General features: G+C 37.4%; 7 protein-coding genes and 1 non-coding gene across 9 annotated transcripts; 3 read left to right on the plus strand and 5 right to left on the minus strand.

Annotated features, from left to right (window-relative positions):
• Window positions 1-621: 621 nt before the first annotated feature.
• LOC145787597 (tyrosine-protein kinase HTK16-like) lies at window positions 622-23,915 on the minus strand. Its single transcript, XM_082599368.1, has 17 exons — window positions 23,718-23,915; window positions 22,660-22,731; window positions 18,208-18,380; window positions 17,319-17,498; window positions 16,979-17,105; window positions 15,904-16,079; window positions 15,116-15,254; window positions 13,905-14,051; window positions 12,975-13,102; window positions 12,216-12,318; window positions 11,617-11,814; window positions 11,038-11,184; window positions 9,518-9,648; window positions 8,653-8,799; window positions 6,679-6,805; window positions 5,639-5,721; window positions 622-3,343 (listed from the first exon to the last, which is right to left on the minus strand). The coding sequence occupies exons 1-17, from the start codon at window positions 23,835-23,837 to the stop codon at window positions 3,226-3,228; spliced, it is 2,316 nt and encodes a 771-aa protein (XP_082455494.1). The 5' UTR covers window positions 23,838-23,915; the 3' UTR covers window positions 622-3,225.
• A 15,808-nt stretch (window positions 23,916-39,723) lies between these two features.
• LOC145788011 (U6 spliceosomal RNA) lies at window positions 39,724-39,825 on the minus strand. Its single transcript, XR_014291473.1, has one exon. It is a non-coding gene; the product is annotated as a U6 spliceosomal RNA (small nuclear RNA).
• A 2,418-nt stretch (window positions 39,826-42,243) lies between these two features.
• LOC145787520 (WD repeat-containing protein 74-like) lies at window positions 42,244-43,982 on the plus strand. Its single transcript, XM_082599278.1, has one exon. The coding sequence runs from the start codon at window positions 42,264-42,266 to the stop codon at window positions 43,464-43,466; it is 1,203 nt and encodes a 400-aa protein (XP_082455404.1). The 5' UTR covers window positions 42,244-42,263; the 3' UTR covers window positions 43,467-43,982.
• On the plus strand, window positions 43,982-50,694 carry LOC145787521 (vesicle transport protein GOT1B-like). The gene is made up of 5 exons (XM_082599279.1): window positions 43,982-44,100; window positions 44,374-44,465; window positions 44,774-44,952; window positions 48,774-48,855; window positions 49,287-50,694. Exons 1-5 carry the CDS (start codon window positions 44,076-44,078, stop codon window positions 49,323-49,325), a joined length of 417 nt encoding a protein of 138 aa, XP_082455405.1. The 5' UTR covers window positions 43,982-44,075; the 3' UTR covers window positions 49,326-50,694.
• Window positions 50,695-53,194: 2,500 nt separating this feature from the next.
• Window positions 53,195-64,505, minus strand: LOC145787097 (serine/threonine-protein kinase 25-like). 2 transcript variants are annotated; one of them, XM_082598819.1, is made up of 11 exons: window positions 64,355-64,505; window positions 62,091-62,192; window positions 61,590-61,718; window positions 61,132-61,188; window positions 60,641-60,749; window positions 59,804-59,961; window positions 57,598-57,783; window positions 56,686-56,825; window positions 55,470-55,629; window positions 55,005-55,141; window positions 53,195-54,747 (listed from the first exon to the last, which is right to left on the minus strand). In XM_082598819.1, the coding sequence occupies exons 1-11, from the start codon at window positions 64,388-64,390 to the stop codon at window positions 54,726-54,728; spliced, it is 1,236 nt and encodes a 411-aa protein (XP_082454945.1). In that variant the 5' UTR covers window positions 64,391-64,505; the 3' UTR covers window positions 53,195-54,725. The 2 variants fall into 2 exon arrangements, with proteins under 2 accessions (XP_082454945.1, XP_082454944.1); XM_082598818.1 differs by having other exon boundaries at window positions 53,195-54,753.
• A 15,396-nt stretch (window positions 64,506-79,901) lies between these two features.
• Window positions 79,902-84,503, minus strand: LOC145787783 (uncharacterized). Its single transcript, XM_082599609.1, has 7 exons — window positions 83,952-84,503; window positions 83,444-83,564; window positions 82,907-82,975; window positions 82,465-82,493; window positions 81,889-81,955; window positions 81,245-81,366; window positions 79,902-80,605 (listed from the first exon to the last, which is right to left on the minus strand). Exons 1-7 carry the CDS (start codon window positions 84,264-84,266, stop codon window positions 80,345-80,347), a joined length of 984 nt encoding a protein of 327 aa, XP_082455735.1. The 5' UTR covers window positions 84,267-84,503; the 3' UTR covers window positions 79,902-80,344.
• Window positions 84,504-94,854: 10,351 nt separating this feature from the next.
• Window positions 94,855-96,561, plus strand: LOC145787708 (transmembrane protein 11, mitochondrial-like). Its single transcript, XM_082599508.1, has 2 exons — window positions 94,855-95,084; window positions 96,094-96,561. Exons 1-2 carry the CDS (start codon window positions 94,883-94,885, stop codon window positions 96,471-96,473), a joined length of 582 nt encoding a protein of 193 aa, XP_082455634.1. The 5' UTR covers window positions 94,855-94,882; the 3' UTR covers window positions 96,474-96,561.
• Window positions 96,562-103,423: 6,862 nt separating this feature from the next.
• LOC145787924 (glutamate decarboxylase 1-like) lies at window positions 103,424-114,581 on the minus strand. The gene is made up of 16 exons (XM_082599762.1): window positions 114,536-114,581; window positions 113,673-113,810; window positions 113,392-113,544; window positions 113,036-113,125; window positions 112,437-112,527; window positions 111,614-111,720; window positions 110,982-111,097; window positions 110,359-110,438; window positions 109,700-109,871; window positions 109,227-109,370; window positions 108,938-109,019; window positions 108,298-108,365; window positions 107,404-107,453; window positions 105,821-105,875; window positions 105,432-105,521; window positions 103,424-103,603 (listed from the first exon to the last, which is right to left on the minus strand). The coding sequence occupies exons 1-16, from the start codon at window positions 114,579-114,581 to the stop codon at window positions 103,424-103,426; spliced, it is 1,662 nt and encodes a 553-aa protein (XP_082455888.1).
• Between the last annotated feature and the right edge of the window lie 12,597 nt (window positions 114,582-127,178).

A 127,178-nucleotide genomic window follows, 5' to 3' on the forward strand; every position in this document is an offset into this window, starting at 1 on the left:
TTGAAGAAGTCTTCTTCTTACTATTGATGAGTCAACGTTGACTCCTGTGAATGCCAAATCCCGCCAGAGTTTCCAGTTTTCTTTCTAAATTTGAAGAACCAACACAAAGGGACCTTGTGAGAAAATTTCGCCGGGAAACGACTAGATAATTGGCAGTTACTGACAAATACATGAAAGGGACTCAAAATATGTGAAAATTTCTCTTTGTCCCAATTAATTTGCACACTACTGTAAATTAAAAACAGTAATTACTACTATTTTTGTTGGTCGACAAATCCCTTTTCAAAAAGTCTGTTTCACCAAGGCTGTAACTTCTACTGCTGCAGTACGCTTACAAGACAAACTTTCATTACCAGTAGCCTATAGTATGACATCCAAATTTTGCAGCTTACTGCAGGCGATCACTATTGAAAAATATTGAAGTTTTGAAACTGTTAAATTCTCGTTGGAAATTGCGTAATATTTTATCGGCGCGAAGGCAAAGTATAATGTCAAAACGCACTGTCTGCACAAAAGTATGCAAGGATTGTTTGAAAGTGCACATTTGCTGCACAGCGAATCCGTGATAGCTTTTTACAAGTGGATACCTAAGCAGATAACAAGTCAAAAAACAACCAAATAAACCACTCGGTTGAATTTATTGTTCGTTCTGACGTTCTCAGTTACTCACCTTAGCCCATCAGAAACATGCGAGGTTGAACCTCGAAAAACAAGGCATAGGTCGCCATTGCAAGATTGTAAACAGAAACTTTTCAATCACGCCAAGGCACAACAGCAAGTGGTGTCATAGACCAAAAACCAGGGCTGTGGAGTCGGGTAGCCACTTTAACAAGTCGAAATTCTGCCACTGCGAATGACTACAATGCAACCACCAACCAATCAGAACATGTTTTGGTAATTACAGAAGAAAAAGAGCAATAGCAGTGGTGGGAAACGAACCCGCGTCAATGAAATGACTACTTTCTAGCCCTAACCCCTAAGCTAACCAGCTGACAAAAAATACATCACTTAATTTGCTTTCTATCATATTCTTTTCGCCATTTTTTACGACACTTAAACCGTAGCTTATGATTGGTTGGCGGTTTCATTCTAGTCAAGTTTAGTGGCAGAATTTCGACTTGTTAAAGTGGCTACCGTGGAGTCGGGCGAAAAATGGTAGGCACTTTAACAAGCAGATTTCTAATAAACCACGAACCAATCAGAAGCTACGCTGTTCATGACGCCATCAAGGTTGCGTCTAGGAAGAATAAAGGAAAAACGCAAATTCTAGTTAAATTAAATCAACGCTTTGCCATCGGTTGACTTGGGGCATTGGGTTAGGGCGGTGGTAGTCATTACATTGACGTGGGTTTGATTCCCACCTCCGCTATAGCTCTTTTTTCTTCTGTAATTAGTAATTACCAAACAAAGTTCAAAGTAATAATTACATGTAATTCTCTGGCTGAATGCTGGAATGGTCACAATTGGACAGATAACGTAGCATCTCATTGGTTCGTGGTTGGATTGGACAGAAGTCTATGGATTGGATAACTGCATGTTAAAGTGCCTTCCGCGAAAAATATACAATTTCGACTTCAGTGCTGCCAGATTTTTGAGGGTTGCCAGACATTTTTAAATTTTGTTCTTTTTACTTTTTTAAAATTTAATTTTACTAAAGTTGTAATTGAAATGGCAACACTCGCAAAAACTTCTACTTTCTGGTAAAGTTTTAGAGCGCAATATGAATAGTAATAATATTTTGAAAAAAGATTGCAAACAAAAAATTTATTGTTCATTGATTTATATCAAGTAGGAGTCGATATTTTTTTAAACGACTCAGAACACACCAAAATTCCTCTGACTCCACAGCCCTGCCAAGAACGCATACATTCTAAAACACGAGAATTAAAGATGGTGCGGCTAACTAGCAGATCAAACCAACTAAACTTATGATCGTCATTTCGAGTTTATTTGTTGAACGAGCTGTATCGACAATCGGCATCATGAAGAGAACAACGAGAGAAAATCAGTGTTCGCAATAAATAAGAATTCCTTCAGCCTTTTGGTAAAACCTCTTTTGAAGTGAGTTTGTTGATTGGAAGGCAACGTCATAAAAGGAGACACAGAAAATAAGTTGGAAGCATTGCGGTTATTCCAAGCCAGGAGTGCTATTGGACATTGATTCAACGTCTAAAAGCGTTTGACTCACTGTATAAAAGGACATTTGTGAGCTCGGTCTGCTATCCACAGCAATATAATGAATATTAAGGAACATGAAACAAACACACCAGGATTGAAAGAAATCACCAAAAATTTAAACAATAACTTTAATCAAGTAAGAATTCAAACAAAGCATTCCATACAGCAAACCAGTTGAGTTTTTTTTTACATTGATTCAACGCCTGTAAACGTTGAATCAATGTAAAAAAGCGACTGATTTGCTGTTTGGGCAATGCTCAGCCGATAAGTTAGTTTTTTTTACATTGATTTAACGTATAAGACTAATTTGTCGGCTGGGTGAGCCTCTCAAAACACTTCACAATAAATGATTGAGATGCTTGGCCAGTGATGAAACTCAACACAATTTACATGATTCTTAACCGTCTTCAGGCGGACGAGGAACTTAAAAGGCCAGGCAAGAAATTGAAGACAATATGTTGAAACTATATTATCAGTCAGCAATGAGCAGCGAATAACTTTGACTGAAATGCAAAAATAGTATCAAAATACGTTTAAAGAACGACACGGCAATGGAATTGATGTGAAACAGTTTGACAAAAAATTATGTTTTCCAACTACACTAAAAACAAATTTGAGTTAGAAGTACAACGGACACTCCACAATCACATTTCGTTGACGACAAGAAGGTGGTAAAATTGAAGAAAGAATTTGAAGAAACAAAGTAATTCACAGAAAAATAACCTGTAAAAAAGGTATTCTTGGGAAAACATTACAGGAAAAGGATACAGAACAGACGGATAAGCAACGTAGGCAATATTTTAAATAGTCAGTACGCACGTTGCTTAACGTAAATGAACGTGTTTCCAACTTAAAAACATAAATGTGCCGCTGAGGAACAAATCACACTATTACATAGTTGCATAAAATATTTAAAAGTATGCTGTGGTGAAGCTTCCGATACAATTCTGATATACACTGCAGTTGAGTCGGCAGGCTTGACGATAAGTGCAGTCACACATGGGTACGTTTGAAGTTACAAGCGTGAGGTTCACGGAGGCGTGACGTTCACGGAGGCGTGACGTGGTGCCCGGGTACTTGCACGTTGAAGTAGTCCGGATCACTGCGGAATTTAGTGTGAAGCCGTTTGAAAGTCGGCCTTGCGCTGGCTTCATACGCCCAGCACCTGAAAACAGGAAGGAGAAATGAAGCAAGGATTTTACAACCACTTGGCCTTTTAGTAGGGTGTTTCATTTTTTCACCATTTTTGAAATTCAAAATGCCTGGGGTCCCATCTGGTAGTATTTGGGGAAAAAAGTTTATACCCCAATTTTTTTCAATTATGACGTCATATTGAGGTGGTCCACGAGGTTTGAAATTTTTGGACCTCAAAATCTCGAAATTTGGCCGTATCTCCGAAACCGGTCATCATAGATCGACAAAATTAGTATCAAAATGTGCAGAAGGGTCGCTTTCTTATACCTGATGTAGAGAATATTAAGGTCTATCTGCTTCAAAAAAAAAGTTATTTTAAAAAATCTGATTTTCGGTATATTTTCTCCTGATGAACAGAGATCAGGTGATCAAGATAAAAGTTTTTCTGTATTTTTCCATCTTGGAAGCTGCTATTGCGTAATAATAGTCCTTGTTCGTTTAGCAAGAGATGAAATGGTAATTTGAAGGTATTGCTATTATAATATTAATGTAACCGTTGAGGAAGAGGTATGCTGCTCACCTGCTTTAGATTAAGTGTCATTACGGCATTAAGGTCAGGTATTAGTAAGTCGATGCAAAACTTCAAGGAATTGGAGAGAAATGTGCTTCCCCTGAATTCAGACATAGTCAGTCACTATTTTTACTCGAGGAAAAAAGTAGCCGAAACTAATCCTAAGTTTTTGAAGAAAATACCCCATTTCAAAGATTTAAAAGATGAAAGATGTAGTTGGCATATGGAACAAAGCTGGTCTTCCAGTGCATAGCAAACAGAGAAACCTAGCACTTCTGGCAAACAATCTGCCAAAGCATCGGCACTACTATGTTTGAAACAAAGAAAAAGAAATGAAGTAGTTAGATGTCTACACAGTAGCGAAAGCGACTCTGATGGTGACATGAATTGGGAAGATGATAAGGAATACGAGCCTCTGAAACCAGCTGTTTGAGGAAAACTGTACAAGAAAGTACATTCTTTTTCCATAAATGATAGAAGTTGTGTACTTGCTGATCGTAGGATGACTTCGGTACGCCAGCAGTCAGACCTTCTGAGGTCGGTTCTTGGAAAAGATCAAGTAGCTGCAATGCTGCATCACCTTCGACAGTATACCGCCAACGACAAAAAACGAGAGAAAAATCTCTGATGGAAAGTGAGAACCTTCTCAACTCAGCTTCTGCCATGCAGTTATGTTATGATGGGCGCGTTGTCGATAAAGTAGGTCGATACGTTTTCTTGGGCCAACTTGTTGATGATAATGGCATGAAGCACGAAAGTGTGCAAGTGTGCTTGCTGTTAAATCTTTTCCCAAAAGTGTGTCGGTCACTGCAGTACTGATTTTTGGCACCATCATCCAGTAGGCTTGCAGAGTTCACCTATCCCAAATATATTCAGTCATGGCTGATACGACTGCTCTCAACACAGGAAAAAAGTCCGGAGTCAATACTCGACTGGTCAATTATTTTAATGATGAAGTTGGTCATGATATTCATACCCTTTAATGCATGTTCCACATAAACGAAATATATCTTTCCCATGTCATTTCTTTTGTGGACGGCGCCAAGAAGAGTCCCGGAGCACTGCAAGATGGGGCTTTACCAGATAGCAAGACCAGACAAGCCCAGTACTGAAACCTTAACACCAACTATTATTACGCAATAACAGCTTCCAAGATGGAAAAATACAGAAAAACTTTTATCTTAATCACCTGATCTCTGTTCATCAGAAGAAAATAGACCGAAAATCAGACTTTTTGAAATAACTTTTTTTCTGAAGCAGAAAGACCTTAATATTCTCTACATCAGGTATAGGAAACCGACCCTTCTGCGCATTTTGATACTAATTTTGTCGATCTATCATTAGCAGTTCCGGAGATACGGCCAAATTTCGAGATTTTGAGGTCCAAAAATTTCAAACCTCGTGGACCACCTCAATATGACGTCATAATTGAAAAAAATTTGAGGTGTAAACTTTTTTCCCCAAATACCACCAGATGGGACCCCAGGCATTTTGAATTTCAAAAATGGTGAAAAAATGAAACACCCTATTGATGTCAGTTTTGGCATAAAAAATCAAAAATTACCGGTACCTTACAATGTTAATTTTGCGTAAAAATAAAAAAGCCGCTTATCAAATCATCCCTGCGCCTAAAATCACTTTTCAAGCATCGTCATAGCAATTTTGCGTGAGTTGCCATGTCAGCAAGACGCACATTCCACTGGGCAAGGTACAAACGAAATGTACAAACAAGACACAAATGTTATAGTTACTCACTGCAGCATAATCTCGTAGACCTTGTCGGGACAACCGTATGGTTTCCGTAATCTCCTGTTGTCGTCTTCTATGAACTGCACCACCTGAAGGGATAAACGATGGTGAGATATTTGCGAAGCGATGTTTGGAGTCATCCAACAGCATCAATCCTTTCTGACATCAGGATATTCCGCTAATTTTAAACTGACATGAGTACTACAAACTACACCCGATCCGTTTGAATCATTTCAACGGATTATCGGTTTCTTTTCATGTCGAACCGACTTTTACAGAATATCATTATTCTAAAAAATCTGGCAACACTGACAATGCGGCACAGAGGTTTTCAAGGGTAGAATTTTTTTAATGGAATTTTTAAGTGTAAGTTAATTCCAGATAAGTTTTCTTTTTCGTTTGAGTCTCTAAAACCGGGGGTTTATCTTTTTACCACTGCAAGGTAGCCTATCAATGTGTTTCCAGGACTACACTGAAAACTGAAAAGTTATTCGAGAGCAGCATAAAGTTGGTTTCATCGCGGAAGAAACGATTACCTTGCAGTTGCAGGTTGTAGTTTCAGGATGGCAAGCACCACACACGCAGAATGTAAAAGTTATCGCGCCCCATTGGTGCATGCAGGGCCGTTGAGAGGGTAATTTGGGCCCGGTACCAATGAATTCTTCAGGCCCCAAATCAATACACTTTTAAGAATATGCTTCTTCAAGTTGCCCCAGGGCAAGGTTACGCCCCTAAAATCATCACGTGTCTAAAAGTACCCCCGGGCCCTCTTATTGATGCTAGATTGGATGGTCTGAATGGCTAGCGTGGAAGCTATACCGTTATGGTTAGCGAATTCCCGTTGCTGGAAATTCCTTTTTTATTGCTGTATTTATTGTATTATATTTACCTACAACGAAATAAAATCAATCAATCAATCAATCGCAACTGCTCGCTGTACTAGTGAGTGCTCAGCCTTGTGCTGATAGCCGGGAAGAACGCCCCTTTCTTCACACAGTGCAGAGAATATTAAAATAATTATTTCGCGGTTTAAAAACTCATCATACTTGTGCCCCGGTCATGTTCTCGTACGGCTGGTCACCTTTTGAAAATATCTCCCACAATGTGACGCCATAACTCCACACATCGGAATTGGATGAGAATGTACCGTAGTTGATCGACTCCGGCGCGTACCTGGGGAACAACATGTTGTGAAGTTTAAAAGCAGCAGCTGGCCAACTATTCTGGCGATGAACGTTACGGAACGAGCAGCTTCGCTTTTCAGGCAACATTAGAAGGGTCAATTTCCAACTGTTTACGCCTTGCGACTGGCTTGCTTTCGACAAAAAAATTTAAATTATTTAAAAACCAACTTCACTACTGTTATAATTGAGAGTCATGTTGGAGAGTCATACAAAACCTCTACTACCAACAGAATGCAAAGATACGCATAGGAACAGCCGAAACAAGCTCAATAGCGATCAAGAAAGGAGTAAGCCAGGGCTGTGTTTTCTCTCCAGACCTATTGAGTTTGTACAGCGAAGGTATCATGCGTTCCATTAAATATCTCAAAGGAATTAAAAACTAGGACGTGTGAATATAAACAATATGTAGATATGCGGATGACACCGCACAAACTACCACTTTAGAAGAAAAACACCAACACCTAGTTACAACAAACCAAGAAACGAAAGTTTTGGCATGACTATTGACATTAAAAAGACTGAAAGCATGATCGTTATCAAGAAAACAAACCGTGCTCTAACTTGCAATATATTGACTTCAAACAAACCAATTCAACAAGTTAACTCTTTTAAATAGCTTGGATCGTTCATTGCGAATGATGGTGAATGCAAAAAAGAGGTTAAAACAGGAATTGCTCAAGCGAAACAGGCTTTCCAAAACACTGCATAGCCTACGCTCTTCGAAACAATAATTTACAATTTACAAGAAGGAAGCGTGTGTTAACGTGGTATACCTTTTTTTATTTTGCTGTATGGATGTGAAACCTGGACGCTAAACACAGAAACATTTAAACGCCGCTGAAATGTGGTTCTTTCGAAAAATGCAACGAATATCATACATCAGCCACAAAACAAATAAAGACGTACTAGCTCAAACCAATCAAACCAGAACCTTCTTTAAAAAGATCATCAAGCGACAAACAAGTTTTTTTCGCCATGTCATGAGGATGGAACAATTAGAACACACTGCTTTTTGTGGAAAGATCTAAGGAAAACGAGTTTGTGGAAAACAGCGTCTCATTTTTCTCAATAACCTCAAGGACCATCTTTGTTGCAAACACAACGATTTTAATGCAGTGAAATACTGAGATAAATGAAAGGAGCTATGCATGAGCGCCTAAGCCTGGAACAGGCATGGTACACAAAGAAGAAGATGTAACCCATAAAAAGTACAATATGTTGTAAATCAAAAAAAAAAAAACATAAAAAAACAAACGTAACCCTTCTCGTGTGGCGGATAAGCTAAAAGCGGGTGAATTTTTTTATCTCCATGGTCTCAACTCCCTAGAGTCCGCGGACCATTGGTGGTCCGCGACGACTGCACAGGTGGTGCGTGGCGATATGACAAGAAATTAAAAAGTCACACATATACGCTGTACAGTACTTACCCTGTCAAAGATAATTGCCGCAGTTCTTTACAACTGAAATGATTTCGAAAGCTTTTGCTATCCAGTGTCGTAAATCTTACTTGTTGCAGTTAAAAAGTTGTTTACGAAAAATTAGTGGTCCGTGGCCCAAAAAAAATTCACAAATAGTGGTCCGTGGCGCAAAAAAGTTTGGGAAACCCTGCCCTAGAGTGGGTTTACAATTTTACAATAATTTTCAGCTGAAACGCAAAATGTTATCGCAAAAAAATCGAAGTTTAAAAAACGTGATATTGAGACGTAAAATGCCACACCATGACGAGCAGGTAAACGTAACGCTATCACGCTGACGTTATTACAACGTTTTGTTAAGGTAACAAGAGCGCAGTTTTTCGCCATTCGTTTGCAGCAAGATGATAGGCACCTTACTCACCACTTGACTGGCCATCTTCCTCCGGCCGACGCTTTATAGTAGTCGCTCCCGGCCCCCACGGCACGGCTCAGGCCGAAGTCAGATATCTTAACCAGCTGCTTGGAGGCTAGGAGGATATTACGGAGTGCGAGGTCCCGGTGAACAAATCTGTTGAAAAGATTGAGTTTCGCTTTTAGCAACATGATCGTTGCTTACTTCACAATGTAGAAACTAACCACCTGTTTTAGCCTGATGCAGTGATGCTGCGCGTTCGCTATGGTAGTAGCGGTTTGTACTAGCTTTTGGAACACAATTCCTTGGTCTATGACGAACTACAGACTAGGGAGCTGTGTTCATAAAAGTAGTACAAACCGCTACTACCATAGCGAAGCGAAGCATCAAGCTGAAACAGATTGTTAGTATCCACATTGTGAAGTAAAAAATCAGTTGAAAATCATGACGTTGAGAAGTGGCTACAACACAAGATGGCGGTAGTTAAATAATAAGATATGTGTGTATCCTAAAGTACCGGCCTCTGAATTGGTAGACCTGGGTTCGATACCATGTCGGATCACAACAATGATCTAGTAAATACGTGAGATTAAATCGAGTTTTCGGTTAAAATTTGACATTTGTTAAAAGTAAAGCAAAATCCTTGACTGGATCTGATTTAGAGCAACTGTACTCGGTGGTAATATGCTACCACTAGGCACACTTGCGCTGGGAGCTGAAGACATCAGACGACTAACTTATTATGTTATTTAGTCACGACGGAACAAAGTATGTTACTACGCTTAAAAACAGAGCAATATTGTAGACAGCCACATTTTCAGTAGTTGTTACTTGGATAAGAAAATGTTGATTTTAAAGTTGACTTAATACTTGCCCTTTTCCTTCTAAGTAATTCATCCCGCTGGCTATTTGTGCACCCCATAATTTAAAATCGTTCAGTCCAACAGTGCCGGGATAATCCAATATGTAGTCCAAGGCTGAGCCAAGTGCGACCATCTCTTGGACCTGGGGTGAGATAATATTTTACACTTTTACAGGAACAGTGGTGCCAGAAAATCAGTTTTTCGACTGAGTAAATTTTACTGAGCACTTTTATAAATCTATAAATTGACTACAAAAGGGTGTTGCATTCTGACCGCTTCAATCCGGGAAGGTTGCTGTGACTGTTTCGAGATTAAATTTTAAAACACGAGTACAAGTTCGTGTAACTTAAATAAAAAATCTTTTTCCAGATTAATCATTGATTCCTTGAGATACAATATGAAAACAAAGCTTTGAAAAAACACAAAGCAAGCGACTTGGTGAGATATAAGTCATCCCAGAGTCAAAACAGTTACATTGCACCCTAGAAGTGACCACTCACTCAAATGTTATCTTTAGTTAAATCGAAAGTTTTAAAGGCATACTAAATAAAATTTCAAACCGGAATTAAGCATTAAAATGAGTAAACTGAACATTCAAAAATACATTTCAAAAAAAATTACCGAAAAAAATTTGTTTTCAATGGCGCTGGCAAGGCCCAAAGTCCAATGTTTCATTTATTTTCATTTTTTTCAAAATGACCAAAAAGTGCAAACACTGCTCGAGAATACGTCACTAAAGACAGCAATAACAAAAGCCACGTTACCACATCTGATGTTTTGAGCAAACTGTCTGATGTTTTGATGTTGAAATGTGTTGTTTTGATGTACATACATACATAGCCTACAGTCAAATCGCCCGCAGTAACAATTATTGCGCAATTAGCTGATTGCTATAGTCTTTAGTGACGTAACTGTACAGTCGCACGCTTCGCTGCTCAGGCCAATTTCGTTTTGAAAGCTCTGACAAAAGCACGCGCGCAATGGTGGTCAGACCGCAATGGGGCAAAATTTTATTGAAAATCGTTGTATGGTAGCATGTTAAACACAAAGAACGTGGAAAATCGCCAAGTCAGGTTTTTCCTTTGGTATCCCTTTAACAAACTTAAAAACGAAGCACCTAAAAACACACGAGTTGAACCAAGTACACAACGGAGAAATCTATACATCAGTGCTGCCAGATTATTTTAAAACTTGTCATAGAAAACAAGTTATCCCAATTCCACAGAAAACAAGCCCAAATGTAACCCACACTTGGAAATTCGTCCCAAGTAAAGTCATAAAAACGGTTCGAAATAAAACAAAACCAACAAACTACAACAAGCAACTGTTAAAATTTTCTAAAACTAATTCAATTCTGCAGAAAATCATCAGAACTGGCAACTCTGGTATACATCTACAATAATTGAACGACTTTGATTAAACGTACTGATTAGATCCACACAAAAAGAATACAGGCACAAGCAAATATAGCAGACGTGGCAATTGACAAACACAGGGAATTTAAAGGTGAATCACAAATCACAACACTAACCATCATTAGCGTCTCTCCTCTGCAGACCCCGTGCAACTTCACAATGCACAAGTGGTCGAGCCCCATCATGACTTCCGCTTCCCTGCGGAACTCTGCCTCCGCAGAGTTGATGTGATCTCCATGAAGAGTCTTCAATGCAACCTGAACCTGGAGGAGCAAGATGATGGGGAAGTTGCATGTTGTCTTGTACAGTGGTAATTTAAAAAACTGGTATGAAGAATTAGATGAGGAACCTTTCAAAGTGCTCACAGAATGCAAAATACTATGCGTGTCTAACTGTACAATTGAATTGAGCTTTGTATTATCAATACTGGCAAGTGCCAAGAGCAGACAATATTGAGAAACATTCTCTCAAATAAACGTTGTTTTAAAGCCGCGTTTATTCTTTTGTGACTTTTTATTTATAATGTAGCTTAACGCCGATGTACATCAGCATGCTTGATCAAAAATGAGATTTAAAAAAAGTGAAAGACTTTTAAGGGATCTCCTCGAGTTCCCGTGGCCCCAAGTAGTTATTTGATGACACTGTTTTATTATGTCTTTAATTTGTGAGCAGCTGTGCAATTTTGTTCGTCTCACCTTTGTACCACTTTCATTAATCCAGATGCCTCTCAAAACCGACCCAAATTCACCTTGACCCAGCTCCCTACCCAATTCAATACTGGCAGGGTCTATCTCTTTCAACCCAGCGGGAGGTGGTGAAGGGGAAGGAATCGGGTAATGCTTTGGGGGATGATGGCCTGCAGAGGGTTGGGGGTACCCAGGAGAAGGAATGATCTGAAAAAACAAAACAAATTAAACAAACTAAACATTGTAGCCATTATTCTTTCATTTTAAGCAAAAAGTGCGAGTTGTTTGATCAGATGCTGCTCAAAGCATAGGTTCAACTCATCCAAAAATCATTTCTTTATTAACAACGCTTGAAAACGTTGCATCAATGTAAAAACTTGATTTCTTGGTTCGGTTATCCGCTTCCAACAAAAATTCACTCGCACATTTTGCAAAATGGATATTTATCGTTGAAACATCACAAAACGATGACTTGTGCTACCTAGGATAATGTAACAATCCAGAGAAGTAGTTCAATGGTTCAAGTCTTTCAAAACATTGATCAGCACAGTTTTTTATCTCAACACTCAAAGAAGTGGGGGCATCGCCTTCTTCTACATTATACATACTTTATGAACGGGGGTTGGGGCCGAGGGGACCATAGCGGGGGGGCGGTCATCCATCTTGTTCTTCCCACCATTCGGCATGACTGGAGGGGGTAACTGGTTACGGCTGCACGAATGATGATGGTCAGTCGGATACGGAACAGTTATGATAATGAAGCGGTGATATACTAACTCTTGTGCCAGCGTCATCAAAAATATATAGTTGATTTGTTAACGTCATAAAATAAAACAGGAAATCAGTGTTAGTAAAAGCAATCTGCCCAAACCGTTTTCATCACTGTTTAATTTTATTTTTGGAATATAACTTTACATATCTCTAAGCCTACCTTGTAGGTTTTTCTTATTTTTTTTAGTTAGTGAGGTTCACCCAAATCACTTAACAATACAACATTTGTAGTTGATTCTAATCAATTTATTTTCAGTTCAGTCATATTCAACCAAAAATCGATTTAAGTTTGCCAGATCATTTCAGTCAAAGTCATTCAAGTCGAAACGTTGCTTTGTATTGAGACTTGTAGTCGAGTCGTATCTTTAGAGCATTGCTGTAGGTTGAAAACTTGACAAAAGACAGGATGTTCTTGCTTGTCGTTAATCAAAGTTGTATCGATGGAAAATTTCTATGAATTTCTAAATGAATCTTCATGATGCGGTGATCATTCGTGGTCATGAAGTGAAAAAAAACAAAACAAATTCAGTGTGTTTTCAACTTGCACGCATTAAAATTCAATGTAAAAGCGGCTGATTTGCTGCCTGGGGACTTACCTCGAGGCTGGTGCTACCGGAATGGTGATCTCGGAAGGTAACCCATCTGACCAGCGGCAGTAGTAATTCACGAGGTATTCAAGGGACGTGAAGTAAGGGCCGTCATCGATGTAATGCAAGGTCTTGTTCTGTTTGTTTTTTACGTTGAAAAAACGTTGTTAGAACGTAACACAATAGAAAAATAGCAAAATACCAAAAAAACTAGGCAAATATTAGCTAAATGAGGAAAATTGTCCACTTTGGCATTGATTCCTAAGACAGCAAAATCTGTCATTTTTACATTGATTCAACGTCTGCAGACGTTAAATCAATGCAAAAATTACGGATTTTGCTGTCTGGTTCATGGTTGGCATACGATGAATCAATTTATCTTCAGACGCTAGACCAACGCAAAAGAACTAGTTTTTCTAACTGCTTCAAATGCTTTACATTTATGAAAGCCACAACATACACTGAGGCTTGATAACAAGAGAGGTGAAAAGCATTTTCCAGTCAGGAAATCAGCCTTTTTTTGCATTGATTTAACGTCTGCAAACGTTGAATGAATGCAAAAACTTTGTGGCTAGGATCGACGACAGCTAAGTTTAGTCACGCAGGGTTAGGTTGCCAAATCATTACAGGAAATACTTTCTATCAAAAACTGGGTACAAAGCTAGCAAGACATTCTGTTACGCTGCATCGTTCCTGATGTCACTTCCGGTGAAACTATGACAATGTAATGATCTTTGAATGAAGCTTTTCCCTAGAAACAACACGAGCCTTGGCTAGTGCTGGAATATCAAAGTGATGTTTTTCAAATTGGGCACACAAACGTAACGAAATCAATTTTCTATTGGCCTGCTAAATCAGGTCAAGATCTAGTTAAAGGAAATTTTGACATTGCAAAAACCACAGCAGCAAGATTTCATTTTATAAAAGCTCAAACCTTACCGAAACGATGCAGTTTTTAATTTCATAGTTGAAGACAGTTTTTTCGAAACACATGGTGAGGACATGTTGGCCAGGATTCCTCTTGCTTATTCGAACCAAAAAGCAGCCGTCCCGTAGTCCGGCATGGTCCAAGAACTCAACGGCTTTCTAAAAGCAGTGAGTAAACATCAAGGAAGGATGATCATTCTACTGTCATTGACTTGCTTCAACTTGTTTTGACTTTTAACGAAGATAAAATTTAGTTCTCGCAAAATGCACGGAATTCAGAAAGTTCACTTTTTGCATCATTCAACGGCGTTAAGCGTTATAACGATGTAAAAATGAAAACTTATTATTATCTGGCAGAGACTGAGCGTCGAGCATCCTTTCACAACACCTAGAAATGTGTCAACTTAAACCAACAAATATATATCGTAAATCAGCCAATCAACAAACTCAGTATGCAGCTGAGAAAACTGTTATTTGGTTGAAACAAAGCAAATAGATTGACTAGCCTACCGCAGCTGGTGAATAAAGTTGAATACTTGGTTGCAAATTCAGTAATTTCGTTTACTCCAATAAAATACTGAAGAAGCCGCCTTCACGGTGGTTAAATTTATCAATGCTAGTTTCCAAATTTGCCTGATTTTATTTACTTCTTAATGGCTTATTAGGCATTGAGCAGTAACGTAGCCAGAAATTGTGAAAGGGGGGGGGGGGGTTTGACGGCCGGCGGACGAAGCCCGACGGCGTTTTCGTCAAAGGCGACACCCAGCGACGGGGGTCTCCCCCAGAAAATTTTGAAAAATTACTTTGAATTTGGTGCATTTTGAAAGCATTTTCAACAAAAATGTGGGTATAAATATTCCTGTAAAATGGTGCTGTCCGGTGGCATGGCAAAAGGATAAGATCATGTTTTCTTGGGCATTTTTCGGAAATAAAGCTAAGTTTCTATGTACTATGTTTTCTTGTTGCTAATTCTTGGCTGAGTAATTTGAATGTTTGGTATTGGCAAAACTCGCTTTTTTAATGCAGTTTCGTTTAAAATTAGGCAAACTTTGTTTTAGAGACATAGGGACTGAAAGCATCATTCTCAATATCATGACGTCACATGCGTGCCAAAGGGGGTGGGGTTGTAACACCCAACCCCCCTTGGCTACGCCACTGGCATTGAGGAAAGATCTCGCATAGTTTATTAATCAATAGCCTAATGAATATAACTCATCGCATACCTGTCTGTCCACAGAATTGTGGAGCCAGTAGGCAGAGGATAGTTGTGGCTTGGGTGGTTGATAGCGCTCAAGAACCTGCGCGCATTGCTTATGTTTGCCTTTGCGGGCCAAGTCGGCCGGAGTTTCACTATTGACACTCCTAAAATGAAACCCAATAACTGCTCAACTGTTGACAACCTAACCAAATCTGAGAAACACCACAAGTTAATCTTATGGCATAAGCTCACCGAAGAAAGGATTGTTCCTAACGACTGACCCTAGCTGACTTTGACTAATTCAAACAAAACATGCTCAGATGCGGTTTATGATCCAGCGGCTTGAGGTAGCAGTGAAACACAAGAGACGCATCGTATCAGTCATCACTGGTGCTTTGGACCAGGTGGATCTCAAAGGACCCAACGCCGAGATATTACAGTGACCACGTTGATAGTTCCATACGAACTGTTGCCTTACAAAGACGAAGCACTGCTGGTTTAATTTTCCAGATGTGTCGTTTTTTGTTCATTTTCCTCACACGAATAAAATGAACGTTAGAAAAAAGGAAAGCGTGTATGCAATTGGACAAGAATAATGAGGAAGAAAATACCCCACATCGCCATTAATAATCCCCATTTACACAACAATAAGCAGACAAATTCTGAAAAGCCGTGTTGATAAAATGTTCTTGCTCCATATAACAAGTCAATGAGAAAGCAACATTCCCATGGCATTGACCATTGTGAGTAGCAACCAAGAGCGAAACGTACATTTATGATCACTGCGTAAAACTAAAACTTTATATTTCCCACCTGGGTTGGCTGGCGGCTCCGTTTTGAAGCAAAACGTCAATGCACGAATGGTTTCCGTGTGAGCTTGCTTCGTGGAGAGCAACCCATCCCGTGCTGCTGCATCTGTCCTGAGACCGCGCGGAGCATTGCTGCATCAATATCTTGCACGTTTCCACCTGGTTCTTTCGACAAGCAATCTGCAAAAAGAATTACAAATAAGACCCAAGAAGGCGAAGGCATGAAAATCATTAAATTCTATAGGCCAGGGGTATCCAAAGTCCGTCCCGCGATATGTTTTGTATGACGCGCGCCTGTTGTTGCACGATGTGTTATTTTTGGCTGCAGCCACATAGAAATCATACAAATTCAACTTGCATTTTCGAAAAAAAATTGATGAAGACAGTATTTTGTCACCCATCAATCCAGGCAAGAAGTTAAAATCATTGTTGCGTCATAATCGCAAAATCAACTATTATTGTCTGAGAGTGTTGTAACGAGTGAGACAGGGCCATTCATTCACTTTCTTGATGGCAAATTCAACGACCGCTGCTAATTGAGCTTCTCTGCGAAGCCGATAGCAACATCTTTATCCTTTACCGAGCCTTTTTATCGGCAGCTGGATAAAAACAAATTTGCAAAAATGCGAAAGTTCGACAAACCAAATGTTGAGCGTGTTCGGTTCAACATATTTGCATGAGCAATGAGCATACGTTCTCGGTTATGAACTTAAAGCTGAACGACTCCCATCTATATGATATTTTACACTTGTCTACCAAGTTTGGACACCCCTGCCATAAGCCATAATCGGTTTGTATCTGTTACTAACATAGCTATTGTATAAGGTTCGTGAAATATTTACCATATATTTACCAACTTTTCATTTACAATAACGTAATAAATTTTAGAAAAAAAGTACTGTATATCTATCACACGGTCTGATTTGTGCACATTGTGAAGCTAAAGTTAAAATTCTGGTGGAAAGGCGTGGAGTGTTTCCTGTAAGTTTATAAAAGCAGTATGACGTAAGCTAAACAAGCGCTCTTGTTTTGCATAAGGCTACATCGCAGCACATCAGGCTACACCGAAGCACACTCACATGAAGCGGCGTATTTCCTTCAGCATCTCTGATTCTGACGTCAGCACCAGCTTCATGCAAGGCAAGGACGAACTTGTTGAGGCCACGTGTACAGGCTTCGTGCAAAGCTGTTCTTCCATTTAAATTTCTGTAAATTATTTAAGCATTTAAAGTATTCTGTTTAACTTTCTGGGGGCGAATTTGTATCGTTTTACCACCCCAGCGTGTCGATATTTGCCTGAAAAAAAAACTAGGTAAAAGCCTACACAGATTAACTTTATGTTAAAAGGTTATCTGGCTTTAATAAAAATAACATTAAATGAGCATACGTGTAGTCGTGTATGTAAAGCTGTGCACCTACCTTATGTCAAGGTCCGGACACTTGGAGTTATTGAGAATTTCTGAGAATATAGCAAGATCCAGCTTTTCACTTACAGCTTGATGGACAAGTGTATCCTCTCCAAATTGTCTTAAACTAGCTTTTAAGGGGCTGCCAACACAAGCAGTCGTCAACTGCGTTGGAAGACCATTCGGACCACTTCTGCAGACAATATATTACACATTGTATAGCACAAAGCTACAAAAACTTGCAGAATACAGCAAACAGTAACCTTATATCGCAAACACATCTTGCCAGCTTGCTCTATTACAGATTAAGAAGATTCAGCAAAACTCGATGCTAAAGCGCTCAAATTCAAACAAAACCATACTCGAAACCGTGGTTTACGACGAGCACTTTTCAAAGTATATACACAAAGGTCAGATATAAAATCAGAAAATTAAACAAAAAACATTTCTTTCAAATTGTACCTAGTGATATTATATAGGCTATACGACATAGGCACTTTCGTTAGAGCTGTACCAGTCAACAAATAGTAATTTTTGTGACAGAAAAAATAAAAAAAGTTTTTGAAATTTTGAATTTGAACAATGAACATTTGAATTTTCAGTAATTTTATATACATAAATTAACATCACCTTTAAAAATGCGTATTTGTATAATTACCAATCTCTTCATCAAAGAATTAAACACTTGTCTACTGTCTACCTCTGACTCTGAGACACAAAATTACTACAAATACATATAATACATGTATATTTATTATATACAAATACATGTATATAAAAAAAATCATTGAAAAGTATGTCCTGTCATAGCACACTAGAATTTAAATGCAAGAGTGCAATATTTAAAAAGCAAGTAATATTACAAATTAGCATAAAAATCAAACTTAAACAAGCTAACTAACCTGTAAAAGTTAATCAACTCATCAAGCCCAACAAATGGCGGACCATTATCAATACTGTAGCATCCAAAATATGGTGAATTTTTGATTTGAAAATGGTGGATGTTTCGGTTATGTACAACAGAAAGCACGAAACGTCCAGGTATGTTCATGCTCTCCCTCACAAGAAACATTCCCTGATGAAATGTGTAGAGACTTATCATAGATGCTATATTCAAACAACAAAATAGCAGAAAATATATACAAGCTCAGGCCTCGAAATTCGTTTTTGTTGACGGCGGACAAACGTGTCCGGTCTGAGCAGCTATCTCGGCGGACAAATTAAGTCTCACGCGGCGGACACACCAATTTTAACGTCGATCGTCATACTTAATCCCTTTATCTTGATAAATCTTCGCCATTTGAGAACCATAGTTACAGTTTAGGCTTTTTAAAATTTCAGCAAAGTTACTCTGAAAGGCTTTCATCAAACAAATGACGTGCGCTTGATGTTGTGTAGCTACTAAATATGATGATGATGATTGTTAAAAATTTGAATTATATGGACTTTTTGTGTCTGATGCAAATAAATAATAAAAAAATAATCCGCCGCATAACTGATTAACTTCCACCGAACGAGGTCGTGTGCCTTCTTGCGTCACAATGCTCTGGGCACGAGTCGGAAAACTCTAACGCGTAACGCTACTATTTTCTGATGTGCAAAGTTTCACTATAGGCTTTTTTCTTTAAGTTTATTTTTGCGTGTCATGCGAGCGAAAGTGACGAAAAGAATAAACAAAACATTAGAAAAAGCACAATTATTTTTCCCCTCTCCGTTATGCGGTCGCCTTTCCAAAATAGTATCAGTATTCCACGAGACCACGGCAGGCTCGGACTTATAATCAGCGCAGTCAAGGCCATCCAAACATATGCGCATGATGAGAGCTTCAATAGCATCGATCTTCAAAGACGTGCGCCAATCTCCACGAGATCACTGCTTGTCGTTAAGATACGTGATACCGAGATCTATTCCGTGTCTTTTCTCCAGACCGGCTAGTTGAGGGAAAAGCGTAAATGCGAGCTCTTCTTTAGCGATGAAATATGCGATTTCAAACAACCTCTTAATTTTGATTTTTTTCGTTGTCACTCATATTGTCGATGGCCTTGATGATCGGAAATTGATGGCTTGGGGTAAACGATGTGTTGTGATCTTTGACAGAGCTAATCCTTACATTCGTTGTTCCTTTAATATACGCGTCTATCACCACTAAATTTCCTAGTAGTAGGTTCATCGCCCTCATTCTCACTTTCAGAATTTTTCCTGGGCCTTTTCTTTCTTACTGTAATTTGCTGCATCTTGCTGTACGTTTTGCTGCATCTTGCTGTAGTAGCCTACTCTTATAATCTAACTTTGTAACCAACCTTGCCTTATCAATATTACTCGAAGATCAAAGCCAGACATTGTGACATAAGACTTGAACTAAGTTGCGCGTGATTAGTATAGAAGTACCGGTACTCCCATCGATTCTTAGCGAAGAATTTACCTTTGTTACGCTGATTCAATGTCATCAATCGTTGAAGCAACGTAAAATTCGAAAGTTTTTCTGCTTGAATGGAAGCTAAGAGATACAGTATTCACTTTTTCTAGATGCGCGCTTGGAATGCGATAATTTCGCATTCCCAGCTCAAATTATATTCTTGCAACTAGAGATGTACCGATACCAATATTTTGGCCGATACCGATCCCGATACCGATATCACTTTGTTAGGCCGATACCGATACTGATACCGATATTTTGGCCGATACTTTGGTGTTACAAAAAGAAGCAATTTTGGTATTTGCAAGGAAATATATCAAATGCTAAGTTTTACCTTATTTGCATAAAACTATTAAAAAAAACTTTGGATTGGCATAATTTATTAAAGATTCAAGAATCCAATCTCAACCACATTGTTGTGTCATAATCAGGGGCGCCGGAAGCGGGGGGGGCAGATGCCCCCCCTGCCCCCCCCAATTTTTCTGCAGATGGAGTGGCAGGGGGGGAAATGGTGCCCTTTTAAAGTCATGTAAGTTACTGCACATTTTGCAATATAACAATTTCTGCTATTCGCTTTTAGCTAAATTATATTCTTTCATTTTTTCCTCAAAGTAATATTTACGGCACAAAATTTTGCAACAAAGGTAAGAGGCCTTAAAACTCGTTTTTTTGGCAGCCATCTTGGCCTACCGGGTGGCCAAACTTGGCCGATTGAAGAGGTAGCACTGGCAGTCATTCAAGCACTACTTAGCGGCCATGGCCGCCGGCTGCTTTAAGGCTTGGCAGTAGGTTACATCATTATAACATAGCGTGATGCTCTTTTTTGTATACCGGACACTTGTAGGCTATCATTACTCAATACATAGTGAGCTGATAGATTAGCATTATCGCTATATCTTATCTTAAAACTTGAAAAAAAATTGGCCTTTTACTAAACAAAAGTGCCCTTTTTTCGTAATCTTGCCCCCCCAGTCAAAAATCGTTCCGGCGCCCCTGGTCATAATAGTAGGTTTTAGTAATGAAAGGCCACCGTAATTGAGGATTGGGGTATAAGGGAAGAAACATTACATCATAATTGGGATTTCTGAAAAATTAATAAAATGTTTGCGCAAACTCTCCAAATAAGGCTATCATAATTGATAATAAGATGTAAAATGTAAACCAAGTGATTTGTGTAGTCGTACAAAAACTACTCGACAAGTAATGTGCAACCTAAGGGCGCTTGTCGTTTGGTTGAAAAGCTTTTGCCAGGCCAAGACTACCCAGGTAGCAAAAATGCACAATTCTGCATCGCTCCCACCCCGCCAAACGCTCAAAAAACCTGTGCAACTCGGCTGCCCCCAGCAAGCCGGCTCCACCAGTCGGCAATTCAACTTGCACCCTTAGCCGCAACAAAATCACCAAGCCCAAACAATGTCACAGCAGAATAAGTAGGCCCAAAAAGAAAGCAATGGGGCCACGAATCCTCAAAAAACCAATCAAAATGGTCCCATTGCGCCCAAGATGACAACCTCATTGCGAAGAAAGGAGCGTCCCCCCCGGCCACCAGCACAAGGCTGAGCACTCACCAGTACAGCGAGCTGCCGCGACCCGCCAACCACAACGATGCAGCTTCCACACTAGCCATTTCAATTCTTGTCGATGTCAATTCTTGCTACAAAACGGCTGCCGAGAAACAAGTTGATTGGATGGTCTAAATGGCTAGTGTGGAAGCCACACCATTATGGCCAGCGAATCGCAACAGCCCGCCGCACCAGTAAGCGCCCAGCCCCGTGCCGACAGCAGGGAAGGACACTTCCCCCCACAATGAGGCCGCCATCCCAAGCGCAACAAGACCACTTATTGATTAGTTCAGTGAGGATTCGCAGTCCCACCGCCCCCACCCCGAGCCCACACACTCCGCCACGACATTGTTCAAGCCTGGTGAGTCCACCACAACGAAAGGCGGAAACCAAATCACAAACTGACAGAACCAGCCCACCAAAAATAACCAAGCCACACGGGTCCCTCAAACGTCCAGCAATGCAAAAACGATGCAAAACTACACATTCCCGCCACCTGGGTACTGGGTAGTCTTGGCCTGGTTTTATCCTCTGCTGAGAGTAAAAAAGAAACACAAATGATAAACATTAGAGAAATTGAGTCTCCTTCACAACTTAAGAATCGAACAACGCAAAACTGCTGAAACAAAACGTTTTGTTTGAGTGAAAGAATCACTGTAAGCAAACAATGCCAAAAGGTGAGCCCATGAAGTCATGGGAGTGTGAGGTATCAAAAATTTGATCAGGGTGTTATTTTTCTACTTCAATGTGACAACATTGACGTTAGTTACTACTTTAAAAAATCTATATCTTTGCTTCTGCAGAAAATACGCAGAAAACGCCTTTTTTCACACGTTTAGTATCGGCCACAGTATCGGCCAAGTTTTGCCGATACCGATGCCGATACCGATACTCAAAAAATGGCCGATATCACCGATACCGATGCCGATACCGATATATCGGTACATCTCTACTTGCAACAGTTATTCGTGCTATGCAATGACGATTTGTATCGCTAGTTTCTGCGATATTTCTCGGCGGACAAATATGACCGATCTAGAGGGTACTTCCCGCGGACATCACATGCTGTGACGGCGGACATGTCCGCCGTGAATTTCGAGGCCTGCAAGCTGCAAAAGAACACAGGTCTAAATAAAATTGTTGGCGTTTTACATCTGACTGGAATTTCATTGTACAAGACATTCCCCATTGATTACTCTTCTGGTTGAGGTATGTATGGTCTTGAGATATGGTAAGCGTACATTTCACTACAGTAGTACGGTACTAAAAAATTTGGGCAAGGAAATAAACATTAAATAGCAGTGATAATAGAATAAACTGTTAATGTCAACATGGGCTTGAAATGAAAAACTATTATGACCCAAAAGGTTACCCACCTGTTGGGTACCAGACTTTTTCAAATTGTATTCAGCATTTCCTCGAGTGAGTCTTTCATGAAACCACATATCCTGTTCGAATACAACAAAAGTCAAGTATATATATCTACAATATGCTAATGGATGATGCATTAATATATATATCTAACAGTGTGAGTAAACATAATAACTGTAGTACCGGTACCCATCTAAATAACCTTTTTTTCAAATAAAACCAATGAATTTGATTTGTCACTCAAAAAATAGAAAGTAAACTAAAGAAATCATAAACAATAGACAGAAAGTATTTAAAGTTTCTCAAAAATATAACTCAGGTTTTGTCTTTCTACCAAAAATAATATCTAATATCTATCTCTATATTTGTTTTCAAGCATCGTAATGTCATTGTTAGCATATGAGCCTGAAACGTTTCATGCCAATTGTTGGTATCAATGCTGCATAGCATCATGCAATAGTGGACAGGGGTGTTTGAAACAAGATATATGCAATTATGCATATACTTGATTAAGAAACAAACTCTGCAAGAGTTGAAGTCAAAACTATTCAAACTTCATTGCATTGAATTCATCAAATTTAATGTGCTCACAATTGAAGATATTATTATATAGAGAGTACAGAATTTATGTTCAAATACATGCACAAAAGTAAATCATTCCTAAAACATATCATTTGCTTATCTCCTTTATTCTCCATACACATTACACACTTACACAGTCTTTATGTTTTATGCTTCCTTGTTTTGTTATTTCACTGTTATGTATTTTTTTAGGTATCGGTATTATTTACCGGTACGGTATTATTATTAAAATGCCCAATTTTGGGTGTTTTGTTTCATGTTTGGGTGGCAGCTGACTTTGGTGAACTTTTGGTCTTACGCTGCGATCCTTGTCGTACAAATTATTTGTGTTTATTGTGTTTTTGTATATTTGCCAAAAGAACAAAATAAAGTGAACATTATATCCCCTGCTACAAATTGGGCAAAAAGATGCTCCAATTTCTTGAACCAAAAAGTTAAGTGACATAGCATACAACAAACTCAGTAAAATTTTAGTAGTTACCTGTGGGCTCTTGCATACTTTTTTTTCATTATGCACTTCAAACTGCTTTAATAGATCCAATATAGTTTTACCACTTTTTAAACGTTGAGCAATTGTTTTTCCACCAAGTGGCTTACTCATTGTTGAAGTGTAATGGCAAACATCAAATAATTATTCAAGCACTTTGTGTACAAATTTTCTTAAAAAATTAATGCCTGCAATACACTGTGAAAACTAGTTTGAGAAAAAATAAAAGATTAACTAGCCTGCAGGAAAAATCTGTAAACTTAGCAATTAAATATATACAATACACCGAAAACTTTTTTTTTAAATCAGTAATTTAGAGTGCAAACTATTTTGTCCCTGTGAGAATTTCTCAGATTACAAAAGAATAGAAGATCTTTATTATTCACAATTGAAAAAGCATAGAAAACTTATTTAATAATTTACTTGCTGCTCATTATGACAACATAAAGCACAACTAAAAATGCATCAAAATTACATGTGGAAACAGAGAAAAAGCATTATAGTTAAATGCTTAAATTTGAATAATTAAGGTTGGCAAAAAAAGCGCTTTTCGGTTGTTTTGAACCGAGATCCTATAGAAGTTCACACAAAGATTCTACTGAAAGTCAAGACAGCCTGTAACTCGTCAGGGAAATTGAGGATTTGCAAAGTTATTAAGCCAGTTTTTCTTCATTGCTAAAGAGTCAATAAAACAAAATAGCAAGCATCATGGTCAAGTGACTAATAAAATTATAGCATCGGTTATGGCTCCTATGTATGATTGTATGGTAACTACAGCCACTGGCTTAACCACTTGCAAATGGATGACATAATTATGCACACACGAGAAAATTTTTGCAGTAAGACAGATGACGCATTGTATAGGCGTTTTGTCTGTTGACAAAAAGATGGATGACGTTTCACGCAAAACTTTTAGCAATTCTTTATTTATTTGTTTTTTTATTACTGTGTTACCTGCAACAGGCTAGGGTGGCAGCTGACATAGATGACCTTACAGCTTTTTGGTTGCCATCCTGTTGTGCTGATAGACACTCAATTTGTATGTACTTTTGTTTGTTATCGCCAGCAAAACAATAAACTGAACTTACATAGAAGTGTACATAAAAGAACGTATATACTATTTAATATGTACACAAAAATGATCATGAGGAGAGCAGGGTTGAATAATTCCAATATAGGAGTGAAAATCGGTGGCAGAATTATAAACAACTTGAGATATGCAGATGACACTACCCTTTTACGCCAAGAACGCACAAGATCTTGAAGACTTAATCATCAAAAAAGTAAAGGGAAAGGGCTGGATTGAAACTCAACATCAAAAAAACAAAAATTATAACAACTGGTAAAGCAGATAACGTAAATATCAAGATCGATAATTAATCAAGAAATTGAAACAGTGAAGAAATTCATATTTCTAGGCCCAAAAAAAAACTGGGCCTCTAATAACTCACCAGAGATAAGGAGAAGAATAGCGCTGGGAAGAAATGCATTTGTCGGAATGAATAGCATTTGGAAGAGCAAGGATATAAAATTAGACACAAAAAAGAAGCTGATCAAAACTATTATATTCCCAATTGCAACTTACGGATGCGAAACATGGACAATGAACAAAACAGACAGAAGAAAGATTGACGCATTTGAATTGTGGTGTTGGAGAAGGTTACTGCGTGTTCCTTGGACAGCCAGAGTAACAAATGAAAAAATTCTCGAACAATTTAAACCAGACATATCCCTACAAGCTAGAATCGTCAGGCAGAAACTTTCATATTTTGGTCACATACCCAGCCAGCAAGCCCATATGGGCCCCATATACTATTTTAATGGGCTTGTGGGCATGTGGGTTCTATGTGGGTTTTTGTGTTTTTGCCATATGTGCCCAATATGGGCTTTCTTGCAGAATGTGTTGCTAAATCACAAGGTGGAATATAAAACTTCCAATCTTCAAATGCGTGATCATATCAATGCATTTTAATAAATTTAGCCACATAAAATTATTGATCATGGGCTAAGCATGAAATATTGATGGGCTTCCCACTTTGTTTATGGGCAGACCATGGGCTGCCCACTTTGTTTATGGGCAGACCATGGGCTGCCCACATTTTTTATGGGCAGAACATGGGCTGCCCACATTTTTTATGGGCAGACCATGGACTGCCCACATTTCTTATGGGCAATCAATCAATCAATCATTTTATTTTTCATCATTAACGCGTCCGGGACGAAAAAGATACTAACTACAAAAATCGATATAAACCTACCAGCACGTTAACGAACGGGAAAAGGTGGCAAAACCTTGAAAGGTTTAAAACGTGCCTGAATGAAAAATTATGTAGTAGGCTATATATCAGTAGTTAGCACGGCCACAAAACCCAAAAAAACAAATGGCAAAAAATAAAACAAAAACAGAGAAGCACACATGTAGTAATGAATGACAACCTAATGAAAAGTGTTGTGGATTAAATTTGCCAGTTCCAATATTGATGTGGATGAGCACTGAGCAGTCATAATAATAATAATAGGATGGAGAAAGAAAACCGGACATATAAGAAACCCATCCTCAGGCAAAAGCCCGTTTCAATGTGGCCCAGGAGAGCAGGTGTTGAGCTCTTTGTATGGTTAGACTGCACATCACACAGTAGCCTAAGACGATTGAGGTTTGATATCCAGTTTAAGGTATTGTTTCTTGTCCTGGTGGGTGATGGAATGGATGAGCTGGTGTTGTTGATGAAGCTCTCATCCCCTATTGCGACGTGTCGTGTTAATTATGGAGTATTGCATTTGCTGTTAATATCTACAAACATAAAAGTACAGCACAAGCAATCGATATTATTGTTAGGTAAGCCTAATCTTTTGTAAATAATTTCGGATTTCCACTAAAATCTTCACAAGAATGCAAGAAAGCTTTTCTACGTTGTCTTTCTATTGCGTGTCCATTTTGCTTAAATGTTGTTTTAGTTTGTGAATAAAAAGTGACTTTGTATCAGTCTTTCTAATTGAAGAAGGAAATTCGTTCCATGTTTTCGCACCTGTGAATTCTATTGAATGTTGAGTAAGCGTTTTTGAGAAGTATGGAATGTTTAGAGAATCATTATCATGGTTTCTTGTAGACAGGCTGTGAATCTCTTTGACATATTTAAAAAGGTTGGTGAAGCAATCTAGTAGTAAATTGTTGTGAAATTTAAACACGAAAACACCAATTTCCAGTTTGAACAATTGCTCAATTGTTGTCGGGATCTTGCTACAACTATCATTGTTGGGAGGAAAGATACGATGAAAGTTGTCACAGACTTTTTGAAGTTTTTGTATAAGTCCTTCGTTGCCATATTTCCAAGTCGTAATGCAATACCTCAGGTTACTTTCAATTAAAGAATGGTATAAGCAGATGAAATTTGACAAATTAAGACAGGGTCTAATCTTGGTAATTATGCCAAAATTTCTTCGAAGCTTTTGCAGCAAATGTTGCATGTGTGGTTTCCATGAAAGATTTTCATTCAAAGTCAGGCCAAGGAAACTGATATTTTGTACTCTCTCAATTGGTTGATCATTTATACTTAAGATTTGCTTACACTTATTCGCACGTAAACTGTTAGTATCAAATACCATGTATTTTGTTTTGTTTACATTGAGTGATAATTTATTTGCTACAAGCCATTTGACAACTTCTTGTATTTCTGTATTGGCCGCTTCATGCAATTTATCCACACTCTTACCTGACATCAGAAGATTTGTGTCATCCGCAAAAATGATAGAATCAGTACAATTTAAACAATTTGGGAAGTCGTTAATGTAAATTATGAATAATAGGGGGCCTAAAATAGAACCTTGGGGCACACCACACTTTGTCTCTAATGGAGTTGAAACACTACCAGAAATTTCTACTGTCTGAAAACGATTATTTAAGTAGCTTCGAAACCACTGGAGGGGTGTTCCTCTGATACCATAGTGATAAAGTTTTGTCAGAAGTATTTCATGATTTACTGTGTCAAAAGCCTTTGATAAATCTAGAAAGATGCCAAGGGTTGCTTCTTTATTTTCCATTGCTTTGTAGATCTTGTTGGTTAGCAGTGTAGTAGCCTGGTTCGTGGAGTGGTTATGTCTAAAACCAAACTGCTGGGTGTAAAAGAAATTACGCTGATCAAGGAAATAGTATAATCTTGAGTACATGACTTTTTCTAAGATTTTTGAGAAGCAAGACAAAAGACTAACTGGTCTATAGTTACTGCAGTTGCTTGGGTCTCCTTTTTTATAGATTGGCACTACTTTACCGATTTTAAATGCTTTTATGAAGTCACCATGTACCAAAGATAAGTTAAAAATATGTGTTAGTACTTTTATTATGTTATGGGGGGTATGCCTTAAAATTTTGCCTGGAATGCCATCAGTACCACAACTTAACTTTGGTTTCAAAGATTTAATAAATCCGTAAATTTCTTCAAAACTTGCAGGTTTTAAAAATATTGATTTGGGTGATGAATTTGGAAGATACTTGGAAAAATGATCAGCCAAATGGGGAATTTTTTTAAGTAGTTTTTCTGCCACAGAAGTAAAATATTCATTAAAGTGATTGCATTTTTGTCGGAATGGCCCGTTTCGGTGAGTCCGATCCCTTAACGGGGGATTTTTTCATTTTTTTTTTTAATTATTGGGTACCGTGGCCTAATTATCATTGCTGTTTTAGGGTTAGAGGTTAGGAACTCACCGAATCAGACTCACCGAATCGGACTCACCGAATAGTAGCATACCCCATTTTTGTGTAGCATCATTTACTACCTGATCATTAATGCTAATGGGGTAGTCACTTTTAGGTTTTTTCCTTCCAAGAAAACTATTTATGACACTCCAGGTCTTTTTAAGATCATTTTAGTGCTTATGCAGAAGGGTTTTGAAATAATTTTGTTTCTTAAATTTCAAAAATCTTTATAAGTATTTCTTTGTTTATTATATGCTGCTTTATTTGTTGGAGTTAGTTTTCTAAGAAATTTTTTATATGCCAATTGTTTTGCTCGATGCATTTCTTTCAATTCATTATCATACCATATGTTATGTTTCTTGTTTTTGTCATTAGTCATTACATAATGAAAAACAAGTTTTGAAAAGAGTATTATACTTGTTAATAAATATATCATATGCTTGGTTTGCATCAGTTTTATAATATATGTCAGAGATATCTAATTGTTGTAACTTTTCTGTAAACATAGCAATGTTTTTATCACATAAATTTCTATGTTCTTTTTGAAAATTAAACTGTTTGACTAATCCTAATTGTGAGCATGGTAATACTGGAAGATGGTCTGCAATACAGTCAGTGAGCACTGCTGTTTTTATTTGAGCATTGTAGACATTTGTCCAAATGTGGTCATTTATTGTGGCTGCTGAATTGCATATTCTGGTTGGTTTATTAATGATAGGATAGTAGCTGTAATCAAACATGGTTTCAACAAATCCGTTGGTGTGTTTAGATCAAGAAGGTTATAGTTAAGATCACCCAAAATATAACAATCATTTTTAATTGATTGTAGAACTTGAGTTAAATGTTGAATAAAAGAGTAGTGAGATTTGCAGTCATTTTTAGGTGATCGGTATATAGTCCCAACAGTATACTTTTTATTACTAACAGAAACTTCAATGAATAAAGATTCAAAAATTTTCTTTTCCATAATTGTAAGTTTATTGTTCACAGTAAACACAATGTCATTTTTTATATACAATGCAACACCTCCACCTCTGTATTGTTTTCTACTATTTGCTAGAAATATGTAGCCATCAAGTGACTTAAAATTTCCATATTGATTTTCCTTCAGCGATGTTTGATTTATTGAAATTATATGGAGCTTGTAGGACATAGATGCTATAAGAGCTTGCAATTTAGAAAAGTTATTTGGATTTAACAGGGAGCGAATGTTGATATTCACAGTGAGGAGACAATTGTTGTATTCAACAGTACTTATCAATATATGTATCTCATGAGAAGGAATGTATGATTGTATGTAGTGTCCATAGTGGTAAGTGGATTGTCATCAGGCATGTCATTGTCAGCTGGGAAATTATTTAAAATGTTATCATTTGTGAAAAGATTTTTCAGATTATTGCTACTAGGTACTACAGTACTATTTTAAGTTTTTGAATTTTTTGAGGAAAATAATTGGTCAAAATCAACGTCACAACAGTCAACAAAGGGGAGAGAAGAACTCAAGCATCTCTGACAGTACCATGGCACATCATCAGACTCCTTACAAAAAAAGATGAACTTTTCATGTGTTAGGCCTGAACATTTCAAATGGAGCCAATGTTGATTTATATTACAAACAGGGCTGCAATTTTTGCCTTTTTCGGTGACGAGGTCACTCGACACGCGCCATCACTATTCGACAAACGCCGTGCCTTACAAAAAAAAAAAAACGAAATAAAAAGGAAAATAAAACGGTAATAAAAACTGAGAGAGGACTAAACGTCGTCAGGTCGAGGAACAATCGGGGGGGGGGGCATCACGTGATGCAATCATAAGAGTGCTGACTTACGTAAACTTTCTTGCGCCAGGTACTTCAAAGCAAGGTCTAAATGTGACACTTCACACGAGAAACCCCCAAGGCGTCAGTGTTTGTCAACGTGTTTGCAAGTTTGTATTTATGTCTGACTTATGCACTTGTTGTTCCAAGCTTGCAGAAATGTTTTGCAATGTGAATAAGGAATAGTAGACAGATAAACACGGTTGCAACTTGACTTCCATCCACTAAAAGGGTTTCTGTGATTACGTAATGGGCGATTTTGCATTTGCATTCACAAAAGCACACAACCCAGCTGGCAAAACCCGTCGTTTTTACATTGATTCAACGTCTGCAGACGTTGAATCGAAAAAACGAGAAGCGAAAAATACACTAGAGTAGTCTATCACGAGTCACGACCGCACTGTTTGATTTGTAGTGATGTACCAAAAGTAGCGATATGCACGCTGTTACGTTAAATAACTCAGGGGGAAAAGTAAGTTAATTTTGGGTTGATTCAACGTTCGAGTCAGCACAAATCTATTTAATTTTCCTGGCGGGTTACATTGCGTACCCAGACAGCAAAAATTATCATTTTTGCATTGATTCAACGTCTACAGACGTGAAGTCAATGCAAAAATAACAAAATTTGCTGCCTGCGTAACAACGCCCAAGAAGAAAGTTACGTTTGTTTTACATTAATTCGACATCTAACGACTTTAAATTATCATAAAATAACGTTAATTGTTCAACCAGGTACCGGTAACAAATTAATATCTCACTGCGAGATGATTGCCTCGATTTACGTTTACACTAACATAATTCGGCACAATTGAGATGCCGCGAGCAAACACGAGTCTGTTTGATAAAGAACCAGCTGTCAGAATCGGAATCTAAGACGCTGTATGGGAGGATGAGGTTGTCGCGTCATCACTGAAATACTTGAAGACGCAAAACTGCCCATTCATGAACACGCAATGCCATATAATCAGAATCATTATTTTTCTTTTCTGCCGAAGAACCGTTTATCTAATTTCGTATTACTTTTTTAACTTGACCCCGTAGCTTTTCTAATTCCGATTTGTTTCCGTCATAAAATTCTTTACAAATTTTGCAAAATACCACACTAACTTTTCCTTCTGTTTGATAATCTATAGCAGGTAAATTTCACTTTTTAACTGTATCTTCTTTCACGATGATTTATATTCGCAACGACACAGGTAAACAATAAGCATTCGATGAAAGAATAACATTTGCGTAACAATTAAGCCAGTATTCAATAAGGTGGCAAACTTTTTACAGTTTACAAGAGCATTGTCAGCGCATAGAATAGCTTGCGTGATGCTCTGGGCTACCGCCGTGTGACACGCGATGAAGAAGCGCATAAAATTTCGTTTGATTAAACATTAAAGCATACGGCAATTGTCGCAGCAATCTAAGGTGTGTTGATTTGGCGACGGCAATGTTTTTGCCGTCGTAGATGGAATCACTCAACCAGCGTGCGATTAAAAACAGTAAGTGACTCTGATACTACACAACTTGTGCGGTAACTCGCGGCCAAACGCTTATAATCTGACTCTTGTGACGTCATATTACTATTCGACAAACAAGCGTAGAATTTTTGGTCGTTCGACAAAAAAGAAAAAATCGCAGCCCTGATTACAAAAGACAGAATTTTGATTTTTTTTAATGGCTTTTGTGCAATGTGAACATTTAACCTTATTCAGCATTTTCAAAGCAAACTTTTTCTCCTAATTTACAAGTAACAAGGAAGTGTCCAACTGGAGAGTGACAATCTAGCCTATACATTGGTTAAAATTGTTTTCAGTATCAAAATTGTTTTCTAGTCCACCAACCATACACATAAGCAGTTTTAACAAATTAGATAGGCTATTATAGGCCTATCCCAAAACATTAAAAGATTAATTAATCAGTACTTAACTTAAGGATATCTTCTGAGGATTTGATTATGTGTGTCCGTGAATTAATAAATACAAAAATGTTGCCATTGATTGTCCAGACATTTCTTTTTCCAAATTTTTGTTTTGCATTATTGATGAGTCGAACTCTCTGCTTAGTAAGGGACTCCGTCAATGCCATGGATGATCCAGCAAAGTTTTTCTTTCGCTGGAACACAAGATTTCTTACAGTTCGTCAGACAAATTTTATTATGATGGGTTGTTTACCATTTGAAGCTTTAGGGAGAACATGCATTATATTTATATCTATCGGAGTGAGTTGCATTCTTAGGTAGTAATTTAAAATGTTTTTTCAAAGGAGAGATCACTTGCTGAAGCATCTGCAATGTCCCTTGAATGGCAGCCATGGAGAATGAGACACTCTCTACGGCTGTACTGCTCTGCATCATCAGCCTTCTGTTGTAGCTCCTTGACCGCTGTCATGATAATAGAGATTTTTAATGAGAGGTCATTGATGTCACATCTAAGCCTCTCAATCTCAGCTCTATCACTGGGGTCTAGAGCACAAGACAGTGGCTTCAAAGAAGTTTCAGGCTGTGTGCTAGTATCGGTGTAATCAGCTGTTTTAGAATACTTAGCTTCGATGTTGTCTTGTTTGGCTTCAATGTTTTTGATTGAAGCAGCTAGTCCACCAACCATCTCCTGTAGAGCATCCATGTCTTTGATTAAGTACCGTAGTTAATCAGTAAAAACAGTAGTAATTAAATATTTAGGCTAGATTATACACTCACTTAAACACTCCTTATTCACTCATACAACCTTATTCAAATAGAATGACCATGGGCTGCCCATACATGGGCTACCCACACAGTGATTCAAAGGTTTGTGGGCAACCCATACTAATATGATATATATATATATACACCTCGATCAGCATTTGTCTAGACTTTGAGATTTTTTAGTTGTCTCAAACGACTTTTATTGATCTTTTAAACAAACACAAAATGAAATTGAACAAGCAACTTACTGGGGGCACCTTGCTATGCATTGCGCAAAGCTCACTGCTTGCAGTTGGAGCACTTTGGCAAGGTTGGCAGTAGTTTTTGGTGCTTCACCAACGTGCTTCACCAACGCACTATTTTTGGTGCTTACGTACCACAAATAGGAAAATGTCACATGGAGGTATATACCTTTATGGCCCATTCCAGTGTATAAATACTAAATTGACGCTCTTGGCTTACGCCGATTGAGCACTTTACTGGGGGCACCTTGCTATGCATTGCGCAAAGTTCACTGCTTGCAGTTTGAGCACTTTGGCATCTGTCTGCAGTTATATATATACCTGATATACATATGGGCAGCCTGTATTAGATTTATGGGTTACATATGGGCAGCCCATATTAGATTTGTGGGTTGAGTGTGAGCAACCCACATGAAACCCATAAATGAATATGGGCAGCCTATATGGGGGCAATGTGATGCCCGCAGACACAATGTGTATGGGCACCATATGGGCAGCTCACTACATCAGCCTATATGGGTCCCCATGTGAATTGAAGGAGGCTGCGTGGGATCAAGAGAAGTGAAGAAAGATGACATATAGAGTACGACCGAGAGTCGTAAACGACTGAATGGATGAAGAAGAACATAGAAGTGAGAGAGGAGAGGAAGGAAGCAAAAGACCTTATGAGGTCACCAAGTCAGCTTCCACCCCGGCAGCAGTATTTTACAGAAAAAATTACCAATGAAAATTATACTGAATTCTGAAAACACTTTGAGAAAATCATGAAACGTTGAATAAGGTTACGGTACATGTTTCAAAATTCATCTTTTTGCTTCTACTTTTTCTATACCTTGCCACATTACGTATAGAAAGTATTATTTTCACTTTGATGATGGGACTGATAAATTAACTAAACCTAACAACCAGTCTCACCCACTTGTAAAGCCTGAAAAACTGGAGACCAAAACCACAAAAAAAATCAAAATTAATAAAGTTAAGAAGTTGATGAGCCCTGCTTCATTGACCCTTCACGCTTGAATGATTACATTCTTGATTTGGTTTTGAATCTTCTTCCTCGGACTCGGACTATATAAATAGAATAGAATAGAAGCGTCATAGAGCGCTTTTTATGGCACCGTCGCAACTTGCTAGCCGCCATCTTTGTTAGCACATGGTATTCACCGCTGGAGCTTTCTCAAGTTGATATACGTGCTACAAATTGTTTACAAAATGCCTTATTGTGCAGCTATGAACTGCTATTTTATTTCTATGACTCGGACTGAACAGAGTCACTATATACATAGTGGCTCTGGACTGACAACGCCTTGATGGGAAGGCTACTGGGTAGGTTCAGTTCAGTTGTTTTTTATTTCTGACCGTCATATCAAAAACAATACACGTCAACATAACAAAGGTCGAGAAAAAGGTAGAAGTGACAAAACGCGAACGTTAAAACGTGCTTGAGACCGAAGTAAGTTATTGAGTTGGAAAAAAATTGGCACGATCGCAACACCTTCAGAAAAATTTAAGATATAAAGGGAAAATAAAAAAAGAAAATGTTACAAATAAAAAATGACGCAGGACTAGTTACCGAGATTGACAGGGTGAAAATTGAAGTGTTGTTGCCAAGGAATTATTCCATACTTTAGGTGCGCTGAATGGAGAGCAGTTCTTGGGGTGCGCTGCTCAAGCACACACCTCGAGAGTCGAACCAGCGAGGCGTAATCTTGAAGCTTCTTCGTTCACAAAGTTACGTTCTAATCAACCGAGTTATCGGGGCAGACGACTGCTTTTGCCTCAATAAATATATCGGCAGCCGTGGCCGAGTGGTTAGCGCGTTGGGCTCGCAGTCGAGAGCCTGCATGTTCGACTCCAACCACCCGCACTTGCTGTTGTTTCTCTGGGCAAGAAACTTTACGATAATTGCCTCTACCTAGTGATCGATTTCGAGTAATGGGTAGTACCAAATTTAAGTCATAAGTAGAGTAGACAACCGGAAACAGACATTGCCGTCGGCTGCAGCGTGGGTCAGGTGTATGTCGGAAGGCGTACACCGATGCATAGCGCTCAAGTCCGCTTTCCCGCAATGCAGGATAAAGATAAACACACAAACATATCCAAAAAAAGACACCTCAGTTCCAGAATTTATTTATCTAATGTTGCTCCGAAAATTTTTCTTCAACTTTTGCTAAACAATCAACGAGACTTCACTACATTTCCAACATGACTTTTGTTCAAACTTATCGTTTTTCACTGTTTAGCTTACATCAGTGGTTCTCAACCTTTTTGTTTTGGCGGACCCCTTTTGGTACCTTCGAAGCGGTCGCGCACCCCCAAAAAAAATTATCTGAAAGTTTGGTATATCGCTTTTCCTATAATTATAATGGAATCAAATGTTTTATGAGTTTCGAAACGACACACTTAAAAGAATTTGGTGAACTCGCGACACACTTATGACTAATGATGACATTAGAGACTTTATGTTGGCACATCAAAAATCAGTAGGCTATATAATCTATAATTATGTTGATTTGATGTTTTTCTATAAATTTTATCAAAAACCAATAGAATTTTGCGACCGTTACAAACAATTTCTTCCTTTTTTCGTTTCTAATCAATATTAATTCGTTATAATTTTGTCATCGCAAAACTGTGAGTGGTGATAGACTGCTGACCAACGTTTGTATTTTTAAGTTAAGCATTGACCAATAGACTACTGTCTCAAAAAAATTAAGTTGAACATAGCCTTATTAAAAAATTAATTCATTTATATGATATTTTTTTAGTTAGAAACCAACCCTTTGAACTTTCAAAGGACATCGCACCGGTTCGTTGGGAAGTACAGTTTGAAAATCACGGTAGCCTAATACACAAATAAAGCACAACCAACCAATTTTTACATTTCGTAATTTATCAATCATGCTGCAAACTCGCAAGCTTTCACGGACCCCCTGAAATCGCTTTGCGGACCCCAAGGGGTCCGCGGACCCCCAGTTGAGAACCACTGGCCAACATCAAATTTCCAAATTTGCTGTTCAAATTTTTGCGGGTGTTAAATTTCAAGACATTGTAGGCTATCCTTTGGATCGGTAATTGGCTTTTCTCTTGCACTAGCTTGACTGGGCGTGTAGTTGTTTTCTAATGCGTTAAATTGCCTACCGTACTTCAATTTTTTTGAATACAACTTTGTGCTGGAAAAATCTATAAGAAAAAGTCAAACAAAAAATAGTGCAAGTTTGTTTCATTTTGTTATTCACATAAGCAATACATTTTCCCATTTAATTTTGAGTCACAAATTTGTATTCTACGAACAAAAATATGCATAAAAAAATGAAGCCTTGTGTGTAACATGTGTTGAAAAAAAAATCTTTTGCACATGTGTGAATCACACAAAGTCACATACTTTCAATCAACGCTATTTTTCAAATTTCAGTTTTCGAAGAACAACAGCAATTAGCTAAATTTTAATTCACAAAAATTATGATTCGGTGTATCTACGGTCTGATTTTAATCTCGATAGAATTGGTGCATTCTAGTTTTTACAAAATTCAATCAAGTTTGTTTCAGTTTAGTTCAGCTTTAAAAACTCTTAGCACAATGCGCATCGTTCATTTTATGAATGGCAACGCTGAAATAAAAGTGTATTTTATGCCACCTGGCCAAGCCACTTGTGTGTGAAACTGCGCTGGCAAGCCTGGCAAGCCTAGCTAGAGCAGCATATTGTCAGCGACACAAGTGAATTTACCATCAGATAGTCTTTTTTATACTGGCAATATTTGAATTTTGAACAACGAATAATACCATCACTTAACTTTCATTTTTTTATCTAGTGAGATAAACAAAATTACTAACCATAAAAAAGTAGCCTAAACAGGAAAAGATCTCTATGGAACCAAAATAAAACAGTAAAAAGATCACAAGGGCAACTGCGATCAGCGGACTTCGGTTTTGAGCTATTTTTTCTCTCGATCTTTTCAAGGGGAAGATTTTAAAATGATTGAAACTGCAATCAGCGACTTTGGCCTTTTTTAATTTTTTTTCTCGATCTTTTCAAGGTACGAACTGACGATCCGAACTGTTCATGGTACGAACTAGGTTGCATCCTTTCATTTTACCATTTGAAGATCCTATATCCCAAACTCCAGCAAATCCTTTGTAAAGATAGCAGTTCTTTTTATTGCATAACATATCGTAGCCTATACTTGCATGACCTTTGTGCATTTGCAGTTTGTGTATTATTTCGTTGTTTTGTTTTGGATATGGACAGCTTTGTCTGACGCAAAATAATAATAAATTAAATGAGTTGAATAAAACATAATATTATGATAATTTAATTAATATTGAATTTTTGCTGTAACATATTGGTGAGCACACTCCCATCTGTTTGGGTGGGATCCCTATGTCTATCACAGGCCTCGAAATTCACGGCGGACACCGCGGACATGTCCGCCGTCACAGCATGTGATGTCCGCGGGAAGTACCATCTAGATCGGTCATATTTGTCCGCCGAGAAATAACACAGGAACTAGCGATACAAATCGTCATTGCATAGCACGAACAATTATTGTTGCGATTACAAGAATATAATTTCCCGCGCATCTAGAAAATGTGAATACTGTATCGCTTAGATTCTATTCAAGCTAAAAAACTTTTGATTTTTACGTTGTTTTAACGATTGATGACATTGAATCAGCGTAGCAAAGGTGAATTCTTCGCTGAGAATCGATGGGAGCACGCGCAACTTAGTTCAAGTCTTACGTCACAATGTCTGGCTTTGATCTCCGAGTAATATTGATAAGGCAAGGTTGGTTACAAAATTAGATTATACGAGTAGGCTATTACAGCAAAATGAAGCAAAATTTGTTAAGTTTTGGTATTACAGTAAGAAAGAAAAGGCCCATGGAAAATTTACTTTCGCTCACATAACACGCAAAAATATACCTAAAGAAAACTGCCTAGTGAAACTTTGCACAGCAGAAAATAGTAGCGGTAGTGTAGAAGTTTTCCGACTAGTGCTCAGAGCATTGTGACGCAAAAATCCACACGACCTCGTTCGGTGGAAGTTAATCAGTTATGCGGCGTATTGCAGCTACACGGCGCTTTGACTCTTCAAGCGCACCTCGTTAGTCTGATGAAAGCCTTCGCTGAAATTTTAAAAAGCCTTCCAAACCGTAGCCATAGCTCTTAAATGGCGAAGAGTTATCAAGATAAAGTGATTAAGCATGACGATCGACGCTAAAACTGGTGTGTCCGCCGTGAAACTTAATTTGTCCGCCGAGATAGCTGCTCTGACCGGACACGTTTGTCCGCCGTCAACAAAAACGAATTTCGAGGCCTGTATCAGCCTTTTTCAAGACCACTAAACTTCCACATTTCATAAATCTTGCCATGCCTGATGGATTGTTGTCTTGCTAAAAATTAGTCTTTTAGATATTTTTCTTTTTGAATTCTCTTCTTGGACTGGTGCAATATCACAATTTTTTGACTTTTTAACAGCTGATAAGCTCCTTTTTGCCCATATTTTTCGGCAACAAATTTAAAAAAAGGAATTTTTTGATTCCAAAAAATGAGCTCATTTATATATTGGGAGATGAAGTGATCAGGGGACAAAATAGGTTAAATCCTTATTTAAGGTTAGGAATAGAAATAGAAACATTTCTAACCCTGACGTCATTGCATAGCACAAGCAATTGTTGCAAGAATATAATTTCCAGCGTATTCTAGCGCACATCTAGAAAATGTTGATACTGTATCCCTTAGCTTCCATTTAAGCAGGAAAGCTTTGGCTCTTCAAATGCGTTTTGTTGGTCTGATGAAAGCCTTTCAGAGTGACTTTACTGAAATTTTAAAAAGCCTTCTAAACCATAGTTATTATAGTTCTCAAATGGCAAAGAATTATCAAGATAAAGTGATTATGCATGACGATTACAGGGTTCGATCTTAGCACTGGTCCTCTGGCCAATGTCTAATGCGAGTTCCCCGCGGACCAGTACAAATCGTTTCGCACTGGTCCGACTGTCCAGTGCGAAAATATTATCGTATTATGTCATTTGATCGTTTAGAGCAGGGGTCACCAAATGGCGGCCCGCCACGCTGTTTCGCTGCGGCCCGCGGAAGGTATCAGCGTACAAGTATAACCAAAATACTTTTCTTGAGGAGTTAAAGAGCACGAAGGCAAAAATACTTCTAGGGAAGCATATTTTCGCTTTGCATACGATTCCACCGACCGACCAATCAGATTATAGTTCTAGGTGGGGGTTGCTTAAAGCTATTCCAATGCGATGTCCACTCGTCCAGCCACACTGTCCCAGTGGTTGATTAAAACGTCTGTTTTCGAATTTCGAAAATGTCGAACATAGGGTTGCTTATTTTAAGTTTGCAAATGTCATGTAAAGACTATTGTGCGTTTCACCATTATTGTGTTTCACGAGCAATGTTCCTATATGCAAGTTTTTGTTGGAAAATTAGGTCAGTGTGCCAACTCAATTTATAATAAATTGGCAAAATATTATGTATAAATTTACAGACTTTTTCTGATTGTATTATGAAAATATTTAGCTTAGTACTGCAAAATGTTTTTTTTTAACTTTTTTTTAAGAAATATGGATCGCTTCACGATTTCGCGTGTCATCCTTGCGCAGGGCCATGCTAATCTTCTCTGTATCGTTCCAATTTTAATATATCTACTGCCGAAGCAAGTTCTGCAAAATGTTATTAATCAACAAATTCTTGCCACGCTGATAAGCATCGCAAGTGACAGTTGTCTATAACAAAAGAAAGACGGTTTTATAGACTCTCACAAGAAGGATGAAAAACCAACTCATTGCTTTTTTAAAGGGAAGACCGTTCATGAATTACGATAGAATTACGATTTTTGGGTGATTTCTACAAGCATTTGTTTCATGATTTCTTTTTCCCTGTTATTGGAGCCTATTTTGCGCTGATATGTTTGTATGTCATTATTGTTGCCTGTATTGCGATGTGTCAAACATTTCCTTGTTTACTAAAATTGTTATTTGCAAGATATCTTTTGTGAAGCGAAGTGACAACACCACTTTTGCTTGGCGATGAATATTCTGATGAAACCGCTCGCCTCGCTATAAGTGCACAAAACAAGTGGCCTCGTTTATTAGGCATTGTTAAAAAAAGTCAAAAGTGTTGTAAAAAGAGCTTGGCCTGGCAGTAGCGTTGTTTGATTAATTTTGTTGCTGCGGTATTCTAACATAAATATGAACAACATGTATTAACGCTGGATACTGGGTACAAAATGCGTTCTTTTTTAGCATAAGAGTCAACCTACCTAAATATTTTATTAGTGCGGCCCGCCACAGCTCTCCTTAGTGCCAAAGTGGCCCGCATGCAAAAAAGGTTGGTGACCCCTGGTTTAGAGTGCGTGGTTCTTGTTTGCGCTTCTCTTCAAACAACAAAACACGTGATCCGTGCGTGTTAAAACGTAAGAAAAAGGCAATCGCAACATCACGTGTTAAATCGTAAGAAAAAAGCAATCGCAACATCACGTGACGGTGTTAAATCGTAAGAAAAACGAAGCTGAGGTCAAGGCTCCAGGCTGACCACGTAACAGATCTTCTGACCATCCAGCTACAGTCAGCAGAAATAAAAGATTTCGACCCCAAACCTGCCATACGTCCATGGCTGGCAAACGATTCATCTGTGAGGCCAAGAAAGTCCGGCACTGGCTATGTGTTTACAAGACCAGACAAACACACATCGAATTCCGATTATGACCCATCATCGGATTCAGAAATTGAAGAAGAGCCCCAAGTAGATTGAAGACTCAACGTAGATTGAATGTCTTGCCTAGATAAATTGTTGTTACTGTTATTGCCATTGTATATTTCCATGTTATTGCCACCATTCATTATTGTCGTTTTAAGGTGGTTTTCCCTGGGTTGGCCTCGTGCTTCCCACGACAATCTTGTTTTTATCAGTAAACGGGACGGACCAGTGCGATCTCGTGCGGACCAGTGCAAATGGTGAGCCACTGGTCCGATTGGCCAGTGCGAAAAAAAGTTAAGGTCGAACCCTGCGATTAAGGTTAAATCTGGTGTGTCTGCAAAGATAGCTGCTCAGGCCGGACACGTTTGTCCGCCTTCAACAAAATTAAATTTCGAACTATTTTGTCCCCTGAAAAAACCAAGAAAATTTTTTGAATGTTTGTGGCAACTCCGACCAGCGACTTTGGCTCTGTTATATTTTTTCTCGATCTTTTCAGGGGACGGAATAGATTGCACTTGTTGCAACCACCATGCAGTGATCAATTAGCATGCACCCAATAGAATACACTTTACTGTAGCGCCTTAGAAATGATTTTGGAACAAAGTCAGATCTAGATTGAGGGTGACAATAAGAATAACTACCTGGCACACACCTGAATGACATAGGTTTGTAGTTTTTCAAACTACACTGAGAGATTTTTATTGACCACCCAGCCTTTTGCATTCATTTTCTTAGCCCACCTAATATTGCGCATAAGGATATAATGGATTAATGGTCTCAGATTAACTGTAAAGCCTGGAATAAACCAGTTTGAGCAATTGATAAAAGTGTTCTGTGATCTGCTTTACATCTGAGTATCAGACAAACATAAATTGCACTGCCAGGCTAGGTCAACACAACGCCACATAGTTCGTTTAAAACATATTTTTAATATTTACTTTTTTAAACTTTGCAAATATGTTGTCAAACACTTGTGCATCAGTTTTTAAGCTTTGGTCTTAAGTAGAATACTAAAAATCTATTCTCGACAATTGTATGCACAAATACATCCATTGTGTAAAAGGAAGTTAAATATTAGAACGTTTCAATGAGTTTATACCAAAGTTGTAAAAATTGCCAATTCTGGTGAGTATGTATATAAGTACTTTTGCTTTGAATATTAGACAATTCTTTTCTGGCTGTGTTTCCAATTGTACATATTATATTGATAGTACGGTACTGCTATTTTGCATTCATCAAATGCTGGCACTTGCACAACAATCTAACCTTTTAGTGTAATCAATTAAGAATCGATTTTGTTATAGTAATAACATCTTCAGGTTATTCAAATAGAATACCGTATATATTATATATTACAATTAATGTTTTAAACCAGGTTTGTTCTTATAAATGGTTAAACATGAATGAAAAATCTATACCAAGTGTTGCCAATGTATGGCTTGGCACTGAATCTGGATTGTTAAAATCAGTTGATTTAGTGAAAAAAACTGCAACAAATCATTTTTTCAAAGAAAATTTTGGAAAAGAACAAGAAATATGTAAAATGTGTTGGAACCATAATGATAAACAATCATTGTTTGTTGGAAATAAAAAAGGAAATATTAGGAAATTTGACTTTGAAAGCAAGAGTTTCAGTGATGTTTTTGCTATACCTCAGTATGAATTAGACAAAGAAAAACTTATTGGCCTGTATAAAACAGAAAACAGATTTATTACCTGTACCTCCAGAGGTCGCTTAAACTTATGGAATCCAGAGAATATTGAAGAATTAACAAGTTTCTCAACTGGGCTTGACACACAATGCATGGCTTATCAAACTGCAAATAATCTTTTGGCAACAGGAGGAAAAGAAAACTGTCTTAAACTATGGGATGCCAGCGCCCCAGAGCAGCCTTTGTTTCGAGCAAAGAATGTGAAACATGACTGGTTGCAGCTTCGAGTACCAATTATGGTCATGAATGTCAAATTTATACCTGAAAGTAGTAAAATCTTGACCACTACTGGGACACACAGTATTCGCATCTATGACCCAAAGTCACCTGCGAGACGTCCTGTTGCTGAGACCTCGTTTGGAGAATTTCCTATCACAGCAACTTGTGTCAGTGACAGAAAGCCATATCGAGTAATGGTTGGAAATACTCGCGGTGATGTCGCTTCTTTTGACACGCGAAAGTTAAAACACATTGTCCGTCGCTACAAAGGTTTTGCGGGAAGTGTTAGAGATATTGTTACCCATGTCTCTCTCCCATATATTTTTTTTTGTGGTTTAGATCGCCACTTGTATGTACATCATGAAGACCAAACTAAAGTGCTTCAAAAGGTATATTTGAAGTCTAGGTTGAATTGTTTGCTTATTACAGATGATGACATATATGAAAAAACCAATAATTCTGCTTCTTCTGCAAAAAGGAAATTACCATTGTTGGAGGATGAAGATGAGGATCCAGACAAGATGTGGGAAACAATGGAAAATGTTGAAGAAAGTGCTGATGAAAGTTGCTCTGATTCATCAGATTCTGAAAATCAAATCATGAATAATGTGAAACACAATGAAAGTAAAAGCTGTAAAAAACAAAAGAAGAAGAAAAAACTAAACTTGTGACTTCATTTTACATTGATAGTATTTTGGCAATATTGATTGCTTTTTTAATGTTTATATACAATCACACAACACTCTGACAATTAAACTTTAACCTGATTTAAAGTTTAATATCGTACAGTACATTTGTTACAAATCCTTCACAAAATAAATTTCTGTCGTTTTTATCCCACAACTGTTGAGATTTTTTGCCACACTCATTGAGTATTGTTGCCCTGATCTCATTGTTTATTAAAAACTTTTCAAGCAAATTTATAGTCATTGCATTTGCGCTATGAAATGTTGACAGTACAAAGGTCATCTTGGGGTACTTCATGCTTTGGTGGACTTTGTCCAACCTATGCCAGTGTGTGAGTGTATCAACTGCATTTGTGTAACTCAGCTATATTGTGATGTCGTTTTTTTTTCTGTCAAACTTGTGTGTACCTGCTAAATCCACTTTGTTGCTAAAACCAAGTTGAAGGGTTAAATGCATTGCCATGTCTAAGATATAAAACAACTCTGTTTTTTAATTTATAGTTAGAGAATATAAGTGTATTGTAAAAATCCTTACTGACTTGTGGCACTAACTTTGGATCTTGCTTGCTGCAATTGCAAAGAGTCACCATCAACATGCTGTCTGTGACTGACAGTCAAAGTAAGTGCAAAAAACATCAAAAAAAACTTTTTGCATAAAGTGTGAATTGTACTGTATGATACTTGGTGAAAGCCTGGCGTATTTATGACTTGATGTGGCGCATGACAATATATGGTTGCACTTGCACGCCTCTGATTTAATCTTTTGACTAACAAATTGTGGCAAGTTATTTTTACTCTTAGCATATCATGTTGCATAATTGATACACAGTACCAAATGAGTCTGTTCAGAAAGGGAATGTTTTGTCATGTTTATTTTTTTTTTGCTTTTTAGAAATTGGAATTGGGTTGACGGGCTTCGGCGCTTTCTTCCTTTTTATCGGAATGCTATTCTTTTTTGACCGAGTTTTATTGGCGTTCGGAAATGTAAGATTTTGTTTTTTACTTTACAGCTTTTTTGTTTGTATCAGCCGCCATCTCTATCTGAATTTCAAACCTCTGCAAAGTTAATGTAGCTCGGATGTGCCATGAAATAAGAGCCAGGCTGGTTTCTACTCATAACAGCAGGATACTGGGTATTGTCTCTGATTACGAAATTGATCTCGTCCGTCAAGTTTTGTTATGAAATTCCTTAGTGTATAAATTTTTAAGCTTCTTGTTAAAGTGAATCAGATTAAAAAAATTATAAATTGTTTTATTCTGTATATATATTTGATACATTTATTGCATTGCAGTTGCTTTTCATAAGTGGACTTTCCTTCTTAATTGGTTTGCAAAGAACTTTTTCCTTTTTCTTCCAACGTCATAAAATCAAGTCTAGTGGATTTTTTTTCACTGGCATCCTCATCGTATTGCTTGGCTGGCCCTTGATTGGAATGATCGTGGAAATCTATGGATTTTTTCTTCTTTTCAGGTCAGAAATATATCATCGCTCGCAACAATTTCATTTCACAATCTTGAAAAAAAAATAATACTTCATATCAAAAACAAAGTGCTTACGACTTACACAAATGGTGGCAACAAAACGTCGGAGTGTTTGCTACTGTCGTCTTTCAAATAGACCATCCTCTTGAATGGTCCATTGGACTGGTTGACAAAAATTTGCTTTTTCCACAAGAAAACAGACACAAACTTATGCTACCGGCCTAAAAATATTCTTTTCTAGAAGTATATGGGTCATTCTATTATAATACAGTCACACTGTGTAACCCATCCTCTCAGAATTTCTTCATTTTTTAATATGTTAGAGCTACTGGGAAAAGATGAAGATTGGCATTTACGCTGTCAAAATCCATCAAGCGGTTTTCAAGATATCGACAGTTACATTTTTGCCACTAGGGGCGCTGTTTTCGCATCACAAAAACAAAAATGGCTTATAATTCTTATTTTATAAGATACAGAAATAATGAAAATATGTATTCTTATAGTTTTTGGGGCAAGGAATTCAAATATGTTATTACATTTGTGAAAAAAGCAAAGGGAAACACTTTATTTTATTGAACAAAAGTTTTGGGGTGCTTCATTTCAATGCCCCATATCTCAAATCTGCAAAAAGATTTTTTCCCCCAACCAATGCTAAACTGTCAAGAAAAGCTACCTGCTTCATGTGCAAAAGTATGAAAAATACGTTTTGTTTCAAACTTCTGCAATTGACAAAAATGTTTCATTGCTATATTCACAATGTTTTCAATCAATAGACTTGAAGTATAATACATGATCACATTTTATTTTATTTGAATTAAGGCACTAATGATGCTCTACAGTAGCAGAGCGAAATGCATATGCCATAAATAGGGCTCTGCTGATTCTCCATGCACTTTTAATAAAAAATACATGATCACACAGCATATGCAATATGCATTATGATGTCAATCATAGTAAATATTCTGGAGTAACAAGATATCCAGGCTATCTGTTTCATGTGTAAAAGTGAGATAAATGTAATTTGTTGCAAAATTTTGCAATTGTCATGAAAAAAAAACAACATTTTATGGGTACTTCAAAATACACTTCTACACAGTACACACTAGTTAGTGATGCTATTTATGATTTGATATATAGATTGAATGTAGAGCATACACAAAACTGCAATATATCAGGATTAAAAAGTGCCAGTGATAAGTCAAGGAGAAACCAAAATAATGAATGCAAGATTTTGCAGGGTTGATCGGTTTAAACTGGGGCGGTTTAAACGGCCCGGTTAAAACCTGGTTTAAACCGGGCAGTTTTGACCACCTATTACTGGTCAAAACCCCTTTAGTGTATGAATCAAGTTGCTTTTCAATTGAATTAAAAATATTACCCTCCATGTTATTGTTTAGTAATGATGTTCAACTATATTTTGTTTTGATCAACAATAATCTAAATGCTGGATTTGGAACAAAAAATATTCAATTTCTTTGTTTATTTTTGATATTTCAATCAGTTGGTATTTTAATTATTGATATTTCAATTGCGTGGTTATTTTAATTATCGAGAAAATTCAAATTCTAACAATAAGTTGCTGATACACCAAAAAATGCTTGATAGAACGATGAACCATTTGCACAGCCAACTGAAGTACAAGAATTTATTCCAACATATTTTTTTTTTATGAAAAACATTTGCCATAAAATTTGCGCAACATTTGCCCTCCCGTTGCGTAGCACATAAGACGTAGCATGACATGTAATTAAGGTAGTAGTCTTAACGCTGTTTGATGTCTTGTTTTTGGCGGTGCTGAAACAAGAGAAAAATCCAAGATAAATATAATCTTTCGTACGAATTTTACAGGCAGCCATCTGTGACTGCCTGACAGGTCGGTATTGGCGGCCATTAATGAAAGTTCAGGCGGCCATGGCCGCCAGCTATTTCGAGGCCTGCATATCAATATGGTCACAACTGCTTTTATATTTCCTAAATAGCCCATAGTCCAGGTAGCCGACCATTCACTACATAAAAATATTCTTCTGGATTTTGACCGTTTAAACCTAGTTTTCACCGGTTAAAACCAGGTTTAAACCGCTTCAAAGTGATCAAAACTGGTTAGAGATCAACCCTGATTCGATAGTTTGACAAAGATTTCTTGCTAATTAGTACAGTGGCAGCCAACCCTCAAATAAAGAGAGGGCACTCAATGATGATGAATAGAAAATTACAGCTTCCACTAAGATAAAAACGCAAACTCTGCATCAGTAATTTGATAAACACGTCCAGTTCTGCTGATGCTCGGTGCAGCAACTTTTGATATAACTTTTGTCTTAGGAACATATAAAATATCATCATGTTTTGGCCATTGAAACGTTTGACGTGGCCCACTGGGATGCATGAACTTGACTAAAAGTTCTTCATCAGCTGCTGTATCATTCAAGATAATACCAATCCACCATGCCTGGTTGTCTTTCACTGCAACATACTCCTCAACATTGAAGTTTTCAGTTTGCTGATGGCTATCAAAAAATTAGAAACAACCTGCAAACAAATGATCTTCTGCTGTGAATTTAAACCTGATGCTTGCAATACATTATAAGGAAAACAAGTGATAGCTTCTGGTGCCTGGTATTGTGTGGCCTTGAATGTATTTTTTATTTGAAGCCAGTCGAATATCAATGAGCTTTTCTTTGGATAAAAAATAAAAACTGATTGAAGGCATAGCTGATTTGCAATAACTGTAAGCATCTTTCGCTGTCAGAATTTGATTTTGGCATGGCTGAGCTAAACTTTTGTGGAAAAGTTTTCGCTTAATTGCCCCACCAAGTCCATCAAAAGAAGTCTTGTCATGACTTGTAACGAAATTCCAATTTGCAGAAAATCCAAAGACCTGTTGATGATAGGTCAGACTTGAAAAAATTTTGAAGTTTTTTGTATTGCCCAGCACACCCATCTGAAAAGTACATACTAGATGGGTTGAATGAATGGATAGTTTTGTTTCAAATAGTGAGCCAATTCTTCTTGCATTGCAAACACAAAACTTGTATTATGATTCAGGTCATCAGAAAAGAAGGCCATGCTCTGTTGAATATGAGATGAAGTAGATACTGTAGAGCATCATTAGTGCCTTAATTCAAATAGAATAAAATGTGATCATGTATTACACTAGTCTGTTGATTGAAAACATTGTGAATATAGCAATGAAACATTTTTGTCAATTGCAGAAGTTTGAAACAAAACGTATTTATCATACTTTTGCACATGAAGCAGGTAGCTTTTCTTGACAGTTTAGCATTGGTTGGGGGAAAAAATCTTTTTGCAGATTTGAGATATGGGGCATTGAAATGAAGCACCCCAAAACTTTTGTTCAATAAAATAAAGTGTTTCCCTTTGCTTTTTTCACAAATGTAATAACATATTTGAATTCCTTGCCCCAAAAACTATAAGAATACATATTTTCATTATTTTTGTATCTTATAAAATAAGAATTATAAGCCATTTTTGTTTTTGTGATGCGAAAACAGCGCCCCTAGTGGCAAAAATGTAACTGTCGATATCTTGAAAACCGCTTGATGGATTTTGACAGCGTAAATGCCAATCTTCATCTTTTCCCAGTAGCTCTAACATATTAAAAAATGAAGGAATTCTGAGAGGATGGGTTACAAAATTTCAAAATTTTGACTGTATTATAACAGAATGACCCATATGGCTTTTGGCAATCTGCCTTGCCTTTTGCTTGTATGTTCGAGTGGCAGCTGACTTTGGTGACCTTTTAGCGCTGCCATGCTTGCTGTGCAAATTATTTCAACTTTGCTCTTTTTACAGCGGCTTCTTTCCTGTATTTATAAACTTTTTAAGAAGAATTCCAGTCGTGGGTTCTATTCTAAATATTCCATTTATCAACAAAGTAAGTGATCTGTTTTACCTTTTCTTAGTATATTATTATTATTTATTTGTATTCGTGAAGAATGTCCATATTCAAATCACACAAAAAAATAAAAATACAAAAATAAAAGACATAGGCTACAGTAAGATCCACGCAGCTGCGGTGCAAAAGTAATTGAAATGAAATTACAAGCTCATTTGTTCAAATAACCAACCAATCAGATTTAACGTTAGCAAACGATGATTGTTGATATCTGACTGTGTATAAAGCAAGCTGGTTAACGGAAATACAATTCCTGACATAAAGGTGTACGGCATAGTATCTGCATCCCGATTGCTTTCATACAACAATGTTAAGTGAAAACGTAGATAAAATGCGGCGTTGTGTTCTTGTGCAATTAAAGAAGTGCCAGCACCATCGCCTTTCTCTAAAACCTTTGACTCTTTTTACAGATCGCTGAAAGGCTGGAAGGTCAACATCCCATGGTGTGATGACTGTTGCTGACTTGTCTGTGAAGATTAGAGAATTATATTGAACAAACTGTTCACTTTCACTACGTTTTGTCTGCTTGGCGCCTACTACAGAATCTTCCTGGCCAATGGGTTTCAAAGCGTAGTTACTAGTTATACAAAAATATTGCCGAACTGTTTCGTAGAATGTAACATTCCGTGTCGGGTCGTTATGGGAAATTAGCATTTATGAGCTTTTGAAAGGAATTAGCTTTTTTGTCACTTGAGTTTATACTGTTGGTTAGGTTAGGGTGGTTGCTTCACAGTGACAAGCTTGCAATTCTTGATACAGATTGTATTTTTAAATATGAAGTACTCAATATTTTAACATGCTTGTTATTCATTTTGCTCGGTAGAAAGGTTTGAATAGGAGGCCTTTGAGACTTTTGACGCCATCACCTTTCTTGAAACCGTTTGTCTACGGTTCAAGAAAATTATCACCTCTTTACCAAAATTGTATCACTTTTCTCCCGACTAAACTTCCCCACATTACCGAGAGGCATGTTTGTCCTTACGTGTACTCTGCACAATTGTTAGTTTTCAAGTAGGGACGTTGCGAAACTCCGCTTTTCCGGCCACACTAGAAAGGTCAATTCTCGATTTGACACTTTTTTGATTGGTAAAATTGCTTTTTTAAACTAATACAGCTTATAAAAAGTACAAAAATTTGTAATCACAAAAAAATCACTTTTTTTGTGCAGCGAGTAATCCAAAAGCGGATATAGTTATCACCTCATGTTGACGATATTTCCCGGTCAGAGATTTACAAACGTAAACCTTCAGTCTTGATGAGCTGGTCGGCATCAGTGAATTCTAAGCCACAATTGCGCGGAACTCCGCGAATTAAGCTTCAAGATAGGCTTTTTGCATCGGTATATCATGACAAAATAGCTGTGCAAAATGCAATCATACAATGCAACTTGTCTGGTTATCTCATGCGTAAGTAGGCTACAAAACTGACGCGGATGAATTGCTGCAAACTCTTCTGCACGTGATTGCTTGTTGCCATTTGAAACATGACCCAGCGTGAAGGCACGTAACTCTGGTGACTGCAACAAGACTTTTCCCTTTCAAAAATGCAATAGTTTGACTTGTACTGCATATGTAGAAGGCTGCTTGATACGTTCTCTTTCATATTACTTTCAAACATTATATTTTCGTACTTTATAATTCAGCTTGTACCGTAGCCCGGCTGTTTCAAACTCTCCCCAAGAATTCCTCTTGTAATTTTAGACCTATTCTGTGAGCTACAATAAAGAGTAATCATATTTTTGTTTTTGCAAGCAAGAGCCGCTATAAACTACATGATGAAACTTTCGAACATTTTATTTTGTGTAAAAAATTGCAAAACTTGTGACCCGGGCTTCGTGTTGATAGAATCTCTTCAGAGAGAAAAGTTTTTGAAAAGGGCAAATACGTCGTTCGCCCCGGTGGCAAAGAAACGAGAAGATGAAGCAACGGTGGTTGGAAACACTGCTCGCGGTTGAGTACAATGAGAGCCGTATATTCTCATACCATATACTTGAATCAAGTATGGGACCATATTTATGGATGGAATACTCGACCTCAACAACTGAAAACTTTCCAATGTCAGGCTAATCTCAACAATCAGTCTGTGTCAGTGGCTTTAAATCCTTTCGAAGTAGGTTAACTTATATCAGTCTTAGGATATAGTTTTCTTGGTCGTAAGTTAAAGGATTTCATAATCAAGCACCCCTAAGTTTGTAACTACTGAGCTTACCTCTCGATAGAAACACCGTCATATGCGTTAAATCCAGGAGTGCGCTTGATTTCGTGCCCCTCCCAAAATGGAGAGAAAAAAGAATAAATATGTAATAATTTTTGTAAACTTGTCAACCAGCAGCATTGGACAAGCGTGTTTTCAGCAATAGATTTAAGAGGTAGGAGTTTTGTGCCCCAAAAACAAGAAACATAATGCAATGTTACAACGCAAACACAAAAAGTCGGTTTTGAAACCGTCCCTATGACGTTTGAACAAACTCTCACTGCGTTGCATCGATCTCCCATCCTGTATGCTTTGGAACCCCAGTGGGATTTCATCCTTTTGTCCGTCAGCCTACTGCAGAGTGTAAGTAACTGCTACCAGTGTTGGGCGCGATAACTCATTTTTCAGTTAAGCGATAACGATAAACGAAAAATGCCTAAAGCGATAACGATAAATCAAAAAAAAGTTAAGCGATAACGATAAATTATTGCCGATAATGTCCGATAACGATTTTTTTTTCTGGATTAGCGCTGCCCCATCCCATGCAGCACGAACTGTTTTCATCAACATGACGAAAAATCGAACATAATATAGGCTACTGTAAAGAGACAAAACATTTTGTAAGTTATGCATGAATAGAATCCCAACAGCGGCAGTGGGTATCGAATCTTCAACCTCTTGATCCAGAATCAAACCACTGAGGTAACCGCCGTGCTTATAATTATACCTTCAGATACCAGTTGGATGCTTTTATCAATTGAGTTACACTGCCGCTTACGTGCAGTAGGCAAAATAATTAAATCAAATGAAAATACCATAAAAAATTCCAAACTTCGTATTTTGCTTTCTGCTTCAAAGGCTGTTTACAGCAAAGTCAGCAATAATTGAAAAAATTCTAAAAAACGCAAAATCTAACGAAATCTATATCGGAACAACAATATCGGAATTTTCAATGTTAAAATTAGCCATTTAATGCCAAAAACTCTCTGATAAACTCCCTGAGCTTCCGATCCTCGGATTTCACTGAGTGAGTTTGCAGCGCTTCCCCAGTTCTCTGGCTGAATTTTAAATGATTTTTCATTCAAATTCACGAGGCTATTATTTGTTACGTTTTTTGTCTCTGTGGCCTCTCCTTATAAACCGATTTCTTATTATGTTGATTAGTTATTTGCAAAATTACCATTCCGCATTCATAATATTGTTGCCCCACGAAAACTTATGGCGTTTATTATGTGACCGGCTTTTTTTTATGACTTGTTCATTAGGTTAACAATTTGGTGCCCCCCTCCCTACTTTTTTCGCTCTGGCGAGAGCACTGAACTATAGGTCTACTGTATTGTTCTTGCATCTTTTTTCGACGGTCATACATAGCCTATCTACTTCATGCTTACTGCATGGCTAATTTCCTTTAACTTTAAACAGGAACAACTTTTAACTTGCTACGTCCCTAATCTAAGCCTATGCAATAAAATCCCACTCTCCAGAGTCTTGATCTTGAAAAGTGCGGTAAAATGCACGATGCTGCAATCAGAGTTGCGCTTACATTTAATTGTAAAATTCACTCACGATTGCCGATTGCAGCAAAACAACAAGAGAATTGTTGCATGCATTTCATTGCAATTTGCAACTCTAAAAATTATTGTGTTGCCAAGGCCGTCGCTGCAGGGGGGCGTGCCCCCTCCCCTGACAACGACCTGTGCACACACACTTCAGGCACTGAAGAAGAACTGGTTTCAATTTTAGTTTCATCAACTAGGTGGCTAGTAAAAATATTACTTTTCATGGTTTTTCCACTTGTGTGTTGATCCGAAATAAAATTTATCGGCGATAATCAAATATTGCCTTTGGCGATAACGATAAACGATAACTGAAAAAATAATTGAGCGATAACGATAAGCGATAAAAATTTATCGCCGATAATGCCCATCACTGACTGCTACGTAGCAACTCAACACAGACAACAATGTTTCTAGGCAGTCGAGTGTAGTAAGAACTGACAGCGATAGACACGTGTCTTACCCTGACGTTGGGTCATCAGTGTTGCACTTGACTACTAATTCATGCCACAGAGTTCTCGAGCGCCGCCATTGCAAGTCAATTGAAGTCTTACACAACAGTATTGCACATAATTTTATTGCGCATTAGATGCAATATCAACCACTTGAATTCGCAGTAAAATGCACTCATTTTGATCGATATAAACCGACATGAAAAATCATGACCTTGTAAGGTAGATAAGTCAATGGATTGTAAATAAAAGTATCGGTTAAAAAAGTGTGGCAGTGTGAAGAGACTGTTCGTATTGCCGTTGACGCTATTTTCTTCATCCACGAGTGACGTAGATTACAGTTCTTTTTCAATTGCCACGTCTGAACCAGGCATCGACGGTCTCGGATGAATAATTAAACAAAGTATTGTATTCCTATGATATGTTGTATGAATGATTGTTTCTTGTCGTTAAATTGTTTCAAATGAATTTGAATTACAGCTCTATAACCCCATAGGCTACATAAATAGACCAAACAATGCCGGACTAGCTTACCAACGCACTACATTATCGCAAATACATTCTACACTAAGGCACTTCTTGCTACCAAGCTTACAAAACTAAACATTTAGCATCTAACTGAAATAGAAAAATTACAAAAGATACGTGAGCATCCAACACAGTAACTTGCGAGTTAATACTTTTATAGTGAAAACAAGTCCCTTATCTGCACAGGAAAAGTTAGAAAAAAAACGCCATTAGAAAAATCACCCTATTGTGTTGGGGAAAATGTGATGATTTTATGAGAATGCAGAAGGCTTAACAAACTTCTCGCAAATACTAAGGTCTAATCAAAACTATCCACAAGAGCTGACTGAAAGTTCTCTAGCGAGAGGCGTCAGTTGTTGAAACAACAAGCAGTAAACAAAACCACTGGCTATTCGGAATCAATTCAAATTACGGTACGAAAAAGAAATAGAAATCACAGAGGGAACACGAAGATAGGGCATATGACTGTGGGCTGAATGAAAAGAAACTGATATGAAATAAATGGATTGTCGCTGAAACGGCACGACGACACTGTAGTTCACAATACAACCAACTATTTTACAACCTTTCAAAAAAAGTTGTCGATAACATTGAATCAAGGGTATGCAACCCTGGAGCATAGCAACATATGCAACAAAACACATTAAACTTAGGAAAAGCAAACAACTGAAAAAAAATGCTTTATGATTTTTGCAACAATGTTCATTTGCAGCAGTGAGATGAAAGCACATCTGCCGGAATTGCCGGCGCTTTATAGTCTGGAAATTCAAAGGGTTGGGACTCAGCGATGTCATGAGCATTCAGCACCCTTGATCGTATTTCATCATCGCATACGCAATCTCCTGTAGTCCAATACGTAGCCTACACTCCAAAACACGACTTTTTGGTTCCATCTTCAATTTGGCCCGTCAAAAGTCAACCCCATACCAGCAATATTAAAAAATAAGAAAAACAGTATTAGAAAATCAACGTAAAAAACAACCGATTTGCTACCGAGGGTTGACTTAGAACCTTCCTATACCACTACTCCCCAAAGTGTCGAGTCGATCGAACCCAACTTAGCGACAGTGCAGCAGCTTCAATCCAGCAGCTTCAATCCGCATAGGAATGTAGGCGGCAATCAACAGTTCGCAGAGGATCCACTGTATCTGTAAACGCGTCTGTTTTACAACATTTCTTTAGTGAGATTCGACCCAGCCAGTAAATCAATCGTTTTTTACATTGATATAAAGTCTGCAGACGTTAAATTAACGTGAAACCGATTCATTTGATGGCTGGGTACTTTCTAACTAATGCGAGGTCACGCGCATTATCACAGATTCCAACTGTTACGGCAAACAAGTCCAAGAAATTTAACTCCCAATAGAAATTAAAACTACTTTCGATCATTGCTACTCACTTTCGGAACCTCGCAACCACGCCTTCCACAATTCTATCGGTAATTCCTGGACTTTTCACTTCGGAGACCTCCAACGCACTTACAATAGCATCTAGTGCTGCGTGTTGTGATTCGCTCTCGAATCTGTTTTCTTTCAGCTGAAAGGTCAGAGCACTATTCATTTGCATGGTTAAAACCCAGACGGCAAAATCTGTCATTTTTACATTGATGCAACGTCAATTGCAAGCCATGACGTTTCAGTTGTCCTTTCGAAGCACATACTTGACATGCACTCCCTTTATCACTAATTCTGTGCTGCAGCACAGACAGTAACTGCATTTAGACAATAGGCTATTTTCAGACTAACACACATCACTGATTGGAAATAACAATATCACACTAGTCGCAATTACACGCAATATCAAACTACAATTCCATGTCAACCAAATACTTTAACCATCTTATTGGAATAAAATACAAACCAACCTGTTTCACAAACGGGGTTATGAGTTCGTTCAACGATCGAGAGTGTGTGGAAGTAAAAGTATCAGGGGTCAAACCGTTTTCACCGTGAAGTCTTCCACTGGGAACGCGCACAGTGTCGAAAGACCATGAATCGTTTGATGTTTCATCTTCATCTGGCTCCCTGACAAAATATGAGAAACGATTCGCTTGTCAGAAAACAGACATAAACGAGAAAAAACTGGTATGCTTGGTTGCTTGCTCAATGCTCATGTATAACAAGCATACCAGAAGTGTAAAGTGAATTGAATTTTAGAGCTAAGCAAGCACAAAATAGAGATTTTTGAAACAAAGTTCACTTTGTGGCGTAGACTTACTAAACAAAAAACAGCCTGAGGGGCATGTACAAATTATAACTGAAGACCGAACAACAATCTATTGTACACGTGACAGCATTGTAAAGCTAAGATGTTGTTTACGATGAGAGTAATTGACCTTTCCAGACAGCAAATTAACCGTTTTTTTACATTGATTCAACGTCAGAAAACTTTATATCAATGAAAAAACGATTGGTTTGTTAGCTGGGTCGAATTTCACTGAAGAAATGTAACGTCTGCAGACGTTGAATCAATGTAAAAACGGTTGATTTACTGTCTGGGTTGTTTAAATATGATGATCATGTTGTAATTGATGGAAAAAAAACGAACACCAACAAGTAAAAATAAACTACCACCACAACAACAACAACAACGTGAAAAGGTTAAATGGTTTGCAGATTATTGTGAACATATAAGTGTGTACAAAATGACTTTAAATTAAGTGAATAGGAAAGTGTGGTTTTTCATCATGTTTTTTATGGATCTCCGGAAAAATAATAAATGTGACATTTATTCCAATAAAAGGTGAACCATCCCAAAGTACAAAAAAGACTTTTCAAAATTTTAGTAAATTTTTGATTTATGAAATTAACAAGAACAGCCAATGTTGAACAAACTGTGTTTAAAAGCGGCATGTTGTATTTTCAAACGCTATTACCCTAAACATTGAAAAAAAAAATGGTTGTAATAACTTTACTGCTTCACATTAATGGGGAAGATAAGAGTTCCTTATTCAAGTAGAGTTTTATTTTAATGCTGAGACCCTATCAAGTTGAAAAGCCGCTGAGATATTAAACTGCGAGCGATTGAATACGCTAAATGACATTAAATTTACATCAAATTATACAACAGCATCAACTTACTGATCTGAGCCTTCAGAACTGTCGGTGTCACCGTGGGTTAGTTTGTAATTTTTGTAGCGTTCTATCAGCTCAACCAGATGCGAGGTTTTCTTCGCCTGCTTGAGGAATTTGTGTTTGAGCAACTCCTTTGCTGGAGGTCTCTGTGAAAAGTTGACGTTGATTGCCGGTGAAACAAATGAGGTAATAATTGCTACGTGAATACCAGCTCAGTGGTCGAGTGGTTATCGCCTTCGGCTCTGATGCTGGTAGATCTGGGTTTGATTCCAGGTCGGGTCAAGCCAAAGATTTTAAAAACGGTACCGATTGTGTTCTTTTTTGCATAACGCAGTGAGACTAAGTCTGGTAATAATGTGATGACATCGAAAACCAGACATGAAACTGAAAATGAGACCTGTTGCTAAAGACCTTAGCATTGTAAAGCGACAATACATAAAACCATACCATTAGAAGCGCCGGACTCCCCAGACAGCAAAATGCGTCACTTTTACAACGTCTGTAGACGTTGAATCTATGTAAAACGACGTGTTTTTCTTCCTGGCTCGGTGGAGTGTCAAGCTTATACAATTAACAAAATGAACATTATGTCTTCAGAAACCTTAAAATCTCTCAGAATAAAAGACTCTTTTGAGAGCAATATCTCATGTTGAGAACGCAATCGGCAACGATATTGTTAATGTCATCATAATCAGTAATATCAAAATACTTAGATAGCAAAAATGCAAGTGCAGAAAACTTTTGAAGAAATATCATTTGCTTTAAATCCACTTTTTCGGTTGAAACGGGGTTGTGTAATATTTCCGGGTGACAAAACTGTCAATTTTTGCATTGTTTTGACATCTGGAGACGTTGAAACGATAAGAAAATGGAAACGTTGTATGACTGGGTTGCTGATAAGAAATGGGGCTTACTTACGAATTTGGGGTCTTTGTTCAAACAGGCCTCTACAAACTGTTTGAAATCCTTGCTGTAAGCGCCTTCCAAGGTGGGTGGGCTATTCTTCGGGATGAGGAAGAGAACCCGCATTGGATGAAGATCGGCGTTTGGAGGTTCCCCCTTGGCAAGCTCTAGCGCAGTGATTCCGAGTGACCAAATGTCTGCCTGTCGAAAGAGTGATACTGCTAGGTTTCCATGCATCACTGTAAGTTTACCGTGGGTAAGTAATAAGTATGGTACTGAAGTTCTTCGTGTAGGTTGTACACATAGTTATACTGTTTGACCTGCAGATCCCACTAACAATTTACTTAGTGACATAGCTGCCTTCTTCCTGGTACAAGCCCTCAGTTATAAGTATGCTACTAAATAACAAACATAGTCCAATTATCAACCTTTAAGTTTTTTATTTGTACAACGTTGAAAACTTTGAACAATATTGTCTAGAGATGATGTCGTTTGAATAGCAGAAGAGGTAATTGCCACAACTACATACATTGTATAATATACAGCAAAACAGCAATACCATTACTACAACAATATACAGCAGTTAAATTCATCCCTGGCATGGCAAAGCCTACAGCATTTTGTCCATTTGTACGTCGATACAATATAAAACGTCAAAATCATGACACAATTTAAGCTGCTAACTGCACTTGTACAAATACACTTTAAACAGCAGCGGTTACCAACCATATCAGTTCAGCTACAGGACGTTGATTAAAAGTCTACGGACGTTGAATTTAGAGAATAATTTTTGAATGGCACTTCCAATTTTGCCATCATCTAAATTGCATTACGCGTGGTTGTATTGAAGATGAATCCTTATACCAGAAAGGTAACTGCGACCACTGCGACAGAGGCCGCAATTACTGTAGTTTTACAACCCAAGATCAGATATCAACTTCGCTCGAACAAGATAGGGGGATATGCCAAATTAGTTGCAAGCAAACAGTCTCGTTAAACGAAAAAAATTGTAAAACATGCCGAATTTGCAACCCGGTGATAGCTGGGTTTGGCTGTGCTATTCCAGTCGGAAAACTAATTCTTTTTTTCATTAATTTTACGTCAACAAACGTTAAATTAATAGAAAAAGAATTGATTTGCTGGCTGGGAGGTTTAAGATAATTCCATGGTTGGTGATGTTGCCGTCAATTCTATGATAAATGACGTTTTTTAGATTGCAAGTACTGATAAGTTACCCAAACCACCTCGCAATTCGCTCACGAATTCCCAGAACGACTCTAGTGAAAGGTACAAGTGTCTGCCAGCACAAAATCAAAATGTTACGTCATACTGGCAATGTCACAAGAGCACTCAAACACCATTTCTCATTAACGCAGCAAGCAAAACTCTTGTCATTTTTTACATCTTCATATGACAACGTTGAAACGATATAAAAATGGCAATTTTTTCTAGCTGAGTGTGATGCTTTACTCCATTATAAAGATGACGCAATTGCAAGGCCGCCAAAGAAAGACAATTTTACAATGAAACTTTCAATTAGAAAAAAATACTTTATTTACGCCACTAACACTAACGTTAGTGTCACTACCCAGACAGCAAATCAACCATTTTTTACATTGATTCGACCTCTGCAAACGTTGATTTTCTGCCTGGGTAATGATGACAAACTTTAGTCAGTTGAAGCAAAAATGGCACAATCACTTCCTTCTAAATAGACATGGGAGAAAAACTTTACCAACGTGATTATGTGGCAATTTGAACTGGGTGCAAATAAAATTCACCAAAAGTACCAAATGCATTTGTGAACTGATGCACACGTCCACACAACGTAAATTGCTACATATCTGTCTGTCCACAGATATGTAATATTTTAAGAGGATCGAAAACGACAACTAAACAAACTGAGGAAGAAAAGGCATAAAGAAAAAGAAGCCCAGCAATAAACGTAATGGAAAAGAAGTAAAGTTTACGAACGAATAAGGTCGTTTCTGCTAGCAGCGGTTGTGGCGCTAAATAGTTTTTGCTTACTTTTGTTTTGTCAAGATCGCTACAGCATTTAAACTATTTCTGCAAAAACCAAACTTGCTACTATTATACAGATTTATTTTATTTTTGCCTGCACAATATTTTAACACCTCGTATATGCTTTTCAACTTGAAGCACTGGGTAGGCCTACCAAAAGTATGATATTACAAGCTCAGACAATTTAACTACTTCATACCTTGAAGTCATACGCTGATTGCTTTATGACTTCAGGAGCCATCCAGAACGGTGTACCAACAAATGTGTTTCGCTTTATCTGCGTGTCAGTGAGCTGCCCAGCAACTCCAAAATCTGCCAACTTTACATCACCGGCCTCAGATAGCAGCACGTTCGCAGCTGGAAGCAACAAGGGTGCAAAATAACAACACAGCTTTACATGTCGGTTGTGTTACCGAGTGGTGAAAATATTCGAACGAACATCGGTTCAACACCGCTTCGGAGTTTGCGACTGTGTCTCGGCATAAACACTTGACGGCATGCCAAAATAAGGAACATTAAGGGTACCATAGCAGCTGACTCAAAGACTCCATGTCCTTTCGCTACTTTTTATTGTCTGTTGAGTTGTGGTCTGTGGTCGCAGTGCCTAACTGTATGTTGTCGCAATGGATGCAAAATCAAACGTAATTATTAATATTATTGTTGTGACCAGTAATGGTACATCACAACTCAGAAAAGATTAGATTTTTTGTTAGAACAATTTCTGACTGTGCTGGAACACTACACTACTAACCAAGCAAGCAAATGATAATTTTGAATTGTTTAGTATTAATTTAAAGGTTAATGTTAAACAGTACTTCATAAATGACTCACACAATGTGATGACGTCATTGGCATGGCTGTGAAATTGTTTTTCTCATTCATAGAGACGCCATGCTATAGAAATCCTCAACAAAACAGAGTTTTTATACAGTTTTCAAGAAGGTATAGCTTGGATTGTTAATGGTAACGCCTTTTGAAACGAGAAAAAAATACATCACTGCCAGCAATGAACCAAGATGATAGCAGCTATACTTACCCTTTACATCTCTATGTAGTTTTCTTTCACTATGTAAGTACTCCAACCCTTTCAATATCTCTCTTAATATTGTTGCTATGTACTGTTCTTCAAATAACCCAGCTTTCATCTACAATACACATAAATTACAGACTTAGTGTGTTTAAAAATAGTTTTCTTCTCATAACCACTTCAAGCAGCTATATATAACAAGTATGATATAATAATCGATTTTCTAATATACCATACTGTATATAACTCACATACCTTCATTCACATTATGTAAGGTTGTTTATTGTTTAAACTCGATTATGTCCTAAATATAACAAAAAACATAATGCATGCATTTATAACTTACTAGACAAATTTAACAACATATAAAAACTTTTTAACAAGCATCCCCTTAGGGGGGGCACAGGACAATGTTAATTTGATAATACATAGTGACTTCAGTTACTCATATAGGCCTAGGTTGTACAAATGTACAATTGTATATGCATATATAATAATACCAGGTCTAAAGCAGAGCCACCTCCCAAATATTCCATGATAATCCATAGCTTTGTACCCTAAAAACATAATTCTTTCCTTATTTTGCCAATAACAATTGATGTTCCAATAGTTAAATAAAAACAGTACATAACCAATAACCATATGAAATTAGTAGAAATACTGTGTAACAATTACATTTTGGAAGTAAAATAGCACGTCATATTAATACACTGTATATATATCTACAATCTACATCAGCTTTGTTTATTTTAATAATTTATTATATGAGCATCAGCATGGACAATTGGATGTTATATTGATGTGTATTAAACAAAACAATAAATAGGTACCTGATGTAAACCCAGTAGTACTAAGTCTAATATACACACAAGGACAAATTACATATTATAATTTAACAAAACAAGTGTGATCTAGCATGCAACCCAGAGCCACGAAGCACAATAAAAAATGTTCATACCTTCAGGTAAGATCCATGATATTTTGTCACATGTGAACTGTTGCATTGGCTTAAAACTGTAATTTCCTGTTGAATATCTTCGATTTCATCTTCTGCTTCTTCAAGATCAATTATTTTTATTGCAACAACCTGGAGTTGAACAATTGTAACTTTCTGATATAAAAAATACAAAAAATATTATTTTCACACAAGTCAGCTGACTAGTGCGAAAATAATTTTTTTGTATTACAAGACTTATATAATATCGAAATTCATGTCAGGCATTGTTGTGGGTTTGACACCTGTCAGAAGATATTTCATTTTCTTGACTACGATAAATGATAAACAGACTTAATATCGGCTGTATGACTAGCCAAAAACGTTCGCTTATTGTTTTGATAATGTTAAATGTAGTGTTCTTGCTGAGTTATGTCTGTTTATGCTTTAAAAAAGTTACCTCTCTACCCAAATTGTATGATAAATGAAACTTTAAATTTAAAAAAAAAATGATTGAGCACTAACCTTTGAAGTTCTGTTGTCTATTCCTTTGTACACTTCACCAAATGAACCTTTTCCAATTCTGTCTTGTTTTGTGAACAGTTTTTCAGGATCTATTGAGATTTTCTGAACAAATATTGCAATACGTCAATTGGTATAAAAAATCATTTGAATTTTTAATTAACAAGTTACCCTTTAAATAATTAGGATGAAGTATCGTTTAACAAATTTTCTGGCGTTTGAAAGACATGTCATTCTTTCTATGTCTCATAAACATAAAAACCAAGGCCAGCAATTGTTCAACTTTGGAGCCAATTAAGCATGTCTGGTAGTGCACTCCAGTAGTGCGAAGTGACAACTGTAACTCTTGGCCTTGAAGAAAAGATCAAAACCATTGATTTCAACTAAAAGTAAACCAGCAAAATGTGTGATTAAAAGTCTCCATGAAGTTCTCGAAGCAAAGATACTTGTAATGTGTAAGGATTAAATCAAAAAATGATAAGATGTTTTATGGTCTTGGTCGGAAACATAAATATTGTGGGTTTGACGTTCTTGACATTTGTTTGGTCGATGTTCATGCTAAAAACGTCACACCATTGAAAAAATCAAGTGATGTAATGAAGCTAGTCGACTTATACACGAGAAAATAAAAATGGCACTGATTTTCAGTGAAAAAGTAAGGATTGAGTGTCCTATACATGAGGTCGACCTATAGTCAAGTATATACAACACTGTTTCTTTGATAAGCGTTTCCTTTTCAGGGTCGTTGTGGTCACTTTTATGGTTTATTTTGACGATATTAGCATGATACAATTACCGGTATGTAAAGAGTTGCATTCTAAACAGTGCACATTATCTAAAAAAAACTTGCTGTTATTAATAGGCTAAACAATAAATACCATACTATTAATACTACAAACAGTGCTCAATGTCAAGCAAAAAGCTAATCAGAGCCCTCTTTTAGGGTAAAACAGGCTGTAGACTGTAGAGGTTTTAGAAAGTATATAATAACTATATTTGATGCTGTTAATAATAAATACCCAGTGACGTGCGGTGAGGTTCCTAGATGGTGAGGCACTAATTTTTTCAAGTCACTTTTACAATAAAATTTTTTAACAACAAAAATAGTATCATAAGTTACTAATCAAAAAAATTAGCAGCATGCTTTCACATTTATTAAAAATAAAATTCATGCGCCTATCCTTTTGGACTTAAACATTTGTGACTTTGTTGTATAGACCCTTCTTTAGTCCTAACAGTATCACTAGATATTGAAAACAAGAGACAGCAAAAGCAGAAAAGGCAATTTTTAAAGCATGGCCACACAGCCACTTCTTTTTTGAGCAGCAATCTCTTTGAAAGTTGCAAGTTATTTTTTTTTGTTCAGTCGTCTGATGCAAACCTTATAAATTTAGAACCGGTCTTCCTTTACTTCAACTTTGGATTGAAAGTTTATTTTTTAAAAATCTCTCAGATTTGATACTAAATCTTCCTCCATTTTTTAGTTAAATTTTATAAGAAACAATCCTTTACAGTTTACACTGCAAGAAGTCACATACCACGTACTATGCGGCATTCCAGCTTGACGAAAAAGGTTTCATAACTGTGACGTCACACTTGAGGCAAGCCTCAAATCGCAGCTAAATCGTTCATGATGATTGCTGGGTGACTTTGCGAAAGAAAAAGGCACGCATAATGCAGTGTATGGAAGTTTTCTGATCTGAAGTGAGGCAAGGCTTGGCGTTGCCTCTCCTCGCGTATTTCAACGATTTTGACCACGTGAACGCTCGATATGATTATCGCCACAGAAACAGAAAAAATTAAAGCACAGTTTGGGTGTAGAAACGTAAAATTTGAGGGAAAGGGGGCACGACTACAGCAATTCACACAAATTAAAGCACCTAAAAACGTGCAATATTTACTACTTTTTAACAAATAATATTTATTCTGTGATAACCATATCTTTGATATAAATTTTGCTTTGCCAGATGTTGGTAGGTGAGGCACTGCCTCACCTGCCTGCACGTCCCTGTAAATACCGGTATACAATATGCATCATTGTGTACGTGTAGTATGATCATTCACACAAATCACGCTTGATGAAACTAGTTATATAATATAGACAAACCCAATTAAGTGCAATGTTTTTACAGACCCTAGATCCATTTTCTTGTAGTAGGTACTTTTCTTTGTTAATAGAAGTACCTGGTATACCAGACCGATTTGGCTTGAGCAAAATTAAGAGGGGTTGACTGTAAATAGAAATCATGGCAAACATAAACGCAAACCTGCTGCCTTGGAAAGTATATGAAAGAATCAACCATCTTTGCAGACTAGGCAATTGATCTTTAAATTCTTTCTTGATAGCTTTCAAGCAAAGTTGAACCATTTGGCTTACTCCATTTGGCGTCAGCTAACTCTAAAATAGGCTAACTTAAGTTTATACCACAACCTTGAGTGTTTGCATAGGTTAAGAAGAATTAATAAAAGTAAAAACAAAGCAAGCAAAACTACACTTTACATCTAGACTACCGTACTTTCAATTCGCAAAATTAAAGATGACAAAACAATAAGCTATGTATCTGAAATCTCAATAAAAGCAATAGCCTAGCTATTAACTTTGCAAGATTATACATAAAGGAGGCTTAAAACAGAGCTGGAAAAGTTAACCAATCACTAAGGTGTGATGAACAGGATGCTGAAAATGTTATGTTACAGACAAGGAGATCAGTAAACAAAACAATATGTTGAAAAAGTTTGAGAGCCACAAGGTTAGATCAACAGTTCAACACGGGTGTAATCCCAAACAGTGGATCATTATTTGATTGAAGTTGATTTTGTGTAAGAGTAGGCCTCTTGTATTCAATAATGAACGTCACACACTGCATCAATAACAAATACATGCTCCATGTCTACAAGCTGTTACAGTTTACATCAGGCTTGCCAGATTGGCCCTTTTGGGGCCAAATTTGTGAAATTTGGCCCCTTTTTAGAGGTAGTTGGCCCCAAAAAAATTGTTTGGCCCCTTGGCCCATTGTTTTCAATATTTGGCTCTTTTTGGAAGCAGTTGGCACATACTATCAAACTAGCTATTTAAATAAATGTCTTTCGGAAATTGAGACTGAAAAGTGTTATTACGATTTTTTAGACAGTGTTTAGCTGACAATGTTTATGCCAATGTCAAAGATTCGAGTGGACGTTATAACGTCCGCGTTTTGTCGCTTCTACCTTTTATAGATCTGTGCTAAGTTTGTCGTGTATTGTTTTTTCGTTGTGATGGTCAGAAATAAAAACAAACTAAACTGATAATATTGTGAGCGTTCTCGAAACATTACCCATATAAACAAATTAAGCGAAGATTACACGAGCGCTCGCGTGGCTGAGTGGTGAAGGCAAAGGCTATTGAATTTGGTGACACGGGTTTGATTCCCACCCTTGCCATTATTCTTTTTTTTCTTTAATTATCAAGTTTAAAGCAAGAATTAAGTCTCTGGCTGAGTGCGAGAACGATTGCTATGCTGCAGTCACCTGGTTCATAAGGAAAATTGTCCAATGTTAAGGTGTTTTATCAGACAAAACACTCCATCTGCTGCAGCAAACTGCAGATTACACATAAGCGGACAGGAAGGCAACAAAGCCAATCTTTGTGTCCACCTTTAGGCATGCCTTCAAGTGTCCTGCTCTTGAGCGGTGTCGAACTATATTTTGGAACGCCCAGCCCGTGCTCCTCACCACTCGGCTATGCAGCCGACTACTAGGCTTCTAGACAGCTATAGACTACACTCTACACTATACAGGCTTATGGGTAATTTGACGTTACTTCTATGTAATTTAATGCTACTTATGGTGCCTATGGGTAATTCGACGCGACTTATGGGGCTTATGGGTAATTCGACGTGACTTACGGGGCTTATGGGTAATTCGACGCGACTTATGGGGCTTATGGGTAATTCGACGCGACTTATGGGGCTTATGGGTAATTCGACGTGACTTATGGGTAATTCGATGCGACTTATGGGGCTTATGGGTACTTATGGTGCTTATGGGTACTTATGGGTAATTCGTGGGACCGCTGCAAACCGTATTTGTTAATTCAAAAAATTCCAAAAGGGATCTCGGCTCGATAACCTTGCATTTTTTTCGAGGCCTCCTGGTGCGCTGTCTTGTTTGTGTAGCCTATGTGTTTTACTTATCCGTTGTTTCGCCTACATTGCTGTTTTTGCGCACCAAAACAAACTTTTTGACTTCTGACACTGTTTGATGCTTATTACAGTAGAATTCGCCTATAGTGACACTTCGTCTATAGTGACACCTGTTGCAAAGTCCCGTTTGCATACGCAACAGTTGAGTAGAATTCGGCTATAGTGACACTTCGGTTATGGTGACACTTTTTCCGCGGTCCCTTCAGGTGTCACTATAAGCAAATTCTACTGTATTTGCATTTCTCAATTCTCACTTTTTCAGATATCAGCGCCAAACAGTGTTGCCAGATATTCTCCGGTAAATTTTTCCAACATAATTTCAAATTTCTTGAGGCAAAGAAGCATCAGATCTCTCATCAGGTTGAAGCGGAAAACTCATGCAATGTTGCCTTGAGATAACAAAAATTTCACTTCATCATTTCAGCCAAAAATAGTCGACTACATAGCAGAACGGATCGAGCTCTGATATGGCACTTACAGAGACATGGGTTCGACACCGCTGAAAAGCATGCGAGCGTGTTTGGCAGAAAACTGAAAGACATTCCTGATCGAGGCTGAAGTGAACACAAAGATGGGATTTTGTAATTCCTTGTCCACTTTATTAAAATCTTCAACCATCAGACGTAAGCCTGGATAAGACAAAAAAATATTGATTGAAAAAAAACAATAGCCTATCATTCACATAAGGCCTATAGGCCTATGTGACCCCTGACCAGCCCCACTTTACCTGTTCCAGATTTGGTCAGATCCGTACCTAATCGAGTAAAGATCTGGACCAGACAAAGTGGTTGTCTGGGGTGTTTGTCGAGGCGATGTTCTAAAAATTTAATCATCCAACCTGCAGCAAACTGAAAAAAGTTGCTTTTGAGATTTATGTCTTCCAAATAACTTCAGAGCAGGGTTGCATTCTTGGGGGGGGGGGCTCGGGGGGCCCAGCCCCCCGAAAAACGAAAAGGCTTGATGTAGGGGGGCTCAGGGGGGGCTCGTTCAAGCTTCCATTTTTCAGCTTTTCTGGCTGAACAACAACTTCTCGACTGAACAAGTAACATTTTAACAGCTTTCTCACAACAGAACTGCAAAAAAACACGAACATAAGTTGATAGCAATCGCCAATTATCACTTTTGTCAGAAACTCTCCAGACTGGGAATATCAACTTCGTAGTAGTTAATCGTCATGTCAAATGGACTGTTAATTCTCTACTTCAAATAAAAAAAGCTATTCAAGAAAGAAAGTATTCGTTTGATGAAGTTGTTAACTTGAGTCCCGGAAGTACAAAAAACTACTCCTTTAAAAGCACAACATTGGACCAGTTCAAAGCTCGACGTAGAGACTAGCCTACCCTTCCTTTGATCGTAATCAGTTTATTCAAGCTTTGGTTGAGAACATTGGAAGCAGGATGGTGGACACCAACAATGAAAATTCTGTGAAGAGCTTGGAAATTATTGTACCAGAGTTATGGCCTGCTGCAGTCGAAGTTCCATGGCAAGAAGGGGAGCAGAGATTACGAAAAATAGAGGAGAGATTTCATGTCATCACTCCTATTTCCGATTTTCGATTGTATGTTGGCAATCCTTGTCATATACCAGATACGATAAAGTTGCTCAAGAACGTATAGTACTAAACATGATTGCTATAAGTTCTGCTGAAGCCGAACGTGGATTTTCACAAATGAACTTGGTCATCACACAGCTACGATCACGGCTGACCATATCACTTGTTTCAGCATTGTTGTTCATCAGCATCAATGGACCACCTCCTCATTTATGGAATGGCACTGCGGCAACTCAGAAGTGGTTGCAGACTCATCGGTCGGCTGTGGATGTTCAAGTTAAGCATTCTAAGCTGCCCACATTGAATGAACTCAGATCTCCGCAAAAACTGTTTGCTGGCTAAAATCAAGGACTGTCGTGGTGCTTTAAACTTAGCCCATAAAACCAAAGACCTGGCAGACAGGCTGTTTGTTTTGTGTAATCTCGTTTGCACCAATTTGGAATATGCTTTTGCTGTAATTGGAGTTTTTTAAACTGTTCGTTAATAACTAAATGAGATTTTAGTGTAACTGTCACATTGGCAGCTTATTGGTTCTTATATAGCAAATCTGCAACCACAAGCGCTCATTTCAAGAATTGCATTTCCTTACTTTCCTATTGCAGTCAATGTTTTTGCAAGTGTGCTTAGGATTGGCTCATACAAATAAGTTTACAATTGAGTTAAGAGATTGGAATTAGCTCATGCAAATCGAGTTTCAAGTGTAGGCCTACTCAGTAAAAAAAAGCAAAGGAGATTGCAGTGTAGCAACCAAGCCAAATTTCAAACTTATAATTTTATATCGGATTCAACCACGCTTTCACATTTTGTTGCTTCTACCTTTTTCTGTACTTCAAGCTATGTTTTAGCATGGGTTGTTTTTCGACATGATGTTCAGAAGTAAAAACATACTGAACAGTGTTTCCTTTTAAAAAAGGTAAACACTGTTGGCTAACCTACACCGCTTACTTATACATACTTTGTCTATAACAACACAGCTAAGTGTTAGAGCCCCCCCCAAAAAAATTTTAGGAATGCACCCCTGCTTCAGAGGTTACAGTAGGCCTGTTGCAAGGATATCTAAAAAAGGAGATACGAAGGCTTGCAGTAATTGCCTTATTTTACAATACTAGAAGGGCGGTAGTTGGTATAGGCAGGGCCGTGTGAGCACCATCTTGGGCTCGCCGAAATCTACTAGTGGGCCCCAGGGGCGCCGGAACGATTTTTGACTGGGGGAGCAAGATTACGAAAAAAGGGCACTTTTGTTTACTAAAAGGCCAATTTTTTTTTCAAGTTTTAAGATAAGATATAGCGATAATGCTAATCTATCAGCTCACTATGTGTTGAGTAATGATAGCCTACAAGTGTCCGGTATGCAAAGAAGGGCATTATGCTATGTTATAATAGGCTTGCCATACGTCCCGGTTTAGCCGGGACAGTCCCGATTTTAAGGCCTTGTCCCGTTATCTCGCCCGGTTAACCAATTTGTCCCGGAGTTTTTAATTTGAGATTTGCAAAAAAAAATTCTTGAGCTAGTCATCTTAAACAATTCTTTCTCAAGTGGGTCTGCGGAAAATATCAACAAAATGTTTCAGAAGCAAATGATCAACATCGACTTCTTTTTCGATGAGCACGTTTTGGTAAAGAAATAGATGTCTAAGAGTGAGAGGAAAGAATCATGGCAAAATGCAACGACATCTCTTGAACAAAAGTAAACTTTTAACAAAAACATAACCATTCCAAACTTTCAAAACCTTGTCGAGATTGTGTTTTGTTTGCCTGGGACATCAGCACCAGTTGAACAAATTTTTTCAATTATGAACAATATGTGGTCTGATGACAGAGGCCAAATGCTAGAACAGAATGTCAAAGCTCTCCTCACTTGCAAAATTAATGTTGATTTGACATGTAGTGAATTTTATGAAAAGACAAAATCTTACACTGTAGTTTTGAAAAAGGTACTTAGCACTGAAAAATATTATTAGGCCTGATTCATATGTCATAAATATTGTTAAGTTCCCTTGTTTTCGTTGGAGAAATAGGCTTAAATATATTGGTAATTTTCCCATATTAAATAATTCGTTGCATTAAATTATTTTGTATTAGGCCTACATTAAGATTATTTGCAGTTTTATATGCGTCCCGGATTAGCATTTCTAAAAAATGGCAAGCCTATGTTATAATGATGTAACCTACTGTCAAGCCTTAAAGCAGCCTACGGCCATGGCCGCTAAGTAGTGCTTGAATGACCGCCGGTGCTACCTCCTCAATCGGCCAAGTTTGGCCGCCAGTCTCTTCTAGCCAATTATTTAATTTCGCAATAGAATGATCGTGGATTAACTGTCGAAAATATCGAGGGTTAAATGACAGAACGAGCCAAGTCACCCAAAAGTAGTTTTGAGAAAATGGCATTTTAAAATTTTAAAATTTAAATTTTAAATTTTTAAATTCTTACGATCAGTGTAGAAATCTGTTCATGCTGTGATGAATGTATACTGATGAGACGCTTCTTTTCTAAAAATTTCTTTGCGTTTCATGGTATAAGCAATGAATGCGAACTCTTCAAATGACTTGGCTCATTCTATCAATTTATTTTTCTTTTTTTTTTGGAACTAAGTGTTATTCAATTTCATACAAAACGACATTGCAATTGAACTTAATACGATTAGAACGAAACAAATTGAATGTGTCACATTTATTTACAAAGACAGTTAATGCCAGGCAGATTGTCAAAATTGTCACCTTCAGTAAAAGTCTAAATTAGTAGAATTGTACTCTCGGTTCTACTGTTTTTCAGCAGGTAAATTCATGTACCAGTGTTGGACTTCAACAGGTATGGCTCCAGTTTCACAAAGATGCACTAAATCTTTCTTCTTGGCTGCTGAGATTGCCATCTGTTTTGTATACAGCTGTTCTAGAGTTGCACGTTTGGCTCTCTGTCCCCGCACCACTTTAGTGATAACTTTATGGTATTTCCCCATTGGGTCATACGAATACAGAAAGGAAAATGGCTGATCTTGGGAAAATCTGAGGCTGTGGATTTTCATCCAGTTGACTTTTTCACCAGCAGTATCTGTGTTTCGGTTAGTCATAACCTGGTTTTTCAGTTTTTCCAAATCATAAAAACTGGAGAAATTCAGCTGGTGGATAAAGTATGGCTTGTGACGACGAGCAAGACGAATAACGTTACACCATTCTCCTAAAGTATATACACTGACATTCTTTTTGGAATGCTCTATGGCTGCATGCATGGAGTCACACTCCATCTGTGTATGGCCTGTTTCGAGGAAATTAAAGGTAATCTCCTCAAGTGGCAATGACTGCACACTGTGCATAAGCAAACTGGCAACATACCGGTTTCTATTCTGTCCACCGCAAGAGTCTGAGTGGAAAGATACTCTTTTTACAGTATCTGGCAGGGAGGAGAGGTAGTGATAGATGCAGCTGCCAATCTCTGAACTCCCTCTTTTTCCATGTAACTCAGTCCACAAATAGCAGTGTCCAACTCCTGAGATAGCTTCATAGATTGTAAAGTTATACACACACAGTTTGCGCTTGTAATACATGGAACTAACATCAGAGCTAGGAAGCTGTAGAACAGATTGCAAGTCAAACGTGGCAGTCACAAAAGAAGGATCTCTGGCAGCTTCTTCTTTATCTTGTCTTTTCCTTGTTTGTGCATCAACCTTTCTTTGTTTGTGCTCGTCATATTTTGTTTGCAGATCCAGCTTTTCATTTTCATTAGCTGTTTCGAAGATGTTACACTGGAGGCACTGATCCTTACGAGGATTGTGAAATCCTATGTTGTACTCAGTGCAGAAGATTTTTCTGTATGCTTGACACTTGACAGGAATAAGTTGCTGTTCTTCACACTTTTGTTTATAGAGCTCATGCATCTTCACAACATTGAGTCCTGGTTCCAAATACTTTCTATTGGTGTCAGCACGGCAATAATGACTCTCCATCAATGGAAAGCTCTCGATGTGATCTTTGATGAACTGATGTCTTTCAACTGATAGTTTGTGTTTTGGCTCATGATGTCCTCGCAGATCTCCAGAAATAAAGGTATTATGCTCAGATTGGCCAGCAAATGCACTAAGAACAGCATTGTTGGATATACACAGTGTGGCCAAAAAGAACTCCTTGCACACCCTTACTTTTTCTCCATCACAAGAAAAAAAGTAAGCATGTGATGCATTCCGTCGTTTCAAGGATCTTGACCTTCTTTGTTTGGGCTCAAAGGTCGTTGCATTTCCCAGTATAAAGTCCTTCTTTCTGTTGTAGTCTTCCAAATCCCAATAGTGTTGACAAAGACTTTCTCGCTGTTGTTCGTTAAATCTTTTACATTCTTTTCTGCACTTATGGCCTACCACAGACTTCGGTGTCCTCTTTGGCACTTCCTTTCCTGCAGTGTTGATGTGTTTTTCACCACTTCTATACATTTTCTTCCGTAAATTGCTTTTCCACAAAGCTGGATTTGACTTGCGCCACCGTGTGCCTCCAGTGCCGGATGTACCAGCTCCGATATCACCTTCATCGGCTCCATCATTCGACTCCGATGAAGATGACATAGTGTCTGCAGGTGGTTGGTAATCAATATCTTCACATGAGTCATCTCCTGCATCTAGATCAAAAGTGCAAAGTCTCTTGCTTTCAGACTCATCATCAGAAGTCTCGTCACTCCTAGTAATGATAAACAAGTCATCAGGTTGTCTGTTGGCTTGGGGCTCATTTTCTGAAGACTCATCGCTGCGTGTAAGTTCATTGATGAGCTTTTCATCCAGTTTCCATTTAATGGTATTCGGTTTGTCATCCATCACCTGAAACAGTAAAATACCAAATAATACACTGTAGTCAAGGGTTTTTAAGTTGGCAAAAGTAAGTAATAGTCAGAGGTGAGCATACGCTTCTGCAAAAATAGCACGTTCTCCCTACTTGTCTTTGAAAAGCGTAAGCCTGTAACCCGTGTTCTTGAGTAAAAGCCCGTTTTGGATTTTGGGCCCGTGGTCTTTACAACAATAACACGTTTTTTGAATGAAAATCTTATACTAATTTTGCATAAATAGCAAAAGTAGGCTACTTGTCTGAAGAAGTGTAGTTTTAAATTTTTGTAGCCTAGGCTACCGGTTCCGGGTATCGATACTAGAACGTTACCAGTATTAAGTAAACCTAGAACTATCAGTAAATGAAGGTTTAATTGTAGAGAATGGTTGCCTATGTAGTTTTTACACTTCACATTGTTTAGTCCCAAAGACAGCATTCAGTGATCTTTGGTCTGCAATAAACACCAATTGACGGTTGGCCTAACGGTATTCAACTATGTAGGCTACAGGCCTATGTTTGACAATCCACCATAATCGGAAAATACAGCATCTCTCAAAAGTATGAACTGCCGAAGTTTATTGAAACTCTGAACTGTTACTGCCAAGGTTCAGTAACCTAGGCCTACTGACACAACAACTAGCATGGTAGCCTAGGCCGTCAGATCATCTGCTAGCCTAGTCAAGCTAAGTATCCATCAGCTACAAGTTACCTGCTTTCACTTATAATATGCCTATTCAAATTGAATATAAAGTTGCCTTATACAATACTTACCTTAACAATGTTTTCCTCAACTCGAAAATTTTCGAACCACAGTCATGGAAATCAAAAAGAGACTGTTCAGTCTTAACTGCTGGAGGGATGAAACGACCAGTGTGACCAAATATTTTTTTGGTAACATTTTTGCACAAAAGTTTAGTCTTGTCAAATAATACTTTTTGTAATTTTACACACTCACTAATAGTAATAGTACAATAAATACATTCTACCAGTTTTCAAATTGTGAGATAGAAGAGTGACCTAATAAAAGAGTGGTCTAATTTTTTTTTAATGCCTTCAAGTTTAAAAGTTATCAAAAACAAACCTAAGAAATTTCATAAAACTAAAATTCGAAAAGAAATGTAGATAATGACTAGCTTATTTTGCATGTATAGATTCAACTTCCAACCTTGTTTGTGTACATAAAGTCAAAAATATATTTTTTTGGAGTCAAACCACTCTTTTTTACTGTGTGACTATATTTTGGACCTGTGACGGCAAGTCGGCAATGATGATGACAGAATGAGCTATGTCACATTAGCTCATTTTGTCAATAGAGATGGTATAGATGCAGAAGCGGCACAATGAGCTATGTAGCAATAGCTCATTGTGTCGCATAGCCCTCTGGACTTAGTTTAAAATGAGCAGTCAGTTCTGAGAAACCTGTTCAGGCTAGAACTTAGCTCTTTCTGTCAGTAAAAATACGGGGCTTGAGAAACACTTTCCAGTATCTAACCACAAAAAATGCAAAAATGGACTTAGCTCGTTCTGTCATTTAGCCCTCGATATGTAGTGTCAAAGAGTGACGCAAAATTAGGTCAGCGCGTCATAATCGCCACTGTTGCATTGTGCGGGAATATTTGTTATTGCTGGAATATATCCATCTGCGATCAGCCGATCACCAGCGCTGTAAGTCTTGTTTGTAATTCCCGATGTATATTTGAACAAAGTCTTAATCCGAAGTGCTAATTTACATCGGCTGGCAATATTGTCGTTTTTATGTCGATTCGATGTTTCGGACATTGCATCGTTGTTAAAAAGGAGAACTAGGTTAGTTGACATCCGAGGGGAAAACATTTTATTATCCTATTTTGCAAAAATTATGCTTCTTTTAGTAATGTCCTTCACATCATTGAAATATTTATTTTATTACCTTGCCGTCATCGTCAACACATGTCGAACGTTGTTTTTCGTTGCTAAAAAGAATTCTAGAGGAGTGGCAAACTTCTTTATAATCCGCCACATTGGAGACACTCGTGCGAGTGTCGTTAGATGGTCCCGCATCAGTACTGGATTACAATCCTGATAAAGCAGTTATTGCGTGGTGCAACGATTCTATTGTAGGACGTCGCCCAGGCCCAGACTTCAACAACGCTAAGTGATGATTTTAGCATTGTTGCAAGTTTAATTCTATTTACTTGTGCTATCGTTATTTTTATTTTGTATTTTGGCCTCCAAGCACGCAGATTTGGCCGCCGAGAAGGAACTCCCGGTAGGCCACGATGGCTGCCGAGAAAACAACGAATTTTAAGGCGAATAGCAGAAATTGTTATATTGCAGAATGTGCAGTAGCTTACATGACTTTAAAAGGGCACCATTGCCCCCCCTGCCCCCCCATCTGCAGAAAAATTGAGGGCAGGGGGGGCATTCGCCCCCCCCTGCCCCCCCGCTTCCGGCGCCTCTGGTGGGCCCCTATGTTTAGTGATCTCTCTTAATAATAGGACAAGAAAGCGTTAGCCGTTGTAACGATATAACGGTTTTATCGGTAGTTAGGTAAATAGCATGTGGTTGAGCGAACAAATCAAGTGAGAAAATTTAATTCAGAAGACAGTTAACAAATGTTATGTAGAGCATATTTAAAGAATAGCCTACCGTACTTGTTTAGAAACACAGTTAAAAGGTTAGCCTACCAGTAAGCTGTTTTTCTAAACTAAGCATTAGGCTAGGTGTAAAGCAAGTATAGGCTATCCTACGGTACGGGTAATGAAGTAAGCTAACTATGAGCATGCTGTGAATATCCAGACCTGATGCTGATAGCGCAATGCAGGTTATCATAACAAGATTTATTAAATCACTATGGGTACCAATTATCACTTTACTATAAACAGATAGTAATTGATTCTTTAGTAATCTATTGATTCTTTAGTAATCGCTCTTTCATCAATTCTAGTTTATAATTTATATTTGATACGTAATTTACTTTACTGCCGGCTTGGTTTAGTTTTCATTCAGCATTTTTTCAATATTTACGCTTATGCTTTTTCAATTTTTTACGCTCATGTTTTGACATTATTGCGTCACTGTAATGTTGTTTAAAACATTACTTGTAGGTTTTAACTGCCCTTTATCAGAACTGACGATGCACTGAATAAGTGCGAAATATATTTTCTGTAACATCTACTGACAACTGATCCCTGTTACCTTAGCAATTGAGGTTTTAGCTTTCTAGATATGGAACAGGGATCGTTTCAGAATAAGACTAAGTCAGAAAGCGAGGCAGACTCCGAGGCAGACTCCGACGCAGCTCAGCATCAGCCAAGAGCAGTTAGCTATAAACAGATAGTATTTATGATAAACAAAAGCCCTTTTATTGTCAGACGTAATAAAGCCTTATTTGTATGCTGTCATTTTTCTTTCTATGACTGATTTCAGCAAGGTGCTGTCAACAAGGCAGTTTTCAAAAAGTAAATGGCCGTCTCTAAAACTTGCGATCGCAACACGTTAGAAAAGCAAAAACTAAAGACAAGAAAAAACAGGATTGACGCAGCGTTAGTCTAAAAAAGATAAGACACTGAGCTGTTTGCATAAAACTACGATAGGCAGTGGCGTAGCCCAGGGGGGGGGTTGGGGATTACAACCCCCCTTTTGGCACGCGTGTGTCGTCACGATATTGAGAATGATGCTTTCAGTCTAAAAAAAAATTGCCTAATTTTATACAAAACTGCATTAAAAGAGCGAGTTTTGCCAATGCCAAACATTCAAACATCTCAGCCAGGAATTAAACAACAAGAAAATATAGAGACTTAGCTTTATTTCCGAAAAATGTCGAAAAAAACATGATCTTATCCTTTTGCTATGCCACCGGACAGCACCATTTTACAGGAATGTTCATACCCACATTTTTGTTGAAAATGCTCTCAGAATGCACCAAATTCAAAGTAATTTTTCAAATTTTTCTGGGGGAGACCCCCAAACCTCCCGCCGCTGGGTCGTCAACCCCCCCCCCTCTTTCAAAATTCCTGGCTACGCTACTGACGGTAGGTACTTCAAAATACGTATCAAGTTAACTTCGAACATTCGAACATGCAAATGTGACGTAGCCTATCGGAGTGGAGTTTCTTTCTAAGTGCAGGTCATAAAAAAAATGTTGACTCATAAAATCATCTCGAGTTTGAAGCATTGTCTATCCTGATTCTTAAACCCATGGGCTTCGTTAGAGGGGGGCCGCGGGGGTGATTACCCCCCCCCCACCAATTAGAGTGGGGAGTAACTAATGCAAAATTACCCCCCCACTAATGTAGAGATAAAAATTTAATTTTTAATAATTTCTCTACTTTCGTGTTTTATTTTCATTTTTTTATTTTGTTGCACAACCTTTTAGTTTTTTGTTTGTAAACTCCGACTCCCAAGACAATGCAAATATGCAATAGAGACCTGCATATTGCATGGGAATTGTATGGGAATTGTAATGGGAATTGTAATGCATGGGAATTGTACAGGAGCTAACTAGTTTGCAAATTCAGTCTGGCAAGTTCAAAATCGCCCTGCAGGAGGAATCCCACCATAGCTTGCACACTTTGTGCCAAACAAGATGGCTGACACGTGTACCGGCCATTTCTTCAGTGTTGTTAAACTACGAAGCTCAGTATTCCACTGTCCCTATACGAAGCCTTGCTAAACACACTTCAAAAGTTTAACAATGCGAAATCATTAGGCCTTTATTCCCAATTGTTGCAAGGCAACACATACTTTGCATTGCAGATTTGCAGCTTTACCAAGTTTTATTCAAACCACTTGAAAAGATAACAGGCCTGTTGCAGATCAAGTCTTATACCATCAGCGACATGATGGAACTGGTTGAAAACTCAAAAGTTAATTACGAGAGTCTTAGAAATGAAGAACAATTTATGCAGTTATACAAGGAATCTCAGCAGCAAGTAGCCTAGATAGCTTAGGCTTAGCTGAAGTCCAGATTTCAAGAAAGCGCTGTAAGCAAAGTGCTTCCCATGACCTCGCTTCTCATTACAGAAGGTAGTTCTACGCATCTATTGACAGCAAGGTGCAAGGCCTCACACGCACCAAAAGAGTAAAGAAGTTTTAGTATCTGGCACAGTCAGTCACAGCGTTGGTTGTTACAGCGTTGGAACGATATGGCTTCGACGTGAAAATTTTAGGCCAAGATTTAAGCCACTTCCATCAGAAATTTGGGCCGATCAAGTAGGTGTGCGATGTTCGAAACAAGTTAATGGAACTTATTATTATCAAAGAGTTTTATGCCAGTGTGGAAAAACTTGTAAAATTGCTATTGGTCAATGGCCCATCTTCTGCAGAAGCTGAAAGATAGTTTAGCTCGCTACGCCACTTAAAAACATGGCTCCGAAGCACAATGACTGCTTCAAGACTCAATTTCATTGCCATGTGCCATGCCCATCAAGTGTGTTTGGATGAAATCTGCAAAGAATTTGTTTTCAACAATGCACAAAGATTTAACGTCTTTGGCGACTTCTGACTGTTCTGCTTAGAATAGAAGCGAGTGCACACAGTGTTTTGTTTGAGTTGAGGTGTTCTTTTATAATATTATTTCTTTGTAGTTTTCGTGAGATTTTGGCACAAGGTAGCCTATTACCTGGGTGTTATGGCATTTTTTGTTCAGTGTATTTCTTACACGGCGCAGATGATAGGCCTTCCTGTAGTATCAATCAAGATGTCTCCTTATTTTCAGTTCTTGTAAAAGTTAAATGCATTTTAGCTTTTATTTTTTCTGAGTTGAATGTAGGCCTAGACCCTAGATACTGAAACGTTTCATTTCACTGTAGATGTTATGGCACAGGTTGTCGTGCTGTATTCATGCTATTGTAAATTAAGTTATAGATTATTATAGCTTTGACCTTAACGGTTTTGACCTTTTAAATCTAACCTTTTAGCGTCTGAATTTCAAAATTTGGAGAACTTGAGCCAAGGAAGAATACAGAGAGGGATTTTGTGTACGTCCCCCTTGCAGCCAAAATTGTCTCAAAACCTCAAAAAAATGTGGCAAATGTTAAAAAGCTTTTGCTCGTGATTTCAGATTCGTTGAAATAATTTTTCGATTTTAAATCGTGCTGAAAGACAAAAATTTGCGCCTTTGGCGCGAAACACGCAGCCTAAGGCGTTGTATAAGAAACTGAAGCTTTCAGTAATGAGAACGGGGTCTGGGAGAGCGACCTTCCAAAAGTATATGTGATGCGATAATCCAATATGCCCCTGTCGATGTCAAAACATCGTTTCCGCCCCTGCTTAAATTACCCCCCCCCCCCCCCACTCTCAGGAAGTGTCCGGAACCCCTGCTAAACCATCCCTGTCCACCATTGCTGGCTGTCAATATCCGACATCTACGATATTTCACGTGAGTTTAATTTTGATAGAAGCCCATTCTACCCAATAAAATTGAAATAATTTTTTCAAGTAAGCGAAAGTAGTAGCCTATAAATTTGACAAACTTCAATAAGTTGAAATAGCAGGCTACATAAATTTACTGTGTTATTTAAATCAATATTGATTTTTTTTTGTGGGAATTGTCATACCAAATTATGACTGCCAATGCAAAACTCTAGGATATGATGTACGGAAAGTTAAATATTGAGCTTTCGGAGCCGTATTTTTGACTTTTTTTTATTTTAAATAGCCGAAAAATGCGAGACAGATTTAATTTTCCTGATTAAATTGCTGCACCTAATTTCTTTTTGTGTTTTTTCTTGTTTCAAAGTGTCGAATTATAAACACTATCGAAGAATAACAACTAGGTTTGCGCTAGCGTAATGGTGTTTTGTCAAAGTAGGCTAATTACGGTACCTCATCCCCATGCAAATAATAATATATACTGAGGTCAGTAGCACTGACAAAGAAATCCTGGACTATAGTAGTAAGTTAATTTTGGATCTGAAATGCTATTATTAACCTCCCGGATCATTTTTAGGGGCTTCGAAGACTTGAAAAAAGCACCGCATATTAGGCCTATTCAGATATACTCTCGCCTACGCAGTATACATTTCTGTACAATCGAACCATTTTGTTTCGGAATGAATTTTCAATGCTTTTTGGAGGAAAAATTTGTCTGGTTTGATGATCTCACTAGTATTTTTATATTTGTACTCATCCTTAAGTGTCTTGCTTTTTAATTTTAGAGATGTCAGCTACTTCCATGAGGCTTGGCAATAACATTGGTACTGGGCCTAAAATATCTTTTCAGCAGACTGGCTGCAGTAAAATTGTTCCAAGTTAAGATAAATTTGACTGCAGTAGGCCTATATGACAATAAAATGATAAAAGTGTTTCTTGTTTTGTTGTGAAAGTGGCGCATATTCAACAACAAAACACATTACCAAAAATTGATAAAAACGAATGTTTACGCAAGATGACACAATATGAATTTTTCTGTTGGCATTTTAGTATTTTACAATGCCAATGAATTACAAAATAACAGCGTAAAAATCAATGTTCGCAATTAAAACACAACAGAAAAGATAGTTCTGTGGTCATTTATATTGTAGTAGGTTATTGATAGAAATGATAGCCCATTGTAAGCTATCCCGAGCAAAATACAAGAGTAGGTTGGCTATCACTTCCAGAAACGTATCAAAGAAAAAACATTTCGGATAATAGGCTACAGAACAAAGAATATAATATCAATCCACCTATTATCTGTCACCGAAATCTGGAAACATGCCAATCCAACAGGAAGAATACGCAATGACCCGAAACGTTTGCCATCAATTCAGACCTAGCAAAAACGCTCCAAAGTAAGTGTATTCTGGTGCCATGTATACGTGCACGTTTTGGGGATTCACAATCAAAGATATTCCATCGCCTTTGTGAAGGTACACAACTCCATTTGAGTGGCAGGCGACGTAAGATCCGTCTGTTGCGTTGGGATTTGCTGAGATCTGGCATTTGGTAAACGCTGCAGCGCCCCAAGTGTTCACACCTATTTCTGCCACCATGTACGGAAGGTTCGAAGAGCGAAAAACAACCTAAAATAAACAATAAAATGTGAAAAAAGCTTTAATGGATTTATTTGGCATTCGACTGGAATATTCATTCGGCAAATAGGCGATGTAGACGTAGGCTACTGTACCTAAGCACAAAATCGTTAGAATATTATAATAACTTTTTTCTACATAAATTGGAATCAAAACAATGAAAACTATTAATAGGCTACTACAAAAAGTGCTCAATGCTAAGCAAAAAAGCAAAGCAGAGCGAATTAAATCAAAATATAGTTATTACTATCTGAATTCTTAACAGCCTGTTTCACCTCAAACGGATCATCAAAAGGGTCTTATTCAAATAGATTCTATTTGAATAAGACCTTCTGATGATCCTCCTTTTAGGTGAAACAGGCTGTTAAGAATTCAGATAGTAATAACTATATTTTGATTTAACTTGGAATCATAATATTGATGCATGCAGTAATCATATTGTCATGCAAACACCTTCATTTTATTGTTCAGTTATATTTTCATACATTTTCTTGAAACATTTTTCATACAAAATCTGATTTCTTAATCATTTCAATTGCAATTGAGAAAAGTAAATTAACTTGAAACGACTCTTACTTGAAGTTTTAGCTATGCTATATAGTTTTCGTTTTAACCCTACAAGTAGCGAACCTGGCTGTAGACAAAATAGAGACCATTTACAGGAGCAGTGACATATCCATCTGACAATAAAGACTTTGTGTCGAATCCAATGTACTCAGGGTCTGGCGAGAGCCACTCATTCAATTTTCTTCCTGTAAATATTTTTAAAATTAAGCCTAGGCCTATGTAAAATGTAAGTAATAACAGATTTTAGGCGACAGACACTTATTTCTGCAAAAAGATTTATGCCAACCCTGTTGGCGTGATTCACTGATTGTGAAAATTTGTATCTTCTAATTGGAAAGCTTCTTGAAAGTTTAATCATGCCACATAATGACTTAGTCTATTTACGCTACAAAAATAATAAGCTCCGGGTATGAGCTTTAAACCATCGAGATTGGTAGTGTAAAAGTTTTGCTTGTTGTTGAAGTTTTGTCAGTAAACTATTTCATCCAGTGAGCTCAGTAACTCCTGAATACAAAATTGCCTAAACTAGCACCGCCCAAGCACACCGCGAGACTTGGACCGCCAATAGCTTACTTGACAATGTAGTAGCCTATATTCTTTTTGAACGATAAAATTGGATCAACTTTTTAATAGGATTACAGATGCTGTTTTTACAGAAAAAACGTAGATTAAAGAAACGAGTTTCTATAGCCTACTTTGTCACTTACCAGGAACATTGATTCGATTTTCAAAAATATCTGTGGTTCGTTTGGCCTTAACGTGAATGGCAACAGCCTGATATAGAAAAAAAGAATAAAAATTGAATGATATTCCTATGAGTTTGACATATTGTCATAATATACGATTACGATAAGATAAATTACAACTCATATCCGTATAATATTTTATAATACATTTGTAACTTATTCGTGAATATTATGGCAGCATGAAACAAAATTTATAAACTGATGCCTGGCCGGCGGGTGAAATCCGGCCCACGAAGAGTTTCAACCTGGCCCACGATATTTCCTCTGAATGCTAAGTATTTTAATAACTTCTTGCAAATCAATAAGTATTTTAAAATATTCATGGAAATAAATCAACGCCAGAAATCTAATGTATTAGTAGCGACTATAAACAGTACAGCAGTGATTGTAAGTATGGTAAGTAACCGTAAACTGTCTTCTTTTCAAGCACATAGATATGAAAGCAGTTTTTCCCAACGTGAAACATTGTAAGCCCACGAGCAGACAGACTATGCTATTACAAAGAAAACTCTTCACAAATCTTTATGATAAATTTACCTTGTTCTTTCTAAGCAGCTGTTTCACTCCTGCACATAAATATAAAATAGCTTACTAAACTATTATTTTCAAAGCTGGCGTATTCCACAGACTGCCTACCACTTACACATTACGACAGCAAATCCTATTTAATTCAGAAAAATAAGTTAAAAATCCTCAAAGAAATAAGCTTAATAAGCTTGAGCAAAACATGGAGGACACAGTGCTTTTAAACAAAAAAGCTGCCACTCAGAAAGTGTGAATTAATCTAGCTGTATTTTGTTGATTTTGATTTAGTTTTAGCTTAATATTGCTATTCAAATCAAAATGTAACAGAAGTTTATTTACTGTTCATATTTGAATTAATTACAAGCGTGATATTATTTAATGCTGAAGTAATCAATTAATCAAACTTAATTTTCAATTTTTAATTGCTAGAAACGACCAACACTCGGCTACTTACTGTTTTTTCTTCTTCCCTTTCCACCGCGTTTTTTATTTCGGCCTGATGGTTTTGGCTTGGAAGGTTCACCTACAATTCAAACGCTCAGACACAAAAAGGTCACGAAACTTCTTTGGCAAACAAGAAACTGCCAATCCTTCTTTTCGTAAAAAAGGGTTTTTTTTTTCATAGTGAAATGAAAGCGATCTCAAAGAAGTGAAACTCAACTGTAGCGAGAAAACGTACAACAGCAAGACGGGAATCGTTCCAGCTGACAAAGCGATAAAACTTCACCGTTAAAAGACATAAATAGAAATACACGGCTGAGCTAAAAATAACTTAAATAACTTTACAGTTTAAGGCAGGTGACTTGGAGAATCCTGTCACCATTTCGCAGCCCAGTTGCCGCGGACCACCGTTATGAGCATTTCATTTCCAATCAACAAAATCGGACGTGTGCAGACGTTGAATCAATGCAAAAATGACGGAATGTTCTGTCTGGATTGTTCCGTTTTAATACGTGAAAACAAAATATAAACACTCAAACCAAATGCTTACCAGCACTTCTCTTGAAAAGAGAATGGTTCCGACTTTCCGGAGATAAATTCGAATTTTCATTGTAGTTGATTATGATGTCATCACTATTGTATTCGTATGCATCGTCAGACAGGTTGTAAGACTGTAGTGTAGGACAAACAGAATTGTTTTGTAGTTGTACTTTTGTTAGATTTTAGTTAAAGGTCTGTTTGAGCGAAATGCGTGATGTTCTAATTGTAAGATGAAATACCAAAAACACCAAAATACACTCATGTCCAACATGCATGCATCAATTTTGGTAGTGTTACAAGTATTAAACCATAGAAATTACTAGAATTATGGTCTATTTGTCACAGGTTAAAGTAATGAAAAAAGTTATACTAAAGTTTGTAATGGGCCTGATTTTGTCACTTTCTATTGGGAATATCATAGGACATAGGCTGTTAATCTATTACACAACGTAATCTTTACAAAAAATGTTAATTTTTTTTGTAAATACCATTATTTAACTTTTGTTTCTAAAAATTACCTTGTCGTCTATGCTGTCGTCGTCAATAGTTTCATCATTTTCCATTGTTGATTTGCAAGAGCATTCACGCAACGTAACCGCCGTGACGTCATGACGCAAACGAACAAGTTCAAAACTGACGTACGCATTCCAACAAAGCAAAAGCATCAACGCAACAATGCCGACAGACAAGATTAACCGGTATCCTTTTCTGCTCAATGGATTGTCATTTCCCTTGCAGTTACCTACCGGTATTTTTTGAAATGCGGTTGGTTTATCCATCCATGGCTTATCACAGTCATAATTGAATTGCTTCTTCAATAACGCTCCTTTCATGTTTCAAACAATTGCTAACTTGTCCCAATAGAAACTTTTACACTTCTCAAAAGACTTATTCTGCTGATATGTCTTCAATGGTTTGTTGAGATGTGGAATATGAAAAATTACTGCACTGTTCCACATTATAAAGAGTCAAGAAAAAAGTCCAAATAAACTAAAGGAAACCAAAGGTATCGATTCGAATGCAAATCAGATTGAAGTTTCGAGAAAGTAGGGACTTTGGTTTCATGAAAAAACTGAACTACAAGAGTTTCGGATCTGCAAAAGCTTAAAAGGATAGCTCAAACTAATGACAATTTCGTTTAAAGCTGTGGATTGCCAGTGTGCAGTTTTCGGGGCTTTGCATGAATAAATTTTGCTTAAACAAGCAAAAAAGTACAGCAAGACGACACGCTGCTATTGTGTTCCCACAGCTGAGAGTATCCGCAAACAATTCACGTCCCAACTAGAACAAACAAAATTGGGGTTTTCTATCTTGAACAAAGACAAATTTCATTCAGCACAATAAACGTTATTATATGTTTGTTTTCGTACACGTACTTTAGGTAAATCAGTTGGCTACCGGGAGTTTTTGTTTCGTAATGGATCAGAAAAGATTTTCACATATTGCTACCATAGCGACTTGCTCTCCAAAGTTTATAATCTGCAAAATCTATGTCATATTTTTAATAGTCCAAACTTTCACTCATGAACGAAAGCAAAAGCATTTGTGTCTAATCTACAAAGCTAACGAAAACTTCATTTTCGCTTTTATGTAAATTGATAAGATTTAACGTACCATTCCCGTTTACAACACCGAAACAAAAATTCAGATTCCTTGCCATAAAAAGTATTCTATTCAAACGCCGATAGGGTATAAAGAAAATTAAAAGGAGTTTTTAAACAAAAGATGCTGTTTTGAAAACGTGAACTGAAACCTTTCCTAGTAAAACATAAAAATGTCCTTTATTGGGCTAAATAACGTCTTGTTTTTGAGGTGTTTTTTGCGACTGGTCTGTAAATACTGCATTGGTTGCATTTGCAGCCTCTTAAATGTTTTTGTAAAAACAAGCAGTAATATGGTAGGCTATTATTTTCTAAATTGATTAAATTGACTTATTCTTACTTTTTTTTTTCTTCACTAACTTATTCAAAAATTTGTTGTTTTTATTGAAACCATAACCTGCATTGAATGAAGCCTAGGTTTGTAAAAGGTTTTAAACTGAGCGTTTGCTCTCAGCAATGGTGTTTCTCCAACAAGGCGGGCATTAGAGCTAGTGTGAAAGAAAGTGTTCAATACAGTTTTTGCTGGTGCGACGCGTGAGGCCTTCATCTATCCTTGCTGTCTCACACGAAATATGCTGCAATTCTACAAGTAGGTAAGCAGCAGAGTTATGGCACAACTTACGCTGCTTGAAATCTAGTAAACATTGTATTGAGTGAAATAAATATTGTTTAGTGAGTGACTCACAGTCAATTCAACGCTTGGTTCGAGCTCTATGAAGCATGACAATCACTACTGTCTTTAAAATACAGAACATGCTTCAAAGTGACGTTTAATAAACAGGGAGCGTAATACGTCATTGTGTCATGGGTACGATGACAGTGCGGTAAACGACGCATTTGATCGTGCGAGTCCAGTGAAACTGCAGCAGACTATGTTGTTGAGCTATCTATAGCAGTGATTTCCAACCTTTTCACATAGGGGACCGGTGTAACGGTCCAGGAGTTACTGCGGTCCACAAGTTACGGTGCTGCTGCAGTGTAGCAGTCTAAAAGTTACATCAGACCACAAATGACCAGAGCTGCTCGGCGCTTCAGAAAGCGATACAAAAACAAAAATGTTACAACTACGTTTAATTGAGTGGTTGCTCTCAAACTAATGCATACCTTTTCATTCATGATTAATCAATGCTTAAAGTGCCTCTGACAGGTAAATAAATTCGCTAAATTTACCTAAGATACCAAAAAGATGACACTAACAAACTTCTCTGACCAGCAAATCGTAAAAAATACCAACAGGCTACTAAGTTACACGCTTGCAAACTTTCGCTGACTTTCGGCGAATCTGGCACTCATTCAATTGCGAAAATAAAAACGGCAACACCGCTGTGACGTCACCATAAGCGGGAAGGATATATTCTTTCAATGTGGTGACTTGGTAAGGTATAGTACGACTACTGCAAAACGTGAATGTGTGGGGCTCTGTTGGTCTAAAGCAGGGGTCACCAAACTACGGCCCGCAGGCCAGAACCGGCCCGCGAACTGATCTCATCCGGCCCGCCACGTGCTGCGGAAATTACAGCTGCACTACAATTCTGTACATGTGCTTCCCTAGGCATTAGCAACCGTCTTTGGCTTTGCCTTTTTGTGTAATAGAGACTTCTTTGTTAAAATTGTTCGTTCTTATAGTTCGTTGTTGTATGTTGAATTTGTACATTTTTCCACCAGGCAGCCTACATGTTGGTGTTCTGTTTTTATCATTAGGCCACCACAAATGGGGACAGCCTAGGCCAAATTTGTAAAGATGTAATGTTTTTTTTCAAGAGCACGATGGCCTGTAGTGTATCACAGTAGGGGATAACTTTTCCAGCAACCTTTCGATTTTCATCACAACTTTGCTCTTCCACCGCTGACTTTGTTATTATTTTATTGTGCTCAGTTCAAGTCAATGGAGATTCTAAATAGTTGTATATCTTTTCGCAATTTGCATCCGGCCCGCAGCTGTTAATCTCGCAACAATCCGGCCCTCAAAGAAAAAAGTTTGCTGACCCCTGGTCTAAAGCATGTGCAAAATAAGAATTACCGAAAAGAAAAAGTGAACTTATTATTAAGCTACTATCAGGTTTAGATCAAATAGGTTGAGTTTATTTTTATCAAACAGCATCTCAATTCAATTGAAATTGCAGTTTCGTAGGGCTACAATTTTGATAATTTTTTATTTGTCCTAATCTGGCTATAGCCATTTGCAGTGTAACAACAGTATCTCACAAACAGTATCCTTAATTTATGGTTGAGACAATGCCTACAAACTGCTGTTTATGTGACAGTGTCAGTGACAAAGACCGTGTCAGTCAGTGACAAAGAATCTTTTTACGCTTTCCCACAAAACAAGGTGCTGAGAAGAAAGTGATCAAAGTTTTCTTCAAGTGTTCGAAAGTGGGATGGGCTTTACAAAACTAGTCGTTATGCTCTCTTCACATCACTGAAGATGATTTTGTTATGGTGGTGCGTTTGCCACACTCGCAGTCTAGGTGGTGCGTTTGCCACAAGTGCGAGTCTATGCCCCAGCCCAATGAATGTGTAATTGTGTATGTTGCCATGAAGTGCCACAGATGAAAGAACTTTTGAAGAAAGACGCATCTAGTTAGTTGCGTTACAAATTTGACCGATTTTGAGGCACACTTACATCATCCAGTTCTGAGAACTGTTTTTATGAGGAGCAGGAATTAAGAACTGGAGAAAAACCAATAAACCGAAAGCAGAAAACGGAGACCTATCAAACGAGTAAGGATGCTACATTAGGCTAAAAATACCCAAAACGCTAAAGAATGCACACTAAAAGAAGTGATTTTATTTCCTTGCAGGCAGTATCGGTTAGTTGCCTAGAGGCATGCGTTGGAGTGGATACTACAAGCAGTGCCGGTCTTGGGGTATTTCGGGCCCTGTGCGGAATATGCTTTTGCGGGCCCAATGACAATGATCCAATTCAATAGCTAGCTAGGTATTTTGAAAGGGGAGGGGTGGTTTGACGGTCGGCGGGCGTTGCCTGATGGTGTGTTCGCCAAAGGCGACACCCAGCGGCGGGGGGTCTGGGGGAACTCCCTCCCAGAAAATTTTGAACAATTACTTTGAATTTGGGGCATTCTGAGAGCATGTTCAACAAAAATTTGGGTATGAATATTACTGTAAAATGGTGCTGTCCGCTGTCAACAAAATCGAATTTCAACCTATTTCGTCCCCTGAAAAGATCAAGAGTAATTTTGAATTGTTTGCGGCAACTCCGATCAGCGACTTCGGCTCTGTTGTTTTTTTTTTCTCTCGATCTTTTCAGGGTACGAAATGTTCAAGGTACGAAATAGGTTGTGTCTCTATGTTTTCTTGTTGCTAATTCTTTTGTTGAAATTTTCCCCTAAAAATGACAAAAATTACTACATTTTCTGAGTAATTGCGCCCCCCCCCCTAATTTGCAGGCCCTGTGCGATCGCACGGTTTGCACACCCCAAAGACCGGCACTGCAACAAGGTGATGCTCTCGGAAGCAACAATCGGATTGTGCTGCCGTCATGCATTGTTTGGCGAATCTGAAACAATTTTCCAATTCCACATGGCCGTTACACCGGATTTCAATGGCCAACTGAAGGCACATTTTGAGAGAGAGAGAGAACTTTTATGTATTTATGAATAGTGAATATGAATGATGATTCGTGCGATTTCTTCATTTTTCACTTCAAGTATATTTTAGGTTTTGTAGGAACGTATCCAGTACAGTTTTATTAAACTGCAAAAACAATAAATCTTTGAAAAAAGCAACCACTTGTAGGCCTACCAACTCCGACTAAACTATGATCCACCAACCAATCAGATCTATAGAAAACATTTGGTTCATCCGTCGCTAACGACGCCCACTTAGGATGTCGTAACACCACCAAAGTCGTCCCAGACCCAGAGCAGTGAAATATGCAGTTTCGCCTGTGGTGGCGCTGCGGAGCAGTCGTTTGATATAAATTACGCCCTAACCAGTCGAGCTTCGAGGTTAAGATTAAAAAGTTTGCTAAGCATAATTTTGCGCTAGGAAATGCTTAAAAAAGTTACTATACTTGGATCCAACCTGTCAGGGGCACTTTAAAATTGTTTTTTTTTAGCAATACGAATTTCAATTATTTTCATAAAAAAAATATGAATATTTGACAACCTTGGTAACTTTTGGACTGCGGTCACTCCTGGACCGTTACACCGGTAAAAACTTTAAAAAATGGATTGACAAAACCTGGTAGTTTCGCTGTAAGGGCTTTTGACGCAAGGCCGGTCTCTGAGATTAACAAAGTGAAGTTTCTGATAGTTGTTGAAGTGTTGTTGCCGGGGAATTCTTCCATCCATTATAGGTGCCGCTGAATGGAAGAGAGCAGTCCTTAAAATGCGTTGCTCAAGCCCACACTCTGAGAATCGAACCAGCGCCGCCTAATCTTGAAACTTCTTTGTTCACGAAGTCAGGCGCTAACCAACTGAGCTAAATGCATGTGAACCGGCAACAAAAGGTTCTAGGAAATAGATCAGACCAATTCAGTGGCGTAGGTCCAGATCGGAAGTCCAAGGAATATTTTTGGACTTAAGATTTAAGGGCCATATTTCTCATTCATACCGGGTCAAAGTTATTCTTTTAACGACCCTAGACGTATTCGGAATCTTTTGTTGACCAAAGCTGGTGTAGCGTACCATGATGTATGATTTCGTCATAGGCTATAAATTTAAGACACAAATCACAACAAACCGCCAATCAACTCAACGCAAACAATAAACTGCCAACCCATTTAGTTTAGTTAGCCTACGTACAAAATCAATCTTACTTGGAAATTGCGCCTGTTACACTGCCAGTAGGCCTATGCGATGAAAGCAAAACTTCAAAAAAGGTCTGAAACACGTATTTTTGTTTCAGTATTCAGGCGATTTTTTGCTTTGTTTTAATTAAAGCTAGAGACAAAAAAGATTTTTCGCATAAGTTGGAATAGTCACTAACAATTTGATTGTTTTGAAAGTTAAACATGAACATTCGTTTCCATGCTAGATATCTTGAGTTGTAGGCTAACTTGTAACAGAATTTATTTTTTTTGGACTGCAAAGTAGAGTCACAACATAGTTCAATCACACTTTCTTTTTTATGAAAATTAAGGTAACACGTGTTGACAGCTTCGAAGAATGGATTGTTGATATAGAAGATTCCATGTCGAGGTTTGAAAAGCCATGTTTCGCAAAATAACGTTTAAAATTGTTAGCCAACTCTTTCAAGTGTTGACATAAGCCCTACAATGAGTCAATGACATTTGTAACTTTTCTCCAGTTTATTGCAACTTCATGTCACCAGCATTTTTGCATCGCAAACCGACTTTTGATGTATTTTTATCAATTCCTAAATTATCTCGTAAAAACGTCGTCACGCCGTTCCGAAGCGCTGCTTCCCACCACCAGTGCCGGTCTTTGGAGTGTGCAAACCGTGCGATCGCACAGGGCCCGCAAATTAGGGGGCCCGCAATTTACTCAGAAAATGCAGTAATTTTGTCATTTCCAATAGAAAAATTCAACAAAGGAATTAGCAACAAGAAAACATAGAGACTCGACGGGTGCAACCTATTTCGTCCCCTGAAAAGATCGAGAAAAAAACAACATAGCCGAAGTTGCTGATCGGAGTTGCCGCAAACATTTCAAATTTCTCTCAATCTTTTCAGGGGACGAAATAGGTCGAAATTTGATTTTGGTACTCGGATTTCAGGGTGCGAAATCGGGATACGAATTTTTCAGGGGACGAAATAGGTTGCATCTAGACTCAACATAGCTTTATTTCTGAAAAATGCCCAAGAATGCATGATCTTATCCTTTTGCTATGCCACCGGACAGCACCATTTTACAGTAATATTCATATCCAAATTTTCAACATGCTCTCAGAATGCCCCAAATTCAAAGTAATTTTTCAAAATTTTCTGGGGGAGGCCCCCCAGACCCCTCGCCGCTGGGTGTCGCCTTCGGCGGTCGCGCCGTCAGGCTTCACCGCTGACCGTCAAACCACTCCTCCCCTTTCAAAATATCTAGCTACGCTACTGAATTGAATCATTGTCATTGGGGCCCGCAAAGCATATTTGCACAGGGCCCGAAATACCCTAAGACCGGCACTGCCACCACGTTCTGCATAATCTCTACATATCCCTATCTCTACAAAACATTTTTGTCTTTTCAAACTCTGGTTCTTGCAGATTTTTATTCAGGCCTGACCTTTTACTCTTTCTTTTGGGAATCTCATAATTTCTCCAATTTTAAGTTTTTGTTTTCAACGATCTTGAATTTTTCCCATATCATGTACAAAATAACCTATCTAGTAACATTGTAATCAAAACTTTTATTCTTGTTCAACGTTGTATTACGTAGTTGCGACCTTATGTAATTTAGGATTATTTACTTTGACTTTTTGTGCATCACGACTGATTTGGATTCGTGTTAGAATATTTCCCATAGTAATTGCAGTTGTAGGCTAGGCTGTCGTTATCGTTGAGGCTTCATCAAACTCTTTGAATTCTCAATTCTGTTACGTATCATTTCATAAAAAACTTGACTTCTATTACGTTTTTCACTTATAATAGCTTGTAGATTACTGCGATCACAGATGCGATACAACAGACGACAGGAAGCAGCGAAGTGACATATAGCCTAGTGTTCGAGTCAGCTGCTCCCCTTATTTTGGCTTGCCTTTAAGTGTCTTTTGCCGAGACACAGCCGCGTGCTCTGGAGCGGTGTCGAACCCACGTCCTTTCGAACGTCGCGCAGACGTTCTCAACACTCGGCTACGCAGCAGGGATTGCTTAGGCTACATTTAATGATTTATAGCACTGAAGATGAAAACGGTTTTCGAAACGTTTGTTTTCTGAATATGAGTTTAGTATCTACATTTTGGGTCCTTAATTTTTGATTAGAGTAACCAGACGCTTCAACCATTTGATTCATTTCCCCCCAAAAATTTGCATTTACTTTCCATAATTTTTTTCTCGTTACCGGTACGTTACTGCACGTCGAACATCTCAAATCAGGACTATTTTAAGCATTTTATTCAGTCGAAACAAAAACAAATGAAAATATATTCAAAGAATGAAGATTGAAAGTAAACAAACTGCACACTGCACAACTATAAAAATTCTTTTTTTCCTTATTGCTATGTTTATTTCTTAAATCTATGAACATGTTCGAGCTACTGTAATACATTCATTGAAGGGCAAAAAGAATGATATAAATAATGTTGCCAAATGTTTGTTTTTGTTTGTTTGTTTATCTTTATCCTGCATTGCGGGAAAGCGGACTTGAGCGTTATGCATCGGTGTACGCCTTCCGACATACACCTGACCCACGCTGCAGCCGACGGCAATGTCTGTTTCCGGTTGTCTACTCTACTTATGACGTAAATTTGGTACTACCCATTACTCGAAATCGATCACTAGGTAGAGGCAATTATCGTAAAGTTTCTTGCCCAGAGAAACAACAGCAAGTGTGAGTGGCTGGAGTCGAACATGCAGGCTCTCGACTGCGAGCCCAACGCGCTAACCACTCGGCCACGGCTGCCGACGAGCCGTGGCCGAGTGGTCATTTCATTTGGTTGTCAAATGGTCATATGGTCATTTCATTTCATCAATCATTTTATTGAAGTTGAAAATTGAAGAGCACCCGAAGAAAAAAATTCAGTGGCGTAGCTAAGGGGGCGGGGGTGGACTGCCCCAGGCGGCACGTCTGGAGGCAGCACTTTCAGACTACAATTTTTTATTTTGATTATAACCTGATAAAAAAAATGCATTTCATTTTTACATGCTTTTTCTTGAAGGGGCTGCAAAATCTGAATCCGCCTCGGGCGGCACATTCCCTAGCTACGCCACTGCAAAAATTGGAAAATTTATGGCTTTAAAAGACTAAAACAGGTTACGAGTTCTTCCGCTGAAGTGGATGCAAACTTTTGTTTTCTTTTTAAAATGAAACCGGTGTACAAGTAAAGATCTTTTTATCAGTCAATCCCCTAGTTTAGAAAAATTAAAACTTGGTTAAAGCTTTTAGGACGTATTTTTTGCTTACCTTGCTCTTTTTAAAAGCTAAATCTAATGCATCAAGAATTGTATCCCCCATATTGACCATCAACATTGCTGATAAGTTAACTCACAACGGCCGACCAACATAGGCTGAACATTGTCTACTAAAATTTTATTAATTGTGTTTTATTTTGTTATTATTTTATACAGGCCTGCATAGCCTATTTTTTCTCATATGCAATTTTTTTTCACATTTGTTTGAAGAAGGTTTAAATTTTTTCAAGATATTCCGACCGTTCCAAAATCCTAGTAAGCTTGTTCATATTTAGCAAGTCATTTCTCTCTCAAGCACGCTTTGATGTTTTCGTTTTGCTGCTTCCTCTTTTTTCCAGACATACTTTTTATATTGGTTCAACGTCTATATGTTTTTTTAATGGTTGAAAAATAAACATGAAACTGATTCATGAGAGTAAGTTTGGAAAATTTGCTCGGCGGTCCTGGAGAAATTCATCCTCCAGTATCTGGCAGACTGGCAACATAGATAAGTGCTTTTTGTGCAAGTGCCTGGTAATGGTAACTCGCGTTTGACTGGGAATGGGAAAGTCGAAACGTTTGTGTTATTTTCAATTCAGTTTTATTGTTTGCTGCTGGCGCAAACATGTAAATGTTTAACAATCATGAAAATTATTTTTTTAATATCAATGTTTGATATGAAGTTGCGTTGGTTATTTGTATTTGCTTGTTTTTGAGCGTATCATGACTTAGCTAGGTTTTCGTCTATTTAGCTGTAGGCTATAAGTTTTTGTGCTTTTGTCAATAGGGTTTCAGTAGGGTACTCTGACATGAAGATAAACATTAATTTCGTACCTACCGTATTGTATGTAAAAAATCATATTTCCGCAATTATGAAATTAAAGCAGTGCTTGGTATAGCTGAGGGCTCAACAAGAAAAAATTGTACGGTACACTAGAAACCAAGAAAAGAGTAGCTTGTCCATGAGCGCTCTCCAACTTTTTACTAGAAAGGTACCATACATAATCTAACCTATACCGTATTAACTGAAATGACTAGCGTTAAGGTAACCTTAGCAGTTTGTTTCACCTGCTTAGTATTGAGCTCTCTTTTGCAACAGGGGTTGTGACAAATTTGTGGCAGTGGCACCTGCCGCGGCACCTGCCACCAAATGTAAGTATTTGCAACCATTGAGGTACTTGTATTCACTTCACAAATTTGTAAATATTTTGCAATTGAAAATAATTTAACAGAAAAAAACAACAATATATTTATCAATATTGTTATTAAAACTTGTGTAAGTATAATTTTTAGCGCTAACGAAGTGACTTATTTTCAAATTACATTTTTAGAAATGACGTGTTTTTATCAGGGTCTACATGTTGTTGGCACTGTTAGCGTTATTATTTACTGTGCATTTGTTTTACAGATCGTTTTATTGGCTGAATTGCCCAGAATTATTACGCCAGAATGACAGTCGTGTTCAGACGCATTTTGGAATTAAAATAGCAATCACAAAATGTGCTATTGTAATGTTAATTTTCACAGCAATACCACCAAATAATTACATGTTTAAGAGTATGAAAATATCTTTCAATTAAATTACGTCAAAGATTGGAATTGACCAAGACTAATAGGGTGAAGTGTATAAACAGTAAAGCAAAGGTAAAGTAGTTTTATCCTATATTTTTGGTCAATTCCAATGTATGACATTAAAGTATCTTTAACCAGATCAGAGACTTATATTCCAGCTCCTTTTTTTTGTATGACATTTAAAGTATCGTACATGCTAAAACAATTTTATTTTTACAATTCAGAAATTAAGCAAGCAATTTTTCATTGTGTCGTTATGAATGTGTTGATTAATGGATTATTGTTGAAAAATAATAGCATGACTGATTCAAGTAGTGAGGGCAAATTAATTCCAAGAACTACATCAGTGATTCGAGAAGTATATGATGGTGTAAACTCGCAAGAAAGATTTGAATACGAACTTGAGTGCGCACTTGAAGCAAAATCTGATTATATTGTTATTGAGCCTACAAAACTAGGTAAGGAAAACATGCTCCCATGGTGTTTACGCTATCATGATTGCAAATCTATTGAAATCAGATTTGAAAACGAAACAAGCCACCAAAGTATCATACAAACCTAACCAGTAGTGTTTTGGTTGAAAATATAAATCATTGCAACCATGTTTATAATGCTTGTCTAAATATCTAAATAGTTGTTGTTAAAGTGTCAGATTAAAAAATTTTGTCAATCATTTCTTTGGTAAAGTACCTCCCAAGTAACTTTTTATCAAGTTGCGGAGTTCAAGCTCAAGAGAAATTTCGTCCCTTATCAATTTTGAATAAAATAAGATTTGGAACCGCGGTGATCAGTTCATCTGCAGTCTGCACAATCGGAAAATGGCAATAATTTACGAAGGATTGAAAGATCTCAGGCATGGAGCATCTGCCACCCAATTAAACACGATCATCTTTGATTTGACTAAACCTTAACCTCAAGTGGAGCAGCAGTTTACAAAATTTTAGTCGATAATTTACATTTTAAATGTCTCATTTGACCTGTTTCACGAGTTCTATTTCAAGGTCAAAATATATTTCAAAAAGGACATTGCCTCTAAACAGGGTCAAGTTATAAAAGGAATCACAGAAACAGAAAAATTGGAAGATTTTCATCACAAAAATGTTTTTCAAGTTTATAATTAGATTTTTAACTTTTAATTTCAATAATTTTGCAAAAAATTCGAAGTGCCAGATTTCATAGAGCAATAATAATAATGGTGTTGCAAGCACAGTGGTGCTTTCTCATCTTACATGACAATTACATAATAATGATCTGATTAAGGTTAGATTTTGTACAATTGGTAGTTTTTACCTGGAAGCATCACTTTTGTCAAGTTCTACCCAAATTGGAGATAATGGTGTTTAAAATGTTGTTGTTTTTTTACTAACCGTATTCTTGTATGATCTGTTTTAATATCTAAGTCTGTTCAAATCAATTAATTGGTACAATGCTTTCAATTGAAAATTTGAACGTATACCTGCTTTTTAGGGGAAGAAACCAGTCGATGGATCCGTGTTGGAAATTGTTTACACAAAGCTTCAGTTTTATCTGGCCTGGGATCAATTTTTCTTCCTCATCTTCTTCCAGAGGGTAATCCTTCTCCATTAATTTATGTTGGCATTCCGACTGCAGCTTTAAGCATTGGCTGTGCTGCATTATATGGCATATCATGGCAATTTGATCCATGTTGTAAGTACCAAGTGACAGTCAACAGCAGAGAACTATCGGAACTTAATGTTCAAAATCTTACCAATGCATCCCCAGTAGTGCTTGTTCGGAAGGATGACAGATATAGAAAAACTCTCCATAACTGTGTTGCTGCTGCTGCTGGGTTCATGATTATAGTAGAACAATTTTGGAAAACTTGATGTTTTGCTTTTTATTTTAGTGAAATTATTTCAATTTCCGATAACTTCCTATTTTTGTTTAGTGTAATAAAAAAGAAAGAGGCTTTTATGTTTTGAGTTTCTCTTACTGGGCCCAGCTCTCCAGTACGGTTCTACTTCACTTCAAAAGTTTGAGATCTAGAGGTTTAAACTTTGGTTTAATGAGCCACTTCACTGCACAAAGTAGACAACATCGTACTGTACGTTTTGAAAACAATATCTTAATATTTTAAGCTGGTGCTAGTCCTATTCTAAAACCTCAGGCTATGTAGATCTTCACAATGTTAAGTGTGAACCTTCAAGAAACGTTTACTATATATCCAAAACTGGGCAATTTCGTACTTTGTTGATGCAAACAAAACTGGACCTGCAGTCCTCAAGATCCTACAAAATATGAACATTTTAAGTACTTAAAATGCATAAAAAGCTTGGCACATTGACTTAGCAGTTTCCCAAGCTTTTTATGAACACTATTTATCTAATTCTGTGGTGTTTTGCAAACCAACTCAGTAATCGCAAACTTACCTCACTAACAAGCAATTAAAACAACAGAAAATACAGATTAGTAGAATAGATTTGGTACATAAAGTAAGCTCTCCTCTGCAATGTCCTGTAATAATATCTTAAGGCGATTAGGATTCGCTAGGTGATATAACAACAGTTGATTATAATTATAAGACATGCACACTAGGGTGGAGTGAATTTCACTTAATGTTTTGGATTTTGATTTAAGGTGTTGTAATGTTGTCTTTGGGCCTAAAAAACAACCCCAAACATAATTTTGGTTTTCCTACCCCTAAATTGACCCTCCTACCTGAGGTCAAAGGTCACGTGAGGTCAAAATTGCTCTATCTCCACTTCTACTGGTGCTAGAAATCTGTTTAATGGCTTAAAAGATTCAGAAGACCCATATTTCTATCTGTTCTAAGAGAACTTTTTCTTCTATTGCTAGTAGAATTTGACTAAACAGCAAAAATATAGTTTTTGTGGTATTTTTGCTTATAGGCAACATTATAGTCAACGAACTTCAACAGCTAAAATAGTAAATTTCAGCAATTGGTTGGATTGTTATTTGAGCATCACAAAGCCATTCGCAAAGCACTGGAAAATACCGACCTGCAAAACAATTTGTCAATTATAGGCTTAGATGGAACAACAATTATGACAGGTAAACACTATTGCAGCATTGCCACATTGGAAGAGTTGCTGCAAAGACCTTCGCAATCTGTTTCCTGTATACCAACGAACTACCTCTCAGGCTCTCAGGCATGTCTTTAAGCACTTGGATGGAGTCTCTTTAAACTCCGACTCGTTTTCAGGCCCAATTGGCAAAGAGCTAAATGGTTTAATGTCTCATTGGCATGTGTTTAAGTTTAAGCCATTGTCTTCTTTTGAATTTCCTCAATTGCCAAAAGAAGTTATGAAAAGTTTGAGTTCCGATCAATTTTATGCATACCAAATTTGTTTGGCTGTCATATCTGGAAAACTTGAGAATGGCTTAGCACGGTTTGAAATAGGTGGCTTGTTACATGCAAGATGGTTGACACTTGCATGTCGCATTTTAAGATGCTACGCTTCCCAAATAAAGCCGAGCAAAAATTTGAGAATTCTGGTAGAATTTTGTTTAAAACTCTACTTCCTAAGTTGGTTTGATGTCAAGCTAAACTCTAAAATAAATAAAGTAGCTGTCACATGCTCAAACGAATCAACCAATTTCCCTAGAAGCAAGCAAGAGACATTGCATCAAAAACTTTGATACGTAGTTTTTGATGCAATGTCTTGCGATGCGAGGCTTCTCAGCTCACCCCGAAAACATTTTTCGTTCGATGATGGCTGACGATGATGATACAATTCGATCGCAAGCTGTCAATATTTGTGCTATCGCTACGCATAAGCAATGGTGTTGAAATGACCCCAGATGATGAAAGTGCAAAGGCGGAATCTATTGCAGAGAGCACAGTAACTGTTCGAAAATTTATCACACCGGAGATCAATATCAACGCCGAGTTCTACCACAACATGGTAAATTTTAATGAAATTCATGTCATAGAACTACCCACAACCAAAGTCATAAATGATGATGCAATACAAAATTTCAAAACAAACAAGCTTGAACTTGATCACCCATGCCACAATCAAGCTGTAGAGCGTCATGTGAAGCTCGTAACAAACGCTTCCATGCATGTGGCTAGTTTCGAAAGATGGGATGGTGTGATCCGGAAAAAGATCTAATCACGGAAGTTGATGCCCTCTTTCAACACCAAAAAGCAATTTTACTGCTGAATACGATTGCATAAAAGCCACTTTTTTTTTTCATTAGCCTATAGTTATCAGGGGCATAGCCGGGACCTAAATATGAGGGAGGCAAAATGTTTTGTGACATTTTTTGAATGTTTAAAAGCGCAATTGGATTTTCATTTTCAAGCAATGGGATTTTCATTAGGTGCTGCTTGACTTGAAGACCTGTCGGTGGTCCCTTCGCATCCTTCCCGTTGTTGCTGGTTAGTTCATGCTCAATTTAAATTTTGATTGTTTGTGTAACAATTATTATTGTACGTAGTGTGACTTGTTGGCAAAAGCTGTATCTCTCTCTCAATAATTTCATGCCTTTCAACCATTGAAATGTCATCTTAAATGCATCAAAACATTAATTTCATATTTAGTTCAAACTTCAGTTCCTCATCAATGCTACAGATAAGAATATTTCGATGTTCAATACACTTATTCTCAAACAACAATCCAACCAATTGCTGAAATTTACTATTTTGGCTGTTGAAGTTTGTTAACTATAATGTTGTATATGCAAAAATACCACAAAAACTACATTTTGGCTGTTTAGTCAAATTCTACTAGCAATAGAAGAAAAAGTTCTCTTAGAACAGATAGAAATATGGGTCTTCTGAATCTTTTAAGCCATTAAACAGATTTCTAGCTGGAGTAGAAGTGGAGATAGAGCAATTTTGACCTCACGTGACCTTTGACCTCAGGTAGGAGGGTCAATTTAGGGGTAAGAGAACCAAAATTATGTTTGGGGTTGTTTTTTAGGCCCAGAGACAACATTACAACACCTTAAATCAAAATCCAAAACATTAAGTGAAATTCACTCCACCCTAATTGCACACTATCCTCTTCTTTTCCATTGTGGGTTCTCTATTCGTATGTTGTTTTTAAACAATTAAAGTGACGACAGTTTGCACTGCATGTTGTACGCTTTTTATGTATGCAATAGCATGATATAAATTTACACGTGAATAGAAATTTTAGATTCATTCCATGCAATTAACCCTGAGTGGTCCAAGACTGCGAGCATGAATGGCCGCATTACGTTTTGAGGAAAACTTTACGGGCCACAATGATTTTCAGCTTGTTTGCCACTCAAATAAGTAATTTTCAGCTAATAAAGAAAATACAATACATATGACATCAAGAAACTAAAACGATTTGTTGTTTGGTTCTTGTGACTATATCTGCTTTAAATTCGGTTATCGAAAGACGTAAGCAGGCATCCAGGGTTTCATCAGCCATTCTGTTCCGTGTGTCACTTCATTCGCTTCATGATTGAGAAAATACTTTCGCAAATGTAGGCCATGTCCTATCGAACATGGTGCCCATCTTCAGTGCAAAGTCTTTTAAATTAAACTCCTTCGAAAGATATGATTGTACTTGCGAGCACACCAGACACTGTGGTTTGTCATAGGCAAAAAATAACTTTTCTCCCAAGTAAGTAGAAAACTCTCCGACACTTTGCTTTTGACACTCATTTCATCAATATATTACTTCACTTGACTAAAAAGCTATGTTAGTAACTAACTTACAACTGAATTCGAGAGTCTGTGCTTGCAACAAACTAACAAAGAGTAAAAATTAATGCAAGTTTGTGTTGTGACAAACCGTAACAGATGTTATTGCCCCATAATAAGCCTAGTTAGGCTACCTGTTGATCTGCACTTTGATGATGTGACTTATTTAGGGTTGTGGGCTGTGTGTGTGGCTGATGCAACGCATTTGTGTATTGTAACACGTAGTTGTGTTTGTGCACTGGAAAATTCGGCATGTCGAGAGTGTTCGCCGGCGCACAAAAGCTTCACGCGGGCTGCGTGTCAGGGTTTGGATCACTCTGAATTAACAGATTTATTGATTAACGTGGAGTGTTTTTCTTTACTTTAAAAGGTTCTTGGTTTAAGAATTTTATGCAATAAAACGTTTCAAGCCATGATCCGACTTAAGCAATGGCAGTTCAACTGAAGGGGTAGTGTGCTCCCAATTGACGGCTCTTCTGACCAGTTTGTCTACATTCTGGCTCGCAACCAGCCGTATTTATCATTTTGTAAATACAGTATCAAAAATTTCAACGTTTTGTTAAAAAAAGAATAGGCCATTTCTATAAAAACGGAATATTTTACTTGTTTGTTGGAGTCTTTTTTCTCCGGAATAAAAAAGGCCTTTTTCTGAGGATCATTTTTTATCTTGACCTTTCTTCGTTTGCAATCCGGGTATTTATCCAACGACTTAACTGACAGACGTTGAAAAAATGTAGAAATTACAGATCTTGCAGTCTGGGAACTGATATGTGATAAACCTACAATCTTTTGTGGTTTGAATTGCAAAGAAATCAGTTGATACGATCAGGGCCGGATTTAGCTGATGGGGGGGCCGGAGCACTTTTACATCGGGGGGCCCCCGTGCAAAAATTTTTTTCGCGCTTTCGGCGTCTACAGTAGCATTAATCCTGCACTGCACAGCATTTTGTAGAAACTTCAAAGGCTAAAAGAAAAAAAATCACAATTTTTCCACGTCAGGGGGCCCCCTGCACCCTCTGCCCCCCCCCGTAAATCCGGGCCTGGATACGATAGTCCTGTTGAGAATATAGCTGATCACGTTCTAAATATCTTACGACGTCTACAACCAACATGTCCAGATTATATCATAACAATTCAATGGTAAGGTGAACTGTACTCGTGCTAAACCTTCTTAGTACGGTATCTCATGGCCACCTGGAAATGCGGCCTGATTTGTCACATTTTGCAGATTTTGATTACAGCTACTGCTAGTGCTTGACTGACATTTTTTGAGATGTTTTTACTTTTTGTGGTTTCCTAATCACATAAAACTTTTTTGTTGCCTTGGGGAAGCAGTAGTAAATGAGAAAAAGTAAGTTGAAAAACGCAAAATCAGACTGTTATTGAAAATTAACAGTCTGACTAAAATCTTCGAAATCAAATTTTCTTTGCTTTTCAACATGTGAGAATGTTAAAACCTATTGTGTCATCTGGGGAAAAGAATAAAGAAAGCGTAAGAATATAATTTTTAGAAAAATTTATTTAAACGTTTGCTCAAAGTTAGAAAAACCTGGAAATTTCTGCAAAATGTGACAAATCAGGCCGTATCTTTAGGTGGCCATGGGTATCTTAATTCGGGCATGTCTATTGTTTCGCTTTTTGTCGCTTCTACCTTTTACTGAATCCCTGCTATGCGATGAAACGTATTGTTTTCGCTGAGATGATCAGAAATATAAGCAAAATTTAATTAAGGAAGCAAATCAATAAGACTATATTAAGCTTAGTATTTAATTAATATACGGTACGGTAGCCACACACTGCACAGTAGACACTTTAATTTAACCCTTAAATTGACTCTTAATGGGTTAATTGTCATTTCAATAACAATGAATTTTACAACAAGCTAGGCTAACCCACATGATCAAATGATACGTCACTCTATACAAGCGTAGTATTATAATGCTGAATGAATCGTTTCATAGTTAGGACAGGCCTGCATACTTTATCACCAGTAACCTACATAACCATAAAATACTTTTGTGTACAGTAGGCTATTTACCAATACTGTATAAGAAAGCAGCTCCAGAGGTGCAAGTTTTACAAAAATTAACTCCGATTTCATTAACAATGTAAAATTGGTAGCGGCCGGCAAGACGCTGTAGCCTACTATGCTACACGCAATTCCTCTTTTTTTTTTATACATTTTTAGAATATAATGGCGCTAGAACCTTGAAAAAAGGAGACGAGTAATTTCCGCAGCTCTGATTCCCTAGCGTTTACATAAGCAATACCGTAGCCTACCCAGGCCTGGATTAACCATTGTGCTAGGGTGTGCTAAAGCACAGGGGCCCCGCAGACAGAGGGCCCCACGTTTCCTAAAAATTAAATAAATAAAATAACAAATTTTTCCTAAAAAAAATTTTCAAGAAAAAAAATTAAGAAAAGTGGGGCCCCTCTGTCTAAAAAGAGTAACACATTTATCAATAGCCAGAAAAAAAGTCGTTCGACTGAATTTCATGTTAGTTTTCTAAATCCTAGCCTATTTACGTAGTTAGTAGTGAATGAAAGAGCAGTTTAGAATAGAAATTCAGAATAACCTTTTATTGCGATTTTCAGTGTAGTGTGCAGTACTAACAGTGATCCCTTGCTACAATGTTTTCCCTTGCACGGTTTCGTTGATTTAATGTGTGCGATTTTGCATTCATTATAACGTTAACATTGTTGACTTAATTTGCACATGCTTTTTTAATCATCGATCACGTGCTATTTCAAAGTTATCTAACTTACCTAAGCAAGGCTCGGTTTCCTCTGCAAGCGAAACCAGCTTACTTCCATTACGCTCCACGTAAGCTGGTAAGGGCCCCCATAAAATTCATTAGCACAGGGGCCCCATTTGACCTTAATCCGGGCCTGAGCCTACCCTAAATTACTTTACAAGCAATAGGCCTACCTGGCAACCGAAGTGGGCTACATTGTCTGTACAATCAAGTGATGCAACAACCACTTTATCTGGTCCAGATCTTTACTAGGTCGAGTACCGATCTGGGCCAGATAAAGTAGTTGTCTAAGATGCTGCTCCGCCAAATCTAGATTGCAAGAGTACATTGACAACACCTAGAAGTGTTTTTGTAATTTGATGATTTCTCAATCACTTTAAAGTTCTAAATTCTTTCCAAGCCGATCAATTTCGTTTATCAGAAAATCAACGTCATCCTTTCGAACTGCTGGGTTGCTGATCACGTTGCGAAAGAAGTTGACAGCGCCGTCTAGAGGTTGGTACCCGATCATAAGCGCCCCATTCTCCATCATGTGCGCTTTAATCTTTGGTGCCACCTTTCAGAAAATATTACAGTTAAACCAGTGCTAAATTTGTAAAGAACTTTAAACTGCTTTGCTTATTTTTGACCATCAAAACAGCACGTGTGCAAATTAGCAGTGGCATAGGCTACAACTTGGTAGAAGCTACAAAAGAAACAGCCTACGGTAAAACGTGTTTTGGAACGAAATGATATACAAAGCAGTAAGCACAAATAGCTAGTTTTAGCAAGTTCTCAACTCCATGATATAAAGTTCAAATGTCACATGAGGTAGGCGCTTTGACGAAGGACAGTTTTCCGTGCGAACCAGCTAGGCAGCTACCACCATTGCGCCGCAGCGCATTGGTTAAGAAAGGTAGGACAATTTTCCTTATAAACTCAATTGATTACAATCATTAAAATTCTTCTTGCACTCACTTCAGTTGCAGAAGAAAAAAGAACGTTAGCAGAGGGTGGGAATCGAACCAACGCAATCGAAATGATTATTCCCTTGCCCTAACCTTAACCCTTAGGCCACGCTGCTTGTGGCGATGCATTCCCTAACCCAGACATTAAAAGCAGTTTACTGTGCTCTAGTTCACTCCCACCTAATGTATGGTATCATCTGTTGGGGTCGTGCTTCTAAAACGGAGCTGTATCCTTTAAATCTGGTACACAATCGCATAATTCGCTGTTTAAACTTCACCAAGATTAAGGACAGAATTCCCACCAAATCTCTGTTCAATAAAAGCAACTTGCTACAAGTCGAAGACATGTTTTTAATAGAAGTATGTAAGTTTGTTTATAAAAGCAATAAAGGACATCTACCAGCAATTTTTTCTGAGTACTTTCGTCCTTGTAATGAAACTCATAACTATAATACCAGAGGTGCTAAGAAAGATATACTTTTTAAACCAAGAATGCATACAAAGCTTGGTCAACGCTCAATTAAATTTCTTGGAACAAACACTTGGAACAAATTACCGGAACAGCTAAGAAAAATTCAAACAATTAGTATGTTTTCTAAAAAATTAAAACTGCACTTAATGTCTGGGTATAAATTAAGTAACTGATATAGTGCCACCAAACTGTTTTTACTTATTCTCACCGTATCTCGCTAATTACTGTATATTCGCTTTTTCCTTACCAGTAGCCTATGCTGTGTTGTAGGCTATGTATAGCCTATGCCATTTTGTATTTCTGCATCGCTTCTTGTATTCCTGTTTTATATTGTACTGTTAAATTTCGTGTGTGTATTGTTTTTCATTTTGTAATGTATACAATATATATTTGCGTTCAACTCCGACACCGTTCCATGTCAAATAAGCTATGACACCACACGGGTGTGGCAGACTTGATGACCAGTTCGGTCCTTCTGCCACTCCCATCATCGTCAGCAAACATTAAAACAACCTAGTTCAGATTGTAATCTTGTATTGTTTTTTCCACATGTGCTGTTGATGCAAATAAATGAACTTCTCTCTCTCTCTTCTCTCTCGCTTAATTTTCTTTGTATCAAAAATCTTTCGAGTAGATCGGTCAGAATATCACGTGCTGAGTCGCATGACTGAAATCAGCTGATTCGCAAGGAAAACTGTTCTATGTCAAAGTGCCTATACCGTAATCCCTACTACCGTCACATGAAGCCCTTAGAGGTGCCAAACCGTTATGTGAGAAAAAAAGAAAAAAAACTGCCTTCATACGATGCTTTTAAAGCTCTCGTCGGTTCTTGATCCGGATAGTTATAGGCTACTGCTGCAGCTAAGTTTATTTTTTAGAATTCGAAGGTAGGTTATAAAAGGTGGCATCGACTTGAGCATAGGCTAACTTTCAGCCTAAATATACAGTAATCATAAAGTTTTTACCTTGCTGAGTTTGTTTTTGTACAACACAGCATCGTTAGTTTCTCTTAGAGATGGTGGAATGTACCAGAAACACACATTGGTGTACTGCGGCTGCAAGGAAAAACAAAGTCACACCGAATGTAGGCTATAAGACGTCAAATGCGTAGGCTACGCTACACACTACACAGCTCAAATCTGCTATCTGAAACATGTGACGTAAATATTATTTAATTACAATTCTTTTAGGCCTATATGTTAGCCACTTAGCGCATCAGGATATCTGGAATGGAGATTTAGTTTATTGGTGTAAAATAAGAGGTTTCTTGGACTATAAAAGTTGAGATGACATATCGGAAGACTTTCAAAAAACGAAGGTGCGCCTCCACTGAAAATAAATCAATATCTCAAACCTCTTCCAAAACCAACTGAAATCCAATGGTGGTTTTGATTTTTTCAACCAAGTATCTGAAATGAAATAATGCAAACTTGATCGAAGGAGCAGGAGCATACAAAGAAGAAGAACTACACTTGTTAAAATATTTTGACCTTGTGCCAATTTAGTTAAAAAGTTGATTGATTTGATTAACTGTTTTGTGCAAGTTAATTGGGAGGGTTGCAAAACATTAGCCTAACCTCAATTTAAATGAAATAGCCTACATAACATAAATAAAGCCATTCATTGCACAACCCCATTGTAAAAAAAAAGTGAGTCCCATACTTGATCCAAGCATCGGGGGATGAGAAGATGAGGTTCTCATCATAGCCTACTGATGATGATTATGTGCCTGATCTGATACAGACGTTGGCGATCATGGTCTTCCAAACTTCTCTGTCATTTGCCATTCGTATAAAATCGTTCGTTTTAACTGTTGTGTTTGTGGCCCATTGATTCAAGCTGTTTAAATAAGTTAATCTTTGTCGACCTCTGCTTCTTTTTCCCTGTATTATCTCCAATAGAGCTAATTTTTCCAAATCGCCATGTCTGTGAATATGACCTACAAATTGCGTCTGACGCCTTCTAACTGTTGTTATTAATCTCCTTTCTGCATTTGCCAATTTCATAACTTCGTCATTGCTCTTCTTTTCAGTCCAAGATATCCTCAACATCCTTCTGAGAAACCACATCTCAGCAGCCTCTAGTCTTTTCTTCATATCTTTACTTTTTGCCCAGCATTCACATCCGTAGGTTAGAATTGATTCTACATATGCTTATAAAACTTTAATTTTAGTGTTTATTGTCATGTTGCGATTCCTGAAGACTGTGCTCATTTTACTGAAAGTATCCTTTGCTATGGCGATTCTCTTTTTAATTTCAGTGTCACTTTTGCCATCGGAAGTTATAATGTATCCAAGATATTTAAATTTATCAACTTGTTTCACTGTAACACCATTGAGTGTTAGGTTGCAATTTGGATAAGTTTTCTTTTTTGATACCGTCATGCATTCTGTTTTTCTTGAATTTAACTCTAAACCCATTGCTTTACTGTTATTGACAACAGAATTTAATAAGTGCTGTAGATTGTTTATAGCCTACTAAGTCTACATAGCCTACTAAGTTCACATTAATAAAATTGATATCGTGTTTTTACTTTCACTCAAGTAAGAACAACGCAAAGAAGGCTCTGAAACGTATAACTATGGCCTAGTCTTCGAGTTTTTACAGGTCGATGCTCAGACTTTTTGTGAAAATTATCAGCAATATTTCTTGTCGGCGTGTGAGAGACTGCCTAGTTTGTGAAAAAAGGCTATGAATGCAAGTATACAAAAAAAGTTTCTCGTGAGAACGCAAGTGGAGAAAAAAAGTTTCAAATAAGCCTACCAACAGAGGGGAGAAATATGGAAGTCGGCGACCAAACATGGCCTACCGACGTGTTAGTTCCAGAGGCCATTTAACCACTTTTCCGCCTCCATGGCCGCGATGCGGTCGCCAGAAGCTTAGAGGCCTGTTGAGTGTTGTAGGCTATACCCAAATATAATCCCATGCATAAGTTACCTGGATAAAGCCATGCATTGATTGACATGCTTCTCAAATCCAGAATCTCCCTAAACACAATAATGTTTAATTAAGTTATCAGCTACGTAGTAGCCACACCAATAAGGGCTGCAAACGAGATCGATTTGTATTTGAGATCAATTATGAGTTTTTTGTTTTTATCGATTTTCATTTTGAGCTCAACAAAATGCAAGTTTTTCTGAATTATTGAGCTCTTTTCACCAATATAATTTTTTGCACTGATTCGTATTGTTAACCTAACATTAGTCTGGTGAATTAGGCTATTGTTTCTGCGCATGGATTTCTAATAGCCTATGTAGAGTATTCTCCTTTTAAAGTTAACCTATTAAATTAGCAAACTGGATCGAGTTTTCTCGTTCTCAGGTTTGAATTTAGCGGCACCTAGTGGATGAAATAATTCACAGAATCTTCAACAAACGGAAACTTCACTTTGTCAAGTTGAGTAACCGGCAGCAGCTGCGTCAGTGGTTTAAATCCTCTACAAGTATACAAAACTGCCAGGAATAAGCTTTCAAAGAAGTTGTTTCAGTCCGAGGATGAAGATGTCTGCGATCTATTCATTCGGCAATAGGCATAGCTTACAACGAAGTCGTTAATTTAAACTATGAAATGTAGCTGGGCATTTGAGACTGTTCGAAGCAAAGAAATTTGTGTAAAACGAAGTATTCTCAAAGTATGTTTGTTTTGAACAGCGCAAGTAAGCACGTCTTATTTTCAAAAAATCAAAAAAGGTAGGCTTGCTGATGTCATTCGTCTTGTGGCATGCAGTGCAGGAGGCTCGGCATAAAAAGGCATCAAATGTCAGCAAAATGAACATTTTCTAAATAATACTCTAAAGTGTTATCATTTATAGAACTGAGGAATATCACTTACTTTTGCTCTCCATGCCAGCCACAACTTGAAAGCATCAACATGGCGCCCGCATTGAATAGTTTTGTCCCCTGTGTCATAGAGATTTGAAACAAATTGTAAGAAGCAAATGTCAATTTCTTTTTGATAAACGCCACATAAAAATTAGCTTATCATTTTTAAAATGTTGCACTTTTCACAGATTCCTTTAACCAACGGTTCGGAATCTGAGGTAGGCAGTTTAACATACTGATATCCAACTCAACCACGATCCATCAGATGAACGTTGTCCGTCCAATTGTGGCCATTCCTGCATTCAGCCAGAGGGTTGATTATTACTTTGAACTTTGTTTGGTAATTACAGAAGAAAAAAGAGCAATAGCAGTGGTGGGAAGTTGCGTTTTTCCTTTGTTCCGAGAAACGCAATCTTGATGACGTCATGAACAGCGTAGCTTTCGATTAGTTAGTGGTTGTATTGGATATCTGCATGTTAAAGTGCCTACCGGAATCTGACAAACGTTTTGAAACAATAAAACGTCTTTTTTTTTAAGGAAAGCTTGTAATAAAACGTAAAAGTTTGTCGAGATGAGAATCGATATTTTTATGCAATGTAGTGTCGGCAGAAAGTGGAGTTTTGTTACGTAATGTCCTCAACAAAGCTTACCTGTATCGTAGCTGACATCATAGTGCTTGTCTGATTGAAACAAGTATTCCGCGCTCATACTGTTACACGACTCAAGCGCGCCCTGTAGCGGAAGTATAATTTTTGTAAATTAGCTTCTTGTTAGCAGCTATTCCAAAATGTTCCCCTCTTGTACTTCTGCCACTTTTTATATAGGTATAGGAGTTTCAAAATCTGTTGTTTTTATGTTGAACATGCTACCTACGACATGGATAAGTTTTTATGTTGTGTTGCATGCAAAGCAATACATAATTTTCGTTTTATAACTTACCCGCTGCTTTACAAGTAAAGCAGAACACTGTAACACAATTCCCATCATTTTGTGTGGGTTCCAGGTCACTGAATCTGCGAGTTCAATCCCGTCCATTAAATGACGATATTTCTGTGACATCAGCACGCCTCCTCCCCACGCAGCCTAGCGTTGATTTAAACAGATTGATGAAACATTGAACGTGAGTGGTTCAGCCCCAAATTGATTTCATTGTTTGTGGGTAATGCAACAAAGAGTTTAAATAGAAAACTTCTTTAAACATTGATTATACTCAATAGCTCTTCAAAGTTTATCGAATGATGAGTTTTCATGGTATAAGTCAACTTGCAAAATTTAAATGCAAAATACTTTTACGTAGGCTAGTAAGGTCAGTTGGCTACTCTTTTACCTTGTTAATTAAAGCCTAAATTACAGTTACACGCCCACTATTTCGAAAGGAAATGGAACCGAAATAAACTCTCTTAACAACTTACATCCACATGAAGCCAGATGCAATACTTCTGGCAGATCTTTGCAATTTGTCGAATTGCATCAAAAGCCCCAAGTACAGTGGTTCCTGCGGTAGCGGTGACGTAAAATGGGACTTTTCCTTCGTTTTTGGCTTGAATGATTTTCATCTCAAAATCTTTAGGATCCATCTTTCCTCTAAGCACCAAAGAAAATAGTTGAAGTCTTTTTTTTAGTGTTAATAAAGCACTCCTATATTTTTCCTGCAATCGAGTTGCATTGAAAAACGTTACCTACAAACAGAGCATAGCGTGAGCTCAATACGTAGCCTTAATCCACCCATTAGCTCAGTTGGATAAGCGTCCGGGTTTGTAAACGATGAAACGGCAAGATCGAGTAATGCTGGTTAAGCTCTCGGGGTATGTGGTTAAGCCAGCTCGCCATTCAGTGGCACCTAGTAGATGGAATAATTCACTGACAACAACTCAACTTCACTTTGTCGATCTGGATGATCTGGCCTGCGCCAATGATTGCACTCAGACCAAATTTGCAAAAAGGCTGTTTCAATCCTAATATAAAAATTCCCACAATCGACTAACATTTGATCCAGGTTGCCAGCGATAAAAAAGGTAACCAAACTTCAAAAATGTGGAGTTTACGCTTTTTTCCAATACACATTACTTACGCGGAATCAACTTCCACATCAATGCAGCTTCGAAGTCCTAACCCTAAGATTGCTGCTGGTCTCCGGTTAGAGTAGTGAGCCTTTTAACAAAAAAATGAATATCTGTTTAAAATTAAGACACACAAAGTGGCAATATCTTCGGTAGGGGAGTACTTAGACTAACAATCTTAGACTAACAATCTTGAATAAAGTGGGTTACTTAAAGCCTTATATTTCTTTTTATGTTTGTTCTACCAAATTGTAGTCAAACGTGTTTAGTTTGATGACTATTCAAATCCAATTTTATCGTCGACGTTGGCCGAGTAGTGAGAGCGCTTGTGTGACGCTTGAAAGGACGCCGGTTCGACACCGCTTCAGAGAACATAGCTGTGTGTCGGAAAGACACAACACCATACCAAAATAGTAAGATGCAGGTGACTTGATGGTTTTATTGCTTCCTGTCTGTTGTATTGTATCTGTCGTCACAATGTACTGGATGTTGTTTCGATGAGTACAAAATAAATCGTGAGTGGTAACTACAGTAACTACTAAACCACATAATTCAAATCTTCGCATTCGAATATCGTGCTATGGATATACTTGCAGAACAGGATTTTTTGGAACGTTATCAACCATATTCTTACATGCTTGGATTGGAACATCACCAATTCAGGAGCAGATCGAATCCCGTCTATTTTTGTTTGTGGAAAAGCGCGCTGACGAGCTAACATGGCAGCATACAAGTTATTGATGGTCCCACCTGAAATAAAAGTAATCCTTTTCACTAGCTGCAATTATTCAAGGCGATCTTAGTTCGTTTATTATAACGTTTTTCTCAATTTTTGTCTTAATTCTCACTTTTACGAAAAGGAATTGTGGCCTACTGGTATTAAATTGCCACTGATCAAATAACTTTTTTATTTTTCCAAAACTACTGGATTAGAAAATTATAACTCGATTCATCGTTTTGCAATTTTTTTTAGTTATACTTAATTTTCGAAGTCTTGCTTTAATTGTACCAATCGAATGACGGATTTATACAAGAAATACAACAAGATAGCAAGGTTTGTCGCTTTTACCTTTTTCTATTCTTATGTTATGTTTGGGATAGGCTATATTGTTTTTTTGTTGTGATGATCGAAAAAAAAAGTAGTAGAGGCTATTAAAAAATGCAAAAACGTAATGACAAAATGTACAAATGACGTTGACTTTGAATTTAAAGAGTTAGTAGGCGAATTGAGAATTTTATGAATTCGAACAAATTCTTATTGCGTACCAGGCGAGAAAATGCCGTCTCCATCTATCCAGCTGATAACTTCTCTCATCTTCTTTAATACAACATCCTCCATTAAAACGAACACAGGTGCAATCTCAAAAGTAAACCTATGAAAGTAACCGAACGTACAATAATCGAAATTAGTTAGGGCGAAGATGTGAGAAACACAAAGTTCATTAATTGTTTAGTTTAGACTTAGTTGGATAACAGAAAAAAAAGTGCTTAGCGCTACATAGGCTACAAAAAGTTGTTCAAATGCGAATGAATCTAGTTTAGATCTAAAATTGAAGCATTTTTCATTATTCCATATCGATTTCATGCCAATAGATTATAAAGCTTATTCTTGTTAGATTTGTTGGCTCTAAACATTTCTTAATTAGGCGAAAATATAAACCTTTACTAATGCTCTCTCGAGAGTTGTAGCTCAATTAACAAAATACGTCATTTTACGGTCTTTCATCTCAGTAAATTTACGACTTCTATTTATGTAATAAATGTGTATTTTTTGTAGATTAGATTTTCAATCTATACTTAAAGTTTTCAGCTGATACAAGCAAAATTCAAATTTTAAATCATAAACCTTTATTACAACAAACTTTTTTCAAGATTTTCAACCGATTTTCTGATTACTGCCATTATACGAAATGTCGATTGAACAAGCAAATTTTTTGGACACTGTCACTTACGAATAAAAACCATCTTTTTAATTATGCACGAAAAATTACCAAACGTACAAAATTTGATGGGCTACAAACTCGTAAATGCTCTTCTGTTTACAGCAGCAGAAGTTCTGCTTAGCTACAACGACATACCTTTTACTTACATGTTTGTGTTTGCAGTAGCAGTAATCCATTCGGCAGCCAATGACACAATGTCAAGACCACTGCTTAACTGATTGAAGTAACGAGGATGTCCTAAAGCAATAATCAGAAGTGTTGGAATAATACAGTAATATTATGGTTTTATTCGTAAATTCAATCTCAGTTTATTGGCATAAGTTCTTTGATGATGTTTATAGGTCTACATTAATCTGACCTTGCAAAAACACAATGAATAAAGCTAATTTTCTGGGTTCTGTTTGCTACGACTGCGTTTTGGTTTAGATTTTACTAACTTATAAGTTTATCTTATTACTAGCATTCTCCGAACACGTGGTTCTATTGGGGTTTAAATGACTTTTTTAGAATTAGTTTCAGGCATCAAATCTGAAAGTGAATTTGTTTTACTTAAAAGGAAAAACGTTTTGAAGTAAAACGAAACGAAAATTTTTGAGGCAAAGTTTTTGTTTTTTATTTATAAACAAAGCATTGTCTTTTGCTAGAAAGGCTAAGTTCAATCGTAGTAAATTTAAAAAAAATACCTCTAAACATAAAAGACAAATTCCAGACTCGGAAAAAATGGCAAAAATACAGCATTAACAACCTGTTTTGACTCCGTATTTCAATGTATCTCGACAGTCCACAAGAATTTGTTCCAAAGATTCTGGTTCACCAGTAAGTTGAAGAGAAAAACCTAAAACATGACAAAATATGACAGTTGTGACAGCGGTCATCTAGTGTTACTTTGACAGTATATAAAGCAAAGATAGATGAAGAATATGAGCTAAAATGGTCTCACTTGAACAGTGAAACCCAGGGTGGAAACTTAACTAAAATGAATGGCTTTTATGTTTCATCAAACAAAGTATTATACACTGTAAATCTACACAAATTTGTATGAATTGCCTCAAGGCTATACTAAAATTCAAAAAAAAAAATAATTAACGGTATTTTACAAACCTTCAATGCCTTCAAGAAACTGGTGAGGGTGATGAAAGTCAAGAATTTTCGATTTTCGAGAATACGATTTGAAGATGTATTTCAACAAAATGTCGAAGACTTCTTTCAAAAACTCTTCTGTTGTGTTTTCCAGTTTAGAGTACGGAAGAAGATCTAAAAAAGTTTTAATCTGCATACAAGGCATCCGTACCGTACAACAGCCTTCTCCAACAAGCACCAAAATATTCCAATGACGAAGCTTAAACATTTTACAAACATACAAACAGAACACGGTAAAAAACCTCTAACATATGCTTGTCCAAAATCGCAGTCATAGCTTTGTTCTCCTTCCCCGCTTAGAGATTTTTGCAACTTTACTCCTCCGACGGATGATGCTCGGTTAAGTTTAATTTTCGACAAACGGCAACTGTTCGAAAAATCTTAAAAGAAAAAGCGATATTTTGTCGTTTCAAACTGTATATATTTTTGCTTAAAGTAAAATATCTTTACTATTTGTAGAATATTTCTTAATAAAATGGCACCAGTGGCGTAGCTAGGGAATGTACCGCCCGGGGCGGATTCAGATTTTGCCGCCCCTTTAAGAAAAACCATGTGAAAATGAAATGCGTTATTTTATCAGATTATAATCAAAAATCGTAGTCTGAAAGTGCCGCCCTTGGCGGTCCACCCCCCCCCCCTAGCTACGCCACTGCATGGCACATGCATATTTTTATTCATAAGTAAAATTAGGCTACTTGTAACTTGTTGTAGGTCTACGTTAGGTGTATAGCCTAGATTTTCATCATCAAATTATTTTGACTTTGCTACATTTTTAATGATGTTGTTTCTGTTCTTACAAGCATGATGATGAAATGTTGGTCTGTTTTAACCTTATCCCATCAGCAAAGACAGGAAAATTTAGGTTATTTTCATGATTGAAAATCTACCGGTTGGTGTAAAAAATACATCTACAATCTACATGGTCCGCTAAACACATATACTCCTTGTAGTTTACTACAGTGAGTAGGCAACTCCAGCCTTTTGGTAATACGTCAGTAGACCTTACCCTTTCTCCATTTCGCAGATGTTGGTTGACTAATTTATATGCGTACAGCCAGAAAAGTACTTTACGTTTTATAAAATTTAGTTCTAGAATATTTCGTACCTCCAATGCTTTCTGAAGACTTGTTATCCTGAACAACTTTATTCATTCTTCTCGAAGCTGAACCTGACAATGACTTTGGTGCAATTGTAACTTCAATTTAAAGGAGTAAACCCTTGCTTTTTTATTTTGCCGTTATCGATTCTTCAATGCATATGTGAGTTCGGCCTAATTACTGAGCAGAGCAATGCTCCCAGACCATGTACCAGGGCTGCAAGCTCGACTGAATGTTACTTAAGTTCAAGTTGCGATTTATTTGAGCTCACAATTTATTTGCAAATATTGTCATTTTGGTTTTTTGAGTGTTTGAATTTGGTGATTTTCGAATGATTTTATATACATAAAATATAAAGTTTGAAAAATAAAACTTAAAGTGTGAAAACTATTAGGATTCTTTTACATTAACTTTTCATATCAATTTTCACTAAGAATTTTAGGTGAGATATTTGTGCAGCAATACATTCAACTTTTTTTTATTTTCCAAATTCACTAAACTATAAAGTGGCCCTAAACTCATTGAATTTTTGTTTAAATTCAAGCTCAAGCGTCTATACTCTTTTGCAACGGTTGTATAAAATGCATACCGTATTGAATCTATTTATCCCATTTAATTTAATGAGATTGCGAGAAAGAAGTATTTTATGGTGTGACTGCATGGTTTCAAAACAAGCTTGACCATCGTGAGCGGATAAACTTCAACACAAAATGCAAATAGTTTGACGTATAAGTAAATCAAATGAGGTTGAATTGGTCTATCAACTACAGTTAATTATTAAATTTAGATAAAAAGTTTCACCTTGAAAACTTTACTTAGAACAGTTCTCTATGAAACGAAAGTTAGTTGCACTTTTTCAGTGGAGCAAGCTTAAGGTATAATCCGACAGACATCAGGCAAAGAAGCAGCTTAGGCTTCCATTTTACGGTTGATGAGGCAATCAGCGGTACTAATAAAGAAGTAATATTTTTGAATGTAGTATTGATTTTGTTGTTGAGTGCATGACCAATGAAGCCAATACAAAATGGGTTTGCTAATAATGATTTCCAACATAACAAGCAAAATATTGTCTATTTCAGGGAGAAATAGTCCATATCGCTTTGGTACAAGGTAAGCTACAGTATTGCTGGGTGTTGGAAGTGATATTATATTTTCCAAGTTTAGAGCAAATTACCCATGTGAAGGGCCGTTGAGAGGATATATAGTGGGCCAGATACCAGTAAAACCCTTGGGCTTCAAATTGAGACATTTACGAAAAAATTATACCTAATTCAAAGAATACGCTGTGGTTTCTTCATGTTCCCGGATTGTTTGAAAAGGTTCCGGGATCTTAAAATTATTCCGGACCCGGATCTAAAAGTACCTCCTGAAACATCCCGTCAACGCTCCAACTCATGTGTCTCTATTGGTTGCCATCAGCCTGACTTCACTCTCTTCTCGGGACTCACCATAAGGAAGTCGTCAACATGAGACGAAAAGCGAAGAAAGACAATATCCGCACAATATGTTGCAATTCTTTATTACTTTTTCACACCAGAAGAGCATATCACAATTACCACATGTACAATGTACTATCGAATACCTATTGCCCAAGTGGTGAAGTCTAGTTTATCTTGGAAATGACGTAAGAACCCCATAACGAAACTAAATGTGTAAGCTGAACTTTACAGCTTGGGTTTTTTCAAATATGTTCAGCAGTGTTAATGCAATGAATAATTAAAAAAAATTGTACACTTTTTATTAACCATTGGGCTTTGATTATTTCTTTTGGTTTGCAAAGTCGAGTGACGATCAATTGAGACGGCAGATCATGTAGCAACACTGGCATCGAGCGAGAAATCTTAATTATTATTCGTTTCAAATGGTGACGCTAAAGATTCCAATTTGAGACCATTTTAATCTAAGTTAATCTTTGATTCAACGCTATATAAACTCAAACAAATAGTTCAGCTCTGGTGCTTGGTAAAACACCTATTTCGTTTTCTCCTCTTCTGTAATTGTGTAGGTTTAACGTTGTTGAAAATTTTCTCCATTTAAAATAATTCATGGCAATTAACTGTTCACTGAGTGACAACCACAATTACATTACGTTTTCTTCTAAAAACAACAACTGATAGTGAGTGTGTTGATTACACCTGTCACCAGACATTTCTCATGAAATTGAAGATATAAAGTCTTTATATAATTTTACTTTAATACGAAAATTAAATCCAGCTCATGAATAACATTCAAATACAGAAATAAATAATTCAAAAGTAAGTTGTGTGGGTGTTGCTTTTTGTAATCATAATTGCATTTAACCAAACAATAATAGCAGGTTAGGTTTGTAGATAAGTTTCCTCACTAACGTTTTAATATAACAGATATTGTAAACAGGACTACAATATCAATGTATTCTGTGGTTATGTTACATAATGTTTAGGCTACTTTGTGGGGTCTACTTCATCGCCACAGTTTTTGTTTTTTTTGTATCCTGTTACTTTTGATAATTTAGTTCCAGGATGGTTTTCAACTTGCAAAAGTTGCTCTTTATAACGTTTCAAAGTCAGTAAAGTAAAATGATGTAAACAAAAAGTAAAATGTAAACAAGAGCTGCTTTTGCTAGCCAGGCTGTCCTATTTCAACATGTTTATTATTTCCCGTGACTGTGGCTGCATCAGCATTTTCATATCCTGTAGGTACCTTGCAGGCGCGTATTTATGGGGGGCCCAAGGGGCCCGGACCCCCCCGAAATTTTGTGAGAAATTGTTGAATGGTTTGATATGCTTCTAAACAGCTGATATTAGTCCCACAGCGGACTTACAACCCCCTTTTGGCACGCGTGTGACGTCACGATATTGAGAATGATGCTTTCAGTCTCCATGTCTCTAAAACAAAGCTTGCCTAATTTTAAGCGAAACTGCATTAAAAGAGCGAGTTTTGCCAATACCAAACCACATTCAAACATCTCAGCCAGGAATTAGCAACATGAAAACATAGAGACTTAGCTTTATTACCGAAAAAATGCCGAAGAAAACATGATCTTATCCTTTTGCTATGCCACCGGGCAGCACTATTTCACAGGAATATTTATACCCATATTTTTGTTGAAAATGCTCTCAGAATGCACCAAATTCAAAGTAATTTTTCAAAATTTTCTGGGGGAGGACCCCCAGACCCCCGCCGCTGGGTGTCGCCTTTGGCGAACACGCCGTCGGGCTTCGCCCGCCGGCCGTCAAACCCCCCAAATTCCTGGCTACGCCACTGGTTGTTCATATCTGTTTTTTCTTTTTCTTATTTTTTAATTTATTTTCAAATTTTCTGGGCCCCCCCCCAAAAAAAACTCCTAGATCCGCGCCTGGTACCTTGCATTACTATATTGTTTTCAACCATTTCTCATATTGATTTAACAAAGTCTGTAAACGTAGATATGACCTAGTTAAGGATTTTAACGATTCAGACTTTAAGCAATGGCCAATCAAAGATAAAAGTATTAGAGTAGCCCGCGTTAACAGTTCTTTGTGATGCAATTGAGTTCGCTACAAAGAGAGTAAATTAGCTTCATATGGTGTATTTCAAGTTAGTTTTATCTGCTATTGCTACACTAAGAAGTTATTTAGATTGTTGTGTAAATGCCAGCATTTGATGAATACAAAATAGCAGTGCTATCTGTTGCAATTTCTATGGAGAAAGTTTTTATGAGGAAATGACGGTAGACCTACTGTGTTGCTGGAATGTCTTAACATTGTTCGCCTGATTACGAAAACTGCACAATCAGCTATGAATAGTTTGTAACAACGTAAAATAAGATAATTTGATACTGCGGTGAACCAGCCTGCTTTGTTGCTGTAAGCAGTTAGACATATCACTAGGGGTAGGCTATACATATGGGGTATCTCAAAGTCAATTGGTGACACCTTCAAGTTATTTAGTATGCTCAGCTGATTGTTTTAAGACCTCAACTGGGTCATTTGAGTTATTTTCCAGGCAGTGCCGGCAAAAACAGTGTTTCGGATTGCACACTATGAAAAAACCCAGATTTCAGGCCAAAAAGCCAAATGCAGTCTTGAGAAAAGTACACACCTATACGCAAATTTTGCAATTTCACTTCAGATATTAAATTGGTACTTGCAACCACATGTAGCAAAGCGGGCATCACATTTAAGCAATCATGGCAAGCTTTCAAAACCATCTCAATGACTTTTTACAACCATACATATTACCTCAAGGTCGATGATGTTCCAGGATATGTGCCTCCAACAGATGGAACTATGTCAAAAACATCTCGTCTATCAACGGACTATGAATCCTACAAGCATGTGTTGCCTTCTCTACGAGTCATTGATGGTATAAAACATTTACAAGCGATTCAAAGCAAGAAAAATTGTGCCCTTGCAATGTTGGATGCGCATGACGAAGAAACAATAACAATACATTATGATAGTACCACAGGAAGAAGAATTATAGGAGAACGGACATCCATAATAATGAAGTTCAGTGGTGGTAAACCATTTCGATTAAGACCTCTATCTTTTGCAGTGGAAACCAGAGAAAACATCACAAGATTAATTGTGGAGCAGTTTTGTCGATTGTGTTTGGCGAGCAATAGAAATGTTTCACCAATTGATCTATGGGAAAAAGTTACGGTACTTCAATAAAGACAGATTATGTCAGCAAAAATCTTGGCATCGAGGAATCCATTGCAGCTACGCTAGGGTCAAACCATATACCTTTGCATTTACTTTGCGTCAGTCATACTTGCAAAGTCTTCGATCATGGTAATTTAAATGTAATGTTGGAATACGAGCAAAAAGTCCACATGCGGAAGATTTTATTGCTCACATACCCGCATTAAAATCATTTCTCCCCTCCAGCAAGAGTGTTGTATTTGCTGCTTTGGAAGCTCTATCTAAACTGGCAGCGAATGATGGTCATAAGTCATCACAATTCGAATTGTTTGACAAGGTCGTTGAATCTGGAATATCGAAGAAGCATAGCCAATTCAAGGAGAGGAGATTTGGGAAGCTTGGATGCACAGCAGCAACGATCTTGTATCACATTCCGGAATATAAGTCATTGCTCGAAAGCACAAAGTCGAATAATCAATTGGTGCAAACTTTCCGCATATATTTGCAGAGTGACTTTGTTGTGTTGGGATTGAAAGTGCTTGCATGGTTTTCTTACCGTTTCACACTTCCAATCTTAATTATGGTTGAAAAAACACTCTAACAGAGCTTGTACAAATATTACCGGACCTGCACACTGCCTTGGCTATTATTCAATATTCTCCATTCAATATTCAGCAATGCTAATATTCTCCATGTCGATCATTGACCAAAAGATCAGTAAGCTGCTCCAACAAAATATTTACTGCCACAGGAATCCGAGTGACTGGATGAGTGACTGGATGAGTGACTGGGCCAAATTTGTTCAAAGTAAATCCGATTAACACGGAAGAACAAGGCGAAACTGAACCTGACCTTGATTCTAACTAAACAGTGTGACTCCGTGAGTGACCTTCTAGAAATTCCATTAGAAGAAGACATATTGATTGCATTGCATTTTACATATGACAATGATAATTAATCAAGAACTGGGAGATGCTGATCTACAACGATCCAGGAACGAAGATGTTGGCGAGAGTCTATATTTGTTTATTTAAGTAAAAAATATCACTTTTGCGTAAGTCTAGTTGGAATCTGGCGGAGTAATTATGTGAGTGCCGGCGAAAGTGCGGCTCTAATACTCTCTTCGAGTTTGCAAGACTGTAAACCAGTGTTTCTCAACCTTTTTTGGCCCAACGCCCCCTTTATGAACTGGCAAAATTTTACTACCCCCAACAAAAACGGTTAATTACGAAAGCGAATATAAAACAATATATATACTATTAATACTACAAAAAGTGCTCAATGCAAAGCAAAAAGCCAAGCAGAACGATATAATTACATCAAATATAGGCTAGTTACCAGTCTCTAAAACCCTTACAGCCTGTTTTACCCTAAAAGGGGATCATCAGAAGGTCCTTATTCAAATACAATTATATTTCTGTTTTCACCCTTTTAGGGTGAAACAGGCTGTAAGGGTTTTTGAGACTAGTAAGTAGTAACTATATTTGATAAAAAGCAAATATATATTTGCGAGCCCTATAGGCCTACTGGTAGTCAGTATGAATCCTGGGCTCGGTGACAAAGTGCCAATTTCTTCACATCCGGTGTAAAGCCAGTGAGAAACATTCGAAGATCACCTCGTATGGATATGTCAAGTGGGTTTCCCTGTTTGGTATGTAGCAGAACAACACAGCTGAATCCCTTTTCCACCAGGTATGAGGTAGGAAATGCTACCACGAAGATACGAGCTCTTTGACGAAATCGTTTACCCTTAAGCCGAGGTAATCATACCCCCCCTGCAAAATCAAAACGCCCCCCCCCCCTCCAGGGGCTGATTCCACCCCTCTGAGAACCACTGCTGTAAACAATGACCATCTTGAATGTCACCACTGTAAACAGTAAAGCCAATTGCTGGCTTATGGCGACATTATATACTGTATTAAATGCATTATTAACGTTAAAAGTGTCATTTTCGATTTTATGCATTCCGGACACAGTTTTTGCCGGCACTGCCTCAGTTTTTCTCCAAATTTATTGAATTATGGCTTAAAATGCTCAGGAGACAAGATACTTCAAAATAGGGGTGTCACCGAAATGATCCAGAATGATAACTTTTTTAACCATATGTACAGCCTACCCCTATTATCACAACCATAAAAAGTAAAACTGTAAAAATGCAACGATTTTTGATCATTCCCAAAAATTAAATTAAAATTTTTCACCATTTTTAGATTTCTCAGGCCTAAATACTGTACACTATCCACTATGGAAGCGACGGTTATGAAACTTAACTGATCTAAAAAAAACTTCCGGAACTGAACTCCAGACAATACGAAGAACAGACATTACGCCATTCGGTGAGGGAAGTGTAAGACCACGTGAATTGGAAATGGCAAGAAATCAGTAAAGCAAAACCATTCACATTGCTCACAACAAAAAAGTTGTATGTTTGTAAAGTAGTGGTGCAAGCATACAATTAATAGCTGTTATGCTTTGAGATAGAACCCTATACTTTTAAGGTTGTTGTCAGTTTTAAGCAGTTACAGAAAAACAGATGCCAGTAGACGGTATTGAGTTTAATAATTAAAGGTTTTGCCAAGCTATACCAAAAAAAACGTATCAAACGATAATGCATATCGGTTATTGCGACAAAATCATGCTGTTTATAAAAGCTATAGTGTTACACTGAAAGATGCTACACAACAGTAAGTAAACTATACAATTTTAGTATCATTTAAAATTTAAAAATTGTGGATTAAGTGGTTTTCAAACTCAAGATTTCAAGGAGAAGATAGTTGTTGGAAAACCCGACAAGCTGCTTTTTGAGTGCCATTATTACAAGTCAGATGCTTAGGCCTATACTTTGTAAGTGTAACTGCAATGTATCTTAGAAAGCCTTGTTCTCATCATCGTGATGAAGATATCAGGTGCATGGTTTTGTGTTTAATTGTTTGATGCTGTAACTTTCAATAGATTAAATTGTGGTATTTCAGAACTATTTCCCCCGGCAACTGTAGAGTTTTTAAATTGGACTGCAGGTAGAACTTTCACATATTCTCGATTCGCAAGTACCCAGAAACATTCATTGTACCGAGTGTCCTAACAAGAAGAAGATTTCTTTAGTTATATTGAAAATATGTACGGTTCATGACTTCTATCGTTAATTCAATCTGATATGCTAAACGTTGGGCTAAGTCGTTAAAAAGTGTAGTGTTATGTAACCTAAAGCAGTGAAACGATTTCCCATTGACACCTCACATTTTCAAAATGTATTTATAAAACAATCAGTTAAAATATGGCCTTTAAATGCCTATACTTGTCCACAACATATTCACTGCATAGGCAAAAATTATGCGGCCATAAGGCTACCAGGTCTCCGTGACCGGAAGTTCTGCTCAAAAATGTCACAAACTGATACTTAAATTTTGGTGCATCAAGGAATTGAAAAGTAATGCCTTACTCCACTTCGTAAATTTTTGTTGGGAAACCCCCAAAGTAAAGTTACTCAATTTTCATAACAAAACATAATGTTGCAACACTCTAAGGTCAAATTGTGTCGAAGGCTGAATCATGTTGCAATTTATCCTGTAATTTTGAATGTGAATTATTTCCAATACAAATGATGTGGCGAGTCATACGAAGACTTTCTAAAGGATAAAGGTGAGAACTAACCTTTAAAAATTCAAAACAACCGCATTTGGTTAACAAACACAAATAACGAACAAGATTAGTGCGAAATTTTTGTATTTAAACATGCATTTATAGCCAAAAGTATTGCTATGCGTTATTATTTTTAGAAACAGACATATTTTAATTTTTAGTTTAAAAGTAGTTTAAAAATTCTTCTTGTTACAAAATCATGCCTCTCGCGTCTTTTCACACCAACCCAAACAGTAAAGACAGCAATTATGAAGTTAATAAAACTTTTTTATTAAAAATTCCAGTAATCATTAACTGCCGGGTCAAAGCACGTCTCAAGTCTTCGCTTAGATGCGGGGATTTTCCTTTCGTAACGTACAATTGAAGAGCAGCAACTTCTTTTTTTTTGCGAGTGGGTCGCAGAAGAATAGATAGCAAACCACATAATCTGCTAATGCTCCGAATATCTTTCACAAATGTTGAAAAAGGACCGTGTTTGGATGACAAAACCATAAGAGTGAGGAGCTTTCAAGTAGTTTCAATGTAGCTCCTCTTGGCAATCTCCTTGCGGAGTGGTAAACACATAGGTCTTCCAAATTACCGTAAAACTTAAACAAACGAGACAGATGACAGAATTCTACATGGCTTATATAATTAATAGGTCACTAAGTAGGTGAACTGTGTTCTTTAAACTTTCCTTGGCAAGAGCATTATATGTAGAAAAATTTAAAAAGAGCAAAATCTTATTGAGCGAATTTACTTAAAAGTTTCATGTGTTTTGGATAATACGAATAGGTCTGCGAGTAGGTTACATCTTAGCTGCAAGTGCAACAATGTAACACAAATACTTGACTATGGATGCAGCTTTTTGCTTAGATATTTTATCCTTTGACTCTGCTTCGATACTTTGAAAGGAAATTGACTGGAACTGCAATCCACCTACCAGAAGCCACAGAAAACAAAATGCTTTTTGCAAAGTTGGCGTTTGTGCTTATTTTAATATAAACTAATAGCCGTCAGTGAGTAAGCCATACAAAGGCAATCCTTCAATTTCATATAGCACAATGTTTCTCACAGTGCACATTCTCAAAATTGGCACGGTAATCAAAAGGAAAATAAAATAGCGTACGTTGATTTCATTATCAAACCTAAACACTGAAGTTAACTATTTTGTCCAATGTGATGATACCACGTCATACCAGTAACCATATATAACAAGTGGTAAGTATTTTATGCACGTGCGGGTGTAAAAATAGACTCTTTTTCATTTAGACTTCATGTTCAGGCATGTTTCACGAAGTCTACTTATGGAAAAGTGCTATGAAATAGCAATAAAAAGCGATGGAAAAATGCCACAAACCTGAAATAGAATATATATGATTGATTTAGTGCATGAACAGTTGATTCATCGCATGAAACACCATATGCTGTAGCCTACAAGATGATTGTTAGCGCAGCCATGAAATTAATTTTCGTGCAAACTTTGTCATTGATACTTGTAGCCTACAATTAAATTCGTCTTCAAGCGACAGGCTTCAAATTCCCCAAAAATAAATATTCAGTGCATTTCTTATGGCAGTGTTAGAATAAAACTTAGTTTTAAATACAGCCTTTTGCATGTGCGAGGAACATAAGTAGGTCACGTGATCCACTTTGGAAACCAACGGAAAGCGTAATAGAGACTGCACAGTGCACAGGTTGTTGCGACGTGAAGTGACTGAAAATGGTCTAACGAATGCATCTCATCCCGTTCTATAACAGTTTGCTTCTGATTAGTTGATCACTTTCCCTAGCAGTGTCTCTTGCATTGTTGTTACATGTAAAGTGAAAACCAGTTGGGGAATCAAAGCGAAAACGAAGTAAAATAGAACTCAGTTGAATTCCTAAATCTTCAAGGGTAAGATAAACTGTAGGGCATACTGTCCTTGAAAAAAAAGTATTACACAAACATTGGTCCTCTAACTAAAGATATTTGTTTTTTCTTCTGTTATGTGTTCGTATTATCTTCTTGAGCATATACTTGTGTTGAGGTGTGTTAGAAGAAAATTAAGATCTAACAACAGTTATTTAAAGCAAAAACTAATGGAATTTTGCTCAACTTTAAGAAAAGTCTTTTTTAAGAAATGAGTAATAATTATGCCCTCATCTATCTTTAGCTGAACGTTCTAATTTCATCCCAAAGAATTGTGTTTTAAAGGCATACTAAATGAAATTTTCAAACGGGAATTAAGCATTAAAATGCGTAAGGGAACGTTCAAATATTACGTAACGCCTTCGAGGGGGAGGGGGGTTTATGTAAAGCGTTACGTTAGCGTCACATCGGGGGGGAGGGGTTCAAGCAAAACGTTACGTAACGCTTTCGAGTACGGAATGGTAGTTTTTTGTGCTGAATTCGTAGTGAAAAAGCGTTACATGGGGGAGGGGGGGATTGAAAAAAGCGTTACGTTGGCGTTACATGGGGGAGGGGGGGTTAAAAATTCGGAAAAAAAGCGTTACGTAATATTTGAACGTTCCCTAAACTGAACATTCAAGAATACATTTCAAAAAAAATTACCGAATAAAATTTGTTTTCAATGGCGCTGGCAAGGCCCAAAGTCCAATGTTTCATTTATTTTCATTTTTTTCAAAATGACCAAAAAGTGCAAACACAGCTCGAGAATACGTCATAAAAGACAGCAATAACAAAAGCCACGTTACAACATCTGATGTTTTAACATCAGATCTGAGGTTTTGAGCAAACTGTCTGATGTTTTGACGTTGAAATCTGATGTTTTGATGTACATACATACATACATAGCCTACAGTTAAATCGCCGGCAGTAACAACTGTTGCGTGATCAGCTGATTGCTCGTCTTTTGTTACGTAGGCTGTACAGTCGCACGCTTCGCTGCTCAGGCTCATTCTGGTTTTGAAAGCTCTGACAAAAGTACGCACAGAATGCTGATCAGACCGCAATGGGGCAAAATTTTATTGAAAATCGTTTTATGGTAGCAAGTTAAACACAAAGAACGTGGAAAATCGCCAAGTCAGGTTTTTTTCTTCAGTATCCCTTTAATGAATTTCACGTATGTGATCATCATGCGTGGTTAGTACAGCTTGCCGTTGCTGATCAGTCACCAAGTGATAATTTGCTGAAATCGAACACTCCAAACTGAGAATTAGTTTCAGCGACTACACTGATGAAACACTATGATAATTGAAAAGTGCAATGTAGCTATGTGCACATTGTTTAGATTCTACTGTTTGCAAAAGTTTATTTGGCTTCTTCCTACGCAGCGTGGGTCGAGGTACGTTAAACTTAAAAACACGAAACAGTGTGAATATAACATATCCGTCAGCACCAAGAGATGGCCATCCAAGAATTTTAACTAGGTTAACAGATTCTTGGCTTCAATTGAGTTAATATCATGAATTTCAGATATACTGTCTAAATTCTAAAACTTTTATTATCACCGGTTTATGTGATGGCAATAGACAATACATAATGACAAAAAGTCAATATATGCTGAATAAGAACAAACGAAATATTTTCCTCCGCATCTCACATTTCCTCTCACTTCCCTTTCACTCATGTACAGCAGTTAATTTAAATACAAATAAAATGATAGACTTGTATCATAAATAGAAACAAACAGTATCGAAAGTTCATTCGTCAACGTCCACCCACCACTCTCCTCCTCACAACTCATTTGATCTTTTTCCCACGCTTCCTTCCAGGCTATTATCTATATTATTAAATGACCACTATCCAGATGTTTTTTTTTATATAGATTTAACATTTAGAAGAAAGACTTTGGGAGTTATTTGACAAAGACAAAGGAAGTTATGTGCTAGTTGAGTACTGAGTCTTACAAACTAGATTGCACTTCGCTTGCTTTGATCTTTAGCTACAAAGACTCAGCAGCATTACAGGCTGGCTTTATGGCCATAAGGCTTAAAAAAATCTACACAGAACGTTACTTCAATGTCAATCTTATCCACAGAATGTAAAAGCTGATTTTCATTTGTCTAATTCGGTTTACTTGGAAAGAGGCAGGTAGCGATGCAAACAACAAGACAATAATGCTGTATCACCCCCGAACTGAGCCACTCAAACCGGCTGAGCCACTCTTTCCAGTCGGCGCATGGAAAGTATGTAGCATTTTATTCAAAGTATTGTGATGTTAATTTGGCAAGATATACATTACCATAATATTGCACTGTTATACTTTGGGCATAAGCAAACTGTTTTTTTACGTCAACGACTCTGTTGGCTCGCAAAGGGCTTTTAACAAAAACACAAGTCGCTGATCAAAGCAGTTGTTTCTGATCAAATACATTGTCTTGTTGTTTTGCTAAGAACAAGTTTTCAGAAGAAATGCCTCGATGTATTGTGTGATGCAAGAAGAGCTCAAAAAAGTTAAACGAGTTTAAAGATGTAGATATT

The sequence above is a fragment of the Aplidium turbinatum genome, chromosome 18, assembly GCF_918807975.1.
Source record: "Aplidium turbinatum chromosome 18, kaAplTurb1.1, whole genome shotgun sequence".
In the NCBI taxonomy this organism is placed as follows: domain Eukaryota; kingdom Metazoa; phylum Chordata; class Ascidiacea; order Aplousobranchia; family Polyclinidae; genus Aplidium; species Aplidium turbinatum.

Excerpts from the sequence above, each read along its gene's own strand:
- LOC145787783 (XM_082599609.1), bottom strand. The coding sequence starts at position 84,266 with ATGAAAGGAGCGTTATTGAAGAAGCAATTCAATTATGACTGTGATAAG. Across the intron at positions 82,976-83,443 it reads TCTTTTCAAGAGAAGTGCTG|GTGAACCTTCCAAGCCAAAA; the intron begins GTAAGCATTTGG and ends TTTGAATTGTAG. Across the intron at positions 81,956-82,464 it reads AGCTGCTTAGAAAGAACAAG|GCTGTTGCCATTCACGTTAA; the intron begins GTAAATTTATCA and ends TTTCTATATCAG.
- LOC145787597 (XM_082599368.1), bottom strand. The coding sequence starts at position 23,837 with ATGAGTAAGCCACTTGGTGGAAAAACAATTGCTCAACGTTTAAAAAGT. Across the intron at positions 22,732-23,717 it reads AAGTATGCAAGAGCCCACAG|GATATGTGGTTTCATGAAAG; the intron begins GTAACTACTAAA and ends GTATTCGAACAG. Across the intron at positions 5,722-6,678 it reads AGAACATGACCGGGGCACAA|GTGGTGCAGTTCATAGAAGA; the intron begins GTATGATGAGTT and ends TTATCCCTTCAG.
- LOC145787924 (XM_082599762.1), bottom strand. The coding sequence starts at position 114,581 with ATGAATAAAGTTGTTCAGGATAACAAGTCTTCAGAAAGCATTGGAG. Across the intron at positions 112,528-113,035 it reads GAAATACGGAGTCAAAACAG|GACATCCTCGTTACTTCAAT; the intron begins GTTGTTAATGCT and ends TTATTGCTTTAG. Across the intron at positions 111,098-111,613 it reads AGACGGCATTTTCTCGCCTG|GTGGGACCATCAATAACTTG; the intron begins GTACGCAATAAG and ends CTTTTATTTCAG.
- LOC145787097 (XM_082598818.1), bottom strand. The coding sequence starts at position 64,390 with ATGGTTGATTCTTTCATATACTTTCCAAGGCAGCAG. Across the intron at positions 56,826-57,597 it reads TGAACAAAGACCCCAAATTC|AGACCTCCAGCAAAGGAGTT; the intron begins GTAAGTAAGCCC and ends AACTTTTCACAG. Across the intron at positions 55,142-55,469 it reads TAACCCCGTTTGTGAAACAG|CTGAAAGAAAACAGATTCGA; the intron begins GTTGGTTTGTAT and ends CTGACCTTTCAG.
- LOC145787521 (XM_082599279.1), top strand. The coding sequence starts at position 44,076 with ATGCTGTCTGTGACTGACAGTCAAA. Across the intron at positions 44,101-44,373 it reads GTCTGTGACTGACAGTCAAA|AAATTGGAATTGGGTTGACG; the intron begins GTAAGTGCAAAA and ends TTTGCTTTTTAG. Across the intron at positions 48,856-49,286 it reads ATATTCCATTTATCAACAAA|ATCGCTGAAAGGCTGGAAGG; the intron begins GTAAGTGATCTG and ends CTCTTTTTACAG.
- LOC145787520 (XM_082599278.1), top strand. The coding sequence starts at position 42,264 with ATGAATGAAAAATCTATACCAAGTGTTGCCAATGTATGGCTTGGCACT.
- LOC145787708 (XM_082599508.1), top strand. The coding sequence starts at position 94,883 with ATGAATGTGTTGATTAATGGATTATTGTTGAAAAATAATAGCATGACT. Across the intron at positions 95,085-96,093 it reads TATTGAGCCTACAAAACTAG|GGGAAGAAACCAGTCGATGG; the intron begins GTAAGGAAAACA and ends CCTGCTTTTTAG.